Here is a 144,179-nt window from a genome sequence, read left to right on the forward strand (position 1 = left end):
ACACTACAAGGGAAAGGCAAGATTGTGATATATAATTAATATCCTTAAAATAAACGAGCCATGCTGCTTCCATTGTAATTTTCTCAGTGCTTGATGCCATTGAGCTGCAAACTCTTCATTTGTCAGTAGCAGCAATTATGGCCTGACAGGTTTTTTTATTCCCTTTCAAACAATATATTGTGACCAACAAGAGAGTAGACAGAAATTTTAAAAGAATCCCTACTTTGATACATATTTTGAACACCATTGGGCAAGTGAAGCAAGAAAGCTCTATCTACTCTAGATGAATTCCCTTCATGGCAACTTCTGTCCATTTATCTTGCCATACTTTAAACTTTTCATGCAGCCATCCATCTAACTGTCCATATATTTACCTTCTTCCATCCATATTTTCACTATTCCATCTATCCCCTGTTACATCCTTGCAGTCTAACTTCTCATCATTCATGCATCCTTTAACTGGCCCATCCATCCATCCATTCTTTGTTATCCATCCACAAATTCTCCCTCCTTTTATCAATCTACCAATCCATCTTTCCACCCTTCCATCCAGATATGATATCCATTTATCCATCCAGCAGTCCAGCCTTTGACCTTTCCAGCCACTTTCTTTCACCCACCAATTAAAATGTGGTTTTACCCAATCCATCTTTCCACCCTTCCAGCCAGATATGATATCCATTTATCCATCCAACAGTCCAGCTTTTGACCTTTCCAGCCACTTTCTTTCACCCACCAATTAAAATGTGGTTTTACCCTTCCATCCATCAATCCTTTTATCCTTACAGCCATTCTTTCCCCCTTCCTTCCTGTCACACTTTTTCCTCTATTTTTATGTCTGCCTTTCAGTTGTCCTTCCAGGACACACACACACACACACACACACACACACACACTCACTCTCTCTCTCTCTCTCTCTCTCTCTCTCTCTCTCTCTCTCTCTCGCTCTCTCTAGGACGCAGCAAGAGACGCTCTTATGATAATACTGTTTGCAGAGTAGTTCTCACAACTGCTCCCAGCTCATGCATGTTTTGAGCCCTTCCAACAAGCAGCACTTTCATGGCAGTCCTTCACTGAGGGCATGTAGTGGCATAAGGTGGCACTTCTATCTCTGTGTGCCCACAGCTGCAGCACTTGTGCAAACAGGTGGTCTGTGGGATTGCCAGCCTTTGGCTGGTATCGTGATCCATTGCAGTGTCCAAGAGCTGCTTACCCAAAGCCATTTACAAGAGATCAGTACTGCGTAACCTAGGAAAAGCACAAATGTGACAGTCCTAATTTCTAAACAAAAGGTGAAATTGTAAAATCAAGCAAGATTGTTGGTTCTTTTCTCCCACTTCCTGTCTGGAGAATCCCTCAGCTCTCGGTCTTCTCCTTGCCACACTCTTGCAGGAACCTCCTCATAACACACTCAGATTCATCAACTCTCCTTTTCCTGCATTGGTAAATTGCAGAATTATTGAGTAGCTAAGCTATGAACCACTGCCCGTGGCAGCAGGAGCTGTTTTAAAAGAAAATCATGGTGAGTGAGACAAAGCCCAAACAAAGAAGGAGCTACTCACAAAGTAACAAAGTCAGAAGCACAGCTACGACCAGCAACACAGAGGGGCGTGGCAGATGCTGTGCATGATGGCCAATGCTCACTAGAGCTCTGTGCATTTTTGGAGCTTTCATGTAGGAACAAGAGCTCCTGAGACATCAACAACACTCTCTCTCATCCACCTACAGACCTCGGAACTCTGCCAGGACAAGATGCCAGCATTTTCTGTTTTCTGTTTTAGAGGAATCAGAGCCGGCTTAAGGGCTGGAGGCACCCAATGCAACAATCTTTTTTGTGCCCCCCCATGACCTCCACCCGGCATTAGTGCCCCTCATTTCTCCATAGTCACTCTTTCTCAAACATTTTCTTTGATTTAAATTGCTAGTAAATACTGTTTTTAAAAATCCCCTCAGCTATCCACAGAAAATACAGATTTGTTCTTTGTAGCTGATGTATTAACCCTCTGTGCTACTTTTTGGCGAGTCAAAACTCACTAGACAAAACTCCAATCTCTCTGTCTAGCAGGAACATAATCACAAGAGTTATCTTGACATTTCTGTTGCTGCCTGAAAGCTGGATGCACAAGGAACTCTCTAGCAGGTGCCTTTATATTGTTAGTTATTGCTCAATACAGCGCCCCAGTCCTGAGGTCAACAACACCTCCACGAGGTCAGTGCCAAGTGCAGCCTCACCAGTGGCACGTCCTTAAAGCTGGCCCTCAGAGGAGTTTTTTCTCTTTTTGAGCAGGTCCTCGAGCAAATCATCACACAAAAAATCTGTCTGAATAAATGAAGCTGTCATGGATCCCCCAGGAGTGCAGTGCCTTTTTTGTGTGATGATTAATAAGGGTTATGGTCTAAAACCCTCCACGTGCACCAGCAGTTGAGTGCCTCGCTATTTTAGACCATTTGGGTTGGATATACATTAACGGCAATGGCACCCGGCATCCGCGTACAATTTGGAATAGACTTTGAGTGGGCGAGGACATACTGATCTCCGGCGTGTGCACGAAGCACTGGAAGACGTATTTATCATAAGGAACTTTCAACAACGCTTAACGCAACTCTGAGCGACAGTCTCGTCGAGGAACAACGATGAGGGTGTCTTTAAATTGATATGGATGCCGATGCGGCCCTGCCACTTAGAAACGCCTCAGTTGCTTGGGGTCTGGGTGCTGTGACAAGGATTTCAAATATAAGACAGTTTGCCTCAGAGAGAAAGAACTGGTAAAAAGGAAATTACGGAAAAACCTGTTTGAAAAAATATGCTGAATGTAATTGATGCACGTATTCCTTTTAATATGATGTACGAATAATATTGATTGAACTATCAATGACTATAATCAATTTATTGAATTAAGGAATGGTGTTAACAGCAATCACGGTTGAATATCTTACAGGTGAGAGACATGTGACTATTAATCCCAGAATGCAATATAAAAAGTGTGATGGCAGGAAGGAACAGACGATACCACTTGAGAAAGACATGGTTGTCGAAACGCGTTGTGGGGTCTGAAAATCTGTCTGAATAAATGAAGCTGTCATGGAGCCCCCAGGAGTGCAGTGCCTTTTTTGTGTGATGATTAATAAGGGTTATGGTCTAAAACCCTCCATATGCACCAGCAGTTGAGTGCCTCGCTATTTTATACCATTTGGGTTGGATTTACATTAACGGCGATGGCACCCGGCATCCGCGTACAATTTGGAACAGGCTTTGAGTGGGCGAGGAGATACTGATCTCGGCGTGTGCATGAACCACTGGAAGACGTATTTATCATAAGGAACTTTCAACAACGTTTAACGCAACTCTGAGTGACAGTCTCATCGAGGAACAACGATGAGGGTGTCTTTAAATGGATATGGATGCCGATGCGGCCCTGCCACTGAGGAATGCCTCAGTTGCTTGGGGTCTCGGTGCTGTGACAAGGATTTCAAATATAAGACAGTTTGCCACAGAGAGAAAGAACTGGTAAAAAGGAAATTACGGAAAAACCTGTTTGAAAAATTATGCTGAATGTAATTGATGCACGTATTCTTTTTAATATGATGTATTAATAATATTGGATTGAATTATCAATTACTATAATCAAATTATTGAATTAAGGAATGGTGTTAACATCAATCACGGTGGAATATCTTACAGGTGAGAGACATGTGACTATTAATCCCAGAATGCAATATAAAAAGTGTGATGGCAGGAAGGAACAGACGATACCACTTGAGAAAGATATGGTTGTCGAAACGCGATGTGGGGTCTGAAAATCTGTCTGAATAAATGAAGCTGTCATGGAGCCCCCAGGACTGCAGTGCCTTTTTTGTGTGATGATTAATAAGGGTTATGGTCTAAAACCCTCCACATGCACCAGCAGTTGAGTGTCTCGCTATTTTAGACCATTTGGGTTGGATTTACATTAACGGCGATGCCACCCGGCATCCGCGTACAATTTGGAACAGACTTTGAGTGGGCGAGGACATACTGATCTCCGGCATGTGCACGAAGCACTGGAAGACATATTTATCATAAGGAACTTTCAACAACGCTTAACGCAACTCTGAGCGACAGTCTCATCGAGGAACAACGATGAGGGTGTCTTTAAATTGATATGGATGCCGATGCGGCCCTGCCGTTGAGGAACGCCTCAGTTGCTTGGGGTCTGGGTGCTGTGACAAGGATTTCAAATATAAGACAGTTTGCCACAGAGAGAAAGAACTGGTAAAAAGGAAATTACAGAAAAACCTGTTTGAAAAAATATGCTGAATGTAATTGATGCACGTATTACTTTTAATATGATGTATGAATAATATTGGATTGAACTATCAATGACTATAATCAAATATTGAATTAAGGAATGGTGTTAACAGCAATCACGGTTGAATATCTTACAGGTGAGAGACATGTGACTATTAATCCCAGAATGCAATATAAAAAGTTTGATGACAGGAAGGAACAGACGATACCACTTGAGAAAGACATGGTTGTCGAAACGCGTTGTGGGGTCTGAAAATCTGTCTGAATAAATTAAGCTGTCATGGAGCCCCCAGGAGTGCAATGCCTTTTTTGTGTGATGATATATATATATATATATATATATAGAGAGAGAGAGAGAGAGAGATTACCTAGTGGTGGTCACCACTAGGTAGTTATAATTAGGACTTAGTTTCTTAGAAAAAGCATTTTTTTTTTACTTGTCTGTATCTTTGGTGCTGGTTGATGAATCTTCACAAAAACTTGCCAGTCCCTTCAGCTGCTGTCTAGAAAGTTTTGAGGTAGTCCGTCACGCAGGAGCCGAGAAAAAGAGAGGGTCCCAAAACACTTTTCCCCCATTCTTTTTGCCATAGCGATTTTTAACAGCGATGCCGCAGAAACCACTGGACAGAATTACATCAAATTTGGCAGAAAGCTAGGGCCTGGTCGAGAAAACGACCTTTATGTGATTGGGTGTAAATCCGAATAGCAGTTTTAAAGTAATTAAAGAAAATCCAAATTTGTGTATATAGGGATGTGAAGGATGCACAACACCTTCAATCTCGTGCTGTGATCTGATTAGCTGCCAACACTTCAACTAGGAAGTGTCGGCAGCCATGATGGGGCTTGGGTTTCCAGAAAAAAGATTTAAAAAAAGAAAAGGGGCAAGGGCAAAGACAACCTGACCCCTTAGCTCTGGTGGTGGTGTCCTAGAGGGACCACCCAGGGCTAAAAAGCACTTTAAAAAAAAGGTTTGCCACAAATTCATGAGAGGGTCGCAAATCAGCTCCTGCGCTTCTTAATACCTAAGCCTCCAGGTGGGCAAAGGCATTGATGTTTGTTATGTGGGGTGGGGGGGGCACCCAGGCCCCTTAGCAACCCCGTGGACCACCACCTCCCTGGGGATAAAAACATAATGTATGTGGGGGGCCAATCAGCCCCCCCCGCAGCCCTGGGGACAACCAGCTCCCCGAGGCTTAAATGTAATTTCATATGGAGGGCATGCAGCCCCTTAGACCGCCACCTCCCTGGGGCACTAAACAAATATGCCCACAACCTCCTCAGGGCTTTAATGTAATTAAATGTGTGACCTCCCTACAGCCCCAGGGACCATGCCCCCCTAGGGCATTCAGTAAATTGTATGTGCGAGGGCACGAGGCAGCTCCACAACCCCCAGGACCATCACCTCCCTGGGGAAAACTGTAGCAAATAGAAAGGAGGTTGGTTTTGGACCCCCAGACCCTGGGAGCACCACCTCCAAGGGGCTATTTTCATGGGAGAGGGCTGCACAGCCCCCCTCGAGGAGCGGCAGATGTCTCAGGGGACCACCAACCCTAGGGCCGGCTCCTGCTATGTCCTGGGGCACCCAGCTGTTTGCAGTGACTTGAATGCAGCTTTGATAGCTGGGAAACTGAGGAAACTGCTCTCACAGAGAGGGAGCTGCATTATAACAAGTGAATTTCTATGGTTTTGTACATTTAAAATAGGTGCCTAACTATAACGCCCCTGTAACTTTTATTTTTTTAAGTTAAGTAAATGTATATTATTCTACACTTAACATGTTCATAGGTCATTGCATAATTTCTATGTTAGTTGGTTGATTAGATGCTGATGAGTCTGTTTTGTTTATCTATCACAATAGGCAAACATTATTTTAACTACTTATCTACAAACATTTCATTATTGAAATATTTAGGGGACGCGCTCTTCATTGGGGACTCGTTGTCCCAGAAGGGCCCAGGTCAGGGTGCGGCACCAGAAGCCACAGAACAACGAGCGCTTAAAAGTGCCTTGGGTCTCCCATAGTGCGGGACGCGCTCTTCATCGGGGTTTCTTTGTCCCAATTGGCCCCAGGTCAGGGGGCGGCCCCAGCACCAGAAGCCACAGGATGACTAGCAATTAAAAGCACCTTGGGCCTCCCGCAGCACAGGACACACGTGGGACAAGCCCAGGATGTGCCCAGTCAAAGCCCAGGCCAAGGGCGGACCCGTCCATGCCTGTCAGTGGCTGCTAGAGGCTGGGCCATCCCTCTTGTATTTAAGGTTATCCTGACTGTTTCATTGTTTTTAAAGCCATCGCCACCCTCAACAAAGATCAGAGGATGGGGAAGTGCAAGGGAGCCTGTAGTGGGTGCTGTTTTACCCAAAATTTCCCAATCTCACAAAACCTCCCACAGATCATCTAACTGTGTTACTAACGAAATTGATACTTTAATTGAAGAAGTAGGGTCCATGCTAAAAGTGAAAGAGAGGCGAGACATTAAGAGGCTGAAAATCGTCTCTCTCTCTCTCTCTCTTCTTTCTTTAAGCCTAGACCATCCAAAAAGGGAGCTACAGCCTGTAACACAGATGCGCTAACAGTATTGTCAATGCCAGGGGATGATGATGAAATCAATGAGACGACAGAAGATCTAGCCCTCCACAGAAAACAGATGCAGGTGCCCAAATCAGAAGTGTAGTTGTGCACGATGTACCTTGCACAATTGGTTTTCTTTGATGGGGGACCTTGATCACTCTTTCAGAATGGGCAATCTTAACTTAAACTTGAAAACATCTAGCCACCAGCCTACAGGCGTTAACTTCCTCAAAGAAGTGGTCAACCTTATTATTGGTCTAAAAAAATAATTAAAGGAACTAAAACAAATTATGATAGAGGTACTCCACAAGGGAAGAGCCTGAACACATCCTGCTACTCCCGCTGAGCAGAGGAACGTATTGAGTGAGGGCCATACCAGGGCAGCCGATAGGGTAAGAGCACCCTTGGGCGGTACCAATAACAGTTCTAGGGTTAACAGTCATAGTAGCGCTCTGCCACAGCATCGCTCTAGTGTGGGAGTGGTATGGAATTCCATCCTTGGGCAGCCCCTGGTTAATAAATATAATAGTGGTTATCCAATCTATATGTGTAAAGTTCTCGTGCTACCACCAAACACACGAGAAGACATCCTGCTGCTAAAGAATAAAGTCTCCCACTGGATAAGACATGTTAGACAATGTTGCTCTATTATACATTCAGATATTATCTCTCCCAAGCGCTATGTAGGGGAGACAGGGTGCTGGGACACCATTAAGGTAATGTTATCTAACCCTAAGTTGGTAAAATGTTTGATATCCTTGGAGGCCCATAATGCATTACAAAATGGCTCAAACATTGTTTTTAAAACCTCTAGGCCAAAATGAGGCATTCTGGTTAAGAGGGTACCTACCACCCCAGACCAAGGGATATCTATTATGGGACCTGTGGGAAAAGTTTCATCTCTAAGGGCTCACTCCACGGATACTGCTAGCAGGGAGCGCGTGTTATTTTTGCCAAAAATCAATAATCACTGTTAGAAATGGGGTCTTTGGTTGACAGTCAGGTTACCCCCTGTTCAAGCAAGGACCCTCACTCTACTCCGGGTAAAAATGAATCACCTTCAGATAACACCTGCATACCCCCTTGGTAGATTGGCAGAGCAGTAGGCTTAACTTCAGAGTGCTAGGTGTAAAGTATTTGTACCAATGACACAACACCAGTTTAGGAAAATAGGAAATATTTATCTAAACAGAACAATACTAAAACGACAAAAATCCACAATAAACAAGTAAAGTTATCAATAAAAATGCAAAAAGAGTCTTTAAATAGTTTTAAATACACACTAACGCTGTTGATGTGAAAAAGTACCTTGGGTGCGTCAAAAATAACCCCGCATGGGTGAGTGCGTGTCAAAAAGGGCTCTCGATGCATTGCTTCCACTCACGAGCGGGACCTTGCGTTGTTTCTCCTTTCGCCGGGTCGGGCGTGTCGTTTCTTCTCTCCACAGGAGAGCGATGCGTCGATCCGGTCAGCACTCTCAGGTCCGGGCGGACCTTGCATTGTTTTTCCACGCCCAGCAGTACTTGAGTCGGAAATCCAGCCGCACGATTATCCGAAAACCCCACAGCGCGGGTGGTGATCTCCCAGGCTCCGTCAGCGATGCTGCGTGTCGTTTCTCCTGCTCCGTGCATCAATTCTTCAGTCGTGTTTCCTGTGAGCGTCGATTCTCAGCTGTGGAGCCGGTGGCGCACCGTTTCTTCAGCCGCAGATCGGAGGCGCGTACATCTTTTCCCCGCACAGTGCTCTGTGCATGGATTTCTTTCTCTTAGGCAGCCAGCTTCTCCTTTCAGGGTCCCAGGAACTGGAAGGGCACCACAGGGCAGAGTAGGAGTCTCTCCAGAGACTCCAGGTGCTGGCAGAGAGAAGTCTTTGCTGTCCCTGAGACTTCAAACAACAGGAGACAAGCTCTAAATCAAGCCCTTGGAGATTTCGACTCAAGATGGAAGGCACACAAAGCCCAGTCTTTGCCCTCTTACTCTGGCAGACGCAGCAACTGCAGGATGGCTCCACAAAGCACAGTCACAGGCAGGGCAGCTCTTCTTCCGCAGCTCTTCAGCTCTTCTCCAGGCAGAGGATCCTCTTGTTTCCAGAAGGGCTTCTCAAGTCTGTAGTTTTCGGTGCCCTTCTTATACACAATTTCTCCTTTGAAGTAGGCCTACTTCAAAGTAGTGTCTCTTTTGAATGTGAAATCCTGCCTTGCCCAGGCAAGGCCCCAGACACTCACCAGGGGGTTGGAGACTGCATTGTGTGAGGGCAGGCACAGCTCTTTCAGGTGTAAGTGACCACTCCTCTCCTCCCTCCTAGCACAGATGGCTCATCAGGATATGCAGGCTACACCCCAGCTCCCTTTTTGTCACTGTCTAGTGTGAGGTGCAACCAGCCCAACTGTCAAACTTACTCAGACAGGGAATCCACAAACAGGCAGAGTCACAGAAATGTTATAGGCAAGAAAATGCTCACTTTCTAAAAGTGGCATTTTCAAACACACAATCTTAAAATCAACTTTACTAAAAGATGTTTTTTTAAATTGTGAGCTCAGAGACCCCAAACTCCACATGTCCATCCACTCCCAAAGGGAATCTACACTTTAATCACATTTAAAGGTAGCCCCCATGTTAACCTATGAGAGGGACAGGCCTTGCAACAGTGAAAAACGAATTTAGCAATATTTCACTGTCAGGACATATAAAACACATTATGATATGTCCTACCTTAACCATACTCTGCACCCTGCCCTTGGGGCTACCTAGGGCCTACCTTAGGGCTGTCTGGCATGTAAGAAAAGGGAAGGTTTAGGCCTGGCATGTGGGTACACTTGCCAAGTCGAATTTCCAGTTAAAACTGCACACACAGACACTGAAATGGCATGTCTGAGACATGATTACAGATCTGCTTATGTGCGTGGCACAACCAGTGCTGCAGGCCCACTAGTAGCATTTGATTTACAGGCCCTGGCACCTCTTGTGCACTTTACTAGGGAGTTACTAGTAAATCAAATATGCCAGTCATGGATAAAACAATTACATACAATTTTACACAGAAAGCATATGCACTTTAGCACTGGTTAGCAGTGGTAAAGTGCTCAGAGTTCAAAGGCCAACAGCAACAGGTCAGAAAAAATAGGAGGCAGGAGGCAAAAAGACTGGGGATGACCCTGCAAAAATGGCCATTCCCAACACTCACCGAGATCAATGCAAGCAGATGATCTCTCAGACATTGACTGACGGTGGGCGGTATCAGTCCCCCTGAACACCAACCCACTGTCCAAAGGTGGTAATTCCCAAAAAGGATTAAAAGAGAACCCTGAATTGATTACTTTGAGGAGGCACGGCCAGGCTGAGAATTCAAATGTGTGGCAGATGACATCAGGAGACTGAATATAACATCTAGTCCCAAGGTCTCATGTAATATATACGTGGGATCTGGGTCCTTCCACCCTGCATTAAATACATGGAACGTAGAAGGAATACAGAATAAGATTTACGATGTTGAGTGGGGGTTGTTTATTTATAGGTTTAGTATCTGTCTAGTCCAGGAAACATAGGCCACTACAAATGTTTACATGTAGGGGTATAATTCATTTTGTACGGAGGCTAGCCCTTCTGCTGCTGGGAGGGCAGGAGGGGGCCTCATCACGTGGATAAAAATTTCCTAGCTGGGTGAAATGAAGGAAATATATGTTGATTCAGCTGACATATTTGCAGTCTCACTTAAGTTAAACCAGGGACCTCTGCTGCTGTGTGTCAACATCTATAACAGACCAGCTTCCCTTGCCAAACAAAACTATTAGCTTGTTAAGTGCTCGTGTGACAGAATTACTCCCCTCACACGTTGGGCCAGATGTATGAAAGCATTTTGCATTCTCAAACGGTGCGAATGCCCGTTTGCGAATGCAAATGCCATTTCAGAATATATGAAATACATTCTGAACACAATTTTAAGGAATTGCTAAAATAGCAAATTGTGACTTTCTAAATTAGAAATCGCAAATAAGGATTCCTTATTTGCGATTCCTTAGCACATGAATTAAGCAATTCCTAAATGGGATTTTGGCATTTAGGGATACCTAATTACCACCAAGTTGAACTTGGTGGTAACCATGTGCAAAATTTAAAAATGCATTTAAAATGCATTTTTAAATTGTACATGTAAAGCACACATGCCCTTTTGGCATGTGTGCACCTTACGTGTCCCCCAAAATTTGTTTGGGGTGCAGCAGAGGGGGCCTTAGGCCCCCAGCACCCTGGGGTTTTGCATTTCCAAAATTGCGATTTCTGGTTCAGAAATCGCAATTTTGGAAATGCTAAAAATGTTCAGATATGGGCCATCAGGCCCATAGCTGCAAATGGGGCCGGTATCGCAATTTACGATTCGATAATAGCATTTGTGATTTTTAAGAAATCGCTATTACCGATTCGCAAATGTGATACATGGCACTTTGCGAGTCGGAAATAGCGATTTCTTAAAATCGCTATTTCCGAATCGCAAATGGCCTTGATGATACATCTGGCCCATTGTTATCATAGCTGGAGATTTTAACGTGTTCCTAGAGCCCAACTCCCTTTTTTCTGATTTAATGCAAGTAGAGGACGTTATAATGGGAATTCTTTCCTTCTCTTTGTTGAGTAAACAGCCGAAGTCCAGCACTTAGCGCTTTGCAGGTCATGGACTTAGTGATAACGCACGGTCTACAGCCAGGAAATGAGTGCTTTCCCTCAGATATCCCAGCAAATCAAACTTTCTTTAGAGGGAGCTATAGTACCCTCATTGACTATTTGCTTATCGACGTAAGGAACTGGCAGGAGATTAAGGACCTTAGGATGGGAGTTCAACGTAACATTGACCATTCCCCTATTATGGTAGAGTGCAAGAAGTGGTTTTCTGGTAATGGAGACAATCGGCGAGTGCATGAGGCTAGGCCCCCTTAGCGGTGACACTTAACCAACATACCATAAAATAGGAAACTTTCAGGAGCTCAGGTGCTCTAGTGGCTAGAATGCATGACTTAGTTTCCAGCCAATTACCAGCCCTTACATCTAGCACGTACATACCTAACCAGATCATGGCTAAACATGCTGAATTGTTTGCCTCCCTGAAAGTTTTATTTACTTGGGTTACCTTCCGCTTCCTCACAATTAAGTGGAAAATGGTGGAACTTGACGCTGGGAGATTGTTTGTTGCCTTTGTAGATCTTAAGTCCATCTTTGACTTAGTTCCCCTTCACAAACTATGGGACATCTTAGGTAAAACATCAGTTCCTGGTTCTCTGTTAAGATTGAACAGGAAACTGTATTCTGAAAGCTTTGCCAGAATAAGGTGGGGAATGAACGGGAAACTAATGGAAGAGCTTCTCATAAAGAAAGATGTTACACAGGGCTGTGTGCTGGCCCCCACACTTTTCTTGCTTTTTATAAATGTCTGTATCCCCTATCTATATGATTGTCTAAATGATGCCCATAAATTGGGTGGGGTGAAGACACCATGTCAATTGTTTGCTGACAACACTCTATTATTATTGCAAACTGCCTCTAATTCCTGGGGTTCTGTAGGGATTATGTCTTACAAATAAACAGTAACAAAACCAAATATATGGTCTTTGGTGACACAAAGCATAAAATGAAGAAAACACACATTGTTAGATGGTGAGATTCTCCAACGGGTTTCAGAATTTGACTGCTTGGGAGTCAGACTAGAGGATTCCTATAAATGGTCAGTCCAACTCCTAAGGTGTATCATGTCCCTGAAACAAAAGGCAGGGAGTATCCTGATATTTGCTGGTAGATCTCCCAGCTTCTCTATTACGCCAGCGATGGAAATATACAAAAGTCAAGCCCGAGGGGGAGCCTTGTACAGTGCAGAGCTATGGGGCCATGACAATTTGCATGACCTAGAACGAGCTGATAATTTCTTCTTAAAGGCCTTGTTAAAAATTCCCTCAAACTCACCTAAGCTGCCTATCGCAATCTACTCAAATTTGCATTCTCTTGCAGGTATAGCTGCTTTGAGGCCACTTCAATATTGTATTAGGATCTGGTCCATAGATACTTTAGAGCCATACAGGATATGGCTAAGAACGCTCCTAGGTACCCCACAAGTATAATATTTGTGTGGTGTAGCTATATAAAAAGTAGCTTTTTTAAACTTGGGTTGGGCTCATATTGGTTAGATCCCTTGTACCTTCCAAATAATGCCCTACAGAGTTTGAAGGATGCATACTGGACGAGTGTGCAAATGGCAGAATTAGCATCAGTTTCATCTGGTAGCATGACGGATAGCTTTTTATCAGTCAAGTGTCACTACGAATTTGAGCATTATTTAGACACTATTTTACAGCCTTTAGCATGTGCACTCTACATTAGGTTTAGAATTGGATCATTACCTCTTTGTGATCCTACTTCCAAATGGAAGCAAACTAGAAGTCTAATAGACTCTTGCCCAATGGGATGTAAGACTAAAGAAAATATTAGCCACGCCCTATTCCATTGTCCTGCATACAACAAGCAGAGGGCCTGTTGGATTAGACCACTGCAAAACCCTTGGCATTAGGGATCACCACTCGACCTTCAGGATTTGCAGAACAAGCCTGCATGAGACCGTGGTATGTGCAGTGGCTACGTTTCTGTTAGCGATTTGGCACATTAGAGCAAAATCCCTAAGTACTAATCCATAACTTTTATAAGAGGACACAAATTGTGCTTTTGATTAATATTCCTTTTACATGAGCGTATCTCTATACTTTATTAAGTTTTAAATTACCACGTAAAATGGGAGAATGTATACCACCATATTCTAATTTCTGATGATTTTTTATTTTTTTATTTACTCTTATGCCTTCTGAATCAAAGAGAGACAATGATGTTGATGACTAAAATTTCATTCCCTGGCAAAAAAAAATTAATGTTTTACTGCATTTTGAATTTTTGTAACTGGGCAACTCAGTTGGCAAGGCCTTCGTTGCTCTCTTTTCTAGTATTGTACTTGCCACAATTCTTAGAGCAAACCATTTCGTTTTGCACAAATTTTAAACTTTTAACTAATATTTTCGATCTATGTGTATGGTGTTTGAGTCTTATATGCCCAAACCTTATGTTTTGGAACAAAGAGCATTTTATTAATCCAAGGATTTCATCATTGTTTCCTCTTTTTACATTGTTTTTATGATGAATGAAGGTTTCATACTGTGTCTATATGTTGTGCTCTTATGGCATTTTGGCGAAATAATGCTTTTTGAAATTTGAAATGTGAAATATTGAGGAGAAGATCAGAATAATGTTATAAAATGTACACAAATAAATTTACTTCAAATACTGCAACACTTGAAAATCTGTGTTCATACAATACAACTTTAAACCTCAATATATTATCTTCTTTACACATATATTCCCTTTCTATGTAATTATGTATCAATATATTTATTCCTTTAGACCTACTGTACAAGAGAACAAAAGAGGTAACAATAATCACTCTCTCCAATGCACTCCTCTGTCGCATCCTGTACCTCTATCAATCTATATTCTATCCCGAATCTGTGACTCATCCCAAACCTCATTCTGCTACTACGATCTTCAAAATAATCCTTGCTAGACTCTTCCCTCCTCTACCCCTCCTGGCTCACCCCAAACCTCAGTCTACTACTATGATCTCCCAAACAACCCTACTAAATTATCCCTTGTTTATCTCTCCTTTGACTCATCCCAAACCTCATTTTACTACTATGGTCTCCCTAATCCCCTTCTTCAGACTCTTCCCTCCTCCATGTTATGTTATGTTATGTTAATTGAACTTATAGAGCGCGTAACTACCCGAAGGCCTCGCAGCGCTATCTCTCCTTTACTTATCCCACTCCTCATCTTACCACTATTACCTCCAAATTTACTCTTTATGCATCCTTCTCTTTTCTATTCCTCCATTATTCTATTCAATCTAGCTAACAGACTCACATGTCCACTGCTCAAAGTATCTTATATTTCCCTATACTGATAATATAATACCCATATTTTCCTATACTAGTCCACCACTAATCCTTTTGAGTTCGTAGTAGGTGCTACAAGCCAAAAAGTGCAAGGGTAGTAAGCGCTATTTAAATACAACTACAATATCTCTGGATCTGTTCAGAAATAACCGGATTCTGAACTGAGGCATAAAAAAGCATATAGTTTTCCACAGATTTGAGTTAAACGAGTGCCATGAGATAATGCCACTTTACATTTTCCTTTTTTAAAACTTTTTTTTTCAGGTCCTGCAGGATTCCCATGGGATTCTTGTGGGAGCGCAGGGGGTCTGCACAGGCTGATATGATAAAAATTGCACAAGAATACTGGGAGGACCGGTGCACAGAATTGTTTTAAAATTTTGAGCTTGGGTGTGGGCTCTGGAACCCCAAAACAAAGACCAGGAGGTTGAGGTACCACTACCCTGCCCCTTTATACTGTTTTGCAATTTTCTGTACATAGCGTCAAACCACCCTCTCCAAATCTGGGCAGGTGGAAAAATCATAACCCATACTATTTGTCTGTAAGGCACCCTGCCCTGGGTTGGAGTTCATATTTGAGATATCATCACTCAGCTGTGGTTGTAGAAAAAACCCAAAGGGACCCTACCAATCTTACTCTTCAGCTTGAAACCAAATGTTGTGACAAAAGGATCCTTTGGGCCAGACCTGGATATATACAATTTACAATTACACAGTCCCCATTACCATCCTTTGCACGAGGCCCTACCAAGTCAATTCTTCTGACAAACAGAATGTCCTCAAAATCCTTACAAGTAAAATCACAGTTTTTACTCAGCCAGAGGCAGGTCTTATTCTTCAGTTGGACTGCGGATTCGCTAATGCCCACCGTTAAAGGGGGAACATCGGTGAGCACCACCACATAGACCTCACAGGCTGAGGCAAGCTCTAAGCAAACAAGGGGGGGCCCTTTCACCAAATATTGATTTTGAGTCACACTTCTATCTTGTGTCACTCCCACACTGTCCAAATACCTGCTACCAAGTAACCAACCTTCCCCCCTCTCGTAATTCATCCCAGCGGTTGCTGAGAAATTGCCCGTAGCAGTCTCCACACATTGTCCAGTGGCCCTCAAAGTAGGGCAGCTTAAAGGTTGTTGGATCTCTCTCAAGGGGGGGACTAGGGTTTACCTCTTGTTGATGCACCCCCTTGGTTAAACTACTGTGACACCTGGAATCCAAGAGGCCCCCTTTGGCAGAAGCCAACCATGGCCTCTCTTTACCGCTCATCCAGGAAACTGCAGTTTCAAGCGCCCGCAGTTTCTCCATAACCGGGGCCAAACAAGACTCAATCATGTCCTTAAATTTGACCAATAGATTTTCCGAACAGAGTCCTGGGCACTGATCCACAGAACCCAGGGGGATGGGGTTACGGTTGGCAGGCAGGGGCAATTTTGTTTTTTTTCCCAAGTTTTTTTTCTGAGTCTTGTTCTTTTTCACAGGAGGGCTGATGCTACCAGGAGAAGAAACCATCAAAAGCCTCTTGCTCTTTCTTAAACCTCCTTCCAAGCCCTTTGCCCCTGATGCCTTTAAGGCCCCTGTTTCTGCTTGCGCTTGGGTTTTGGGCAGATCCCCCTGTCCAATCCGAGGCTGACCATCCTCAACCTTGGAGATCACCAGATCCTCATCTCCTGTGGAAGCTTGTTACCAGTCACCCATCTCCAGCGAGAGTCTCCTCTCTGACAGGTCAATCTCCCTCATGACTACCCCAACAGCATGCAAAAGAAAGGAATCCAAAGTTGAATTTGTTTTCACCTTCTCCCCTCCACACTGATCCCCATTTATCAGTGACCTTCTCTTGCCTATCCTCGTGGATTTCCACTGGGCCCTCTTAAGTCTGTCACAAATCAGGACGCACCCACAATATGGAAATACAAATTATTTTAATACAAAGAGCTTCTCTCCACCCTAGGGATTAACTGAAAGTGGGCTAGTGCAAGAGGACCCAAATAGAGTCTTAAATTTAAGCACTTACCCCCTATGTCGGAACTAAGAGGGGAGGACCAGCCCATCCTCCTCCGGCCAATGACGGGCAAGGGACGGGCACGCCCTCGGCCCGGGCTTGGCCTGGGCCCAGCCCGCACGCGTCCCACGCAGCGGTGTTATTACGGCGCTAAGAAACGCTTACTCCTTCCGGCTCCACCCTCCTCCTCCACCGGCCTCCTGGGACACAGAGTCCCATGTCCCAAATCAAAGTGTGCGCTTCCCAGAAAGTTTTTTAAGTTCTGTTTTCTGTTTTTTTAAGTGTGACTATCAGAAATCAAAATCAGTCTTCAAGAGACATTGCGATTTCAGCAATCTTTATGGTAGTGATTTTCAGAGTAAGTTACTTATATGATGATTTCACATGTTTTTCATAATTTCAGCCAAGAATGTAAAAAACCCAAGTGTTGCACTGAAAGTAAACTTTACGAAAACTTCCGATGAGTACATTATTTTGATATTTAGAGATTCATGGATGGAAGGGTGACTATAGATGGAAGGGTGAAATGATGGATGGACAGACAGAAACATCTAATTCCTTATTCCTTGGTGTTTATCTCATAATTACACTTGTGTGTTGTTGCAGCACAGAACTACAGGTGTGGATTGTGCACCTCACCAGCACTGTGCAACTTGCACTTTGTGCTAACGTTCCTGGAGCTAGATGAACAGGAATGATAGACCTAGTAATCATACCCCACCATATGTACAAATATAGAGCAGGCGTACTTTACCATACTTTAATTTTAAGTCTTTTAGATTCCTGAGCCCAAGTAAATATTGTCTTAAATAAAGGTTGGATTATTTAATCTCTGTGTTCTTTCTTAGTTTCATATTCTAATTCGTTTTAAATGTGTAAACACCGACCAAGCCATAGACAGTAGATATTGTCTTGTGCGGCTGCACCTGTCCACACACTTCTCTCCTACATCCATAAATAAGATAGCTACATGATATTTTATTGTACGGTTTCAGTGGTTTCAGACAAAGCCACACACCCAAACATAGAACAGACTTCATTCCCTTCTGGCCATCAATTAGAATTGAATGATTAAAAACAACCTACCATTTATGGCACTATGGCACTGCATGGAGTAGTGTACTACCTCTCCGCAAAAGTGCTTTTGTGCCTTGTTAGGAATATGAAGCACTGTATAAACACAACTACAATTTAAAAGAACATGCTCTAAACCTCCAGCACTGTGAAGATATAATAATGGAAAAATAGAGGTAGGGATATCTCTATTGGCATGACCTGGGGTTTCTTAGAACATTATTCAAAGTTATGTTTACAAATCTGATCAAACGGCAAATGGATGTTAGAACACAGACTAGAATTCTGAACTGTGCATCAATTACCATATTCTGCAATTTTCTCCTGGCAGATTTCAACAGAAGCCTGATCTATAAGGAAGAAATGTCAAGACAAATGCAAAACGTGATAATCTATGTGATAAACACACATTTCACATGTCAGTCTTCATTCTGATTTGGAGAAGTCAGAGACAATCGTTAATGAATACCCCACACCACGTGGCAACTGCAATGTGCACCAACAGTCAACCAATTTCTACAAAATTTGAAACCAATGCATTCACCTCAAAATCTGCCTTTGACTTCTATCATGATGATAGGCACAGATTCATAGCTCATAACATATTAATCCCAGTTTGAGGTCTCCAAACCCACATATTTTCCCCTTTTGTCTCCCTGCTGTAACCTCATATGCAGAGAAACGTTGCTAAATCCACTAAAACATGTATGTTGTAATCCTTTTAGGATTGACGAAAATGGTTAAAATGCACAATTTATTACCCCATGTTCTTGTGTTGACTCTCTGGATAGCTCCACCCAATTGTTAGACGTGTTAGAGCCCCCCCCCCCCACACACACACACACAACACCCTACTATTCTGTCAAGTTGCACTCCGGCACAGGGAACATGTGCTATATTATAATAATATACGGTGGAAAACTGAGAGTGATTAAGGTGCATTTCCAACGATTTATTTCACACCATGCTTACCCAAAAGAGGCTTAAAAAGTAAGTCGTCCCTGTGCCAAGTATACATTTCAGTTACGTATTTGTTGCCTGCTACCTCTTGAAGACTTTGTTTCTCCAAATATCTACAGATTGTAACTCAAGTTAATTTCACTTGACGTGCCAGAGTGAAACTGTTCCTACGTACATTTTTTACGTACTACCAGTAACCTTCAAAATCTAGCCCTAACTTCCGAAAAACTGTGATGATGATTGAAAAAAAATTGAGTCTTCTAGTACCGCCCTCTGCTGCACGATTTTCCGAACGGAAGGTCGCTGGTCTCACAGCGTTCACTGTATTGCATAATAGCGACATCTACCGGTGAGAATAAGAACAGCTAACACTCTTGTAATTAAGAAATGACAGTACTAACAGGACAAAAATCATCGGCCCTCTCTCCACATTAACTACTCTATGGGCCTGATTTATAAATTCATAAATCCGGCCCAAAGAACTGTGCTTTAAACAGGCCGGTACTGTCCGGTACTGAGTACCAGCACTTTTTTATTTTGAGAGGGAGTCTGCACGTCTCAGGAAAAACGTAATACTTTTCATGGGAGAGTACCAGCACTTCTCAGAAACAAGCAGGTACTCTGGTGCAGAGTACCTGCACTTCAATTTTTCCGTTTCAAGCACCAAGAAGACCTTTATTGTTTACCACACTGACCACGAAGTGCAAAATGAGGCATTATTTACACCATTTAAAGTATTTTGTGGGAACCAGCAGAGCTTTCCTATAAAGCCTGCCTTACAGATTTATCTGCATACATCCAGTGCTAATGCGTAAACTGTATGTTGATTGTCTCACTTTCCCTAATGAGCTTGCATTGGGTCCCAAAAAGAGCTAGATACTGCACAAGAGATACATTCAGAGGTGTGCATGGATATGGTTTTACTGATTTTCATGGGAATAACACTCACTCAATGCAGTGGTGTGGGTTGGGACCCAATACAGAAGATGGAACAAATAACTCCTACTGCAACAGATGTAGGCCAAGAGCAACACAAACAGAGGAATCTTAAGGGCTGCGGTGGTTAGTTGTAAGATCACACTCCCTTGTCACTACCTGCCAGTAGAAAGCAGAAATAGTGCACAATATTTGTATTACTTGCAAGACATAAGGTAGTGTCAAGAGAGAAACAAATGCAACTTAGTACAACCCTTAGGCCCCCATTTATGGGGTTTAGGCTTAGGGCGTTCCAAAAAGTCACCTTGCTGCACTGCTCTACGCCAAAGTAAAAGGACAGGAATGCACCATATTTATGCAATACGGTGCATTCCTGTCCTTTCCCCTATGTTGGAACAGTTTTGTTTGGCTAGCGCCAACGCAGGCACCCTAGCACCATGGTGCAAGGGTGCCTGTGTTGTCAGCAGGATTGTTTTTGTGCAGAAAGGAGCACCTTCCTGCACAAAAAAACATTCAGAGCAGCTTGTTCCTCTTTCTATGTCGAACACATGGAAAAAAGAAAAAACGAGGAGAAATACAAATATTTCTCCTCTTTGCAACTCTCCTCAGGAGACTTAATTTTGTGGCGCATCTCCAGGTTTACATGGTTTTATAAATCTGGGGAAGTTTAAAAAACCAAGGGTGTTGCATAGAACACCCACTGCAACACCCATGGAACGCCACCTGAGGTCAGGGTAAGGCAACGCAGTGATTTATGCTGCCTTGCCTTACTCCATATCTCTGATGCCATTGAAAGCCACACAAAGTGGCTTTGCATGGCCTCATAGATATGATTTTGTAGTCTGCACCGCTAGAGCATCACAAAAAGTGACGCATCCATGGTGCGAAGGGCATTTTAGTAATTCTGACTAAAATAAAAACCATAGAGCTAGGTATAAGCAGGTCACATAACTTAATTATTGCCACATATGTCAGCAGGGGGAACCACCCAAACACCAAATCAATCAGTACACAGATAATAATTGTAAAATAGGCATCAATAATTTAGCTACTGTAGGGAGCTGGGTTCAGGCTGCAGTACCCCACAACTTTTTGCCTGGGTTTTATACGCAAATCTGACTGAAGTGAACTGGGTTCCTGCTAACCAGGTCCCCAGTATCATTGTTCCTTACTCAAAACAAGACACCTGGGGGCATATTTATGCTCCGTTTGAGCCGAATTTGCGTTGTTTTTTTCGACGCAAATTCGACGCAAAACTAACTCCATATTTATACTTTGGCGTTAGACGCGTCTAGCGCCAAAGTTCATGGAGTTAGCGTCATTTTTTTTGCGTGAACACCTTCCTTGCGTTAATGATATGCAAGGTATGCGTTCCCGTCTTAAAAAATGACTCCGATGCATATGTGTCGTATTTATACTCCCGGGCAAAAATGACACCCGGGAGTGGGCGGGTCTAAAAAACCTGCATTAGCGCCGGATTTTAGCGCCTGGGTCAGGGCAGGCGTTAAGGGACCTGTGGGCTCAGAATGAGCCCAGAGGTGCCCTCCCCTGCCCCCAGGGACACCCCCTGCCACCCTTGCCCACCCCAGGAGGACACCCAAGGATGGAGGGACCCACCCCAGGGACATTAAGGTAAGTCCAGGTAAGTATTTTTTTTAAAAAAAAATTGTGGCATAGGGGGGCCTGATTTGTGCCCCCCTACATGCCACTATGCCCAATGACCATGCCCAGGGGACAGATGTCCCCTGGGCATGGCCATTGGGCAAGGGGGCATGACTCCTGTCTTTGCTAAGACAGGAGTCATTTCAATGGGGGATGGGCATCGTAAAAAAATGGCGCAAATCGGGTTGAGGCGATTTTTTTGCCTCAGCCTGACTTGCACCATTTGTGGACGCCCATACGCCATTTTCCCCCTACGCCGGCGCAGCCTGGTGTACGTCGTTTTTTTAAACGCACACCAGACAGCGCCGGCGGCTAACGCCGGCTAACGTCATTGAATAAATACGGCGCCCGCATGGCGCTTCAGAATGCCGTTAGCCGGCGCTAATTTTTTGGGCGCAAAACTGCGTTAGCGCAGTTTTGCGTCAAAAAGTATAAATATGGCCCCTAGTCACTTGATCCTGAAGTGACCAGGACCTTCAGCCCACCTAGAAGTCCCTAGTAAATGGTATCCCTGGTACCAAGGGCATGGTTACTGAAGAGGGCCCCTCAGACCTGCAGCACCACTTGTGCCACCCTGAGGGACCCAGCACCAACATTATGCAGACTGCCATTGCAGGCTGCGTGACAAGGTGGTGCCAAAATTGAAAACATGACATGGCACACACTTGTGCGCCATGTCCCCCAAAATCACTGCTTGTAATATCTATGTCACCCCTACAGCAGGCCTTTAGCCCTAAGGAAGGGTGCATTATATTACTTGTGAGGGCATATATGCTTGAACAAATATGTCCCTATTATGTCTTTCTCGATTCTTAGATATAGTAAGTATACAGGGAAGCCATTTTAAATTCACGTTCTGGACACTGGTCAGTACAAGTTCCCCAGCTACATGATGGCTTCTCTGAACATAGAGATGTTTGGTATCAAATATCTTGTGTTGATACACCCTCACTGATTCCAGTGATTAATTTATTAATATATTCACCCAGAGGACCCCTTACAGGTGCCCCCTGAAAAACCTACAAACTGCTGATGACCTTACTGATGAGTTCTAGGCAGCTTGCACCAACAGATGAGAATTTGACCTCTCGGGAGGAAGCCTCCACTCTCGCGAGGTCAGAAACAGGCAGGGGTGTTGCCCACCCCTCCCCACTGATCTGCATTCCAAGGCAGGAGCATCAAAAAAGCACACCGCCTTTGATATGTAGAGCTGGCCTTCCTCAGAGAAAGATGCCAACCCCACTCCCCAGGGCCCATCTGGCACCTGGACAGGTGGGGAAATTAGCAATGCATGAGGGGTGTCACACTTCCAGAGTGGGAACACCCCTACGGTGGGCCGTCTGAAGTGGACACAACTTTGGCAATTTCACCATCATGCTTGTGGTAGAATTTAGAAACTCTGGACAGGGTGATGCCCACTCCCACAGGAAGTGGACTTCTAGGGGTGAAGTGATGCCTAGGGTAAGTAGGCCATTGGCTACTACCCTTCACTCCCCTTAACACCCCCAAATTGAGTATTTAGGTGACCCCCTGATAGCCGATCCTGAGACCTTTGCTGAACATACAAGAATAAGTACAGCCCAAGGAGGAGTGGACTGATGGTGTACCCACGTGCCCGAGGACCTCAAGAGTCAAGCCCATCTGTGGGTTCCCCTGGATTGTCCTTCCAGTCTATCCCTGCAGTGACTTTGCAACCAGACCGATCCCCATAGACTTGAATGGGACCCCAACGCTGTAACTCACCTCTGCACCCAGATGCACCAGAGCTCCCTGAGGTGACCTGTTGGTATGGCCTTGGACCTTGCCCCAAACTCACTTTAAGTGCAGGTGATTGGGTCCATAAGTCGTTGTACTCTACCTAGATTGCCATCTTTGTTTTCATCCATAGAATTGCATTGCAGCTTCCTAACAAAAATACACTGTCTACTTTTAAAAACTAAAAATTAATAACTTGAAAAGTACTCACCTGACTCCAGTGAACTTTGGTATCAAAGTTTACATAAAACTGCATATTATGTTTATAAATTGGTGTTGGATTTCTTTATTGAGTGGGTGTCTCACTTACTGCATGAGTGTGTGCCTTACATGCTTAGCACTAACCTCTGATAAGCCTAACTGCTCGACCACACTACCCAAGGAGATAGCATTTGAGATGTCATTCTGCCTCTGTGATACCTCTGGGGTTTGCTTGGACTCTTTGCACAGTGTACCTCATTTTGGTCCACTATATAAAGAGCCAGCTTCCTACATTATTGGAACAGTGGTAGGAAGAAGACTTTGCATGTACTGTACCACACTGGGATAAATCTTTCACTTTTTGTGTGGGTCTAAGGTCTCTTCCAAGATGTTGTCGGAGGTTCTTGCTTTTTCTGAAAGAGATCATTAGCTTGGGAATATCAAACTAAGACAACATTTTCCAGTGTTTTAAAATTATCGATTTGACCTTGTTGGCTTTGGGGTTAAACATCAACACATATGTGAGGGGCTAAGTGTTTTTTTAAGTTTTAGGAAAAATTAGGCTTTCATGAGGGGGTGAGCCCAGCTCTTTTTAGAGATGCACCCAGATTTCTGGGGTAACCCCTGTCCGTGAGTTTTTTAACCAATATGTTAGCATTTTTAAAGTTATTCTCGTTTTTGGTGCAATTCCTTCTAATGCAAAGGCATGGCCCATAAGGAAGAATATCTTTGAGTGTCTTAGGATGCCCACTGGAGAAGTGCAATAGTGTATTATGGTCACTGGGTTTTGTGTACAGGCTGGCACTTAGTTCATCAACTTGTACGCAAGTCAATAAAATGTGTTATTGTAGCGTTATGTGTAAAAGAAAACCTAAAATCTGCAGATCCCTGATTAAGCCACTCATGAAACTACTAAGGAACTAAAATGTGTACAAGATACTTACATATGGGCTTCCAACCACCTCTTTTCATCCATTGGCCTGTTGTGGTCTTATTCTCATTTTGCTTCCACCCACTACATTATACTGAATGGGGCAGTGGGTCAGCAAACTTAAGCCACTAGTTAACAAGGAGCACATCTGCACACAACTTAGGACCCTTCGGAACCAGTGTGTTTGTTTATACTGTATAATTACTTTAGTTTTGCCTTTGTGTTTAAAGCGTAAATGTGAGAGCATGACCTTTTCATGCACATTCAATCTTTATCAGATCCCTCCTCCTTTTAATGCTGTTGTAAGTTTTTCTTTCTTTCTTTCTTTCTTTCTTTCTTTCTTTCTTTCTTTCTTTCTTTCTTTCTTTCGTTCTTTCGTTCTTTCTTTCCTTTTCTTCCCTTCTTTTTTCTTTCCCTTGTCTTCTTTCCCTCCTTCATTCTTTCTCTTTCCTTTCATTGTTAACTTCTTTCGTCCTTTTTATTTATCTTTTTCCTTCTCTTTTGCTCTTTCCATATCTCTTTCGTTCATGCTCTCTCTCCTTTTATTCTATCCTTCTTTTTTCATTTTTATCTTATTCTTGCCTTCTTTTTTCTGTCTTTTTCTGTTTTTCTTTTCCTATTTTCTTCTCCTTTTCTTTCCTTATTTTCATGTAGTAATTAAGAAATGTGTTTGTTTTTTTTTGGTTTGTGTTTAGGGCCAGACATATCCCCAAGCAATAAAATTTTACAAAAACCATGACAAATCAAAATAAAAATTGCCTGAACACTGGCAGCCAATGCCTGACCTATTGGATTTGCCAATTCTTGTTTCACTTGTGGGAACTTAGAGCTGAAATCATCTCTAGTAACTAGCAAGGAAACAAGGAAAAATAAATGTAAGTGCTTTCCATGAATCAGATTTAAATATGTGTTAACAAGTGGTAATTCAGAACCCTACTTACACTACATTGAATATCATAATTCCCTCTCTCTGAAAATGAACATCAACGTTTTTAAACTTAGAGATCATGAAAATCATAGATACATATTCCCCGTTCAGCCCTTTTTTAGATGTATCAGCATCCTTACATAGATGCCTTCTGCCTGCGCTCGTCTGCTCTATCACACCCTAGTTCTGACAATCATGGAACTGTTAGCAGGGTTGCAGCCAGGTTTACAGCTTCACACGGTGGTGACATGGTGGATACCACACATGCTACTTCTGGGCTGGTGTTAGGACCTTGACATACTCTGCTCCTCATTCCCTGCTTCAGGTTGCTGAGAAGGCTTCAGCTTTTCTGCAAATAGGGCTCTATTTTGAGTTTGATGAACAGGGACTCCGTCACAAACAGTGGTTGCTCTGTCTGCCATATAAAATGTGCCATTGACTGTATAGTGCCTATATCATGGGTGACGGGACATCTGCCACATATGTGATGGAGTACCTTGTCTGCCAAACGCCAAGTCCGACCATATATAATAACAAGCAGTCTTGTGGTTCTTGACTCTCATGATAAGATCAGCAGGGATTTCCCCAAAATGCCCATATCCCTCACCTTTGTGGAATAAAATGTGGATAATGATGGGAATGTTAGGCTGAACACCAGAATCAGCCTGGCTATAACGCCAAATGCAGAGACATCCCTGCATAGAGATACGCCTTTGGTGGCATTTATACTTCTTGCCAGCCTCATGTAATAAAAAAATAAAACACACACATACATATATGTATAGGCCTAGGTCATACCGCATTATCCATTGGTATGTTCAAGTCATAAACATTTTGCTACTTCTGACCACAACATACTGAATAGAGCATTGGATCAGACCAATTTGGCCATTCGCTGTCTTGCATTGTGACTGATAGCATTTAGCCTATGAATGGATACAAGTCTGCCTATGAAAACTTGAGATGTGATGAGCCAATACTTTGCCAATACTTTTTTATTCCCATTCTCCATTTCATTTTTTGAGCCAATAAAGAGTATGTTTTCCTGTCATGTGCACTGACATTAAAGGCCAATGGTTCATTTACATTTATTTTTATTGCAAGCATTTGGCCATCCTGTGACAGCAAATTATTTTTCACGTCTTTTTTGAGGTTTTGTAACATAAGCTTCTAATAGAAAGTCAGAATAAATAACAATTGCACAAGCTTGCAAACGCCAAGCCTATTGACTTTTCCAAAGCGTGTTTCAAAAGGAGGCAGCATGTAATTTCCTGGCACATAAGTGTGAGAAATGTGCAAGACTCTCTCATGGGGCCATAGATACTGACTACAGATAGGCACGCCAGGTTCCTTGTTCTGTCCAGATCTTGTTTAATGCAGCGCCATAGGTTTAACTCAGTCCCCTGCTCCACCTTGGCTTCTACTAACCCTTACACTGCCTGCATCTGCTTAAGGTCTTTTTAAAGGATTGTGTTTCAGACTATTTAAGGGCTGACCGACATGTGCCACTCTCCCTATGAAGCTGACCTTAAATATGCTGCTTTTAGTTCTACCAAGATCCATCTTATTTCACAATTCTTTACTCTGATTGAATATTCCTGCTTCAACTGTGTTCCAATCTTGACATTTGCAGGCCTAAAAGTTCAGAAGTCTGTAATATCGTCTTTCAGACTGTAGAGGTGTAAGCCTAGACTTGTTTATTTTGATTTCCTGGCATCATTTGCTGAAAATTAATTGCCCCCTCTCTATATTACAAAGTCTAGAAATAGGACATGGAAAACCTCTAATATGTACCACTCAATGGCTTGTACATTTGTAACTCCACTTCTTTGTTTTATGATCACCCTGTGATTCTCTCTCCTGGTCATACTCTGTGTAACATAAAAATAATCAAGGAGTACCAGTCACATACTCTTCAAGGGGTATCTTATTGTTCATAGTATATGACAAATGTAAGCAGGATACCGAACTTAACACTCAGGCCCATATTTACTAAACTTTCACGCAACGGAACTTGCAGTGTTGCATTGCATGAAAGTGAGAGAGCAGAAATGTGCAATGTTTACTAAGATCTGGCACACTTCTGTGGTCTCCTTGTGCTGGTGCACTTGTAGATTGTTTATGTACAGGAAGGGACACCTTCATACGGCACATCCCTGCATTTCAAAAGTGGCACTGCAGTGCATTGCTATAGTTGGCGCAGCACCACGCTGCTCCACTTTGTTGTAAATCTGGGCCATAATGTCAAAATATCAAATGGGTAAGTCTGGAGCCAATAACGTAGTTCAAAAAATGTCCTAGTCTTAAGATATTTCACCAGTATTTCTTTAATAAATTTACAAAAATTCCCACAACAAAAGTCAACTTTCTGACCTTGTTCTTTGATTGAAAAGTAATTATTTGTATAATTGTCTCGTGTGGGTTGTATTAATCTTGTCAAAAGTAACTAAAGCTCCTGCCAAAATGGTTATTATTCAGCAACTAGCATGTATTAATTTAACAGTGTAATTCTTCAGACCACATAAAAGGAGATTAAAGTAGCGTACTGAGCAGAGGAGCAACTAGAACCAACTTTTCAGGTGATGAGGGGGTGGGGCTAACACTTTTAACAGTGGAGCCGGAACATTGTTTCATCCTCAAAAAACCAATTTTATTTAAGAGGTTTTGTTATCCTCCCCCAAAATAATGTTTCAGAAAGTCAGTAGCAAAAGGTGCAATATAAAAATATGTCTTAATGTATTGCTTTGTTCAGACTGCATTTCCCAGTACACAATATCTATACATTGTTTGCATGATAAGATGTTGGTACAAGCGATAACTTTCTTGCTGTCAGGAGATAAAATCATTCATGTCCATGCAACATTACACATTGAATGTTGAAGCTGTACTTCTGGGTACTACATGAAAACCCCTTAGTGCAATCTCCCATCATAAATTCATGGTTTTGAGTGGCTTGATCACTATTATATCTGAAATGCAACCTGCATTTGTAAAGAAGTTGGCAATAATAACACAAAACTCACTGAACCTCATCACAAGGTGAGAATATCCATGGTGCTCTCACAGCACACATTGACCTGGATTAGGAGTAACCAGTGTTAGAGGAGGCTACAACTGGCATGCCATTGGATATCCCTGGTACTGTCCTTGCTAACTATGGTCTCAGGAGTCATGAAATCAGTGGTAGGATACAATAGTAAATATAGGACTAAAATTCCTGTTTCCTCTATTTATTTACTGTTTGTTGCCTCCGGATAGCCTCTGGGTTGTAAACAAGAGGTTCTTGAATGCTTAAGGATAAGTCAAAGGGTCAGCCATGTGATAGGAATGGTGATCAATTGGTGTGTGGTGTCACTTCCACTGCCAGTAGCATTTTACAGAAGTGCAGCACATTTTTAAATATTAAGGCCAATATTTATACTTTTTTAGTGCCGCATGTGGTTCATTTTTTGACGCAATAGAGGCGCAGACTTACAAAATACAATTGTATTTTGTAAGTTTGCGCCACTTTTGCATCAAAAAGCGTCACAAATGCGGCACTAAAAAAGTATAAATATGGGCCTAAGTTAGTTGGTCCAATATTTGCCAACCATGCATGAAGATTACCTGATACAACTGAAAGTCTGTGAATTTTTAACATATGTTGTAGAAGTCTTGTGTCCAAAAAGGAATGAATAATTAAGACTAGGAATGCTTAGCAGCAGCGTAATAGAGTACTTCCAAAAAGAATGACACAGATATTAGAGTGGCTTCTAACAGGAGTGAGGGGGCTAAATCAGAAACATTAAAAGCTATTTAATTTGGATAAATCAGAATAATCATACTGTGTGAAAAAGACTGATTTTCCAATATTCTAGAGTTTACTGCGTTGCTTTAAACCGGAAATAGATATGATCAGTCTGTCTTGCAAATTTAATACCACCCGTTTCATTTTCAGATGTAGAATAATGTTTTTAGTGAGCAGGAAGTAAACACCTCTGCTCAGTATTGTCTTTTTCAAGCACTGTCCCATATTCTAACCTACCTCTCGCCCTTCAATCCCCTTAAATTGCTATTACAATTTAGCATCAACACCGTAATGCTTTCTGTTCTTTTGTAAGCCATGCTCTCCCTCCAATCCTCCCCATTCAGACAGGGCACACATCTATATTTAGTTGTTAGAAGATGGTTCATGAGAGGCATGACTACAGCCACTGTGCAGTAGCCTGGTCATCTGCTGCCTCCACAGACGTCTCGTTGACCTGCCTTAGCATGTCTTGAACTGTATACAATGATTTTTACTCTCTGTCACCCCCCCCAATTCTTCTCAGTGTCACTTCAAACCATGACAGCAGCCCTTTTACCAGGCCATGAAAACAACCTGCTTCCCTCTCCTGATCTCTCCTGCCACCTGTCATATCTTGTTTTCCTTCATTCCGAATCTGTTGGTCAGATGGCTAAAATCAGATACCTTTAAAGCATTGTTGTTCTTCTAATTGAGAATATAATGTCTTGGGGCATACCCACTCTATCCAAACTTCTCCTTCTTCATTTCTTATCCCTTGTGTCCTGCGATCTTTTTTCCATCTCCCTCTTTTATATCTCCTTCTCCTTCTGCACATTTAGATGACCATAAGTGGTCTTAAAGAACTATTCAAATATGCAACAAAACTTCCTAGGCTGACAACATGCTATTTAATCTTCAGATCAATGGCCCGTGGATTAATATAATAACAATGTAAGAACATTATATGAAGTGTATGCAACATTTCTGATTGGCTAGGGAATAGTATACTGAATTTGAAAACAGACAAAATTAAGATTAAGCTTTTGGAAACTCTGTTCATCGGTGAGAAATATTTTGGGAGTTCCCATCAAGCAGAAGGAAAGTGTTAAAACTTGAGTTTAGTTTCGAACTATGACTTGAGTCAGATTCCTGTTGACACTAGAAAACACTTCACTTTCACCTTGAGATCATGTATGAGGTACGGAGTGGTAATGTGATAGAGACTAGTATTGATTATGTCAACACCCTTTGCAGAGGTTTCAAATGCAAAAGATGTAGCCTGTTCAAAACCTTGTTGTAAGATTGATTTTTGCACTGATGGAGGGGCAAATCCTAACAGATTAAAGAATAGGAAGTCCATCAGAAGACTAGATGTTACAAAGTCAAAGTGTTAAAGACAGTCGTAGCCCAAAGGCAGAAGCTTAGAGATAACAAGATGATTGGCGCAGAAACACCCAAGTGATAGCAGATGGTAATGCTCTACAATCAGCACAAGTTCCTCACTGTGGGCAAGGAGTAGATACAAGAAGATGTAAATAACAGGGAATCACTGTAGTCCAAATTGTATAAGGCAACCCAGGGGACAAACTCCAGCAACATTTATGGAACCTGCAGCTGGCAGTCACACATAATTACTTCACCATGGTGAACTCCATAAGGAGACAGTAGGGTCCCAAACATATGCCCAAAAGCATCGGAAACAAACTGCAGCAGGAGGAAAATGAAACTGAGATGATGTAAATAGGTTGCCAGTTATCATTGTGGCTCAGGCACCCCGCAAAAATTGATACACACAGTCTGCAACAGTGCTGCCCTAAGATTTCCAAATAGGCACAGCGGAATTGGCATCAAATTCCTTAGTTGTGTGTTGGGGTGCCACCTCTACATGGCATTATGTTTCCACCAAGCCCTGATTCTGAGCAAAACAATGCATGCAGTGGAATTTCAGCAACATCATGGTGGGATAGTGTAGCAAAAACGAGAGCTAGGCTCTCTCTCTGCTTGTATGCCCGAAGGACAGAATTCTTCAAAGCAAAACTGGATCCTTGCAGGTTAAAAGGACTGAGGAGCAGTGTTGATCTGGCCAGTCGGGCACTCTGGCTTTGAAATGGCCCTGCACGAAAGGGCAAATATGTATGCCATTTTTTAAAACTATGGGCTGTGATGGGGCCTAATATCTCGCTCACACACTGGCTCTTTCCATCCAACCCACACGGCATTGTCAGAGTACTCAATGGGCCAGTCCAGTCTTTATTTTTCACACAACACCAGACAGATGTTTCAACATAAAATGGCTGCTGGTTTCCTCCTCCGGTCCTCATCTCAGCATGATGGCACTAGCACTTCCTGCAGTACAACTGAGCATGCATGTGACGCACCATCAGGGGTCACACCTCTCTGCCCAAAGCCTTAAGGAATTCCACAGAGGCGTTATTGCCACCACCACTCATTAACTATTAGACATACCTTTCCTACAATCCAACCTGCACGTCAATGGATGTGTGCTATATGAGAACCTTCCTTGTATCTGATTTAAACAGACTGTAATTTTGCTTCTTGTAATGATCATTGCTACATATATGGGGAACATGACAACTGACTTGCATCTTAATCCATTAATGACATTGTTGTCCTGGTGGTGGCTGAGTGGGACATTAATATTTTTAAGTTCATGTTTAAAAGCTGTTATTTTTAATAAATGCCTCTCAACACAATTACATAATCTCATGTACTAATTTGAAACTCTTCCATTTGCTAAAGGAAAACACTTTTTGAGATTTTGAAGAGCCTTCATCATATTTTTATTAGGTGTTTGGTGCATAGTTTATGTGCCCAACATTTTATTGGCTCGGCTCAGCTCTGGCTCGGCACTCCCTGTGAAATGTATTGGCTTGTCCACCTCGTTTGCCTATGCTTGATAAATGGGGCCACACATTTTGCTTGATATTACTGTTTTCAGCAAATGAAACAAACAACTATGAAAGTACAAGTTACTTACTTTTGAGGCGGATCCATCACCGACATTGTGTGGTGACAGTCCTCGCACAGCTTGAAACCGATCTTCGAGGACATCCTCGACACACCAAATATCTCACAAAAACTCGACAAAACTGTTGAAATCGGTCAAAAAGAGACCAGGTTAGTTCTTCTCCGGATCAGCGTGTGACACGGAAAGAAAAGAACTGATGTCACTGCTTGAAGGATGTGTCTATATAATACTCCTGACGTCATCACGGCAACTATGATACCAACTATGCCGCGGAGTTGACCAACGCCACCTACCGATGCGCACGGGTATTGCTCGAAGAAAAATCTCCGGATCCAGTCTGACTCCTGGGAGAAATTCTAAGGTAAGGAATCTGCAACTAGAAGTCTCTGTCAGATATGTATGTACAAGGACCTGCACCAAAATTTATCTCTGTATCCATTTCAAGACAACCTGTCTTTTAAATGTCATTTGATGGAAAATTCTGTCTTTTGTTGTTGCAGGTTGTTTCTTGTCATCTTGAATGGGAGTAGTAGGCCTATATCACCCCTGCTGTGACTTCACACCTCCCCTAGTGAGTTACCACTTCACTGTCAGCAATTAAGCTGTCAGAGGGGGGCAGCGATGTTCAAAGAACAGAGAATGACAGCAACAGCCAAAGAAAGCAATGTAAAAAAAGCAAACAGTCACGTTTAAAGTTTATAAATGTCCTTAGCAGGCCGAAAGAATACTTTTAGATTGGTCTAGTATAGACGCCTTAGCCCAGTCAGTCCACTGTGGGGTGGGGGAGGCGTTGAGGAGGGAGTGGAGCTAAAGCCCCTTCAGACCCATGGGCGTTGCGCTCCTGGTATTCAGACGAGAGGATAAGGACGAACTGTCTCATCAGATTCTCCTTCCTTGAAAGCAGTGATCAATACTGTTGGAACACCGGCTCCACGCTGCAGCCAGACGGGAGGGTCCTGGTCGGTGGAAAACCATGACTGTGAATCAATAGCCCGTTCACGGCTGCAGATGGAACCACATACCACGGCTTCTTGGATTTCTGGGTGTGCAGAAGGCCAAGGTTGCACATTGTGAATTAATTAGGTAAAAGAAATAAGCAGCCTTCAATGTGTCACCTTATTCGTGAATGAGACTCCACCTATGATATAAATCAGTTTACACTGGGCCTTGATGGGTTTTCCGTGGCCTGGCGTTTCCTGCAGGTTGAAGAATGTGCTATGTGTGTACAGATCCATGTCAGCCAATTTCTAATTATTCAATTTTATGCTACAAAACTTCTTTTGTGCAGCGTTTGGAAGTTATGTCTAGTATCAGTTTCGAAAAAACGAAATATGAAAAAAATCGGGGTATAAATCCCCCTAAGCCAGGTTTCAGAAACCAACCTATCTGTCATGTCGCAACTGCTACTTTTAGAGTCCAGTAGCAAAGCGAAAAGAAAACTTTATTATTGGGGTGTGAATATAATATTTTTTAGTACGGAACAGATATCTTTATGTCTGTATTATTCTTGGGGATTCTGTGCTAAAACTGTGTTCAGTCTCTGGCCTGAAAAAGGCAGAAACCTATGCGGCGAATGTAAGCAAATTTCAAATGACTTCAATATGGTTTTCAGGTTTGATGAGGATAAATATAATTATATTACATGTATATGTGTGAATGCAGCTACTATTCATATTGAAGCAAATTCCTGGTGATATAATAGATAATTGCAGTTCTGTGACACGTATGACTTTACTCTCTGTTCTTCATTCTGCATTTGGGGAAAAGAGACTATACACAAAACGTGGTCACTTATACCCATTCTAGCTTGTAAGGAAAACATTGTAGGGACCAAATCCTGGAATTTCAAAATATGAGGTAAATTCGCCATCCTAGACTTTAGACCACACCCACATGGCGCCCAGACTCACATTAAGGCTTCTGCCCTGCACTCGAATCACCACGCACCTCAAAGACCCGCACTGACTTCTCTATCCATAAACGTGCACTCTTCAAACTTCTCACACACACTTACTAAGGCTTCACAACCTTGACTCCACCTACCTCAGCTTCCACACTCAGCAGATAAGACCCCCTCGGCTGGACTCCTTATCGCTTACACTCCATGCATGCGCACAGCCCCCTGTGAGTCACGAGCTCTGCATATACACAACATGGCATAACATAACATAACACGCCATAGAGCTGAAAATATAGGAAGAATGTACAATGCAATGTAATGTAGTGTTAAGGCATTTCGTTTTTTAATTCTAGCCTCTAAAGGTGACTTAAACGTGAATGAGCGGCTAACTGAGGGCCACATTGGAGTGGTAAGAAGATAGTGCACGGTATGCAGGTAGTGCAACTGAGCTACAGAGAGGCAGGGTAAAAACGAATGAACAGCAAGAGGCATTGATGAAGTGGATACAAGGACAGGTGAAAGAAGGGGTAGCTGCAGGCAGGTGGATACAGGCAAGCGAGGTCCAGTCAGACTGAGCAAAACCTACAAAGTAGTAGTACGAGTGAGAGTATAGATTCTGTGGAACAGAGAAGCACATGTAGTAACACTGAAATGGTTATCTGGTTGCCAGTAGGGAAACGGTGTCTTGAGGCCTTCCTGGGACCATATTGGTTCACCATTTTAGCTTGGTTTAATGTTTCAATTTCACACGCTTGCTTTTAGCAACGACATTTTAAACCCTTTATGTTTGCACAACATTATTCCAGGAATACATGTGGCTTATTTTTAGTTATCCTTTCTTAACATGTAGGGCCTGATTTAGGAAAAGTGGCGCTGCATACAATGCAGCTCCACTTTTCTTGCACCCCTTAGCGCCCCCCCAACGCCACCATGTGTAAACCGTATTTAACATACGACGCACCATGGTGGTAGTTGGGAACTAGCGTCAACATTTTTACTCTAGTTTGGCGCTTTCTAGGGTTAGCACCAAAAATGTTGATGATAATCCTGCAAAGCACATTGAGGCCTATTGAAAACAACAGTGTGCCTCCTTTCAACATCTGCTCTGTGCAGGCGTTAAAAATGCTGCTAAAAATGGCGCAAAGATTCTTTTAGATTTCATTGTGCCATTTTTTGGCCCTCCTAATGGGGGTACGCTCCCTTGCATACATTATGCCTGACGCAGGCAAAATGTGGTGCAAGGCATTACAAAGTGGGGCAATGCATGCAGTGCGCCCCTTTGTAATTATGGCACTGTGTTTTTCCCATAATCTCATCACATTAGCCTAAAAAAATGACGCTAATGTGGCGATATATGGCGCTAGGTCCTTCTTAAATTAGGGCCGTAATCTGTACACACTGTTATAAGCTAGAAACAGAGAACAATATAGCTTAGTGCTTGCATTGCCTGTTTAGAGGCAACTCCTAACATCTAGATATATCACTGCACCAGTGCTGTGCTTCTAACATCGTTTTTTTTTTCTTATACAAACACTGCATTGCTCCAAAGGGGGTCAGAGGAGCACTCCAGCCGCTACTGTCCTGGGATGAATGCTGTTTGACATGCAGCTCTGCTGACACTGATATTCCATCTGGCAGAGGATTGCCAACTCTATTCTAGATTTGCACCTTGGTATGGAGGCTCAGACTATCCTCTTAGATTGGGCATGGAAATAGGGCACACCTGCTATGCTCTCAGATTGTAGATAGCGCTAGGTAGGAAGATACTGTATAGGTCTAAGATCACCACAGATGGACTGTTCATTCTTTCCACCATATTAGTAACGCTGCTTACAATGCTTTATTTCATCTGTCCAGTTACTGCAGCTCATTCTCTGTATACAAGGATACGATTGTTTCAATAAATGTTTGAAAAACTTTATTTGTATCTTTCTTTGTGTTTACCCTTGGCGTGCATGAGTAAACCAACAAAAGGGTGAGATCTATTTCCACGGCTTCCTTGTGAGTCATAGTGTTATTTTTGAGGATGATGTAATCATCTGTTACCGTGCGAAGTTTGGGGGTTCAGGTGAGGCACTGTGAGCTAGCTAGGAATTGGGTCAACAGCGCCTGATGGAGTAGACAGGCTCAGTCCTCTCGGATGATGGTGTTGATAGTGAGTCTAGTGATGACTTTTTGGATGGGTTGTTGTCAGCTCGTCCACCACTTTATAATGTTACTGCATCTGATAGTTCAAGTGGCACTGTCTAGGGTTGAAACCCTGAAGGAGCCACTGCCTTTGTAAATTCAAATCAGGCCCTGTGAGGCAAATTTAAGGAATTAATGCCCTTATGAATTTCTTCATTCCTAATGCTCTGGATGCAATAACTGTTCCTGTCACTAATGGCCGCATGGTTCTCATGTATAAACCAGAGTCATCTAGGGGTGTGACGCATTCTTTGACAGTCCCTACTGGAGTGAATACTTGCAAACCAAACTCCCTGTGCCTCTGACCTGGGGAGTGATGGGATGGACTCCTTTAGTCCTGACTAGGGTAACTCTGCCATATAACTCGCCTTCATCTTTGATGTAAAGTACTTTCTCCTATAGAGGAGCCTGTCCGATTCTCCTATGTCTGTTTGGAACTCACCACAGCATATTACATCACAAAAACAACATGAAACCCCTGGGAACTAATTGTGACCACAGTCACCTCACCCCTCACATACACACATGCAGCATTACCATTCAATCATTCCAAAGAACATTATTTATTACAAATATCATATATATTTTTACTTCATATAAATACAATTTGTACAGTCCCCCATTGTATCAACAAAATAAAAAAGAAACAGGACAAAACCAAGTGCAAATAAGATTTTGGGCCAGATGTAGAACGCGTTTTGCATGGCGCAAACTGCAAAAATCGCATTTTGCGCCATGCAAAACATGCATTGTGATGCACATTCCCATTTTGCGAGTCGGTATCGACTCGCAAAATGGGAATGCGACTCGCAAATAAGAAGGGGTGTTCCCTTCCTATTTGCGACTCGCACCGTGATGCAGAATTGCTTTGTGACCGCAAACGCGGTCGCAAAGCAATTTGCAGTTACCACCAGTGTCACACTGGTGGTAACCCATTCGCAAAAGAGAAGGGTTCCTCATGGGACCCCTTCCCCTTTGTGAATGTCGCTATTACTGTTTTTTCAGAGCAGGCAGTGGTCCAATGGACCACTGTCTACTCTGAAAAAACGAAACCAAACGGTTTTGTTATTTTTTTTATATTGCAACTCGTTTTCCTTTAAGGAAAACGGGCTGCAATACATAAAAAAATCTGCTTTATTTAAAAAGCAGTCACAGACATGGAGGTCTGCTGTCTCCAGCAGGCCACCATCCCTGTGAGTGCAGGGAATCTGAATGGGGTCGCAAAATGCGACCCACCTCATTAATATTAATGAGGTGGGTCTTTGCGACCCCCTTAAGATTCGCAGAAGGTGTCTGAAACACCATTCTGCATACGATTTAGCGAATCGGAAATTGCGAGTCGCACCAACTCGCAACTTCTGATTCGCTAAATCGATTTTTGCTACATCTGGCCCCAAGTGCTCGCGATTCCGAAAGAATTAGAAAATAATGGCTTTTCCATTGAACAATTCAAAACAATACATTAAAACAATATTATAAAACAGCCTGTTGGTTACTCCTTCAGCCACATTGAATCACAATATTATTTCACAAACAGAATTATATCCCCAATTAGGTCCTCTTCAAAAGTAAACCAAATCCAGGCTAGAGCATCATCGTCGACCACCTGAAGGTGGATGTGAGATTTGAGACGATTATGAAGGAATGGTGGCAACAAAAGGCTTACTAAATTGAATTAGAAGAGATAATATATGGAAGTTTTTGAAGTGATCTGAATTTAAGTGGAAACTGTGTGGATTAATCCTATGATAATTAAGATTGATGGACTAATTAAGTGTTACTGATGAAGATGGATATTTAATGTAATGTGGAGTTATGTGGGTGTCCCCTGTTGATCAGTCCTGAGGAAGACCCGTGTGGAGACGGTAATTGGCCCAAGAGCGAGAGGGGGATGAAACGTCGACGGTGATGCTCTTGCCTGGATTTGGTTTAATTTTGAAGAGGACCTAATTGGGGATATAATTTTGTTTGTGAAATAATATTGTGATTCAATGTGGCTGAAGGAGTAACCAAAAGGGTGTTTTATAATATTTGTTTAAATGTGTTGTTTTGAATTGTTCAGTGGAAAATCTATTATTTTCTAATTCTTTCTGAATCACGAGCACTTGATCTTATTTGCTCTTGGTTCTGTCCTGTTTCTTTTTAATTTTGTTGTTACGATGGGGGACTATAGAAATTGTATTTATATGAAGTAAAAATATATGTTGTATTTGTAATAAATAATGTTCTTTGGAATGATTGAATGGTAATGCTGCATGTGTGTGTATGAGAGGTGAGGTGACTGTGGTCACAATTAGTTCCTAGCGGTTTCATATTGTTTTTGTGATAAAGTCCCACCCAGAACCCTTTGGGCTTTTCTGGGGTGCCCTCTGTATTTGGTAAAACACAGCATATTGCAAGCAGCAGCCCAAGAGGACTGCTATTGATTGTTACGTCTCATGGGGAGTTTCCCCATGACAGAAGTGCCAGGTGAAGGCTTTGTACGTGCCATGGAGTAGGAGTGATTTTGCATCATTCACACACATTTTCCTAAAACTAAGAGAGAATCCTGAGTGTGGTACACTCAAGTTGAAAGGTTTGTTAAAATCTTGCCGAGCTGGTGTTCTGTGTTGATTTGAATTTATCTTTTTTGATATTATGGTGCCCAGTGACCTATGGGTTAAGTTTAATGCTGAACACCCCCGGTTTGCAAAAAGGAGTTTGTTCACTGGAGGTAGAAGCTCTGGTCAGGTACCATCCTTTCTTTATTCAGTTCATAAACACCAGATACATCATAAAAGTGTTAAAAATATAGAATGTCTTAAGTGACTCAATGTACAAAGAAAAAACAATGTATCTAATAAAACAATATTATAGACTGGTTGCAGGACATTACCAAAAGCAAAACGATTCTGTCACAGTTGCCATGTTTGGAGATCTCTGGGTTGAGTAATACATCATAAAGTCGATTAAGTGTAGTTACCAGCAGAAATTTAAACATTCAATGTCGAAACGCAATTACTATCAAGCCCAATTTTATAGTGGTCATGACACAGATTGCAAGCATATAGCCTACTGCATATAAGTTACCATGGAGTGGCATAACTTTGCTGTGGGTTGTCTCTGGAGGAACTCCAGGGCAGCCCTGCACTGCCTCATCTTAGCCTGACTCAAGAATGGTAATATGTATACAGACCTCAGTGTAGAATGGTATTTACAAAAAAAGGATAAAGTGCATAGTGCTTTGTGCAGACAATCGATTGCAAGGACAGGCTAAATGAGTGGCAGAGAAAGTGCTGTATATCGGGTACGCCACTAAGAAATGGGCAGTGTTGAGGCATAATCTAACAAGCAGGTACCTGTGCCTGGTCAGGCTCTTTAATATCTTTAATGGGTCCTCTTAGAAATGGGCTCTTTGGTTGGCAGTCAGGTTACCTCTGTCTAAGCAAGGAGGATCTTTAAGATCTTTAATGGGTCCTCTTAGAAATGGGCTTTTTGGTTGGCAGTCAGGTTACCTCTGTCTAAGCAAGGACCCTCACTCTAGCCCTGGCAAAGGAGAAACACATCTGGTTAACCTCTACTCACTCCTTTGGTAGCTTGCTCGACCAGGCAGCCTCAACTTCAGAAGCAATTTGTAAAGTATTTGTATCAACACACACAGTAATACAGTGAAAAACACTATAAAATGGACACCACACCAGTTTAGAAAAATAGGTAACATTTATCTACATCAAACAAGACCAAAATGACAAATATCCAACATACACAAGTTAAAATAAGAATTTTCAAAAGAATAAGAGTCTTACTCCATAGAAAACAATGGAAACATTGATTTTGCACAAACTACCTGCTTAGCATAAAAAATAATGCAGCACAGGCGAGCATGCATAGGAAAAGATAGCAATGCGTTGATTCCTTCCTCACAAGGGAGGCGGTGAGTCGTTTCTTCTCCATTCGGGTCAGCAATGTGTCATTTTTCTCCCTCACAAGAGAGCAATGTGTCAATTTCCTGTCGGGACACCTCAGATCTGCACATATTCGGGAAGACGTTGACGCCCAGGGGCGATGAGTGGAAAATCCAGTTGCACAGTGCTGAGTGGGGTTTGCATCATGATCAGCAGCTGCAAGCAGGTGTTACTCCAGCCGCCATTTGTTGGTTTCCCAGCCGCAATGCAGGTGGAGTGTCGATTATAGTCACGAAGCCGGCAGCTCGTCATTTATCATCGTGTTGTAGATGGTGCATCAAAAATGTACCCACACGGCATTCTGTGTATGGATTTTCAGCTCTTGGTCTGCCAACTTCACCTTTCAAGGGCTCAGGGACTGGATAGGGCACCACTTGGCAGGGCGGGATTCTCAGCAGAAAGTCCGGGTGATGGCAGAGGAAGTCTTTGATAGCCCTGAGACTTCAAAACAAGGAACAATCTCAGTTCAAGCCCTTGGAGATTCCTCACAAGCAGGAATATACCACAACGACCAGTCTTTGTCCCCTTTTACAGGCAAAAGCAGCTGCTTCAGGATAGCCCAACAAAGCACAGTCACAGGCAGAGGCAGCACTTCTCCTCAGCTCTTCAGCTCTTCTCCTTGGCAGAGGTTCCTCTTGGTTCCAGAAGTAATCTTGAAGAAATCTAAAGTCTGGGGTTTTGGGTTCACTACTTATGGCCCTTTCTGCCTTTGAATTAGGCAAACTTCAAAGGAAAGTCTCTGTTGTTTATAGGATCCTGCCTTGCCCAGGCCAGGCCCCAGACACACACCAGAGGATTGGAGACTGCACTGTGAGAGGGCAGGCACAGCCCATTCAGGTGTTAGTGACCACTTCTCCCTCCTCTCTAGCACAGTTGGTTCATCAGGATATGCAGGCTACACCTCAGCTCCCTTTGTCTTACTGTCTAGGGGGGATTCAGAAACAGGCTAACTGTCAAACTGACCCAGACAGGGAATCCACAAACAGTCAGAGTTACAGAATGGGTAAAGCAAGAAAATGCCTGTTTCCTAAAAGTGGCATTTTCAAACTAACAATCTAAAAACAAACTTCACCAAAAGACGTATTTTTAAAATTTGAGTTCAAAGACCCCAAACACCAGGTTTATGTCTGCTCTCAAAGGGAATCTGCACTTTAATAATATTTAAAAGCAGCCCCCATGTTAACCTATGAGAGAGATAGGCCTTGCACAGTAAAAAAATGAATCTGGCATTATTTCACTGTGAGGACATGAAAAACACATCAGTGCATGTCCTACCTTTAACATACACTGCACCCTGGCTATGGGGCTACCTAGGGCATGCCTTAGGGGTGTCTTACATGGATAAAAAGGAAAGGTTTGGGCCTGGCAAGTGGGCACACTTGCCAGATCAAAATGGCAGTACAAAACTGCACACACAGAGACTGAAGTGGCAGGTGTGAGCCATGCTTACAGGGCTACCCAGGTGGGTGTGGCACAACCAGTGCTGCAGGCCCACTAGTAGCACTTGATCTACAGTCCCTGGGCACCTCTAGTACACTTTACTACAGACTTACTAGGAAATCCAAAATGCCAATCATGGATAAACCAATCAATAATACAATTTACACAGAGAGCATATGCACTTTAGCACTGGTCAGCTGTGGTAAAGTGCCCAGAGTCTTAAAGCCAACAAAACAAGTCAGAAAAAATAGGAGGACAGAGGTAAAAAAAATGGGGATGATCCTGCAAAAAGGGCCAGGTCCAACAGGTTCCCTGGAGGTTGGGAAAATTCTAAGTCAAGGAGGGAAATCCAGCTCCCAGAGAAGGAGAAACCTATAGCAGTGGCTAGGGCAAGATTGGAACTTGACAAGATTATTTCAGGAAATATTGATTTTTCCTGCATAGACACTTATTAGGAGAATGAAATTGTGTATATGTGCCAGGAAGTTACACAACATGCAGGGGAGGCTCATGACAAGATTTCTGAGTTTGTTCGAGTGTGTGACATAGATCTTAGTAAGACTAAATTATTGTAGGAGAGTTATTGCTGAGGAAGCCATAATGAGCATGGTGGTTTGAAGGATGAAACTGCAAATTAGGGAACTGAGTGGAAGCATACAGAAGTGGAAAGAGATTGACAAATGGGAAGGCAGATGGGCCAAAAAGAAAGATCAAAATAAATCCAAACTGGGATCTAGCACAGGGAGAAAGAGAGAACCACCCTATGTGCTCAAGATGAAGAGAGAACAAAGAGTTTCCCCATGAGAGAAGTGTCAGGTGGAGGCTTTGTACGTGCCATGGAGTAAGAGTGATCTTGCATCATTCACAAATGATTTCCCAAAACCAAGAGAGAATCCTGTTCAATGGTACACTCAAGTTGAAAGGTTTGTTAAAAGCTTGCTGGGCTGGTGTTCTGGGTTAATTTAAATGTACCTTTTTTGATATTATGTTGGCCAGTGATCTAAGGGCTGAATGTAAAGTGACCATTCAGTGACCAGAAAGGGAACCTCACCAGAATCCAATAACTTGTGCCCTATTGCCTGAGGTGATAAAAAAGTATCATCAGATGTTTACAATTCTGAAGCCGAAGGTACCTAGGAAGGATAAAGATTGGGTAAAGATTGACAACACCACACAAGAACCTAAGGAAACTTTGCAGGCTTAATATGAGAGATTGCTGCTGGTGCTCAAATACCATAGCAGGATGGAAAACCTCAACGGAAAAGACATGGGAAATTTTGTATCTGGATTTGTGATGGGACTGCGACCTGAGATTGACATGATGATCCAGCAGTATTTGATTTGTTGGCAGAACAACACGTCCATTGATGACATATTGAGATATGGTAAATACTGCAGTGATCAATTGTACATGAAACATAAGTGACTGAAAGAAAAGTTTAAGCTGGTTCAGAAGAAGGTGGCACAAAAAGCAGGTCTGAATCAGCTATATTTAGAGAATGTGGGTACAATGAAAGGAGTTGCAGGCCGACAGGGTTGATCTCTGATGCAAGGTGGAAATGGTGCTCCACAGGGTAGAGGTCATGGTGTTCTGATTGACACAAGTACCAGGATTAATTTTGAGACGTTGAAGACAGCTATTCTTTTTCATTATTGTAATAAGTTGAGGCATTGGAAGCACAATTGCTGTTTGAACCCCAACAGGAGAACGAATGAGACTCAAGGTCAGAATTAAGATTTATGCAGGTGCAGAACAGGTGCTTCACAGGGTAGAGGTCATGGTGTTCTGATTGACCGAAATATTGAGATTAACTTTGAGACATTTAAGACAGCTATTCGTTTTCATTATTGTAATAAGTTGAAGCATTTTAAGCATGATTGCGGTTTGAACCCCAACAGGAGAACGAACGTGACTCAAGGTCAGAATTCAGGGTTTATGCAGATGCAGAACTCTGTTCCAGCTCAGTTACAAAATGTGCCCATGTGAGCCTGCAAGGTTCTCACATGCCAAAAGTTCCAGTAATGCATGACCTCCAATCCCTAATGTCTCAGCAAAATCTGAATAGTCCCAGGTTTAATACAAACCAGCTTCTATAATTGTATCAGATTTCTTTATAAAATCAAAATCCATTTCAACAGTACTCCATGTTTCAGCACATTTGAAGCTATAACTCAGACCGGTCACAATGAAGGTTCTTGAGAGGGGGAGGAAGATTGATTACTTGGCGCAGTCTCAGAGTTAGACAAGAGAGGTCCATTCGTATAAAGTGAGGCGATTTGCTACACTGTGTCCTTCCTGATTGGCACTAGTGCTATCCGTTCCATTGTTAGAACAGCTGAAGTTCCAAACCTACCTGTCCTGGAAAAAGTATCCAAGTTGAAGGAGTTGCCAATGAACAAATGACAAACCCTGTCAGAAAAGATGTTCCAGTTAAAATAAGGTCATTTGAAGAGAGTCACCAGTTTATGGTGTGTGATTCCAGTCCCGTAAATATTTTGGGAAGTGATTTACTACATACACTGAATTGTAGTACTTACTGTATACCAAAAGCTGTGGAATTTCAGACCCATGATGAAGATAATGATTTCAAATTAGCAAGCCAAGGGCCGGTCCTTGGACCATACCCTTTGATGACAACTGATGATCTCCCATCATATCTTATGTATACAGTGAAGCCTGAAGTCTGGGACGTTTCAGGTAAAGACATTGGTCCCATAAAATGAGTTGTGCCTGTCCGTATAAATGACAAGCCAAATACTAAGTATCCTAGAACACCTCAGTACAATCTAACACCTGAAATGGTAGCTGGGATTACCCCAGTGTTTAAGTCAATAATAAAGTAGACATTTTGAAAGAGATAATGGTGAGTCCATGTAACCAACCAATTATGGGCCTGAAGAAATCGAGGGGTAAATAGCTGAGCATGCAGGACTTGAGGAAGACAAAACATTTTGTCATCCCTTGTTGTCCTTTGGTACTGAATCCAGCTGTGATACTGTTTAAAATCCCATGTGTGGCTGAGTGGTTCACTGTGATCAATTTGTGTCAGGCTTTCTTCTCTATACCCATGCAGAAGGACAGTCAGTGCCTTTTTTGCCTTCCGCTTCCAGAACCATGTTTATTGCGCTGTTGCCTTAAAGCTGCAGCAGCATGTAGGTGTTTACATTGAAAGTTATGAGAGTATGGTCATGGAACTCCCTCTTACTGTCATGGTGTCCCTTCTGTAGAAATACTGCTGATGAGTACTCACACCCAGCACTTGACAAACTGCAGGCCATTAAATATGAAGATTATACTGGGAGTTGGAGCACAACACCTTCAAAACTGTGTGCTCCACTAAATCCTGCAAGTCTGTTATTGTTTCCCTAAAATGAGAAAGATGTTAGGGTGGTAAAACATGACTGTTTGGACATCACAGAACTATGCACCATCACCCTAAAACTGTGTGCTTCACTGATTCCTGCTACTCTTTTTATCATTGTCCTATGATGAGAATGATGTTAGGGTGGTGAAACACAATTGCCAAGATGTTACATGACTATGCATCAAGCCAAGATGAGATATATTGGATGAGCCTCTGCAGCAGTTGGATTATATACTGGTTGTGGATGGCTCTTCCCTAAGAGATGATGGAAGAACATTAAGAGCGTCTTATCTAGTCTGTACAGATGGAGGGATAGTGGAAGACTCATTGCTTCGAGGTGTAACCTCTGCACAAGTGGCTGAGCTGGTTGCTTTTAACAGAGCCTGCTGTGTTTCAGAAAAACTGAGAGTGACTTTTGTTACAGATAGTACTGCTTTAGTGTGGTCCATGATGTTGGATAGTTATGGTCTGAAAGGGGATTTATGACACCATCAGTATCTCCCATTAGAAATGGAGAGTATGCCAGGAAATTGTTGAAAGCATTGCAATTACCTTAATAAACTGCTGTTAAAATGTGTTTGGCACACAGGAGCGAAAATGACTGTATTGGTCAGTAACCATTATGCTGATGAAGTGGCACAGTATTGTTCTCATGCATCTCGAACTTTCAATGGAGAATATTTAATCTGAATATGAGACCAACTACAACCTTTTGTTGTCAGTGACTGATACCTGAGAAGAAGCTAAGAGACTGCAAGAGCAAGTACCAGAGGCGGAGCAAAAGGAATGGTTCAGAGCAGGTTGTGTCAAGAGAGATGATGAACTTTGAGTAAGATGGAAGGCCTGTGTTACCGGATTGATTGCAGTCCCCAATATCATGGTGTTTTCGTGGTCCTGCCCATGTTAGGAGGGATGCCATGGTCAGATTGTTTTGACTGAATTGGTTTAACCCCTGGTCCAGGTTTATGGCTGAGAGTGTTGTGTGCCAGCAAAAGAATGTAGGAAAAGGGCACAAGAGGCAAAGGACCAGATTTACAAGGCCCTTGCGCCACCGAAGTGCCACTTTTTGTGTTGCTCCGGTGGCGCTGTGCAGTGCAGCATATTTACAAGGTGGTGCTAAGCCTCTTTTTGTGGCTTAACGCCACCTTGTAAATATGGGCCCCTCCGACACAGTTTTCTGCATCAGATGGCTGTACAAGAAGTCACAAATCTGTGGCAGTACCAAAAACTAACACCACCCCAGGAGTGGTGTTAGCATGGTACAACGAGGACAAATACTTTTCTTCCTCCCCTTTTTTGCTTTTTTCATGAGTGCTGCATCCTGAAACACACATAGAAAGCAAAAAGCCAGGAATGATTGTTTAGGTGAAGGAAGGTGTCCCTAATAATCATTAACGATTTGCGACTCTGCAGCACACATAGAAGTGCCAAATCGCCTTTATAGATTCTTTATGTGTAGGAAGGCAGACCTTCCTGCACATAAACAAACAATCATTCATGGCCTTTTACAACCATGGTGCACGTGTGTCTGCATTGCAGGGATGATTGTTTTTGTTCAGGAAGGGATACCTTCCTGCACAAAACCAATCACAAGAGGTTTTTTCTCTTTCTATGTGTGCTGCATTCTTCAGCACACATTGAAAAAGAAAAAAAACAAGGAGAAATAAAGGTATTTCTCCCGGTTACAGCTCCCTCACGCATTCCCTGGTTTACAAAACCTTGTAATTTGGCAATGTGTCAAATGCCATCAATGTTACATGGAAACACCCATGTAACACCCATGGCATGCCTCCCTGTCGTCTGATGAGGCAACGCAGCAAATTTGCACAGCTTTATGTGGCCTTCTAAATGTAGTCCTGCAGTGTGCTCCACCGGACTGTCACCAAAAGTCATGTTTCAGCTGTGGAGAGGGGCTGGTAAATAAGCCCCTTAATTTTTTCAGAAGTCCCTATATATATAAGCATCTGAATTCACATGCTAATACTAAAGAAATTTACACTGTTTAGAGTTTAATCCAGCCTTTGGTGATGCTGGATACTGCTAATGCTCATAGGTCAAATTTGTCCTGTTCCCAGACTGATGTTGAAAATAAATGTATAGATGAGTTGGAAGATAGCAGAAGAGAGATGAATGAGAGATGGAAAACACAATCAAATGCATGGCACTCCAACTGAATTTGGCCTAAAACATTGAGATTCACACTTTTAAACCAAATGTTTCCACCCCAACAGGTCTGGGGATCTCTGAGAAATGAATGAGGTGAGCTCACTCACATAATGTGACATGCTTCATCATTGGTCACCTCATCCCACCCTGGTAAGGTGATACTACCAGAGTGGACTCAACCTCAGACAGGGCTATCCTAAGGGAGTTCTTAGAAATGTTCTAGCTGGACAAGGAACTCAGGTCTAGATTTCATTTCTTAGAGGCCCCCAGTACTGTTGGGGTGGAAGGGATACATTTGCTTTAAGCTGTGATTCACAATGTTTTGGCCAAATGCAGTTGGAGTGCCATGCATTTGATTGTGTTGTCATGTATTGAGGCTAGCATGGCAGTTCATTTTAAGCCTCTTCTGATCCCCTCTATGTGTTAGACAGACAGTTGAGTGTCTCAGTTTTTCTTTTAGCGTATAATCCCGTTACCATTCATCTAGGGTATATATACATGAGGGGATAGGAAGATGGGTCGAGGAGATACTCCTAAGGTGACTCAAAACCACAAAACACACAAATCATAACTATGTGCCTTCTGTTCACAACCAATAAACCTTTTTTAAAGCTTTTTGGTAGTTCTGAGCTACTCCTTCACTGTGTGGCACCAGTGAGGGAAACAGCGTTGAAACAACCAAAATAAAAGAAACACAAGGGAGGCTGTCTCGCTCCAAGTCACATCACCACTATTTTAATTGTTTTGCCCATTGGGACCCTCCCTGCAAACCCGAGGCATGCAATTTCTCATGCTCCTGCCTAAGCCACGTCCAACTAGGGATGTGGCCAGGAGTCTGGGCGTCTCAGCGGGTTCCTTCGCCTCCAGCCCTGCTGAGGGGACCTGAGGAGGGACAGCGTTCATCATCTTCTGTCTCCCGATGGTCCCTGACAGATCTCCTTCTCATCCTCTGATGGTGCTGTCTCCCAGCAGGGACGCTACTCTTTTGGACCTGCGCTTTATCTTTCTTCCGGCCCTGATACTAATACATAGGCGTTATACATCAGAGTATCCATCTGTGGCTCCACCTCTTCTCTCTCCATGTAGTTGCCTTTAAAGGAGCCATATTCTTCTTTCTGTGGAGAAAGAAGAAGGACGTCCTTTATATTAGTGAGAGGCAAAGCAGAAGGAATTGTGCGGCCAGTCATACCATCCACCTCCTCACACACGGTTTGACAAATCTTCATGAAAGTTGTTTTAAAAAGTGTGCCCGAGAATCTTGTTGGGTATGGGAAGTTTCAAGGTGATACGTCAAGACGGGCCAAGAAAAAAGTGGGTTAAAAAAAGGGCATTTCACATTTTAATTCCCATAGGGATTTTTGAGACAACTACAGCCTGAACTGCTGGACGAATTACACCAAATTTAGCAGAAAGGTAGCTCAGAAAGATTGCTTTTTGGTATTTAGTATAAATCAATTCAATAGTTTTAAAAATATTATATGGAGGTGCAAAGGCTTTGTGAATACTCCCAAACTCGTACAGAGATCTGACTGGCTGCATACCTTTCAACCTGGAAGTGTTGGCAGCCATTTTGAGACAAGCGGGCAAGGTACTGTTACCCTATCCCCCCTAGCCTTGGTGCAGGGGTCCCCTGGAGACCCTCCCAAAAGCTGAAAAGTATTTTTTTAAATCATGGCATAAACTGCTGCAAATCAATGAATTTAGGCATGATTTATAAAAAAACAAGTCTCCTGCGCTAGCTTTTCATTTTGCCCCGGGGTGAGCCAGGTCCTGGGGGCACTGCTAAAATATAGAAGGGTATGCGGGGCCTCTCCTCCTAGGCCTTATCAAAGCCCTGGCAACTGCTGCCACCATGAGGCACTGCACATTATAAGTGGAGGCCCGTCTGTGCCCCGGGGACAGCCACCTTCCCAAGGCAAATGTACTTTAATAAAATTCGTGGTGTGTGGCCCCCCTACAGCCCCGGGGACCGCCAGCTTCCTGGAGCAAATGTACTTTAATAAAAGCAGGGGGGTCTGTGCGGCCCCCCGCAGTTCTGAGAACCACCTTCCTAGGCCAAATGAACTTTAAATAAATGCTGGGGGCCCACACTTCCCCAAGTAGCCCTGAGGACCACCACCTCCCCAGGGCAATCAATATAATATTTGGGGGGGTGTGCAGCTCCCCCGTTCCCAAGGACCCCCACCCCGACACTCCAATACCTTAATGTAGGGTGCCCATCACGGTCCCTGAGGGACCAGCACATCCACAGAGCTAAATTCAAAAATAGAGGGGAAGCCATGCAGCCCCCCTTGCGGAGCCATAGATGGCTAGGGGAGCACCACCACCCTTGGATGGGTTCTACTACCTCCCACCACGCAAAAATGAACATAACTCCAGTTTCAACAAGCGGGAGCTGTCAAACAGCTCCCACTTGTTGAAAGTGGATTTTCCATCTCTTTCCCTGCATGTAAAAGCATCTTCCTGCTTGTTGGAGCAATGCTGGCTCCTGCAGGATGCTGGAAGCCGGTTAGGACTGCTGGGGCCTTCAGGCTGCCCTGCAGTCTTCTCCTGGCACCAAGCATCTTGCTTGTGTGCTGCTTTTGAAATCATTCTATGGAAAGACCATTGTAATAACAATAGCCTCTGCACAGAATGACTTCAAAGTGGGATACAAGCAAGATGTTTGGTTCAAATGTTATACATGTTATACTACACAGCAGAAGGGACTCACCTCTAATCTACTTGTAAAACTCTTGGACTGATACTCAGTAGTTCGAAGGTTCAAATTCAGTAATCTCAGGCCAGTGTGTCTGGCCATTTACTAGTGTTTTGACTGTTAAACATTCCAAGTCATGGAGCGTTTACGTCTTTTTGCCATCAAAAATTTTGGTTGAATATCTATGTTTGGAAACTGCATAGCAAAAAGTTACCTATGTCCTAGAGGTTAAGGTCTCATTCCCACACCCAGGAGGTTGAGAGTTCCAGGCAAGGTGTGTCAATAGTCATATTCCTTCTTTAATTACTTTCAAAATTCAAATATTTGAGGTATATACCGAAATGTAATTGCACTCTTTCAACTTGACAAAAACATATTTTTTTTCAAATTTCCTAAAATATCTCATTCTAATTATATAATTCATCAAACTTTAGAAAAACTCTCTCTCCCCTCTCTCTCTCTCTCTTGCTCAATTTCTCTCTGTCAAAGACATCCTCTAAATGTCTCTCTCTCAATCTCTCACTTTCTCTCTCGATCTTCCTTCCATAATGGAATGGAAGAGAGAGTGAGAGAGATTGGTATTGGAATGTCTACATACGCAATGACTTCAAAGTGTCACACTAGCGAGATGTTTGGTTTGAATGTTATAGCTATGTTTTGATGCACAGTACAGCAGAGACACTTGTGACCTATTGGTAACACTCTTGGGCTAACACTTGGTAGGTTGAGGGTTCAAATCTTTCTATCTCATGGTGCTGTGTTTATTTACCAGTGTTTTGAATGTTATACATCCCTCATAATGGAAAATTGAAGTATTTTTCCCCTGCACAATCTTTGGGTTTTGGCCAACCCCCTATAACAACCCGACCCCAGGCCAGGCCCTGTGGGCAACCCCCACCGTGCACAGCCAAAGGCCATGCATGGCATGGGGTTGGGTGATTATAAGGGGTTGGCCGCAAGGCCTGGTGCAGATATCTGATTGGCTGACAACCCTTCAACCTGAGAGGGATGGTAGCCATTTTGAGACATGGCCTCAGCCCCAAAAAATATTTAAAAAAAGAGAAGGGGGCATGATAGCAATACACTGACACCCTGGTACTGGTGACCCCGTGACCCCACCAGGGTAAAAAAAAATTGTTTTAAAATTCACCAGAAATTCACAAATATCGCCATGAATAAAAAAAAAAAGCAAGAGCCGTCTCTTGTGCTTGCTTTTATTTTTTATATTAAAAATGAGGAAGGGGTGCACAGAGCCCCTTCCAAGGGCTCTTTATAAACCCCACGGTAACACCACCTCCCCAGAGCACAATGTCATAAATATGAGGGGGCCTCATGGACCACCCCTATGCGCTGGAGACCAAAACCTCCCCGGTGCTACGGAATAAAATGAATAGGGGGGCCTTGCAGACCCTCCTGGGCCCCGGAAACCACCACCTCCAGAGGCTATATTTGATAATAATGTAGGTGGACCGCTCAGGCCCGCATGTGCCCCATAGTACCATCTCCCTGGGGCTACATATTTTGAGATAAATAGGGGGGCCACCACCTCCCCTGGGCTATCTTACGAAAAAGAAGGGGGGGCGTGCGGACTCCCCCAGGCCCTGGGGACTGCCACCTCCCCAGAGTTAATAACTGTTTTTAAATATAGGAGGGGGCACATGGCCCCCCTCCTGGGCCATATACATTCCCGGAGACCACCACTTCCATGATTCCCACCCATGCAGATCAAAGAAGGAGGGCTGTACAGTCTCCCCCCAGAAGCCATACAAGGCCCTGGGGACTGCTACCCCTCAGGGCCAGCTCCTGCTACCTCCTGAGGTGCCCATCCTTGGGAGGTAGGTGTTTGCTTTGGATTGGTAGGAGTTGTGACAGCTCTTGCCAAGCAAAAGCAAACATAACTTCACTCCCAGCAAGCGGGAGCATTAAAACAGCTCCAGCTTGATGGGCATGGAGTTTTCATCTCTTTCCCTGCCCACAGTCATGGAGGCAGGAAAGAGATTAAAGTATTGCTCCTGCACAAGAGGGGGCTGCATTTACAGGAGCTCTGCAGGGAGTTGCATTTACAACAGCTCCCTGAGTGCAGGAGCAATGATGGCTCCTGTAGGGGACCACGGGGCCTTGAGGATCCCCCATGGTCCCCTAATCATCTTAAGCTCATATACATGCCCAAGGGAAAGTAAGTGTGTTTTCTCTGCATTTCCACCGTGAACAGTTATTTGTAATCCATGTTGGAGGTGTTTGCATCCTTGCTTTTTCCAAGCACAATGTCTCATGTAATGTCTGTGACGAGTGGGTCCTTTCTTGTCATCTGCTGCTGAAACCAGAGATCATGTTCTAAACCTATAAAAACTACAAGTAAGTAAACATGCCTAGAAGACATGCCCATTTGGTCCTGCTCCATATAAATTAGTGATATGCAATGTCTTCCCCCATTTTCCCTGGAAGATGGGGAGCTTACTAAAAGGCCCCCCGAGCGCATTTCTCACCCATTTGGAGACACGTTTTTGATGCGTAGGAATATGATCACATATCACGTATGATCACATCTCCACCAAACAAAGAAGCACTTCATGAGCACTGTGGGCTGAATTTCCATGGTTTTGTGCTTTAAATTTTGAGCCTAACTATAACGTCCCTTTAACATTTGTTTTTTTTAAGTGAATATCTATTTTTTTTAATTCTATTTCCTAACTATAACGTCATTGTATTATTATTATTTTTTTGGTGAATATATATATACACTGAAAAAGACAAAGGTTGCAGTTATGATGTTAGTTAGGGAATACAACATGCGATAAAAAAAGTTGTAGAAATTCACTGAAAAAAACAAAGGTTACAGGAGCATTAAATTAAGGCTCACATTTCACTCATACAAAATCAATGAAATTCAGCAGTTATAGTTACCTAATCTAAATATAACTTACTCCCCGCAATGCATTGTTTACGACCTCACATATTACATCACTCATGGCATGGTCAGTGACATCACTGATGACATCACTGATTCTGTGATAACATGAATCCTCCTATAGAGATGCCAACAGGACTACAAAGACGTAAATCTCCTTTCTCTTATCCATATGACATAAGCGCTTCTTTGTTTTGTGGGGATATCCTTATATTCCTCGACATCAAGATTGCCCCACCAAATTCAGCAGGAAAAGCACTGGGGGCCCTTTGGTAAGCTGTCCATCACCCTGGAAAAGAAGGAACACCTTTGCATACTACTAAGGTGGACGTGGTGGGGCGAAGTGGGCAGAGCATCTATCTGAATTGCACATTTGCATACTCATAGCAATTTACAATGAGAACCTTTGACTCTGCTCTCACCAGGAGAGGACAAGAAAGAACCCACTTGTCACAGTCACATGCAGATTGCCTTCCAATAAATGAAAGATACATTCACCTCCATGAAGGATTTCAGATCATTTTTCAATATATATCGCAGAGTAAACACATTTGTTTGCCTTCATCAAGCCCAGGAGTTAGGATCATTTGTCCTTTCCAGACCTAGAGCTTGAACTTGGGCACCTCCTGCGTTTATATTTGTATGTGCTTCCTGTTGAGATTTCATTTCTATGAAATGAGCACCATGGCCATAATGGAAGGTCACCTCCTCGTTTTTCCAACACGAGTACACAGTTTTGTACAAAACGTCTACCCAACTGGAGTACCTTTTGCTGGTTAGTTAGAAAGTGCTACCTCGTTGGGTAAATGGCCATTGTTCAGGAGGGGGGCCAAACAGAGCTGCTCCCTCATCTGATTTTGGCCCCAAAGATTGCATCCCCATTGAATGGGGACAGGGGCTGTGCAGCCCCACGCCCCAGTTGATTTTGGCTCTGAGGATGCCATCCTCTGGGGGCCACTACACTTCAATTGGGAGAGGGACTCTGTGGCTCCCTCCCCAGGCCAATTTTGGCCCCAAGGAGCCCATCTCCTGGGGCCTGGCCATATGACCTGGGTGCCCCTCAGGGCACCCGATGTGTAATGGAATAGTTGGGGGACCCTCAAGGCCCCCAGGGACCCAGTCGGGTCCCCGCCTCCTGCAGGAGCCATTTCTGCTCTTGCACACAAGGAGCTGCTAAACATGCATCTCTGCGGCAGGGAAAGAAATGAAACCTCTACTTCCAGTGGGTGAAAGCTGTCAAAGTGCTCTTGAAGCAGAGTGTTTGCTCTAACTTGGCAGGAGCTGTCAAAGATCTTGCCAAGTCAGAGTAAACAACTGTGTCCTGGGGTGGGCTCCCCGGTACATAGCAGGAGCCGGTCCTGGGGGAGCGACAGTCCCCAGGGCCATTATTGGCTCCACCTTAGGGCACAAGTTAATGTTACTTAAAATGACTCTAACAGCTAAATTTCTATGGTTTTGTACATTTAATTATGAGCCTAACTATAACGTTCCTGTAACCTTTGGTTTTTTAAGTGAATTTCTGTTTTTTAAAGATTCTGTTTCCTAAGTATAACAGCACTGTAACCTTTGATTTTTTCAGTGAATTTCTATGTTGTTTTAACAAAAAGTACTTTTTAATTTCTATACATTAATCCAACCACCAACACGGACGGCTGCAGGGCCTGCAGCCAACCCCCTATAGCCACCCAACCTTACACCATGCCCAGGTTTCGGGCATACATGACAGGGGTTGTCTGCAGGGCCTGCAGTCAACCCCCTATAACCACCCAACTAACTGTGCATGGCTCAGATGGTTGGTCCCTGTGTGCAAGAGCAATAATTTCCCTGCCCACATGTTTGGGGGCAAGGAAAGAGATGAAACCTCGACTTCCAGCAACCAGGAGCATTTTCACAGATCCGGCCAAGCAAACAGCTACCTTCTGACGGTGGGCACCTTGGGAGGTATCAGCAGCCAGCCCTGAGGGGTGGTGGTCACAGGGCCATATTTGGCTCCAGAACAGGCCCACCCCCTTCTTTGTTTACTACAGAGCTGGGCCCAGGGTGCTGATGGTCCCCAAGTTCATATATGGCCTGGGAGGGGGACTGCATGTACTTTATTAAACATAAATTGGCCCCCATGATGCTACATCACATGTGTGCATTATACATTGTCAATAAATCCTAGAAGTGTGTAAATCAATGTACAAAACGTGTTACATAATACTGGGAGGGTTAAAAGATGTAGGAGTCACCTGTCCTTTATAGCTTGATATTTTTGAAAAATTACCATTTATGAACTGCTTGTAACAAAACAATCTCTTACCTAGCAGCATATAATAAAAATCTGTAATTTGCAGTTAGATGATGTGCTTTGAAGCAAGCACATTAACTCTCTTTGCTACTTTGATTCAAAACTGAGACTTGAGAAAAAATAGATTACTCCAACAAATGCAATACCCTCCAAAGTTATTTGATTATTATTATTATTCTCCCTGATACTTACTGGGCACACATATATCTCTGCAGCAGGTGCCTTAACCCCTTAGGGTGTTTTGAATTGTATACTTTGCAAGTAATTAAGCAAAACAGATTTATTGCCTCATTTCGCCTTGTTTCCAATTTCTTTGTGGCAGGGTTTTAAAAAATAAATGTGTACGTTGAGGCCCAGATTTTGCATCAGGTTGTGTCACTTTTTTGGCACAAGCCACACGCAAATTCTCATTTGTTAACTATTGTAATGAGCTCAAATGTATTCATGGTAGACCTGTTAAACCAATGTGAGGGTTTAAGATTTGATGTCACTTCATGTGATGTCACTTATTATGAGGCCATGGTGTGTGATACCACTTCCTGCACTATGATGTCACACGTCATGATGCCACTTGCATGCTGCTTAACTTTGTTAGTCCCCCCAACTTACTTTTTTAGGACTTGTGTCCTGTTGTGCCTTAAGATAACTATAACTCATGCCCCGCCGTCATTGTGGAGTTACATTGGTTTCACAATTTCGAAATGTATTAATGGTGTTAGCTCCCTTACAATGCTTCAAGTCGACTAACAAAGGCCCATGTAACCAATGGGGAAATATAGTTGATGATTTTACTTAACGATTGAGGTGCAGATATCCTGGCGCTATCAGCACGTATCCGCATCCAAAATCGATATAGAGAAGCATTTCATGCTAAAATGTAGTGCTAAATGCCTGACTTGCATTTTACTCATTTAACTTATTTTTTCAAAATTTCACATAATTACTCAAAAGGAAATTACATGAATTTCACACACACCAAAACACAGCTTATATCTCTTCCACCAATTTCACCTCTTCTTGTACACATGCAGACTTGGTTTAGTCTGTAGCTCTCTCTTTCCTTTAACACTGAAATCATTTCCTTTGTCGGTTTAGGTCTGTTGATATCTGTCTCCACTACCAGTTCAGGCTCACCATTCTTGATGGAAGATAGTTTTATTAGTTTTCTTTCTGAAAAAATAAAGTTGAAGATGCAGTAACCTTCCCACTAAAGCTGAACCAGTCTTTTTTCGAGTTGGGATCAGTGAAAATGTCTGTGAGGCTCACATCAATTTATGCATAATGATCATTTTACACTAATGTGTGCCACATATTCCCACATTTATAAGGTGCACAATGCTATTAGCTGCTAAACATGCATCTCTGCGGGCAGGGGAAGAGATGAAACCTCTGCTTCCAGTGGGTGAAAGCTGTCAAAGTGGTCTTGAAGCAGAGTGTTTGCTCTGACTTGGCAGGAGCTGTCAAAGATCTTGCTAAGTCAGAGTAAACAACTGTGTCCTGGGGTGGGCTCCCTGGTAAATAGCAGGAGCCGGTCCTGGGGGGTGACGGTCCTCAGGGCCACAATGCACAATGCTATTAGCCCAGGACAAACTCATCTGTCACCGGTCTATTGCATGGTGATCCCTTTTCCAACATAACAGGAACTCCCATAGCACAAAACAAATAGCTTATACGTGCATCTAACACTGGTAGTCGTAACAGAAGCATATGTGAGGGCAGAGTGTTTCACAAAGATGGTTGTATTCTTGAGTCCTGCCACAATCAAGGCTGCGAACACAAGTAATATGGTAAATATTCTTCCTTCTTTACAGGATACAGGCACTTACTTCTACTGCTTCCACTACATCTGTCCTTGCACTAATCACATCCAGTGCAGTACTTGAGTGCAGAAGAGAAGGCCTGTGTCTCTCCCATGCACTTATGTGCAATGATTATGAGACCTATCTTCTTATTATGGCACAACATGTCTTCTGCTTATAGAAAGATGACATAGTTTTGAGAAAAACAAAAACCCTCTTTATCTTTCCATTAGTTTGTTGTGTTTGGTCATTGAGTGATTAGGGTTACTCTCTCCAATATATGTGGTATTTGTAACTGAGAACTGCAATTAAAAGTCATGGAGCAGGTGGAATTGATGATGAAAGAAATTGGGTTATTGGTTGAGCAAATGAAAACCTTACAAAAGCAACAACCACAGTCCTTTTCAGGGAGAACAAAAAAGTACCTAAATGAACCTGTGCTCAACTGTTTGGTAGCTTGGGACAAAAGCAGTCAGGTTTAACTTAGAGGCAATGTATAAAATATTTATGCAGCACACAAAAAGAAAATAAGTGAAAGCACCACAAAAGACAAATCCATTACCAATTTAGAAAAATAGAGACATTTTTAATTATTAAAGTGACATTAAATTAATTAAATCTAATCAATTGAACCAGAGTTGTGAATTGTTAAAGTTTTTAATGCAAACTAGTAACTTAAATCATTCCAACCACGTGTACCTGGTCATGGGAGACTGGGATAAAATCAAAAGATAATGCCAACTGTGATGAAGTGATGAGCCAGTCTCAGCTTACCTTTGGACTTTTAAGAAATGTTGAAGATGTCTGCACTATTCATTATGGCAAGTTGTGTCTGAGGTCATTGTCGCCAGTAAGTGCTAGATGAGGTCTCAGAAAAGCCGTTGATGATGGCGGGAAAAAGCTCTGAGCAAGAAAAACTGAATTATCACGCCAAAGAGGTCATTGTCATTGATGGGGAGCCTGTCGTCCTCTACCCTGGTGAAGATTTCTCTCTTAAGACATTTACAATTTTTTAGAAGTCAGCAACCTCCAGTGGGACGAAGCAGCAAGATGTAGCCAACAATGGCTCCATTATTCCGGATACCGCTACTAAGAGGTCTCTCAGAACAGGATTTGTTGCTGCAGAGAAGAATGTGATATTACACAAGAATGGTTTGAAGGATTTACTTTTTACACATGGAAAGGAAAAGGCAGTATTGTCTTTACACAACACACAAAAGAATAGTGAATCAAAGATAGCATTTTATGAAAATATTTGAGTCACAGACAATAGTTACAAGAATATTAAAAAGGTGCTCTTTGATTAGTGAAAAAGAGCTTGTGCAATGTGTCAACTGGTGTATAATACAGAAAAAAGAATTACATAAATACCTAAGCCATACTTTTCCAAAATCGTTTAGTCAAGAGCAAAGTACATTAGAGTCTTTACAGTTGAGTCAGTGCACTGGATTCACAAATCTGTTGACCCAATGCAATGTCTTTGGATCCAGGTATAAAAAAAGGATTTCATTGGTTTCCACCCACAAAAAAAAACCTGTCAGTAGTACATCATAGTGTGGGTATTCAGCATTACAATCAATAGGAACAGCCAAGTCATCTTGAATAACAATAGTATACAATTACTGTGTTTTAGTAATTGTATCAGAATAGAATCCAGTGGTTTTGACTCACCAAAAAAATATAGTAAATCATAGTGGGCATCTTCATCAGGACAATCAATAAGAACACTCTGCATGTTAAACAGACGTTTGTCAAAGTCTCCTGTGTGCAAAACGATTAATCACCTTCACCAAGTCGTCTTTGTAAACAACAGTTTAGAATTACTATGTTTTAGCAATTTTAAGTGAATGGAATCTGAAATACAGTAAAAAAGAATCTCTGGATAGGAAAATTCTAGAGCTTAACTTTGTAAAAAACGTGCAGGGAACAAGAAGACTTGTCTAGTTTTTATCACTAATACTGTCAATAAAAGGAAACAGTTTTGAAATAGAACCCAGTGTAAAAAACACTTGAGCAGGGTCCTAAATGTAAAAAAACAAAAGAATGCTAAATGAAGTCCTCCCACAGTCAACACATTTCCCAAGCACTTTTGCACTAACCACATAACACATTTTTAATATTATTGTAAACATTGATTATGACTCAAATGTTTATACATTTCTATCTTTGTTTAATTATTTTCTTGTGTGTTGTGTGAATACAATATTGCTTTGTCTTTTCCATGTATGAAAGTAAATTGTACAGAATCATCTTTGAGTGAAATTGTGTATAGCCTAGGTTCTGAGGAACACAGGGTCACTCCATAGTTGATTACAGTAAAGAAGATCATGGCAGGAGCAACACCAAGTCAGGCCAACCAGCAATGCATCTTGGGCTGATCGGCTGGCAGGTACGTCACAGTTTACTATTGATTCTTTTGGCACTTTTTGGTAAAACAATTTGTCAGTCTTAGCTTTAAGGGTTAGGCAGGAGCAGCGCCTCTAACACCACATCCAAGGGTCCAGGATACAGAGAGCACCCCTTGGGCAGTTAGGAGTCACTCCAGCAGATGCTATGCACATGGTTCAGGTGAATGGTTCAAACTCTCTGGAGCGTGTAATGTCCCTGTACCTCACACAGTAAGCCAACCAACTAGCCCTTGAAGTCAATCTAATAGTCCTGGGTTCAATCAACAAGGGAGGCCTTTAGCAGAAGGGCAGTCCATTGGGGGAGCAAGGTAGACATCAAGCAGCAGGGCAGTCCTGTGGTAGCAGCAGGGAAGTCCTTTAGTCAACAAGGCAGGCCCCAAGCAACATGGCAGTCCTCCAGGGGTGCAGGAAATGTTTCTGAAGTCATATATAGATCCAGGAGTGTGCTGAAGAAGTGCTCTGATTGTCCATTATTTATACTTGGTGCAAGTCTTTGAAGGGATGGAATCTCCTAGGCCAATCCCACATCTGTTTCTGGAATGTTCTTCCCTTACCGTGACTGTTCGAAATGGGGTCTCTATTTGGCAGTCAGTTTGCACCCTGCCCAAGTAGGGTCCCTCACTCTAATTAATGATAATTGAAGGCAGCTCCCATGTTAACCTATAAGAGAGATAGGCCTTGCAACAGTGAAAACCAAATTTGGCAGTATTTTACTGTTAGGCCAACCCAGCAAAGCAACACAGCAAAGAGGCAGCACTGCTACTCCAGCTCTTTAGATTTTCTCCTTGGTAGAGGTTCTTCTTGATTCAGAAAGATTCTAAAAGTCTGGGGTTTGGGATCCACTACTTATAACCCTTTCTGCCTTTGAAGTAGGCATACTTCAAAGGAAAGTCTCTGTTGCTCACAAGATCCTGCCATGCCCAGGCCTGGCCCCAGACACACTCCAGGGGGTTGAAGATTGCATTGTGTGAGGGCAGGCATAGCCCTTTCACTTGTAAGTGACCACTCCTCCCTCCACTCTAGCCCAGGTGGCCCATCTGGATATGCAGGCTACACCCCAGCTCCCTTTGTGTCACTGTCTAGCGGGAATTCACAACAGCCCAACTGTCAGTCTGACCCAGATGTGGAATACACAAGAAGGCAGAGAATGGTTTAAGCAAGAAAATGCCCACTTTCTAAAAGTGTCATTTTCGAACAAACAATTTAAAAACCAACTTTACCAAATTTAAATTGTGAGTTCAGAGACACCAAACTACCAACCTCTATCTGCTCTCAAATAGAAATTGCACTTTAAGAATAATTAAAGGCAGGCCCCATGTTAACATGTGAAAGAGATAGGCCTTGCAACAGTGGAAACCAAATTTGGCAGTATTTCCCCGTTAAGACAAGTAAAACACATCAGCACATGCCCCACCTTTAACATACACTGTATTCTGCCCTTGGGGCTACCTAGGGCCTCAAGTACAACACATCAGTACATGTCCCACCTTTAACATTCACTGTATTCTGCCCTTGGGGCTACCTAGGGCCTACTTTAGGGGTACCTTACATGTAGTAAAAGGGAAGGTTTGGGCCTGGCAAGTGGGAACACTTGTCAGGTCAAATTGGTAGTTTAAAACACATACACAGACACTGCAATGGCAGGTCTGAGACATGTTCACAGGACTACTCATGTGCGTGGCACTGCTAGTGCTGCAGGCCTAACAGTAGCATTTGATTTACAGGCCCTGGGCACCTTTAGTGCACTTTACTAGGGACTTACTAGTAAATCAACTATGCCAATCATAGATAAACCAAACACCAATACAATTTGCAGAGGGAGCACTTGCACTTTAGCACTGATCAGCAGTGGTAAAGTGCACAGAGAAAATAAACCAGCAAAAACAAATCAGAAAAATTAGGAGTAAGAAGGCAAAAAGTATGGGCATAACCCTGCAAAAAGGGCCATTTGCAACAGTGACAAAGCTCCAAGAAGGCTAAGGTGGCCAAAGGCCAGTGTCAGTTTTCTTTGTGTGTGTGCTGCAGGTGCACATTTCAAGGGTGCTAGTGCACCCTTCGTGTAGCAGCATTGCTCAATTATGAGCCAGGAACAATGCTGCTCCTCCTTTCCCACTGGGCTGACCGGTGGAATTCAGTCCAGTGTGAAAATTGTAATGGGGCCCTCATCGGGAGTTTGACCGACGGATGTTTTTGTCCACCAAACTCCATATTACCCCCTTGATTATTTTAGTTTATGTGCCTTGCTCGCTTTGCTCTCTTCTTTGTGTGATACCTGTGCAAAGTGCAAACTGCCAAGGGTGATAAAGGCCTACCATTCACAGACTTACCTGCATGAGCAAGTTCTCTCTGTGAACTTCATCTCGCACAAAATGTGTTTTTCGTATCTACTTGTGCTCAGCTGGAAAAAATACTCTGAAAATGGTTTCCAGATTTTGGCATGTTTTGAAGCATTTATAAAGCGGAAAGAAATGTCTAGGAGGTAGATAACACTGACAGGATTAACGCACGTACAGTTTTGTAACAAGGTTCTCCGGGGAGAAGCAGTTCACTTCTGCATTGTAAAACAAGTTCTGCATGACAAGCATACGAAGTCAGCCATACACCCAGAAGCAAATAGTTTCCTAAGAAAGAAAAGAGTTTGTTGCATTGACCAAACAAAGACTGTTTACAGAATGAAAAGTTTGCTATGCGGGTTTGCAGAATTACAGCTTGTTTTCAACATGGTCTTGTTCAGTGATCAGTTACCATCGTCCTGCTATTTATGTCAAGAGCATGTCAGCATATTTGAAACATTCCTGTGATTGTTTCAAGAATATGTTTTATGTCTCTGATCTCATACCAAAATATTTCCATAAAAACCGCAACCCGGATAATGTCCAAAACTTAAATGCAGTATCACATTGTGCAGTCTTTGCTGAGAAAGTAATGTCTTCACTGCTAACCAACTGGGAATTTCCAGACAGAGAGTTCTGATTTCAGGATTTTCTCAAGTCACTATCCCGTTTTAAGTGTTTGCATTTTATAATGGGTTTGTGAACCTATGAGTCAGCTATGACGGAAATAAAAAATATTGTTACGCCACCAGCACTTTATTTTTCAGAACATTAAGCCTCCACATCTCCCATTCAAAACATTTTGTAACAATACTTTTTTCTGCCCATTGATCTGCCCATTGCTAAGCAAGGTTGCTAAAAAAAATAGAAAAATTACCCTGCTTACCTACATACTTACTAAAGTACACTAGATGCCGCAGATTGTTCTTGTATCTTAGATGCAACATGTCCAACTAAGACATTCTTCAAAATCCTCTCTGAATTCCACAACCTATGCTGCACCTCAACCTGTACTAATAATGGCCACGAACTCTGCAATTCATTCCATCTAAAAAGGTAATAACCTTGAGTCACACTGAAAGTAAGCAATGGTTTCTTTTGAAAGGAGGGAGTGACCACCTCCCCCAGCTATCTGTCCAATTTCTACCACCCCACTACCCACCGCCACACTGCTTAAACACTGATCCTTCAATGTATTATTGTAAGAAAGTAGGTTATTAGTTGCAAAGGATTTGGTACTTCATAAGTTATAATTCTGCAACGTTCCGTCTACTAGGAGCCAAACCTGTTGTAGTGCTTCACGCTATCAGGGTAGTTCGGCAGAGCAGTCCAAGGCCTACTGAAGGGAGGCGGTGTGTGGTCTGAGCTAATACCCCAGCTGGCAGGCACGCAACATACAACACCAAATAATTAATTGTCCAGTGAGTACTTTTACTTATTAAAATGGAAAAGTACTTTCTTAAGCACACACTGCTCAATATTACCATTAATCTACAAAAATATACACTATAGTAGGTGGAAATACCTAAGGTGATCCTCTTAACAGCTCACACCCCTAGTAAGGCCTGAACCCTACGACTGTGACTCCCCAACATACATTAGACGCAATATAATGAGAAGTAGTTATTAAAAGGTAGGCTTACTGGCCTTGCCATGGTGAGATCATATAAATAAATGCAAAAATATGTCATAAACCAATAGAACACAAATCCACAAAGCATGGTAAACGCTTACGGTGACATTAATTAATTAATACCTGTAATGATTCACTGCACAGAGAAATTAAAATTTTGCTCCTTCCAGCAGAATTAGCTGTTTCAGCCTCCTAGCTTGACCTGTCACCGCTCTGTACACCAAGTGCTTCTTTGTTCACAGGGGATGTTTCAGAAGCACCCCAAGGATCCCAGTCAAGACCACCGTTCCTGCCTGCATCCTCAAGGTAAGACTACCTTCTTTGGCCACGTGCAGAGCACCTGTGTCAGCAGAAGTCAGGGCCCACCCTCCTTCTAGAGGGCACACTCTTGCAGGACCAGCCCACAGAAGTTCTAGTTCCACCCCTCTACTGAAACAACTCATCTAATCAGAACACTGTGACAGTTACATGCTCATTGGAGGGGCAAACACAAGAAAAGGGAGGACAGACCTCAAATCAAAATCAAATGACTGATATAGACAACAGAGCCATCAAATCAAGAACTAGGAGCCGACCCAAGCCCACTCTAAGTATATGTGGTGTACTGAAAAAAACGGTCTTGCTATATACTGCTGAATCTATCTATGTTTGAGACTTGAAAAGCACAATACAACTGTGTGTGCTTACCGCGAGCTACGCTAATCAAGAGAACATGTGCACTAGAGTCCATTATGTTTTCAGATGCACCTTTTCAGATGGCACTTTATTAAGGAATATGTGACCATTTAACCTGAAAAGCAATGAAAAAACTCAAGTAAAATGCTTCATCTGTCAACAAGGCCATTTTATACCCATGTGAATTTTAGCCAATGTTTTAATTGAGTAGGTTATTCTGCCAAACGTAAAATGTATCAAATGCTGATGTAATTGTACCCAAAGAAGTGTTGAGTTTATGTACAGTTCTTCAGAAAATGTTGTTGAAAATCTTGCATCAGCCTTATAAAGAATTCTTGAAAAGAAATGCAAGGCATGATAAGCACTCACTGTATTCTTGAGACTGTCAGATTCATGACGTCTATGAACAGGGGTTTGACTATGGCCCTGATTGCGAGTGGGTCACTATTTTCTGACCCATGCATAATCCCCTGGTTGCACATGGGTTGGAACTATACGTTTCTTTTTATTTAACGGTTGCATGTCAGAATGCCGCATGCCGGAACAACGAGTGCCTGAACAACGAGGTCGGAACAACGACCTCTTGTTACCACTAATGCCTTTACCACGAATGACTTAACAACGATATTTAGTTGTAAGCGCATTCCTGGTAAAGGCATAAGTAATAGGCATCCATTGTTCCTGCATGCATCACGCCGACCCCCCACCCCCGCCACAAAACCTAAAACCCCCCGACCACCCACCCCGCCCCAAAACCTAAAACCCGACCCCCCACCCCAAAACCTAAAATACCCCGACCCCCGCCCCAAAACCTAAAGCCCCCAACCCCCATTCCTGCCCCAAAACCTAAAACCCCCCACCCGCATCAAAACCTAAAACCCCCCAACCCCCACCCCCGCCCAAAAACCTAAAACCCCCTGACCCCCCACCCCGCATCAAAACCTAAAACTCCCTGACCCCCCAAACCGCCCCAAAACCTAAAAACCCCCACCCCTGCATCAAAACTTAAAACCCCGACCCCCCACCCCGCCCCAAAAATTAAAAACCCCCAGCCCCCCACTTACCTGAGTCGCCTACAAGCTTGTAATATGTGCTATTTATTGCACCCAACAAATAACGTACCTCATAGTATTGTTGTTTATCTGGTGCCGTAAATATCACCTATACTTGTAATCAGGGCCTAAGGTTACCTTTAATTAAGGGCAGGTATGCTAGTGGTGAAGTTTTAAAAGGAGGTAGAGCACCTCATAGCAATAATAAAGTCACCAGAAGCTTTATTTATGATTCAAAGACTGCAGTTGAAACAGAAATATTGCATGTTCCATCATTAGTGGCAGACAGAGGGGCTACTGTGTCTGCTGCCTCTCTGATTATACAGTTGAGGAGTATTGCTGTGACAGGTGAAGCTGTTGATTTGTTTTTCTGCAATTTGGATTCTTACATTATGATAAAAAGGACTCTTTGTGTTTCAGGAATATAACAGTTTTTTGCAAAATGGTCGGAAGCATGCAGTGTCGCAAAAGACACCATTCTAACCTGTTAGCAACCCAAAATACAAAAACACTTCCAAGTTTTTCCTTCTTCTCATGTGATTTGTTTAACTAATCCTGCCATTTTCTTATGTTCCTCTCAGCAGCTCTATTCTCATATACAAGTATGCAATTCCACACTTGTAAATGTGTTTTAAATGTACATCACATATGATTTCCTCAAGGGTTTATTAGTTCTGATGAAGCTCTCAACTGTGAGGCACTGCTTTGCGGTCATCATGTCTCTTCAGGCCTGATTTGACTGAACCTTCAAGGAGGAGTTCACTCTGTTACCAGCCAAGGGTCTAGGACCTGAGGAGGCACTTATTGGGGTTCAGGGGCACACTCCAGCAGAGGTCAGCAGTGCTCAGGCAGGTCAAGTCCAGCGGTTCAGCTGGGCAGTATCAAGGAGGACTCCAAAGCGAGTTTTGTCCCTGTAGCTCATACGTGAGGTCAGCCAACTGATCCTTAAAGTCACTCAGGCAGTCTGGGATGAAGGGAGTAGGTCCAGCCTTCCTTTTCATAGAGTAGGACATATCACATGCAGCAGAGCAGCCCTCTGGGGGCCAAGACAGTCCTCAAGCAGCAGAGAAGTCGTTTGGTACCAGCAGGGCAGTCCTCTTGGGTCAATGTGAACCTCAAGCAGCAAGAAAACCTCTTGGGAGACAGGAACACCTTCTTTTGAATGTCCACAAGTCTAGGAGTGTACTGAAATGTGACTCTGGAGTTCCATTATGTCTACCTGGTACCAGTCTTTGAAATGTGGGGATTCCCTATACTACTCCCCCATGTGGTTCTAGAAAGCTCATACCTTTCCCTGTCAAAGTTCCAAGAAGTGGAGTAAACAAAAGACATAGCATGACTGTTGTCAGATTCCTTTGCATGTGTTAGAAATTGAGTGTCTAGTTTGCAAATGTGTGTACCCTGTCCAGGTAGTGACTACATTCCTAATCAGGGTAAGTCAGTTTTACTCTCTAAATTAACCTGTGCTCACTCTCTGGTAGCTTGGCAAAGAGCAGTCAGGCTTAACTTAAGAGGCAGTGTAAAACTTATTCAGGTAACACTTAAATTACAGTAACACAGTGTAAAACACCACAAAAATACTTTTTACAGTTTAGAACAATAGAAAATAATTATCTGAGTAAAACAAAACCAATACAACAAAAATCAAGTGAACATGTGCACTAGAGTCCATTATGTTTTCAGATGCACCTTTTCAGATGGCACTTTATTAAGGAATATGTGACCATTTAACCTGAAAAGCAATGAAAAAACTCAAGTAAAATGCCTTCATCTGTCAACAAGGCCATTTTATACCCATGTGAATTTTAGCCAATGTTTTAATTGAGTAGGTTATTCTGCCAAACGTAAAATTTATCAAATGCTGATGTAATTGTACGCAAAGAAGTGTTGAGTTTATGTACAGTTCTTCAGAAAATGTTGTTGAAAATCTTGCATCAGCCTTATAAAGAATTCTTGAAAAGAAATGCAAGGCATGATAAGCACTCACTGTATTCTTGAGACTGTCAGATTCATGACGTCTATGAACAGGGGTTTGACTATGGCCCTGATTGCGAGTGGGTCACTATTTTCTGACCCATGCATAATCCCCTGGTTGCACATGGGTTGGAACTATACGTTTCTTTTTATTTAACGGTTGCATGTCAGAATGCCGCATGCCGGAACAACGAGTGCCTGAACAACGAGGTCGGAACAACGACCTCTTGTTACCACTAATGCCTTTACCACGAATGACTTAACAACGATATTTAGTTGTAAGCGCATTCCTGGTAAAGGCATAAGTAATAGGCATCCATTGTTCCTGCATGCATCACGCCGACCCCCCCACCCCCGCCACAAAACCTAAAACCCCCCGACCACCCACCACCCACCCGACCACCCACCCCGCCCCAAAACCTAAAACCTGACCCCCCACCCCAAAACCTAAAATACCCCGACCCCCGCCCCAAAACCTAAAGCCCCCAACCCCCATCCCCGCCCCAAAACCTAAAACCCCCCACCCCCGAATCAAAACCTAAAACCCCCCAACCCCCACCCCCGCCCAAAAACCTAAAACCCCCACCCCGCATCAAAACCTAAAACTCCCTGACCCCCCAAACCGCCCCAAAACCTAAAAACCCCCACCCCTGCATCAAAACTTAAAACCCCGACCCCCCACCCCGCCCCAAAAATTAAAACCCCCCCAGCCCCCCACTTACCTGAGTCGCCTACAAGCTTGTAATATGTGCTATTTATTGCACCCAACAAATAACGTACCTCATAGTATTGTTGTTTATCAGGTGCCGTAAATATCACCTAAACTTGTAATCAGGGTCTAAGGTTACCTTAAATTAAGGGCAGGTATGCTAGTGGTGAAGTTTTAAAAGGAGGTAGAGCACCTCATAGCAATAATAAAGTCACCAGAAGCTTTATTTATGATTCAAAGACTGCAGTTGAAACAGAAATATTGCATGTTCCATCATTAGTGGCAGACAGAGGGGCTACTGTGTCTGCTGCCTCTCTGATTATACAGTTGAGGAGTATTGCTGTGACAGGTGAAGCTGTTGATTTGTTTTTCTGCAATTTGGATTCTTACATTGTGATAAAAAGGACTCTTTGTGTTTCAGGAATATAACAGTTTTTTACAAAATGGTCGGAAGCATGCAGTGTCGCAAAATACACCATTCTAACCTGTTAGCAACCCAAAATACAAAAACACTTCCAAGTTTTTCCTTCTTCTCATGTGATTTGTTTAACTAATCCTGCCATTTTCTTATGTTCCTCTCAGCAGCTCTATTCTCATATACAAGTATTTTCAGTGCAAATTCCACACTTGTAAATGTGTTTTAAATGTACATCACATATGATTTCCTCAAGGGTTTATGTAGTTGAATAAAGACATGTTAGCTCTAAGTCGGCATACCTCACATAGAAGTGGGCTAATGGATGAAACCAGCAACAAGGCCATCTATGATATGTATGTGGCAAGTCAGTATACTCTTCTGTGCCCACATGGTGGCAGTGCTTTGAGTAGATGAGTGTGAGTGAACTTACTGACAAGTTTCTCCTAAAATTAAGAAGGTGATCTGCTGGTATCTAGGGAAATTAGTCTCACTGCCAATGAGCTTAGATGGATTGAGGGTTGTGGCTGAAATTGGCATTGGCAAAAAATAGTGGGAGCAGATCTGACCAAACATCTTTGGTGAGAAAGGTGTGCTTCCCATCATAGGGTACAATCGTTTGGAAGGCTCTTAGTTAGAAGGTCCCCATGATGGCAAGAAAGTAAGGAGGATCACAAGACCTAGAATGGTGGAAGCTTTACTCAGCCTGGTGATTGAGAGCTCAGGATACACCATTCTGGTAAGCACAATGGTCCCAAGCCAGCCAGTGACCTGTACCAAGAACTGTTTATGTACATTTGCAAGCAATGTGGGTCACTGTTAGGACCACTAACTTTGCTGTATTGTCAGCCACTGGGACAGAGCCCTATTTTCCCTTTGGGATGGGTCTGTTTCATATCCTGATTGCAGAAAAATACCAACCTAAATGTCTTAGAGATGGGCATCAGAGATAGCCCAATACCCATGCCAGTGCCCAAAACATGTGAAAGGAGGAAGCATGTAATTTATCAACATCAATATATTGTACTGGTTTGCCTGTTAGGTGGATCCTTGGCTGGTATGTGTGTGCCCAAATGCAGTGATGCTGCAAGGACTAGGTGACCAAGTGCGTTAGGGGCCAGGTAAGTGGTCCAGGTGATATCCTGATCCTAGTGGCATGTATCCTGTGTGTGTGTGTGAATGTACTATTAGGGCCATGTGTCAGTACTGGTGTACACAAATCATTGTGATATCTATGAGTGTGTTTGGTCGATCTTGATGAGCCTAATTCCCTCACAGAAGGATCCCTTAGGAGTCTGTCCCATGGGATTATCACCCACCTCATGCTCTGTAACTGCTTGAAAAAAAGAGTGTTTGGCATGCTGATTTTGTGTATTCCACTCTTTTAAGGGGAAACCCTGTTCTGCAGGTCATCAAGCCCCACTGAAACCTCTATAATGCCATGTAAGAAGTCAAGTTGTTGGTTGAGGGGTTGAAAACCCTACACAAGCAACAACCAGAATCCTTGTCAGGGTGAATCACAGAAGTCCCTAAATTAACCTATGCTTAACCTCTGGTAGCTTGGAACAAAAGCAGTCAGGTTTACATTAGAGGCACTGTGTAAAGTATTTATCCAGCGACAAATAGTAATATGATATACACACAACACAAGAAAAATCCCAGACCAGATTAGAAAATTAGAGAAAATTTGAAAATAAAATGATACCAGAAAGACAAAAATCCAATCACCGGAACTGGTGATATTGAAGTTTAAAGATTTAAGTAAAAATAGCATCAAGAACCAGAAAGTGCAAACTAAGGTTATCTGTTCACACTGGACTGAAACATAGTCACTAATTAAGGCCAACTGTGATGGAGCGCAGGCCAGCCACAGGACCAGGTTTGGCCCACAGGAGTTCTAACTTATGTCCATGGAGCAAGGTCTGTGCGTCATTGCTTTGCGAAGCTTTGCATTGCTGGTGTTGGTTCTGATGAGGCTTTCAGCTGTGAGGCAAGAATTTGCTGTGCTTTACGTTACTTAGAGTTGGTTCTGATGAAGGATTCATCTGTACAGAGAGGCTTTGCGGGGCCCTGTGTCACTTGCCATTGGTTCTAATGAAGCTTTTAGCTTGTGGCTAGGCTTTGGTGACTTTGCTTCACTCAGCATTAGTTCTGATGAAGCTCTCAACTGTGAGGCACTGCTTTGCGGTCATCATGTCTCTTCTGGCCTGATTTGACTGAACCTTCAAGGAGGAGTTCACTCTGTTACCAGCCAAGGGTCTAGGACCTGAGGAGGCACTTATTGGGGCTCAGGGGCACACTCCAGCAGAGGTCAGCAGTGCTCAGGCAGGTCAAGTCAGGCGGTTCAGCTGGGCAGTATCAAGGAGGACTCCAAAGCGAGTTTTGTCCCTGTAGCTCATACAGGAGGTCAGCCAACTGATCTTTAAAGTCACTCAGGTAGTCTGGGATGAAGGGAGTAGGTCCAGCCTTCCTTTTCATAGAGTAGGACATATCACATGCAGCAGAGCAGCCCTCTGGGGGCCAAGACAGTCCTCAAGCAGCAGAGAAGTCGTTTGGTACCAGCAGGGCAGTCCTCTTGGGTCAATGTGAACCTCAAGCAGCAAGAAAACCTCTTGGGAGACAGGAACACCTTCTTTTGAATGTCCACAAGTCTAGGAGTGTACTGAAATGTGACTCTGGAGTTCCATTATGTCTACCTGGTACCAGTCTTTGAAATGTGGGGATTCCCTATACTACTCCCCCATGTGGTTCTAGAAAGCTCATACCTTTCCCTGTCAAAGTTCCAAGAAGTGGAGGAAACAAAAGACATAGCATGACTGTTGTCAGATTCCTTTGCATGTGTTAGAAATTGGGTGTCTAGTTTGCAAATGTGTGTACCCTGTCCAGGTAGTGACTACATTCCTAATCAGGGTAAGTCAGTTTTACTCTCTAAATTAACCTGTGCTCACTCTCTGGTAGCTTGGCAAAGAGCAGTCAGGCTTAACTTAAGAGGCAGTGTAAAAATTATTCAGGTAACACTTAAATTACAGTAACACAGTGTAAAACACCACAAAAATACTTTTTACAGTTTAGAACAATAGAAAATAATTATCTGAGTAAAACAAAACCAATACAACAAAAATCCAGTCAGTAGAACTCGAGATATGAATTTTTAAAGAATAAATGGTAATGTAGTGCTTAAAAGTAAATAGTGCTAAAAGGTTACTTGAGCTTGCTCTAGAAAAGGGTAAATCCAAAGTTCAGACTGACCCCGATAATGACCCACTCAGGGCCTCACTGAAAAAGTACCTCAGAAGGAGCTTGTGTTGGCGTTGAAGACTCAATGCTTCACTTCTGATTCAATATATGTGATAAGGGACCCCTGATATAGAATTACGGTTCCTGGGGCAGGGAAAATACTTGAAAAAAATTACAAAACCACCCCAGGCCACCACTTCTAATCTCTAATTCAATACATCCCTTTTTCTAGATCTATAACAATATGAATCAAAACTCACTAAGCCATACATGTTGGACAAATTGCTTCCTGTTTCTTACACTTATGATTTTGTATATGAGCGTAGGTGGCTGAAAGATTGTATCTTTGTTAACAATGTTAACAGGTCCAACAGTGTGCAAGAGGGAAAGCCTTTTGAAATGTAAGTGGTGCGTGAGTGAGCTCCTCCCCAAGCCCTCCTGCCAGATTGCCCAACCTTGTCACACCTAGTCCCCTTTTGTGTCACAGCCTAGCAGCAATACACAAGTCCCAATAACAAAGCCATTCACAGTCATGGGACCAAGGATACTGTCAGAAGGCATAAATGGTTAGAACAAGAAATAGCCAACTTTCTAAAAGTGGCAGTTTCAGAATTGATAATCTGACTTTATCATTAAAGAGTATTCTAAATTACATTTAATGTGAGTCTAAACAGCACATCTCTATTAGCTCCCAATTCAAAGTTTGCACTTATAAAATATGAAAAGGCAAGCCAGTGTTAGTCAATGGAAGATATAGGCTTTGCAACAGTGAAAAATAACTTTAGGGGTGTTTTACTGCTAGGACAAGTCAGATCAAACCCACATGTTCTACTGATTAAACCCCCTAAGAACATTGACAGCCTTTAGGGCCTACCTCAGGGGTGAGTTACATGCAATAAAAAGGAAGATTTAAGCCTGGCAAAAGGTTTATTTTGCTAGGTCGAAATGACAATTTACATTTGCACTAAAGGCTGCTCTGGCAGGCCGGTTGCATGTTTTACAAGGTTTTCTTGGAGGGTGCTACAATGAGTGTTGCAAGGCAACTAATGGCATTTAAATGAATGACCCTGGTTACACGCATTCTCTACATAGGACCTTGCATCGCTGCCCGCAGCTCTTCAGAAATACTGCGGTGCAATGCATCCTCAACATGGGATCTTGCAACTCTCCTCAACCAGGATTTAGGGTAGTTTGTTCAGCAGGCCTACTGTGGTCCTTTTATCCGGCCTGTGCTCCATCATGGTCGGCCTGAAATTTGAGTTTGTCCAAGTCCAGCATGAATAGATAACCACAGTTAGCAATTTGTGCTTTCAAACACTATCTTTATCTAAATCTTTACAATTGCATATCTCTAGTTCTACTGATTAGATTTTTGTTGTTTTGTTTTCAAATAATGTACTAGATTTTACTGTAGTTATCTAAATTGGTGTGGGATTTTTCTTATGTTGTCACTTTATTAGTATTTGAAGTGCTGCATAAATACTCCACAGGTTGCCTCTGAGTTCAGCCTGACTGATTTTGTGCCAAGCTACCAGAGAGTTAAGCACAGGTTACTTTGAGGTTTGTGTTTGGCTTCATCCTGACTGGAATTGTGGTTGCTACTTGAGTAGGATTTCACCTCCCTTGACCAGATTTCCTACAACCATGAAAAATGCTCGCCCCACATGCCTAAAATACCTATCATTAAGAACACTTCAAGTTACTTATTTAGGCCCATATTTATACTTTTTGACGCAAAACTGCGCTAACGCAGTTTTGCGCCAAATAAATTTGCGCCGGCTAACGCCATTCTGAAGCACCATGCGGGCGCCGTATTTATTGAATGGCGTTAGCCGGCGTTAGCCGACCGGCGCTGCCAGGTGTGCGTGAAAAAAACCCACGTACACCAGGCAGCGCCGGCGTAGGGAAAAATGGCGTTTGGGCGTCCCAAAATGGGGCAAGTCAGGCTGAGGCAAAAAAATCGTCTTAACCCGATTTGCGCCATTTGTTTTGGGCGCCCAGACGCCATTAACATGACTCCTGTCTTAGCAAAGACAGGAGTCATGCCCCCTTGCCCAAAGGCCATGCCCAGGGGACTTCTGTCCCCTGGGCATGGTCATTGGGCATAGTGGCATGTAGGGGGGCACAAATCAGGCCCCCCTATGCCACAAAAAAAATTTCAAAAATACTTACCACAACTTACCTTTTCTTCCCTGGGATGGGTCCCTCCATCCTTGGGTGTCCTCCTGGGGTGGGCAAGGGTGGCAGGGGGTGTCCCTGGGGGCAGGGGAGGGCACCTCTGGGCTCATTCTGAGCCCACAGGTCCCTTAACGCCTGCCCTGACCCAGGCGTTAAAAAGAGGCGCAAATGCAGGGTTTTTTGCCCCGCCCACTCCCGGGCGTGATTTTTGCCCGGGAGTATAAATACCACGCACATGCCTGGGAGTCATTTTTTAAGACGGGAACGCCTACCTTGCATCTCATTAACGCAAGGAAGGTGTTCACGCAAAAAAATGACGCTAACTCCATGAACTTTGGCGCTAGACGCGTCTAACGCCAAAGTATAAATATGGAGTTAGTTTTGCGTCGAATTTGCGTCGAAAAAAAACGACGCAAATTCGGCGCAAACGGAGTATAAATATGCCCCTAAATCTTTTATTTTCTGCTTTTGACTGTTTTTTTTATGCTAACCTGGGATTGCCTGATTATTTGTAGCACTCATATTGTACCACAAACTGAAAGAAAATTAGTGGCATCACTGGAATTACACTGGAGCAGCTGTCCTAGATCTTAGAAGGGTTGGGTAAATCTCTGAAACTTTTGTAAGCGAGAGTCTTTAAACTGACAGTAGTGACATTCAAAAGGAATGCATGGGAGATTAATAGAGCCTTGAGTCAATCTGTAATCTTTGCTAGCCATGCAAGTTGTTTGCGCTACCCGGTGATGTCAGAGGCTGTTAATTAATGCGTAGCACATCCTCACTGTGGGACAAAAGCTTATTTATAATACCACGGGATATCCACAATGCAGGGTGAAACTGAAAATAATATGAAGAGCATATGTGATTCCATTCCAATCATTTAATCCCAAACTCAAGTGTTACCTACTAAATGTTTATTTGGCTTAAAATGAATTGTGATATATAAGGACATTTTCTGTCCTCCATATTCACTCTCTTTACATTTGATTTAAACATATCAACGACATTTCTCCCTTTCCCTTTTCCCTTTCTCTTCCTTTCCCCTTATCTTTCCTTCGCTAACCGTTCAATTCTCCCCTGTACTCTTCACCCTGGGACCTCAGCATGCATCCACGGTGAAATGCAATCCCTCCTCTTTGCAGTCTTTCCAACTTCATAATTCTTCTCAAAAAGACCATAATCCGAAACATACAGGCATCAGTTACGGTTTCAAGGCCGTTTACGAGTCCTGCCGCATACTGCTTCCTCACACTTGAACTGAATTCACAGTTTGGAAGATTTGAAGGCAGAAAACCTTTCATCCCCTGCCGAATTCATTTCAAAACCACACTGGCCTCCAGCAGGTTCCAGAAAAGTCTTGTTGTTTATCTCCCGTGGCCCAGATATTTCTGCTGTGAATAAAACTTTAAAGTCCTTTTTCACGGGCTTAGTTCTCGAGTCATCTTACATTTTCCTAGAATAATTGCTATTTTGTATTACTGTCCGCATCTGCCAACTGGTTGCTATGCATTCCAAGTGAGAGAAAGGCAGCACACTTTATATAGCATTAGCACCTAGGACTTTGAGTTTCCTCTATCCCGTTGGAGAGGCCAATCCATCCCACAAGAGTATAGTATTTCATGAGTTGTTACGATGTCCCACACATATGCACCGATTAGGTTTTGCTGATGGGGTATCAATTAGTACCATTTTTTTTTAGAAAGCAGGCATAATATGTTGTTTATGTTGTAATTGCAAGCCTGTTTTAATTTTTTTAATATATTCACTTTGCTGACACAATAACGTTCTGATTTATGTTTTTTGTTTTTTGTTTTTTTAAGGAAAGGCGCTGCTTGGATATCTTAGCCGGCCATAAAACAGTGCTATTTATTTTATTAATCACCCCTGAGCAATCATTCGATTTACTTTGCTATCATTATGATATGATGTTTATTTACTGTTTCAATTGCAAAAAAGGAATGCAATAACACACACAGGCTGTCTTAAATATGTGAAAGTACCTACTAAGCATACTACTAATGTATGTCTTTTAAGTTTATTACCTCCATTGTAAATTTCATCTTCATATCCCTTTCCGTAACTCATTCTATGAGGGTATAGATTTTCTAATGCTTTTAGCAAATACCCTACTCCCAGGTGCCATAGAGTTGCAGCCTAAGATATGGCAGAAGTCCAGCTGTGGATATGCCGGCAGATGTCAGTAAGGTGGAGCTGCTGCCACCAGCACCACCACGCCAGTAGACAGCCACCAGCCGTATTATGACCCATAATACAGCCTGGCGGTGTTCTGCTGGTGGACCCTGCTGGTGGCACCAGTGCCCTGTCCCGTCTCCTGCTAGAGGACCCACTGAACACAGGTAAGTCGGGTCTGCAACAGGGGAGGGGCGTGGGGATGTGGTGTATGTGTGTGGGGGGTGTGTGTATGTTTGTGTGTGCATGAATGTGGGGGTGTGTGTAGTGTTGGATGCAAGTGCGCATGTCTGGGGGTATGAGTGCATGTGTGTTGTGTTTCGCGACTGCGTGTCTGCGTGTATGTTTGCAAGCGTGTGCGGGTGTGTGTGAGTGGATGTGCCATGGCAGTGTGCGCTCTACGGGTGACTAGAATGTAAAAACCTAGCAATTTCAAGCTAACATAATTAATTCATTGTGCTGATATGATGTTGTTTAACCTTTTGCATTGCAAAGTTTAATCTTGAAGACTTATGTTCAGCATGCATATAAACACTGTTCACATGTGATGTACTGCTGCAGGCTTGGTCCCCTTCCAGGGCCTTCTAGAAGTTTTCCCTGCAGCATGCCTGGGTGTGGTTTGTGGGCTGGGTCAAGACTCTATATAAGGGAGCCATCCCAGCTCCACGTGCTCACTATTCAGAGGTCCCGGTGCAGAGCAGCAGTAACTTCCTGAGCTCCTGTTCCGGTGGCCTACTTTGATCTTCCAGGCCTCTGCCCTTCATACTACATTGGTGATCCTTAATCAGGGCAGTAAGACGGAGGTTGGGCTGGGCCCCCAACCCCGTTATCGAGGACTCTCAAATTCTTGGGCCTAATTCTTGCATGATAAACAAATTACTCTTGCGCGTGTGAATGTACGCTTGGGTGTTTTGTGGCATTTGCATGCTGTTACTATAATCGGCAAGACGCGCAATTCTTTCTCCGTCTTTAATTCATGTTATTCATTGTGCGCTACCATTCCTTGGCAGTTACATGGTGGCCTTCGAATCGGCAAGACGCACGATTCGCTTTCTAATGATTTAACCCTTGATATTCATTGTGCGCTACCATTCCTTGGCACTTTCATGGTGACATTTGAATCGGCAAGACGCGCAATTCTTTCCTCATGCTTAATTCATGTTATTCATTGTGCGCTACCATTCCTTGGCAGTTACATGGTGGCATTCGAATCGGCAAGACACGGGATTCTTTCCTCGTGCTTAATTCATGTTATTCATTGTGCGCTACCATTCCTTGGCAGTTTCATGGTGGCATTCGAATCGGCAAGACGCGTGATTCTTTCCTTGTGCTTTATTCATTGTGTGCTACCATTCCTTGGCAGTTACATGGTGGCATTCGAATCGGCAAGACGCGCGATTCTTTTCTCGTGTTTAATTCATGTTATTCATTGTGCGCTGCCATTCTAAGGCATTTACTTGGTAGTACTCGAGTTGACAGGTCACGTGATTTATTCCTTGAATCTACGTTGTGTTATTCCTGGTGCACAATCCTTCTATGGTGTTTACTACCGATGTGAAAATCTGCAATGTGCGCAATTCATGTTCCAACATTTTGAGAGAACAAAAAAGGTCAGAGTTCTAGATGTAATGTTGTGTGTTCCTGATATATATTCTTAAAAAAGATTCATATGATGGTTCAGAACTTATTCAGATTGTTTCCTGATTCTCATGCAAAAGAAAGTACTTGAATTTGAAAGTTTCATTTAACCTCTCTTGATTCCCTCACAGGTATTCAGTCATCTTGAAGCTTAGTCATTTTAAGTCTATTCTTAGGTTCTTCATGTTTTTAGAATGACGATGCTTAGAGTCATAGCCGAGTACTGATTTCATGAGATGTAATTTTGATGTTGTGTGTTTTAACCTTTTGTTTCCTGCAGGTCTCCTTCCCAGCTGTTCCCTTCCTAATCCCTTTTTCCCCACTTGGACTCTCTTAGACTCTGTGACAAATCTAATCAGAGTATTGGAGCTGTCTTGTGGTGGAAGTGTTGGGAGCGTGCACAGACCCAGAGGATCTGGTGACTCTGACAGAACAGTGAGCCCACAAATTATTATCCTCCTGGTTTGTGTATGTTCTCAACATGGCCACACTGGACAAGCTAGTCAAGGCTATCACTCAGCTCCAAGCAGAGGTGGTATCATCAAAAGATTTGGCAACTAGCCTAGCTGAGAGAGTGAGTCAGTTACAGGATAAGGTAGAAAAGAAGGAACAAAACCCCCCAGTTGTGTCTTGGCCAGGTCCTTCTTCTCAGACTTCTGGAGGTAATCTGACAAACATTTCCCTGAATGTTCCTTCAGCCATTCCTTTAGCTCCCCCAGAACATTTCTCAGGTGACCCCTTGAAAGCGCAATCTTTCCTGGTTCAAGTGGAATTACACTTCAGCTGCAGACCACATACTTTCCCCGATGCCCAGTCCAAAGTAGCTTTCTTGTTATCATATCTGTCTGGAGATGCAGCTACCTGGGCTATTCCTCTTGTGCTTAAGGATAGTCCTCTGTTGTACAACTGGAGAAATTTTGTTCACGAGTTTGAGCGAGTTTTTGATCGTAGAACTGTAACACTACCAGCAGATCGTGAATTATTAGACTTATGTCAAGGGAATCAGGACTTAGGGGGTCATTCCAACCCTGGCGGTCGGTGTTAAAGCGGTGGCCAACACGCCAACAGGCAGGCGGTCAAAAAAATTTAATTCTGACCCTGGCGGAAACCGCCAACACAGACCGCCACTTTAACACTCCGACCGCCACGGCGGGACAAACAATCAGCACGGCGGTGACCGCCAACAGACAGGCGGGAGACAGTGTACCGCCCACCCTATCACAACTCACCAATCCGCCACCTTTTCTGGGGCGGGAGCCCCGCCGATAAAAACACGTCGGAAACAGACTACGAACGGGAAAACGCTCACCTCTACACACTCCACGAGGAATCTGGACAGCATGGAACCAGAACTACACATCCTACCAGCTATTGTCTACCTGCTCCTCTACCAGGAGCACGAACGCCGGCGCAGAAGACAACGGTGAGTACTGCACCTACGACACAGGGGAGGGGGGAGGAGAAAAGATTACGGGCACACACATACGCAACACACCCACCCTCACCCACAACTACCTACACATCAATGCAGAGCAACAACTCAGAGTGACACCCCCCAAAACCCCCGGAAGAATGCAAAGACAAAATAAAATGATCATGAAATTCAAATATATTGTAAGGCTACGTAATTTTTTTTTTAAACATCTATAACTATATACACATATGTAAATTGTCCTGTCCAAATTGGGTTTCAGTCATTGTACGTGGGCCGATGGGCCTCAACACATGGGCAAAGCCCTCACAGGAGACCCGAAGCCATTGGAGAGAACACTGCAGGGGCATCAGATAGAAAAACTACAGGCACCTCAGGGGGAAGGGAAGGGGAGGCACCTCAGCCACATGAGTCCACGACGCCAGATCCACGAGGGGCCTCCATGCCCACTGTCCCATCCTGGGGAGTGCAAAGCCACAGTCTCACAAGTCTCTACAGTGGGTGGCTTGCCCACTGTGCCATCCTGGGGAGTGCAAAGCCACAGTCTCACAAGTCTCTATAGTGGGTGGCTTGGCCACTGTGCAATCCTGGGGAGTGCAAAGCCACAGTCTCTCAAGTGGATTACAGACTCCACTGGTACTGGAGGAGGCATGGTGCCCAGAGTGCATCGTGCAGCCCTGCCCGACACAGATCCGGGCCTGCCCCTTCTGCCAATGGGCCAGCGGTGCTTGAGATGAAGGGCCCAGCGGAGCGGTGCTTGAGACGGCGGTGCCCAGCGCAGCGGTGCTTGAGACGGCGGTGCCAGCGGAGCGGTGCTTGAGACGGCGGTGCCCAGCGGAGCGGTGCTTGAGATGAAGGGCCCAGCGGAGCGGTGCTTGAGTTGAAGGGCCCAGCGGAGCGGTGCTTGAGATGAAGGGCCAAGCGGAGCGGTGCAGAGATGAAGGGCCCAGCGGAGCGGTGCTTGTCTTGAAGGGCCCAGCGGAGCAGTGCTTGAGATGAAGGGCCCAGCGGAGCGGTGCAGAGATGAAGGGCCAAGCGGAGCGGTGCTTGTCTTGAAGGGCCCAGCGGAGCGGTGCTTGAGATGAAGGGCCAAGCGGAACGGTGCTTGAGATGAAGGGCCCAGCGGAGCGGTGCTTGTCTTGAAGGGCCCAGCGGAGTGGTGCTTGAGATGAAGGGCCCAGCGGAGCGGTGCTTGAGATGAAGGGCCCAGCGGAGCGGTGCTTGAGATGAAGGGCCCAGCGGAGCGGTGCAGAGATGAAGGGCCCAGCGGAGCGGTGCTTGTCTTGAAGGGCCCAGCGGAGCGGTGCTTGAGATGAAGGGCCCAGCCGAGCGGTGCTTGAGATGAAGGGCCCAGCGGAGCTTGAGATGAAGGGCCCAGCGGAGCGGTGCTTGTCTTGAAGGGCCCTGTTCAGCGGTTCTTGAGACGGCGGTGCCCTGTTCAGCGGTGCTTGTTTTGAAGGGCCCTGTTCAGCGGTGCTTGTCTTGAAGGGCCCTATTCAGCGGTGCTTGTCTTGAAGGGCCCTGTTCAGCGGTTCTTGACATGTGTCTCCAGGGCACCATATCCGGCCAATATATGGAGTTCACTCGCCATCCGACTTCTCGCTTCCGGGGCCCTCCTGTGCTGGAGTCCCGGGCCCGTGGGTGTCCTCCTTCACACCCGGAATGGGGCTGGTGGGGCCCTCTTGGGCAGCTCGCCTGCTGCCGGACTTGTCAGCCGTGCTGCCCTTGCCATCCTTCCGTGATTCTCTGTGGCCCTTGCCTCCCTTTGTAGATGTGCCAGGTGGCACCCCACTTCCTGACGGTGCCAGGGTAGTGCCTTTGGAGGCTGCCGTCTCTGGCCTCTCGCGCCGGGCCTTGCCTTTCTTGGTTTTCTTCCCAGGGGGTGGGCTGGCTGTCCCTTTACTGCTGGCCGATGTTGCTGCCCTTGAAGGTGGTGGACTCCAATATCCCTGTACTATGGACCTTGTAGGTCCAGGGGTTGTGGTGGCTGAGGTGCTGATTGGACTCTTACGAGATGGAGGGGGTGGGTCAGGTGATGGAAAGAGGTTAATTTTGGACAGGAAAAACTTTTTTAGGAGCAGTGGGAAGGGTAGGTGCAGTGGGTATGGGAGTGGAGGAAGAGGATGTGGTTGTAGGAGAGTCAAGTGTGGTGTCTTTGGGTGAAGGTGCTTGTGACGGAGGCTGTCGTGAGGTGGATGGCTGTTTGGTGGGTGGCTGCCTGCGTTTGTGTGGTTTGGAAGAGGGGGTGACAGACACACTGGGAGAGGACACAGGGGACGTGTAAATGGCAGTGGGGGTGGTGACTGCACGTGTGCGGAGTGTTCTGGTGGGTGTGCTGGTGATGGACGTAGTGGCTGATGATGTTGTGCATGCAAGTGTGAGTGGAGACGTCACAGGGAGGGAGGAGGGAGATGAGGAGGAGGGGGACACAGAGGAGGCAGTGGCTGTTGGTATGTCTGCATGTGGCTGTTGCTTGTGTGAATGCTTGTGTGATGTGTGATGCTTATGTCTGGATGAGCTGCCCTTGGGTGTTGAGGTGTGTGCAGGCTGGTCTGTAGGTGTGTCTGGGATAGGCAGAGGAACAGGGGAGTGGGACTGGGTGGAGAAAGTTGGAGGAGGGAGGCAGGAGACAGGGACAATGGCTGCCGTCAGTGCTGAGGCCAGAGCGTTGAACGATCGCTGATGGGCAGCCTGACCCGAATGAATGCCCTCCAGGTATGCATTGCTCCGGTGCACCTCCCTTTCTACCCCCTGGATGGCATTCAAAAGGGTAGACTGCCCAACAATGAGCGTCCTGAGGAGGTCAATGACCTCCTCACTGAGGGCAGCAGGGGTAACTGGGGCAGGGCCTGAGGTGCCTGGGGCAAAGGAGATGCCCGCCTTCGTGTGCGAGCGGGCACGGGGAGATCGCAGAGGGGCTGCTGGGAGGGCGGAGCTGGTGCGCTGGGTGGCGGCTGTACCTGTTGTTGCGGTGGGCACGGATGTTGCTGCCACCACAAGGGAGCTCCCTTCCGAGGACGTGTCTGTGTCGCTGATGTCTCCACGTGTCCCCGTTGTGGAGCTCCCCTCGCCCTCCGTCTCACTGGTGAACTCCGAGTCGGTTGCATGGCCCTCTAGGGCCATGTGAGATGCAGCTCCCTCGTGCTCCGATGCCACTTCTCCTCCGCCTGATGATGCTAATGCACACATGCAGCAAAAAAGGTGGGAGGGGAAATGAAGACATGTTGAGTGCATCCATTGGCAACACAGTTGGCGGAGAGGACAGACACAGAAGCCCCCTGCACTACGCCAGGCACTTGGGGTACACTACTCAATCATTGGGACTTGGCCTACAAGCCTATGGACGACAACTGCACACATAGGTGACACAGGGCCATGGATAGCTGTACTTGGCACCCTACAGAGGTGGGGGTCGGGGGCACAGGGCCATGCCTTATGGAGGGGCCTAGCCTACAGAAATCGCCCTGGCCTAAGGATACCCAAAGCCCTCCTCCCCCACCCAGACACCTCCACTGCGCGCTAAGATAGCAGAATGTGCTGGTACTCACCCCCTTGTGTCTGCTGTGATGTCCTCATGCGCCTATCCAAATCTGGGTAGGCCACCGCCAGGATCCGAGACATCAGGGGGGTCAATTGACGAGTGGCACCCCTCCTACATTGGGAGGCCATCCCCAGCAGAGCCTCCGCGGTCTTCCTGCTCCCGCAGCGGATGTCCTCCCACCTCTTGCGGCAGTGGGTGCCCCGTCTGTTGTGGACCCCCAGGGTCCGGACGTCCTTGGCGATGGCACGCCAAATGTCGATTTTCTGATGGGCGCTGACCTATGTGACATGTACAGGGGGAGAAATAACATTATTATAATTTTCTGCATGCTGATGTGAGTGGCCCACCATCCCCACCCTTGCCATGTGGCACATGCTCTCATCCGTCGTTTGATGCATGCCTCAATAGCTCCCCTCCCCACCATCTTTCATCCACCGACTCAACACAGGCATTGCCCCCAAAGCATGCTCCCAGTGTACTTACCTGTTGGTCTGGAGGACTGTAGAGTAGCGCATACTGGGGGAGGACCCCATCCACGAGTTTCTCCAATTCTTCAGAAGTGAAGGCAGGGGCCCTTTCCCCAGTCGCAGCAGCCATTGTATCTTCCAGACCGAGGTCACAGCAGCACTTGCAGTATAGGTCCTCTCCTGTGGATGATCAGGTCTCGAGTGATTAAGCAGATAGAAAATGGCGGTCACGTCCGCGGCGGTGCATACCGCGGCGGTGCGTCCCGCGACCGCCGGCGCACTTCGTCATTGGCTCCTGAAACGCATAGGGTTCAATGTTAACCAATGCGGCTTTGCGCCGCGGTCTTCGATCGCCTACCGCCACAGTGTGCCACGCCAGCGCATTGACCTCACATCCCATTGTCACACTTCACAGGTCAGGCAGCCGCCATTTCAAGGGCCCACATGGCTTAATTTCTACTGCGTCACACATGCCTAGGCCTTGCATCTACACTCATACAAGCCATTCAATGCATAGAGAATCGTGTACTGTGCAAGCTGTGGGAACTTACCTGTGGGTTGATTGACTCTGTGCTCGCTGTTGTCCTTCCTAGGCACCGTCCGCTGGGACTTGCGAGGAGATGGAGGAATGTTCCAGTGTACAGACCGCTGGTGGACCTGTCGACAATGGAGGAACGACATGTCATTCTGACATACAGGCTTGACCGAGCCACTACACATGAACTGTGTGCCCAGCTGGAGGCAGACCTGCTGTCACCCATCCGCCAACCCACAGGGATCTCCCCTCTAGTGCAGGTGCTGTCAGTACTCCATTTCTTAGCAAGTGGGTCATTTCAAACAACAGTGGTCATTTCATCAGGGATGTCTCAGCCTATGTTTTCCAAGGTGTTGTCCAGAGTGTTGTCTGCCCTGCTCAAACACATGCGGAGATACATCGTTTTCCCTGAGGTGGGGGATTTGCCTACAGTGAAGGGTGATTTCTATGCCCTTGGACATATTCCCAACATCATTGGTGCCATTGATGGGACACATGTGGCTTTGGTACCCCCAGTGAAAGTGAACAGGTGTACAGGAAAAGAAAAAGTTATCATTCCATGAATGTCCAGGTGGTCTGTTTGGCTGACCAGTACATCTCCCATGTAAATGCCAAGTTCCCTGGGTCAGTGCATGACGCGTACATCATGCGAAATAGCAGCATCCCTTATGTGATGGAACAACTACAGAGACACCGTGTGTGGCTAATTGGTGACTCAGGTTACCCCAACCTGTTGTGGTTACTGACCCCAGTGAGGAATCCCAGGACAAGGGCAGAGGAACGCTACAATGAGGCCCATGGGCGAACTAGGAGGATTATAGAAAGAACCTTCGGCCTCCTGAAGGCCAGGTTTAGGTGCCTGCATATGACAGGTGGATCCCTAATGTACTCACTAAAGAAGGTGTGCCAGATCATCGTGGCCTGCTGTATGCTTCACAAACTGGCATTGCGACGCCAGGTGCCTTTTCTGCAGGAGGATGGTCCAGATGGTGGTGTTGTAGCAGCTGTGGAGCCTGCGGAGAGTGAAGAGGAGGAAGACGAAGAGGACGAAACAGACAACAGGGACACAGTGATACAGCAGTATTTTCAATAATACACAGGTAAGAATCAACACCGGCATTTTACATTTACGTACAGTCTCCTGCCTCTCTACTGTCTGTCCTTTTCACCCAGTGTATGCTAACAGAGTTGTGACTTTCCCTTCCAATTTCAGAGATGTGGGCCCCACTGCGTGACCTCTGTTTTGTTTGCCCATGGACTACAGCTGTGTGACAGTGGTATGTTGTCATCACAATGTAACTGGTCATTTTGGCACGTTTATGTCTAATACATATTTTCAAAAAAAACAGGCAGACTCCAGATTATTTGTGTGCAATAAGTGTGTTTATTAAAGTGCTCAATTTTGAGACATGGTTGAAAATCGGTGATGGGTGATGGTGGAGGAATGTCCATGGTTCTCAGTCTCACAGGTGCATTGTCCATATGCCTGTGGAAGGTGGAGCAGGGGCAGTTTAAGGTTGGACAGGGTGACAATGTGGGACAGTGGGATGACATCAGGGGGTATCCTTTCCTGGCGGGGGTCTTGGCATCCTACTCTGTCTTCTTCCTAGATCTCAGGCCCAGCTTGCGGGGTGGTTCTTCTTCTGCAGGAGGTGGGGTTCTGGTGGCCGGTTGTTGCTGTGTCGGGGCCTCCTGTCCACTAGCGCCGGCGGAGGTGGTAGCCTGTTCCTGGTCCATGCTAGTGACAGGGGCCCTTTGTGGTGCCACATGGTCCCGCAATGTGGTGACAATCTGGTTGAGAGCCACAACGATGGTGCCCATTGCAGAACTAATGTTTCTCAGTTCTTCCCTGAACCCCATAAACTGTTCCTCCTGCAGTACCTGGATCTCCTGGAACCTGGCCAGGACCGTCGCCATCGTCTCCTGGGAGTGGTGGTATGCTCCCATGATGGAGGTGAGGGCCTCGTGGAGAGTGGGTTCCCTGGGCCTGTCCCCCCCCTGTCGCACAGCAGCCCTCCCAGTTCCCCTGTTTCCCTGGGCCTCTGTCCCCTGGACCGTGTGCCCACTACCACTGCCCCCAGGTCCCTGTTGTTGTTGGGGTGGTGGGTTAACCTGGGTGCCCTGTAGTGGTGGACACACCGCTGATTGAAGTGTCCTGGAGACAGAGGCATGGGCCCGCTGGGTGGGTGCTGTGCTGGTGTTCCCTGAAGGGGGTAGGTCTGCTGTAGCCTGTGGCTGTCTGAGGGGAACCGGCTGTCCCGAGGTCCCCGATGGGCTGGGCTGGTCATCTGGGTCCAGGGAGACAGAGCTGCTGTCATCACTGGGGGCCTCTTCTGGGGGTGGGATGGACATTTCTGGACCCTCCTGGGCGGTGTGGTGGCGTTCGGGTCCTGCAGGGGTATAAGAGTATGGTGATTGCTTCTGTGTGTGCCATAGCGTGCAATGGGTGGGTGCCCGTGTACCCCAGTGCTGGCATTCCTTTGTGGGGGCTGTTGTGACGGCGGTTTGTGGGGGAGATGGGTATGTGCAGTGGGCATGCTTAGGTGATGGCTGTCGATGGTTTGTGGTGGCATGCAGGGTTTGGTGTTGGGATGGGTGGGTTGTGATGGTGAGACATTAGCAATGAGGATGTGTGATGGTGGTGGGGGGGAGGGTGGGGGTATGAGTTGGCATGCTGGTGGGGTGGGGGGGATGAAGTAGTGAAGATGAGACTTACCAGAGTCCATTCCTCCAGATACTCCTGCGAGGCCCTCAGGATGCAGGATGTTCAAGACCTGTTCCTCCCATGTTGTAAATTCTGGGGGTTGAGGTGGGGGTCCGCCGCCAGTCCGCTGCACCGCAATGTTGTGCCTGGATACCATGGAACGCACCTTCCCCCGTAGGTCGTTCCACCGCTTCCTGATGTCGTCCCGATTTCGTGGATGCTGTCCCACAGCATTGACCCTGTCCACTATTCTTTGCCATGGCTCCATCTTCCTGGCAATGGTGGTGTGCTGCACCTGTGTCCCGAAGAGCTGGGGCTCTACCCGAACTATTTCCTCCACTATGACCCTGAGTTCTGCGTCTGAGAACCTGGGGTGTCTTTGGCGTGCCATGGGGTGGTGTGGATGAGGTGTGGGGTGGTGTTTGCGGTGATGAGTGTGGTGAGTGTAGTGGTGTGTGGTGTTTTGTGCATGGTTGTTGTGTGGGTGATGGTGTAGTGTGCCTCTGTGTGATGGTGTTCTCTATTCTGTGCAGTCTCTCTCTGGGCTTCTTCTCTGATTTGTGGTCGTAGGGGTTTGTGGGTGATGTGGGTGTGTGTTTTATAGTTAATTGGGTGTGTGGGAGTGTTGTGTGTATGTGTCTCAGTTGTGTGTATTTCAAATTGTCCAATGTGGCTGTGTTTTGGAGCTGTATGTGTATTTTGAGCGCGGCGGTGTGTACCGCCAATGGAATACCGCGGTTGAAAGACCGCCGCGTGGATTCGTGGGTCGTAATGGCATGGGCGTTTTTCTGTTGGCGTGACGGTGGAGGTTTGGTCTTCGCCAGTTTAACGCTGGCCGTTGGTGTGGCGGACTTTTGTTGATGTCGGGTTTTTGGCGGTTTGCCTCTTGAGGGTCAGAATGACCGTGGCGGTTTACCGCGACCGCGGCGGTGTTGTGGCGGCCTTCTGACCGGCGGTAAGCGCCTTTTACCGCCGAGGTCAGAATGACCCCCTTAGTGTCATATTTAGCCAACTTTAATCGGCTGGTCACTGAGACATCCTGGCCTGAAGAAAAACAAGCAGCCTTGTTCTATAAGGGACTCAAAGAGGAGCTGAAAGATATCCTAGCTCAAATCGACCGGCAACCTACAGACTGTCAAGAATTGATAAACCTGTCTTGAGGCTTGATCATCGTTTATTAGAACGAAAAGGAACACGCAAAAAGACTGAAACATATTTCTGGCGTGTTCACTGTAATAGAGACTCAAGAACTCAGAAAGAAAGAACGCCGGAACCAATGTAAATTGGAACCATCAGGAGACCGTTGACCAAAGATGAAAAAGACCTAGGTAGAAAAACTGGACAATGTCTTTATTGTGGGCGCAAGGGTCATTTTGCCAAAGATTATCCAATCAAACCAAAGAGCAAACGAGGTCCAGTTCAGAAGGTTGCAGCCAATGCACAAGTCGAGTCGGAAAACTAAAGCACCCAAGATGCAGAGAAGGGTTGCTCTTGGGTGTCACTGTGGACCCTTCACAATCCAGACATCTCAAACTGGAATAAGAGTTCAGGTTAAGAAAAAGACCTATTTCAAGAAGGCTCTAGTCGATTCTGGGGCTACCGGGAACTTTGTTGACGCCCAATTGGTTCGTGCATGGGGGATCCCATGTATTGAAAAGAAGACCCCAGAAATCATCCAGGCAGTCAATGGAAAAGTCTTGACTGGAGGTCCAGTAACTCTTCAGACTCTCCAGACTGTCCCCTTGTCGGTGATTTGTGAGAATAAGAATCAAAGAAAGAAACATAAAGAAAAACTTATCCTTGACGTGATCCATGCTCCCCAGTATGGAATAATCCTTGGCTTACCATGGTTGACTCATCACAATCAAGAAATTAATTGGGCAGAACGAAAGGTCGTGTTCTCGTCTGCGCTATGTAAAGAACAATGCCTCCAAAAGATTCCAGTATCAACATTTTGCAACTCTTACATAGCTACTGCCGCGGAGAAAGAAATTAAACTGCCCAAACAGTATTCATCTTACGAGGTAGTATTTGATGAGAAAGAAGCAGAGAACTTACCTCCTCATAGATCTTATGACTGTCAAATTGATCTAGTCCCAGGTGCTATACTTCACAATTGTAGTGTATATGTCCTGTCAGAACATGAAAATCAACATTTACGAAAATATCTAGATCAATTATTGGAGAATGGCTTCATTCGCCCTTCTAAGTCTCCTACAGCTTCTCCTTTGTTTTTTGTTCCAAAGGCGAATGGAGAACTTCAAACTCGTATCGACTATAGAGGACTAAACAAAGTCACCATCAAGAATAAATATCCTTTGCCCCTAATTCCAGTCTTACTGGAGCAAGTAAAGAAAGCAAAAATCTACACGAAGCTTGATCTTCGAGGTGCTTATCATTTGGTCTGAATGAGAGAGGGTGACGAATGGAGAACAGCGTTCAAGACAAGATTTGGCCTTTTTGAATACACCGTCATGCCTTTTGGTCTGTGTAATGCTCAAGTAGCATTTCAATTTTTCTTGAATGACGTTCTTAGAGAGTACCTCAACATGTTTGCCATAGTCTACATCGATGACATTTTGATCTACTCAGACAATGAAGTTGAACATGTCCAACATGTCAAGAAAATTCTTGTAGCCCTTCGAAAGCACCATTTATATTGCAGACTAACCAAGTGTGAGTTTCATGTTACCACAGTTGAGTTTTTGGTGGTTATCCTTACCCCTCAAGGTATGGTGATGGCAGAAAAGAAAGTAAAGGCTGTATCTTATTGGCCCACCCCCAAGACTGTTCGTGATGTACAATGTTTCCTGGGGTTTGCAAATTTTTACCGGAGGTTCATAAATCATTTCTCCCAGACAGTGGCTCCAACCACTAAGTTATTAAGAAAGAAAGAGAAATTTGTATGGTCCCCAGAAGCTGACCAAGCCTTTTCAACTTCGAAAGAAGCTTTCTCCACTGCCCCAGTCTTGACTCATCCTGACACGGATCAAGCCTTCATAGGGGAAGCTGATGCTTCAGATGTGGCAATAGGAGCAGTCTTGTTGCAATGAAACAAGGACACTGGTCAACTTCATCTTGTAGCTTACATGTCTCGGAAGTTGAATGAAGCCGAGCACAACTATGCCATTGCTGAAAAAGAGCTTCGGGCGATTCGTGACACCTTTAAAGAATGGAGACATCATTTGTTGGGTGCCAAATACACTGTCACAGTATATACTGATCATCGCAATCTTCAGTTCATGAGTTCCACCAGACTTTTGACTCCTCGGCAATTACGCTGGATGCTGTTTTTTGCCGAATTTGATTTTGTGGTAACCTTCCGGCCTGGTAAAGACAATCGCAAAGCTGACGCTTTGTCCCACCAAGAGTCTACCACGTTGCCTGCAGTTCAAACCTCTAGAGCTATCATTGCTCCCGACAAAGTCCTATGTATCATCAAAAATGAAGATTTCTTTGAAGACATCCGCAATTCTTTCACTGTTGAGAAATGGCAGACATGGGCCCAAGCAGATCCCAAAAGGTCAATCAAGCAAGGATTACCTTTTCATGACGCTCGTTTGTTCGTGCCCACTACCAAACTTCACAAGATTGTATTTCATTGGTTGCATGTTATAACTACGGCAGGTCATCCAGGTACTCCAAAAACTCTTGAATTAATCCAACGCTATTTTTGGTGGCCTACCCTAACAAAAGATGTAAAAGCGATGGTAAACAACTGCAAAGTCTTTGCTTGCACTAAAACAAGTCATTCAAAACCGAAAAGGTTGTTGCATCCACTTCCAACTCCAAGTCGTCCATGGGAGCACATTTCTTTAGACTTTATTACCGGTCTACCAGTGGTTCAACAGCATTAAGTAATTCTGGTGGTAGTAGATAGTCTCATGAAATATGGACATTTCATTGCCCGTAAGAAATTGCCCAACTCTAGTGAACTGGCAACTATTTTACTGAACAGAGTGGTTTGTTTTCATGGACTGCCAAAAATTATCCTCTGCGATCGGGGGTCGCAATTTGCCTCCAGTTTCTGGAAGACATGGTGTAAAACACTCCAAGTGACATCTACACTATCTACTAGCCACCATCCTCAAACAGATGGTCAAACGGAGAGACTAAATCAGACTTTGAAGCAATACCTACGTGCTTACTCTGAAAAAGCACTTCATTCTTGGACATCAATGCTCTGGTTAGCTGAGTTAGCCTACAATAACTCATTCAACACTTCTACTGGCGTTACACCGTTTTTTGGCTTGTTTGGCTATCATCCTGACACCATGCCCATCACAATCCCTCAAGAAAGATCTCTTACTCCAGCTGTGTCAGATACCATTCAACATTTGCATCAAACCCAGAAATTGATTCAACAGCATTTAGAAAAGGCCAAACAAAAATACAAAAAGCATTATGACAAGAAACATTGTGAGGGACCGCAGTATCAACCAGGTGACAAAGTGTGGCTTTCCATAAAACATCTAGAGTTCAGGAAGAAACACATGTTCAACCCCAAATTCATAGGTCCTTACACTGTCCTTCAGCAAATCAATCCTGTGGCCTATAAACTGCAATTGCCAAGATCATTGCGGATTCATCCAGTGTTCCACACTTCCCTCTTGAAAAAGGCAGTCCAGAAGGTCCGCCCTCATCCAGCTCCAGTTCTAGTACAGGGGGAAGAAGAATACAAAGTCAAGAAAGTGTTGGATTCTAAACTGAGAGGGCGTAACCTATGGTACTTAATCTCATGGAAAGGTTATGGTTCCTGAAAGTAACTCATGGGTTTCCGCATCTGATATCCATGCTCCAGCACTTCTGAGACGTTTTCATCGTCTCAATCCAGACAAACCAGGCCCTAGAGCGCGTCTGGGAGAGGGGAGTACTGTCAACATCAGGCGACTAGAATGCAAAAACCTAGCAATTTCAAACGAACATAATTTATGCATGGTGCTGATATGATGTTGTTTAACCTTTTGCATTGCAGAGTTTAATCTTGAAGACTTATGTTCAGCATGCATATAAATACTGTTCACATGTGATGTACTGCTGCAGGCTTTCAGATTGTGTCAGGGTGTGGTCCCCTTCCAGGGCCTTCTTGAAGTTTTCCCTGCAGCATGCCTGGGTGTTGTTTGCGGGCTGGGTCAAGACTCTACATAAGGGAGACAGCCCAGCTCCACGTGCTGACTATTCAGAGGTCCCGCTGCAGAGCAGCAGCAACTTCCTGAGCTCCTGTTCCGGTGGCCTACTTTGATTTTACAGGCCTCTGCCCTTCATACTGCATTGGTGATCCTTAATCAAGGCGGTAAGACGGAGGTTGGGCTGGGCCCCAGACCCCGTTATCGAGGACGCTCAAATTCTTTGGCCTAATTCTTGCATGATAAACAAATTACTCTTGCGCGTGTGAATGTGCGCTTGGGCGTTTTGTGGCATGTGCATGCTGTTACTAGATGCGGCAAGACGCGCAATTCTTTCTCTGTGTTTAATTCATGTTATTCATTGTGCGCTACCTTTCCTTGGCAGTTACATGGTGGCCTTCGAATCGGCAAGATGCGCAATTCGCTTTCTAGTGATTTAACCCGTGATATTCATTGTGCGCTACGATTCCTTGACAGTCACATGGTGGCATTCGAATCGGCAAGACGCGCAATTCTTTCCTCGTGCTTAATTCATGTTATTCATTGTGAGCTACCATTCCTTGGAAGTTACATGGTGGCATTCGAATTGGCAAGACGCGCAATTCTTTCCTCGTGTTTAATTCATGTTATTCATTGTGCGCTGCCATTCTAAGGCATTTACTTGGTAGTACTCGAGTTGACAAGTCGCGTGATTTATTCCTTGAATCTACGTTGTGTTATTCATGGTGCACAATCCTTCTATGGTGTTTACTACCTATGTGAAAATCTGCAATGTGCGCAATTCATGTTCCAACATTTTGGGAGAACAAAAAAGGTCAGAGTTCTAGATGTAATGTTGTGTGTTCCTGATGGTTCAGAACTTATTCAGATTGTTTCCTGATTCTCATGCAAAAGAAAGTACTTGAATTTGAAAGTTTCATTTAACCTCTCTTGATTCCCTCACAGGTATTCAGTCATCTTGAAGCCTAGTCATTTTAAGTCTATTCTTAGGTTGTTCATGTTTTCAGAATGACGATGCTTAGAGTCATAGCCGAGTACTGATTTCATGAGATGTAATTTTGATGTTGTGTGTTTTAACCTTGTGCTTCCTACAGGTCTCCTTCCCAGCTGTTCCCTTCCTAATCCCCTTTTCCCCACTTGGACTCTCTTAGACTCAGTGACAAATCTAATCAGAGTATTGGAGCTGTCTTGTGGTGGAAGTGTTGCATAGACCCAGAGGATCTGGTGACTCTGGCAGGATGTATGCATGCATGCGTGGATGTTTGTGGGTAAAGGGTGTGTGTATGTGTGTGTGTGTGAAGGGGGCGTGAATGTAGGGTGGGTGTGGTGGATTGGAGAGGCAGGGGGTAACTGCTAGTGCCATGGTTTTCGTGGCAGTAAGGAAGCCACAAAAACCATGGCGGCAGGCTGGGTCATAATCCCACAGGTGGTACAGTGACAGCTGGAGATGGATATCTTCAGCCCGGTGGCTGTTACCGCCATGGCGGTCGGAGTGGTACATTGGCGAGTTGGCTTCAGCCAACCCGTCAATGTCATAATATGGCAGGAATTCCCGCCAGCCTGTTGGCAGTACTTCCTGCCATATTACCGCCGTCCACCAGGGTCGTAATAGGGGCCTTTATGTCTAGGATAGCTGTAGGCAGCACACACCAAGTCACCCAACTATTACCAAACACCGCCTATAAGCCAGACCTACTAGTTGCTTCAATGACTGTTTTTTTATCCAGTAATTTTCTCATTTTTCTGTTTTGCTAGACACTAAGGCCCAGATTTATTATTGGCATGCATCGCTCTGCGTGGCATAGTAAATCTGGAATAACGCAAGGCAGTGCAAACTAGGCTGTGGGAAAGTGTTCCTTGGTTGGGGCATGGGCGTTCCCACTCCTCAACCCTTGGTTTTTGGCACATTCCCAGATTTACTAACACTATAAACCTGTGAAAGACTCAAAACACTATACCTTGCTAGGTGAGGCATAATGAGGAGAAATATGTTGATTTATCCTCGTTATTTCCCCTTTGTATGTGTGCTACATTCTGCAGCACATTTAGAAAGAAGAAAATGCCTTTGAGGATTGTTCTTTTGCAGTATGGTGTCCCTTCATGCTCAAAAACAATCCTGCTTGTAACACAGACACTCTTGCATCATGGCACAAGGGTGTCTGCTTTCACGCGTGGTCAGCCACCAGTGCACCAGCACAGATAGAGATCAGAAATGCCCCATATGTAGGTAGTAATGGCACCCTCCTGCTCTCTCCAGTTGACGCGGCACAGCAGATTGTCTTGCTGAGTTATTTCAACTGTCAATAAATCTGGCCTTAACTGTCCACTATCCATTGTCTCTGTACTGCAACTGCCTTGAGTATGGATCATTTGAAAGTGTACAGATGTTTCATCTTTAATCTATTCTTGGGAGGAGGAGCAAGGTTTGCTAGAACTTTTTGTCCCACGTATGTTGATCCGAACAATTCAGATGATGAGCCACATGCTTGGTAATCGAGATGGCTAGTTCAATAATGGACCTTTGAAGTTCTTTTTTAACAACTTTGTGCCTCTTAAAAATGTATTGCAGCAAGGAAGAATCAGCCACAGAAGGCAAAAACTATGTGCTGCTGACTCTGCCGACGTTTTACCAGACTTTTATTAAGTAGGACATTTTCTGATATCCATTTCCGTAAAAGGCCCATATGACAATTTCACCTTCTTGTTTTCAAATTGTTTTCTGTTATATTTATATTAAGTCTGTGGAACTTTGTGAATTTTTTAAACTTCCCAATCAATAAAACATTACAAATGTTGTCACGTTTTTAAAAGAAAACTCATATAACCGTAGAACAATTTCAATGCTACTTATTATGGGAAAATATGGGAGATCTCTTTCAGAGGTGCAAATATTATAAATGTTTGGCAACAAAATTCTGTCACAATTTATTTTTATGCTGAAAGCCTCTCCTGTGAGTTTAGTTAGGCCAAGTATGTAAGCTCAGCATTAATTTAAAAACAGGTCCAAGTGCGAAGTTTGATTAATTTTATTATATTCTTTAGGCAAATTTAAAACTTGGGCCAATCTTAGATTATTTCAATTAACTACAGATTTCATGTCATTATCAATAATAATGATGTAGTTAACACTGCAGGCCATATTTATACTTTTTGACGCACAACTGCACCAACGCAGTTGTGTGTCAAAAATTGTACCGCCGTCTAACGCCATTCCAACCCAACATGCGGGCGCCTTATTTATGGAATGACGTTAGCCGGTGCTACGGACTGGTACGCGTAAAAAAAAATGACTCGCACCAGGCAATGCCGGCGTATGGGAAAATGGGGGTTGTGCGTCAAAAAATGGTGCAAGTCAGGTCTGAGGCAAAAATCAGGCCTCACACCTGACTTGCGCCATTTTTTTTTACGCACAATCCCCATTGACATGACTCCTGTCATAGCAAAGAAAGGAGTCATGCCCCCTTGCCCAATGGTCATGCCCAGGGGACTTATGTCCCCTGGGCATTGACATTGGGCATAGTGGCATGTAGGGGGGCCCAAATCAGGCCCCCCTATGCCACTTAAAAAAATATATATATATACTTACCAGAACTTACTTTTCCTTCCCTGGGATGGGTCCCTCCATCCTTGGGTGGCCTCCTGGGGTGGGCAAGGGTGGCAGGGGGTGTCCCTGGGGGCATGGGAAGGCACCTCTGGGCTCCTTCCGAGCCCACAGGTCCCTTAACGCCTGCCCTGACCTAGGCGTTAAAAAACAGCGCCCATCAGGCTGGGCGCCGGTTTTTTAAGGGCCGCCCCCTCCTGTCCATCAAAATGACGCCAGGGTATAAATAAGGCACACAGGCCTTAATGTCATTTTTTGGAAGGGAACGCCTATCTTGCATATAATTAACGCAAGGCAGGTTTCCCCTTCCCAAAAATGACACACATGGTGGGATTTTGACATCCGCGGGGTCGGGCGTCAAAGTATAAATATGGGGCATGGTTTGTGCCGATTGTGCGTCAAACACTTTGACGCACATTCGGCGCAAGCAGAATATAAATATGCCCCTGCATGTTTAGACCATGTCTTTAACCTTTTTGTCCATCTTGCCTGTAATTTGTTTTTCTTCTATTGGCACGCCAATGTCTCTCCCTCACACTTGACCCAAATTGACAAGTAACACTCAGCATCAGCGTAAGAAGTGCAAACAATGGGTGGGCGTTGGGATAGCATTTTGGTGTGTTACTTCGGATAACTTTGTTTTTTTAGATGTCACAAAGCATTTGCTGCTCAATATAAAAAAATATATACAGATGAGAAGAAACAGGCAGAACCTCTGTTTTGACCTGTTATTCAGAGTTAAATTCTAGCCACTTCAGTCTCAGGAGGGAAATTTAAACCGTTTTGCCAAAGACGGATTATTCAGTCAAAAATGAGCTTCTGCGGTGCTGCTCATGGATACCGGTAATACTGATGGTATCAACTTCCCTTCTACAATGAAACTGACTACCTGCTTGCTGACTAATTAAATGATCACTGCAGTGTTAAACTCAGTATTCACACAAGCATATATGTAGCTTCATGAAGAAAACAACAGGGTTTTAGTATTTTGAACTGTTAGCATTGGCCTGAGGATGTTCTCACATATTAAGTGTAACAAAGAGTGAAACATCATTGCTTCTCTGCTACTTGCCTCTTGAATCACAAGACTGTGTTTGTCATCATGTGAGTGATATTTCCCCGAACAGACTCATCACAGGACTAAAACGTCCTTGCAAGAGTGGATCCACTCTGATGTGACCCTTAGTACTAACTTTGTTTTCTCAAACTATTGGTAGTTCCTAGATCAATTACCACCCAGTCTCATTTATGTGATTATTTTACTGTAATTTGTTTTATTTTCATTTATTTTTATTTATTCATATGTTAGTAAAAAGTCTTCCTTTTGTGCACCTGGTTGTAAAACGGAGCATTTTCTCTCCTTTCTGCCTTTATTTATTTGTACTCTGTTTATGTCCTTATGAATAGATGTTATATGCAATAGGTTTTCAAAATATATTGAATGATCCCCTTGTTCACACCTTATTGTTGTGTTGAGATTTCTTGAAAGTATTCATATGAACCAAGCTTTTATCTCTATATTTGGGCTCCTGCCCTACTGGTGTCCCTTTGCAGCTGAGTGGCAGGAGGAGTAGGGTGTCAGTCAGTGGGAGGCTGCTTCCACAAAATGCTGCATGGCATGTGGGCTCCCTCTCCACCCATGCCACCAGGCACAAGGTTTGAAGATGTCCACCATTTAACTTGTCAGCTTTGAAATAACTTGCTGGCTAAAATGTCAACAGTGATGTTTCATTCTCAAGAACCGTCACCAGGGACATTGCATTCTCAAGGCCGAGCCATCCATTGGACAACAATGGGTGTGCCAACTCAGTGAACAATATCATCAGTCAAGCAGCCATAATTTAAATTTTGCACAGTACTAGTTATGTGGTAAAGGGAGATGTATATCTGTACTACCGCTCAGTGGATGACATTTGTGTTACTTGTCTTAATGTTTAAAAGCCGTACAATATTGAGTGGTATCTTTTCAATCTTAACGATGCATCTGCCACTTGGTTTCTCTGACATCCCTCTCTCCGACATAAACCGCAAGGGTAAGAGGTTTACTACAGCCATTACATTCCACATCCCACACCTCTTAGAATACAAACAAAAAGCATTTGGAAATAGCATATCAAGAGGCATGAAGGCTATACACGACCAAAATAAACAAAAACTCCAAATGTTTAATATTTGACTACTTCACTGCTCCTTTGTCAGCTGGACTATGCTATTTCGAAGTGTATCTCTTGTACCGTGCAGGATACAACACATATTTTTGGTTGTGACATTAGGAGTTTCACCTTCTACAGTACGCAATGCTTTACCTGGTATGAGCGTTTGTCCATCACCCACGACACTCCTTCCTCATCTCGTACAGTGACTTTTCTGTCCATTCCTTTTGATGAGAAGAGAGCAGGCCGAGTACTCCGACTTGAAAACCATGAGACCATATGTTCTTTTTCATTTGTTTGATATTCTTATTGCTCTGCATATTATGTATTAGTAAAAATTGTATCTATCATCTGAAACCGTACTTTGATCTACCGACTAGTGCATTTATCAACTACTGGTGTTATGTGGCTTGCTTCTTATGTGTAAGTATACCTCAACGAAACATTGTTGTCTTTCTAAAGGATTTATAAACAAAAAGGGTGTCTCTGTCAGTGAAACGTTGAAACTGACCCCGATCCTATGCCTGTCTGTATTTTCGTGCAACAGACGGTATTTCGCATTATACTTTTGACATGAACTACCTTATAACTGGAGAGGCTCAACTAGATTGATGCACAAGTTATGTTTGTGACACCTGACATATATTTCGGCGCATAATGCACTTTAAATACATTTTGTTTGCCCAAAAGTAACCTTGGAGCAATTGTTTTTAGTGTGAAATCTAGCTTTTTATTTTACACAGGAAGTGGGAGCATAAGACTATAGTACATACAGTCACAACTTCCTGATTCTGTGCCGAAGACTAGTCCCTGATTTTGTTGACTCTTTGGGCATTCACGATTTGGATAATGAAGGAAAAGTTTCACTCTTCATTTGCCTGCAGTCTCTGCTGCATAATCCAACCCTTTGAGTTTTGTAAAAATTAGGTAGGTTCAGGTTAGTATTGTGGAACGTATTTATCGTTGATGGCCTGATGTTTGAGGGAGTGCAGAAAGTGCCAATTTGATATCTTCTGTTTGGATTTATTTTATTTCAGTTCAGTTTGTTGCTGGGGTATATAGCCTACCTGCAGGATAGACCGATGTGGGGATTTAAGAAACAAGAATGTTTGGGCAATGAGCATTTTCGGATGGTAAACTGCTACAGATATCCCTCCCTCCTTTTCATTTTTGACAGATTTATTGTTATTGTCAGGTGATGTTTCACTGTTTTGTGCGCAATGTAGTAGTCCGCTGTAGGCCATATATGTTTTTCTAATTTTTTTTTGATCTTTCACATTCTCTTTGCTGCTATTCAAGAGGTGTTTTAGAGCCTGTGGATGACCATAAACGCATGCTTGTGGGAGGCTGTTTTGCCTGCATGTATTTGTTCGTGAATTTTTGTTGTGGAAGGATGGGCAGTGTCGCAGCCAGGGAGCCATTTTCTATTTTCCTCGGATTCTACTTCCCTGACATGAGCTTGCCTGCCATTTTATCAAACATATTTGTGTGTGCATGAAATGGATATTGAAACTTGATTGTCTAAAACTTCTAAAAATCTTTGGCAGATGGTTTTGGTTAGGAGTTTCAGATTTAGGAAAAAAAATGGTTTCTATTATTTTGTGCAAGTTTTCCTGTTTTAATTCTGCCATGTGGGATTAATGGTGCCCCTACGAGGCCAATAGATATATTTTCTCTATTAGTTTATTTTTCATAATCTCACTGCTGCTGCTCTGATGGTGTAGGAGCTGGTCCACATTGTGGCCATACGCTATTGTGCAGTATTGGATTAGTAACATCAGATTTTCGTGAATAATTTTTCCACAGTTTACTAACAACTTTACATTGGAATTATTGCTATGTGTTATGAGGAGCAATACATTCACTAAAATAACTAGTTTGATACCAATAAAGTGGCCAGTGAGGATAATGCAGTCATCTTTGGAAACAGCACCAACATCAACCCTGTTCCTTTTTTTACCAAAGCGCACACTCCTGCTTTTCCCTATGCAGTTAACAAATTTGTGAGTACTTCTAGATCCAGAGTTGCACCACCAAAAGCAAAACACTTGATTCTCATTGCTGCATTGAACTCAGACATGGTTGAGACCAGTGGCTCACAAAAATAAATCATGCCAGCAAATAGTATCTTTCCAGTGGGCAGAACAGAAGAAGAGACTTCAGCACCTGAGCTTCCTGATGTAGGAGTAGAGCAGGACTTTGGGCTTGCTGCTCAGAAAGATGCTGCACTTGCTGCACACCTGAATGTTGTAGCTGCCCTTTCGTCATATGCATCATTTTCACCATCTTGTTCTCCAGGAAAAAGAAGACCAACTTCTCCCGTTTCTCCCAGCCCCTTCAGATGAATTTGACATGGAGTGGACACAACCTCTATTAAGCTTGCTTCATTACCGAAACAACGAGTCATCATCTTCTCAAAATTCAAATAAAAGGAAGCAACAACTCTCAACAAACTTACATTCCTGCCTTTGATGTAAAGACAATAAGGTGAACTCAATTTTGAGCAGGCTTAGACTCCGATTTTGCTTTGATTTTTGCAGAATCAAACACATCCAACCAAACCAATATCAAGAAACAAATCAGAACCATAGTGAACTACGGTGGACATGTTCATTTTATTCTTGTTGTTCGAAACATGCATTTATACCTCTTTTATTGTATTCTGTCTAGTCATTTTATATGTGTTAAACAACAGGATGCACTTCTTCAAATAAATACGCTTTTTAATTAAAGTGTTTTTTTCTTAGTGCAGTTTGTGTGTGTGTGTGCGATTGAGTTGAACGAAAAAGGTTTGTTTCCAATAACCACGGTGTCTACGGATCCTTCTTTAGGAGTTGTTAGCAACCAAAAAGCAATAACGCCACCTGAACTATGTATTGAGTGGGGTTCTGCGGGGCTACAAAAACATGTTTTTCACATTCAAGCATTAGTGCGTTGAACTATGTTCACTCGTATCACCCACAGGTATAGAAACAAACCTAGTAGAGCTGAGCCAAAGAGTGAGGGCCCGATTATGACTTTGGCGGTAGGATCCCCAGACCACTGTGGTGGCATTCCCAGAAAGACCACTGCAGCTGCAGTCTCCAGACTACTGTATTACAATGTATGCAGACTGAACCACTACACACCAAGACAAATGGCACCCCGCAAGCTGCACAGTGGCATACATTCTTGGCGGTGGCCACGGGGAACTGCTGAGTCTATTAAAAAAAACACAGTCAGCTGATGGTGGTCGGCCACCACAGTACGCATTCAGCAAGGAAACAGGCAAGTGCCTGTTGGATAGATTAAAAAATAACATAGCTGACATCTGTTAGCCCAGTTGACACACCTGCAAATCAGACTATAAAACACACCCCTTGCCAGAACTTGATCCTTTGCCTCTCCACTACAGCACTGCAAGAAAGAGACCAGAGACCACAGTTTTTTATTGATCGATAAGGCACCCCTTTGTCACCATCCCATTTAACACTTTTCACACACTTTTGTCCATTTACTCCCTATAGTACTTTTCTTATTAAGTAAGTCCCTGTCACCCATTTTAATTTAACATCCATGTCATGTCTCAAAAATCCCCTTTTTTCTGAAGATGAGTTGAAAGTAATGGTGGATGAAAGTAGTGCCTCAATTGCTTGGAGCCCACGTCCAGCACACCTCTCTCAGTAGGAAAATGGAAATGTGGCAAATGATAGTCGGCAGAGTGAATCCTGTAGGCACTACTTTGCACACAAAGGAGGACATTAGAAAGAGACGGAATGATCAGAGGGTGAAGGTGCATTCCCTGGTCTCCAGGCAACACATGGAGTCCCAGAAGACTGGTGGTGGTTGTCCCGTTGCCCCATTACAACTCTTTCCCTGGGAGGAGAAGGTCATGGACATCCTGCTTCCAGAGGGCTTGACAAGAATACCTAGTGGAGCGGACTCTAGTAAGTCACAAAAAAACCTGTCACAAAATTTCAATGTCCTGCATGCTCACATCTCATATTTTCCCACTGTGCTGTTCATTTACTTTCCCAACATGTAATACCTAGAATAGCAGAGATGTAAGCTTGTCAATGTGTATTGTTGTACATAACAACACATGTATCAATCCCCATTACATGCCATATGTTGGAATGGGATCTGTAAGTGTTTAAATATCAAAAGATCATCCCAGGAACCATGGTATGAGTCAACATGCAAATGTATGGGCCAACCTAACTGCAGTGTGGCAACAGATATGTAAGACTAAACATTTGTCAAGTGTTGGAAAGTAGGGAGAGTGATATGCTTACAACTACCAGGAGGCCTTGTTTCTGTAACTCAAACTAACAGACCATTCTGCACTTGCTCAAATACACGTGTGTGCCATCTCTCAAATGATGTACCCTCCCCTGGGAGTTTATCATTTGTGTAGTGTGGGGTCAGCAAGTGACATGACTACAACAACCAGGAGGCAATGTTTCTGTAACTCACACCAACAGGCCATTCTGCAATTGCCCAAATACACCTGTTTGTCATCTCACAACTGATGTTCATTCACATGGGAGTGAGCAATCCACATATCATGCTCAATTCAGAGACCTGTCTGTCTGCCGACCTAGCTTGCTCTTGTCCTGGTATCGCAAAATAAAACTATTGAGGATAGGAATGACACCTTACCAAGTGTGTACATCAATATTCCTAAGGCATTAAGCTGCTTCATCAGATTGGTAGTGGCAGTTAACACATTGACTCAGCACTGCTTGTATGATGGCTGCAGCTATATATACCACAATGTTGAGCGTTCAACTGTAGTTCACACAACTAGGCTTTGGAATGGTCAAATATACATGTTTCTTCACCACTATGTTGGCTTACCTGTTTATAACATGTCATGTTCATTCCCTCATCTAAAGTGCAACTGATCACCACATGTAATAAGCTGCTTGAGTCTAATAGTTTCTGCAAGCTTTAAACATGCCATGTCAACAACTTCAATAGATAGCAACATTGAGGCCCATATTTATACTTTTGACGCAAAACTGCGCCAACGCAGTTTTGCGTCAAAAAAATTAGCGCCGGCTAACGCCATTCTGAAGCGCCATGCGGGCGCCGTATTTATTGAATGACGTTAGCCGGCGTTAGCCGCCTGAGCCGTCTGGTGTGCGTTAAAAAAAACGACGTACACCAGGCAGCGCCGGCGTAGGGGGATATGGGGCTTGGGCGTCAAGAAATGGGGCAAGTCTGGTTGAGGCAATTTTTTCGCCTCAACCCGATTTGCGCCATTTTTTACGACTCCCAACCCCCATAGAAAGGACTCCTGTCTTAGCAAAGACAGGAGTCATGCCCCCTTGCCCAATGGCCATGCCCAGGGGACTTCTGTCCCCTGGGCATGGTCATTGGGCATAGTGGCATGTAGGGGGGCACAAATCAGGCCCCCCTATGCCACAAAAAAATAAAATAAAAATACTTACCTGAACTTACCTTAATGTCCATGGGATGGGTCCCTCCAGCCTTGGGTGTCCTCCTGGGGTGGGCAAGGGTGACAGGGGGTGTCCCTGGGGGCATGGGAGGGCACCTCTGGGCTCCTTCAGAGCCCACAGGTCCCTTAACGCCTGCCTTTTGCAGGCGCTAAAAAACGGCGCAAAAGCGGCCGTACGTCATTTTTTTTGACCCGCCCACTCCCAGGTGTGATTTTTGCCCGGGAGTATAAATCCGACGCACATGCCTCGGAGTCGATTTTTTAGACGGGAACGCCTACCTTGCATATAATTAACGCAAAGTAGGTGTCCACGCTAAAAAATGACGCTAACTCCATGGACTTTGGCGCTAGATGCGTCTAACGCCAAAGTATAAATATGGAGTTGGTTTTGCGTCGAAATTGCGTAAAAAAAAACGACGCAATTTCGGCGCAAACGGAGTATAAATATGCCCCTGAGTCTCACTGTGCCCACAACAACACCTCCCACCCCAGTTGCTTCTACATCACAGGTAACAATGTGCCACCCAACCTGTAAACCTAGCACAGTTGCTACCATCTTGTGCCTCCAGTCCTGGTTTCTAGGTGCAAATCAACAATCTTAACACTGAGGGTCCAGGACCCATTTGTAGATGGCACCCTGTGCCAAAGGCACAGGTTCATGGAGCTAGGGTCCATGGGAGGGATGCTGTAGGAAAGCAGCGTGTGCTCACTAGGGCCTCTCACAACCAGAATACCAACAGTTAAGTGTTGGGAGTCTATCAAGAGTCTCAAGGCATGATGAGCCATGTACTAACCGAACTCTCGGAAATCAAGCAGCTGCAGAGGGACATCATCCAACAAATGGAGGACTATAATTTTAACAAGGCCACACTAACAGCGATGCTGAGGGGCATCCATACAACACTGAGCACAGCTTTTCCCCAATATCTACCCCTTCTTGTGGACCAACTACATCAAGCCCAAGTACATTTGGGGCAGGCACAGGAAGGGAGGCACTGCCAGAGGACCAACCACCCTCAGCAACCCTGCCTCTGCAGCAGCTGAACCCCCCAACCCTCGCAAGCAGGGATGTCCATGTAAAAATCCAGAGGTGCAGATGGCAAGACACCCACCACTGCCAGAAGGAGACCTCATCTTTAATGTCTTTCTTTGTGTGTCACACATTCAGTCTGTGGACAGATTCTGAACCCCATTTCATTTCTGATGGGAGGAGTACTTTGGAATTACTATGATGAGGCATCTACTCCTATGATTTCATTCACCATGACTGACTACTTCACTTTTCATTTATGTTACTTTTTGCCACAAGTTTGTTTTCACCTTTACAACTGTAATAAATTCACCAGTCACAAACTCATTGTCTACTGTCTTAAATTTCACATTTAGCAATGTATATATGTAAGAACATGTGAACCATACAATGAAAAACAAGCTACTTGTGGAAGAAGGGAAATGTTGCATGTATCCAGTGTTCAGCACAGAATTACAACCACTCCACACAAACACATATGTAGAAGTGTCTTGTCAAACAAGACATTTTATTACATTGTTCAGCTAATAGGCTGTCAATATGTCTGAAACAAAGCAAATCATCCATGATTAAATCATACTGGGTACATGATCAAATTTACAGTTACAGACCTCCAGAACATGGAAAGAAGCGATATATGAGGTCTTATCCTGAAGAATAGGCAAACATGTAATTGGTTGATGTCATCAGCTGGAGCCATATGGCCTACCTCACAAAAGGAATCAAACTCATATAATGCAAGACTCAGATAGATTCCAGTACAACAATTTCTGATCACAGGATCATCACAATCCAGTGCTTCTGCATCTGGTGGCATGATACAAAAAATGTCAGTGATGTGCCACAGGCACTTTGGCCTACAATGATGAAACACATCAACAGCCACATATAGTTCATACAAAAAGAGTGTTTAACCAAGGTGAAGAGAAACTAACATGAATTCAGCCTAGGACTATATATTTCCTGACCACATGATGACACACATGATGCATCAGGGCCACCACCCGACAAGGAGCAAGTCCAATGGAGTCTTCTAAACTTCCATCCTATCACTGTGCAAGCTGCCTTGGCACAGGTCTTGAACACCCAAAGCCTGAGACATACATTCTCAGGAACAATCTATGTCCACTTTGTATGTCCGAACAGCATCATATACATCCCAATGTCACAACTTGGAAATGTCACAATGGAGATGTCATAGTGAAGGTACCTGAACAAATGCATAAACAAGGAGTATAGTTTTGAAACCATACATATGACACATTTCACATAGCAAAAGCCTGGAGAATTCAGTTTATGTTAAAAATCACACATAAACATCCAAAATGTGATTGTGTCAAAAGCTTCCTCATCAGACACACTTTGCCAGTATTTGCCAGAACTTCAGCTTCCAAACGTTTCCAACAAATATACTCCTTACATCATCACAACAAGAGTTCACTATACAGTCTAAGTTAAGACATCTCATGCCATACTTACACTCATTAGAAGAAGCGGTTGACGAGATTATGTCATAAGGCCTCCTTCCTCTTCACCACTATCATCTTCATTTTGCATTTCCAGATTCTCACCAGGTGGCACTGCAGGCTCCCTCTCCTCTGGGATATAAGGGATGTTCCTTTGTAAGGGGATGTTATGGAGCATGCAGCACGCCTCAGTGATTTGACACACCTTCCCGGGTGAATAGAGGAGGGCACTCCAAGTTTTGTCCAGACAGCAAAATCTGGCCTTCGGGAGCCAAAAAGCCTGCTCAAATGGCCACCGTGGTCTTTCATGGGCCTCATAGAAGCGGGCTTCCCAGGTGTAGTTGTGACATCAGATGGGGTATAGTGCTGTTATGCATAACAAAGGAATCATGGGATGAACCTGGGAACCTTGCACAGATGTTTGAAATGTACACATCTGACAAGCAGACAACTCTCACTTTGATACAATGGAAGTGCTTCCTGTTGCAATATACTTGTTCACTGGCATGTGGAGGCACCAATGCAACATGGGTGCCATCAATGGCTCCTACAACATGTGTGAGGGGCCCAAAATGCATAGTAATCAACCTTCACATTGTTTAAATCCTCAAGTCTGCGGAACCTGACATAGGTGTCAATGTGTTTCATCATTGCTGATAGCACATCTTTTAAAACACCACTGAACATAGGTTGTGACATACCACAAGACAATGGACATATTGCAAATTGACCACTGGTAAGTTTTTACAGTGTGACATGGGTGTTCCATGTCACCTTCTTCAGGCTTCTGCAACATGGCTGTATTATTTGCCCATCATTTTATTATGATGTGGTATTGTGTATATTAACATTTGCTGATTTTAGGACCTGTGTGGAATCTGTGAAACTGAACTTGGCATTGCCATAAGATGTGATGCCAACAGGTTACTGAGGGGTGCTACAAGAGCCAAACCATTCAAGGTGAAAAGGTCGCCTATTTGATCCCTGGGTATTGTGATTGGAGAACTTCACTCATGCAATTGAAATTGTCTGTAATTCTGATTTTCCCGTGGGCAATTGTTTGTAGTTCATGTAACATGCATGCATGTGGTGTTGAAGCCACTTTGAAAGGCCTTATGGATGAGGGCTACTGTACATTATGGTACTGTTTTGTAATTAAAGCTGTTGTTCAAGTGTGTTCAGGCACATGGAATAACCCTATTTGTCTTTGTCATTTCAGCATCATCATAGGCAAGTAGAGGAGCCAGGGCCAACATCAGTGGGGAAGCAGCTGGACATGGTATCTCTGGTCCCGAAACATCAGGCACGTAGGGTCCCAGTGGCCCAGAGGGCGAGGGGAGTGCCATGGAGGACACCAGAACAATATCGTCATATTCTGAGTCAACCTCCAGTGGACACTCCCTAGTGGTGGTGGAACACTCAGGGCCTACACCTGTTCTATCTTTGTCCACCACCCCCAGTTCCATCACCATCCTCCCTTTTGCTTCCCACCCAGGTGGCCAGGCCCGGTCCCCCAAGAAGGTAGGCTACTCCTTTGTGCTAGGCACATCACCCCCTGACCCTTTTACCTCTGCTGCCCTAGATGAGGAGGTTGTTGACCTTCTGAGGAACATTTCTGTGAGTTAGACTGCCATTCATAATGCCATCTAGGTGCAGGGCACCGAGCTCCAATAGATTGTTGTTCACCTGAATGACATTCACAATGCTATGTCTGGCCTTCAGAGATCTTTTCAGGCTCTGGCCTCCTCCTTCGTGGCATCCTTCTACCCCCCACTATCCTACCCCCAACCTTCCTCTTCCCAATCCAATTTCTCTATTCCAATAACTGTCCCAAACATGCTCACACATACATACACACCTCAACAGCCATAAGCAGCACACATTAACACAAACAGCACAAGACACACAAGCATGCAGCCACTCAACAGACACTCACCCTACTCACACCACAAACTCTGAACCCCAAGATACCACCCCAACACCCACAAACACAACCACCACTCACCCCATACCCCCAGACACCACTCCAATACCCACACACTCAGCCACCAATCAACTCATATCCCAAGACACCACCCCAACACCCACCACCCACAGATACAGTCACCATTGACAACATAACCCCAGAGACCTCCCCAACACCCAGCTACAGCCACCACTCACAACATACCCTCAGACACCACCCCAACAACCAGACACAGAAACCACTCACACTACACCCCAAGACACCACCCCCACACAGATACATCCATGTCACAGCCCACCAAGAGATACACACACCCACACTCACACATGCAACAGACACCAACAAAATACAAACAGACTTCAGACACACACCAGCACCAAAAACAGCCACACCCAGATCTGACACAAGCACTTCCTCAACCTCCCAACCGCTAATCCCCCTAAACACCCTACCCATTTCCCTAAAGAAAGTTTCATTTTTGCCCTTGCCCTTACCCCTGAGAAATCTCACTCTCCTAAAGCAAAAAGGACCATGCCCACACGCCAACCCATCCCTTCCATACCCAAGTCCTCCCCTGTGACACCTGCCCCCAGAAACCAGCCACACTCCTACTAAACCCAAAAAAGCCTACCCCTCCCAAATCGAAGCCCACCCCTAGCAAGACCAAACCCCCCCATTTGAAACCTGTCCCCAATCCACCCATGGGTGATCATTGAGGTGCCTGGAATGCCCACAAGATGTCCCTTCCTGTGGAGGTTCCAGTGGAAGTGATCAGTAAGGCAAATTGTGGGGGCCAGCAGCGTGCTCAGCACATTTGAGACATGGACTGGCCCTATGTGACTCACAACAAAGGGTGGCATATATTTAAAATGCAGGACATGAACCTTTAAGTTTTACATGCCCTGGTAGTGAAAAACTCCCAAATTTGTTTTTCACTACTGCAAGACCTATCACTCCCTTAGGATAACATTAGGATTACCTTATAACAGTTCATGAGTGTAATTCTCAATTGTGAAGTGATAGGTGATCAAGTTTGGTGTCTCTGAACTCAGAATTCCAAATTCCAGCTTATGGTGAAGTCGGCATTTAAATTGCAGGTCTGAAAATGCCACTTGTGGAAAGTTGGAATTTGTTTTACTTTAGCTATTTGGTGCCTACTGCCTGTCTCCAATACATGTCTAGGGTGGGGTAACAGCTGGGCGTGTGCATTCCCTCTAGACAGTCATACACAAAGGGTACGTAGGTGTGAGTGATAAGCCATCAACATCCTGATGGGCCATTCTTGGCAGGACGGGTGGTAGGGAATGGCACTTACACCTGAAAGGGCAGTGTCCAGGCACACACAAATGACTGCATACCCCCGTAGTGAGTCTTGAAACAGGGCAGGAAAGGAGGACCCCGTGCACTTCAAAACCTTTTTTGAAGTCTCCCCTACTTTAAAGGCACAACTGAGTATAAACACTGGACGTTTGACACCACCAACTCAGTACACTTCTGGACCTGTGGCTACTATGGAAGGAGGAAGGAAGAAGGATTGCTGTGCTGCCATAAGGACTGCCACTCTGCTAAGCTGCTACTCTGCTGGACTCCTGCTTTGCTGAGCTGGCCTGCCACCTGCTGTCCTTTTGCCTGGAAGTGAGAAGGACTAGACTTGCATCTCTCCTACCCAGAACCAAAGTGAATCCAAGTGCTTTCTAGCTTGCCTCCTATTCTGAAGTCTCAAGGACATCAAAGGCTTCAAGCCACTTTGCTACAGCCTCTGGATTCTGCCAGCTCTGAGTCCTACCCTGCCAGGTGGTGCCAATTCACTCCTGGGCCCTTAAAAGTGGGTTGTGCAGCTGTTTTCTACATAAATCCATGGATCGTCGCATCTCTCCTTGACACCAATGCATCGCTGTTGCTGCTGAGGACAAAGAATTGCAGCACCGATTGCCGGCTTGGAAACGGATTGCGCCCTCAGCTCTGATGAATTGCCGGCTGCACTGCTTGGCGACAATGCATCTCCTTCATCACAAAGGATTCAATGCAACGTTGCTGATTGAGGATATTGTATTGACAACTGCACAACTCGAAGATGACGCATCCCTGACATTGTGAATAGAAACCAACACATCACCTTTGCATTGAGCCCTTTACTCCTCACCTAGGACCTTTGATGTCTACAAAACACTCCACACAAGGAAGATTTTCAGTTGGAAAAGGTTGGTCCCTGTAGACAGCCTGTGCTCCATTGCGACCGGCCTGAAGCTTAGGATTTATCGCTATCCAGTTCAACCAGATATCGCACTTAAGCACGTTTTGCTTCTAAGTCCTATTTTACATTTAATCTTTAAAAGTCATATCACAACCTCTATTTATTGGATTTTTGTTGTTTGGTCTTGTTTTGTTCATTAACTTCAGATCTATTTTTGAAACCTGGTGTGGGTTATTTTTCTGTGGTATCTTCACAGTTTTACTGTTTGAAGTGTTGCACAAATACTGAACACACTGCCTTTCAAGTTAAGCCTGACTGCTCTGTGCCAAGCTACCGGAGAGTGAGCACAGGTTAACTTTTAGTGTGTATCTGACTTACCCTTAATAGGATTGTGGTTCCTGCTTGAACAGGTTGCATACCTCTGCCAACCAGAAACCAAATTTCTAACAGAAGCTTTTTTTGATAGAGCTCAGGCATGGCTTTTGTGATGTGCATGATTGGTAAGAGACAGCTCCTCCCCATTGTTAACTCAAAGTGGCCCTTCCCACTAACATCTATCTTCCCTTTGTCTCACTGTCTTGGAGCAATACACAAATACCAATTGCCAGCTACACCTAGTCAAGTTTTCCAGGAACAGGCAGCAGCCTCCAAATGGTTAGGACGAGTAAAAGTCAACCGTTTAAAAGTGTCATTGTCAGAATGGTGATTAAAAATTCAACATTACCATTAAAGAGGCCTTTGAATTATAGTTCTTTAGACACCATTCCTGACTGGTCTACTTGCTCCCAATTGCAAATTATTACTTATTGAATGTAATAAGGTAACCTAGCTTTATCCTATGGGAGAGGTAGGCCTTGCAGTAGTGAAAAACACATTTAGGAGTTTTTCACTACTAGGGCAGGTAAAGCTTAAAACTACACATATTACTTTTTAAATAAACAGCACCCTGCACTCTGGGTCATTCAGGGTTTACCCTAGGGGAGACAAATGTATTAAAAAGTAAGATTTGGGCTTGATAGAAGGTTATTTTTTGCTAGATCGAAATGGCAGTTTACCCACTGCACAGACAGGTTGCAGTGGCAGGTCTACGACAGGGCTACTTAAGTGGGTTGCACACTGGGTGCTGTAGGCCCACTAGTAGCATTTAATTTACAGGCCCTGGGCACATGTAGTACCACTTTACTATAGACCTACAAGCAAATAAAATGTACTGATTGGGTGTGAGCCAATTTCACCATTTTTTAAGGTGAGAGCACAAGCATTTCACAGTGGTTGGCAGTGGTAAAGTAAGTAGAGTCCAAAAGCCAGCATAAACAAAGGGCCTGATTTTGAATTTGGCGGATGAGGTTATTCCATCACAAGCATGACAGATGGGGGGGCGTGGCTAACTGCCAAAGATTGCGGTCATCTGATCGTGGAGCTCCCGGTTTGGGCCCGCCAGCACTGAAGCATCTGCAATAAAATGGGGCCAACTGTCAAGGAGATGGATGCAAAACGCAAAAGAATCAGGCGGGCAACAAGCAGAGTGAAAATTAGACACCGTCAGGTACAGTGCCGGCGAGAACAAGCAGTGGGGCGAGACGAGCCTGTAGGCAGCGACTCCCTTTGCCTAGAAACAGGCAGGAACTTCAAGGTGGGTCGGCGCTGAGCGGGGGGGCTCTGCAGGGGTACAGTCGAGATCAGAGATGACCGGAAGGGGCCTGGGCTGTGGCGTTGTGGCACTGAGGCCCCCCCTGGTGCCCCACCCTCCCCCCTTTCCCCGGGAGCATGAAGAGGAGCGAGATGAAGGCCTGAGTTCGGCGACGGGCTTGCACGTCCAGAGGCAGAAGACACTGAGAGCCGAGGAGGTGCATGGTGGAGTGGCCCCGGCGCACTGACGGTAAGTAAAAACCAGGAGGAGACTACTGGAGGGCCCGAGACACGGAATGGCCTCTGCTGCTGGAGCCTCCCCGAGGCCTGAGGTTCGGGGCGAGTAGGTGAGATGGCATTCACTCCTGGACCCCACACCAGATAATATGTCCTGCCAGTGAGTGCAGATGAGCTGACCCAGGAGAGAGGTCGCTGGGGTTGGGGGCTGCGCTACGGGGCCCCTCCCCCCCACTGGTCCAAATATTGGGACTAGAGTGTGGGCCTAATAGACTACAAAAATTACGATAATGCGTGAAAATGGGCCGTACAAAAGGAAAACACCTAGACGGCGCAGGGACGTCGACGCCAGGGAACTATGTACCTGCCACAGCAACAGACCAACAAGATGGATAAATTGGATGTCATACTGAAGGAAATTAGAGAATCACGGCTGGTAATAGAACAAAGGCTGGATTCTATCACCACTGAACTTGGCATTCTAAAAGACGACCAGGAGAAATTGGCGGACAGAGTAAAACAAACGGAAACGAGCGTCACCACCCTCCTGCCTGCCCAAAAAGACAGCAAAAACGCAATTCAGCATTTACAGTTCAACTACAGAGATCGTGACACGAGAGAGGTGGACCCCGTCTTAGTAGATAATGTTCAGGTATCTCTATATCCAGACTACACGTTGGCAGTCCAGAGGAGTAGAGCCTCCTTCCAGGCCTTAAAGAAACAGCTCAGAGCGGAGGGGCTATCCTATGCCCTACTGTTCCCGGCCTAGTTACACATCATGCACACCCAAAAAGCTAATTTTTTCGAAACAACTGAACTGGTACATGACTGGCTGGACAAGAACTTCCCACACTCGAGCCACAAGGAACAGTTTGATACCCTGCTGCCCAAGCAGGCTCGACTCCCACTCAGGGAAGGACAAACTCAACAGCACCCAGCACGAAAGAATACTGGACCAACATTATCTTAAGTATTGGGGAGTCAGAGAGCAGCAATGCAAACAGCATACTCAATACAAAGAGAGGGATCTCCTCCTCCCAGCATTGCTTCCTCCGTGGACAGCACTGTAGTATCCGACTAGGAAGGAAGTATGACATTATTCCCTTCGAATATCCCACAGACGGCACACAAGCTATAATTGGACTGCTGTATAAATGTGGTCACCTGATTAGTTGTCACCAAGAGATAAAAAGTTACAGAGATCATTGATGGTCACCTGTTCAGACCAGAGAATGATGCAGAACGGGAAAAACATGCTATGAACCCCTACTTCATTGTGAGATCAAATCTGCAGCTGGTAAAAAAGAGGCAGAGACAGCCACAAAAGTAGGACGCCACTGTGAAAAGGTAAATTGTGGACCCCTCTGCTGGTGGATGAAACCCCACCTCCTATGGTGAATGCAACTTCTGTATTAAGTAGTGGGCCTGGATGGACGGACTCCCTGATCAGTACACTGCACAAGATAAGTTGTCAATCGCAAGAGAGACACACATAGCTTGCATCTTATACAACCTCCATTGCAAAGGCTTGTTTTTACATAATGGTTACAAACTGGTTACTTTCCTGTTATGTAATGGTTTGGCTGAGAAAGTTTCTGCTCTGCCTAGAATTGAACACAGTTTGGGGAAATATTTACTGTATTGTTATTAAGACATCAACACTTGTATTGCAAACAGCACACATAGAGTACGGCAGAAATATATGGATAGGAGAGTGGCACACTAGTGACATATCATCTGTCCACACATAATTATGATATTATTACTTGGAATGTGCATGGAATGGGATCTATCCATAAAAGGCCCAGAATATTAGCCCAATTGAACCGTTGTAAAGCACATATAGTGTACCTACAGGAAACACACCTCATCACCCATGAGGCAGGGAAATTACACAAAAAAAGGAGAGGGTAGCTGTTCCACACCTCATACTCTGCATTCGCTCATGGGGCTCCTGTATGGATACGTTCAGGTGTCCCTTTCGAAGTAATGACCACAAAAGTGGAAAGAGATGGCAGATACACTTTGGTCAGGGGCAACTTAGACGGGAAGCCCATAGTGCTGGGAAGCATTTACACCCCAAACAGTGAACAAGATGCCTTCCTGAAGCACCTATCGAGGGTCCTTTCACAATGGGCGCACCTACCCTAGTTCCTAGGAGGCAATTATCATAGAGTACTAGACACTTCCCCTGACCGCTCCACCCCCCGTTGTCAGGCACGAATGTGCAGAGATAGGCAGAGGCGCTACGAAGATGGATGCAGAGCAGGGCTCTCACCGACATATGGTGGGCAAGAAATTAGGGAATATTCCTTTTACTCTTGCACACATAGAGTACACGTAAGACTTGATTGTATATGGTGCACGAATACACTACAGACCCACATAACCTATGCCACCTACTTAGGGAAAACACTAACTGATCCCTACGTGGAGGTGACAACCACTGCTCCTTGAGGATGCAGTATTGGAGGAGATAGCTCAAGTAATAAAGAACTTCTTCACTGACAACGCAGGGACAACATCCTCTCTGTTGGTAGACTGGGAGGCATTCAAGGTGGTAATAAGAGGGGCAATAATGGGGGCGACGGCGGGCACCCGAGCGTTTATAATGAGGGAGTTAAAATGTGTAGAAGACATCTTGGGGCCCCTGGAGGCGGAGGCTGTGCTTCCTGCCCCCCAGGCCCAGATGTTGCAGGATGCTCGGGCCGAACATGCCGAACTCCATGAACGACTGTAAGTGGCAGATTATACAAAATACAAGGAATGAGTGCTCAGTGAAGGGGATAAGGCGGGCAGACTTCTAGCACGTCTTCTAAAGGATGAGCCATCTCCAACTCCTATCTTACACATCTTCACTCTGCAACTCAATAGCATAAACACACAGGTGGAGATAAACACTGCAGTCCGAGACTGCTATGCAACGCTGATAACACTATTGGGGTGTTTTTACAGGGTCTGGCGCTCACCCATATGTTAATACTCTAATTGACGGTGCTTCTTCTAAGAAAACCTCCCCAAAAAACCTAGCTTAATAACAATCAACTATTGTTATCCTTAAATTCAAACACATTTAGCACGCGTCTTGTCCAAGTAAAACAAATAATCAGAAAGCAATCAAATTGAGTCCCAATATTCTTCAAATATTCTTCTTTTATTCTTCTTTTGTTTTCCGATCTAGCCAAACCACCAACACGTGTTTCGTCAAGGGTGTTACCCAACGACTTCCTCAGGGCTTTCTATGGCTGTCCTCCATTATTGCAACTCAATCTAGTCTATTCTTATGTAGCTGTCATTTTGACATCAGTTTACGTTAGTCTTAGCATCGCACGTTGTATCCGTTTACCTCTTTTTAGTTCCCAATCGATATAACCTTTTATTTCGGATGCTTCTACCTCGAAGCGTATCCAGTCTTCACTTCCGCAAATCCACAGTCTGCGAGTATGCCGTTGTTCTTTTGTTCTTCTAAAAAATGCTATACAACGCTGTATTCTGCACCCCCAGCACTAGATCAAATGCAGCTCAGTTCCTTTTGTCTGATATTACCCTGCCAGAACTTAGCAACACTGCCAAGCAAGCCCTGGGAGCACAGATAACACAAGGGGAAATACAAGATGCCATCAAGAGCATGGCTCCTAATAAATCACCAGGGTCGGATGGCCTCCCAGCTGAGTTTTATTCCTTGTACAGCACAAAATTGATTCCTCAATTGGGAAAACTATACCAGAACTCGATAGTCACTGGTCACCTCCCTGATACGACAAAGCAGGCAATAGTAACATCGCTACTAAAACCTGGTAAACCTGCAACAGATAAGTCGTCCTATAGGCCACTATCATTATTGAATACTGAATATAAAATACTGGCTAAAATATTAGAACAGAGACTCCTCCCCTTAATAAGTAACTTCATACATACGGATCAATGTGGATTCATACCGACTCGTAATATAACCCTAAATATACGTCGCCTACATCACATTATGGACTATACGGGAGGGAGATATCCCCGAGCGGGTTGCCTCTCCCTGGACCTTCGCCAGTCATTTGAAACATTAAATTGGGAATACGTGTTCACGGTACTTAAGCGATTTGGGCTCCTTAAAGAATGCCTACATTGGGTGCGTCTGCTGTATGCTGGTCCCACAGCAAGAGCCCGCACTCGACAGAATATTTCAGACACCTATCCCGTCTTTTGGGGCATTAGTCAGGGGTGCCCACTGTCTCTCCTCCTGTTTGTCTTGGCAGTGGTGCCCCTGGCACATCGATTTCGACAAGACGCTGAGATGTGGGGTATTAAGATAGACACAGCGGTGCACTTTGTATCTTTGTATGCCGATGACATTGTGTTGTACGCAAAAGATCTGGGCCAGAACCTAAAGACGGCTGCACAGATATTTGCAGATTTGCACCATTGTCTGGACTAGAGATCAACTACACCAAATCCATAGCATTCTTATTCTGTAAAATGGACATAGGTGACACAATTGCTTTTGGTAACAGACCAATGCAAGTAGCCACTGACACTTTCCGATATCTATGAATTCAAATATACAGAACCTCGATGAATCTGTTAGAGGGCAACCTACAGGGAGCGATGGTTTTTCTCAAGTCGCAGATCCGGTTCTAATACTGCTGTTGTCCATTGTGGGCCGGCTGACTGGCACTGGCAAAGATGGTAATGTTGCCTCGTATCATGTATTATTTCGTGAAGCTGCCGGTAATGGTCCCTGATGCTTACTTTAAAACACTCCACTCTATATTGATAGACCTCATCTGGGGGACTGGTAGACGCCAGATAAGATTAGTGAAACTGCTGATGCCTGCAGACCAGCGAGGTATGGGTACACTAGATTTTAAAGCCTACTGTATCACAGGTCAACTCCAATGGCTGGCATACTGGCTAGCTAGATGCAATTTACATGAAATAGAGTTCACAAAATCAATGCTCGACAGAGGCCGCATCCCCTCTCTGATCTGTCCTGGATCCCAACCCCCGGAGCGACTGCTGCTCCTACCACGAGTGGCTTTACAATACTGGAAGCTTACCCTCAGGTACACCACCGACACAATTCCTTATGCCTCAAATATTCAATTGTTGGGGCTCCCCATGAATGTTGGAATACTGGCCCAGGGTAGGATACAAGTGTGGACACAGGAGGGATTGGACACTATGGGGGCGCTGTTCAAGGACCGCCAATTGCTCACACATATGGACTTCACTCATGAACACAACTTGCCTACCTCACTATTTTTGTTATTTGTGAACATAGTACATTACATCAGAGATCACTGGGCTCCGGATGGAATTGAACCCCCAATGCATGATATCATTCATGTAATGTACATAATGGGTGCTAGAAATGGGGTGTTTGGTTGGCAGTCAGGTTACCCCCTGTCTAAGCACTGACCCTCTCTCCAGTCAGGGTAATTCACACACAATCCAAATTATCCTGTGCCCACCCTCTGGTAGCTTGGCACTGAGCAGTCAGGCTTAACATAGAAGGCAATGTGTAAAGTATTTGTGCATTAAATTACGCAATATCACAGTATAGCACCACAAACATACATCACACAGTGTTTAGAAAAATATATAATATATATCCTGTAAAATGCAGGTCAAAATGATTAAGATGTAATAAGTATATTTTGAAATCACTGTAAAAATGATATGAAGTGTCTTTAGTCTCTTAAAAGCAACAAATGTCTCTTGCAAGCACAAAGTACCTGGTTTGCGTTCAAAATCTCCCCAAGGAACCACAGAGGAGAAGGTGTGCGTCAATTTGTCAGGCCGCACATGGCGATGCGTTGTTTCTTTTTCATGCAGGGAAGGCTTTGCGTTGATTTCTGGCACTCGGTCTTGGATCCTCTTCAGGTTGCGTGAATTTCTGAAGCCCTGGGGATGATGCGTTGAAATCCGGCGCTGGCAGGATGAAGACACCTGGCTGCGTCGATCCTGTGGCTGTTGTGGGGAAATTTCTACTGCACGGCAGGCGCTGCGTCGATTCCTCTCAGGAAGCCAGGCTGCGTCTTTCAGCCTCAGCTTTGCACCGATCCAGTGGGCCATGCATCGAATTTCCAGTCACTACACTGGTGCTGCGTAGATCTTCTCCTTGTGAAGTCGAGCTGCATCGTTCCGGTTTGGCTTGCAGTGATTTTCTCACCGCGATGCAGGCTGTGCATCATTTCTGGCAGGCTGTGCGTCGCTTTTCGCCGCACAGGGAGTTCTTCTTGCAGAATGAAGTCTTTTTGGTCCTGAGACTTCAGGGAACAGGAGGCAAGCTCTATCCAGGCCCCTGGAGAGCACTTCTTCAGCACAGCCATAGAGCAGCAAGGCAGCAGGGCAACAGCAAGGCAGCAGTCCTTCTCAGAAAACAGTCAGGTGAGTCCTTTGGGCAGCCAGGCAGTTCTTCTTGGCAGCTTGTAGGTTCTGGTTCAGGTTCTTCTCCAGGAAGTGTTTGAGTTGGTAGGGGCAGAGGCCCTGTTTAAATATCCAATTGTGCCTTTGAAGTGGGGGAGACTTCAAAGAGAGGCTTAGAAGTGCCTGTGTTTGTGGCTCGTCTGAGTGAATGCACAAGGGAGCTGTCAACTGAACCTAGCCAGACGTGGATTGTAAGGCACAGAAGGATTTAAGTGTAGAGAAATGCTCACTTTCTAAAAGTGCCATTTCTAAAATAGTAATGTTAAATCCAACTCGACCAGTCAGCAGGATTTTGTATTACCATTCTGGCCATACTAAATATGACCTTCCTACTCCTTTCAGCAGCTACCACTCAAACAGTGTAGTAGGGTAGCCCTCATGTTAGTCTATGAAAGGAGCAGGCCTCACAGCAGTGCAAAATGAATTTAGGAGTTTTACACTACCAGGACATGTAAACTAAACAGGTACATGTCCTGCCTTTTGTCTACACAGCACCCTGCCCTAGGGGTTACCTAGGGCCTACCTTAGGGGTGACTCATATGTAGAAAAAGGGGAGTTTTAGGCTTTGCAAATACTTTTAAATGCCAAATCGAATTGGCAGTGAAACTGCACTGACAGGCCTTGCAATGGCAGGCCTGAGACATGGTTAAGGGACTACTTAAATTGGTGGCACAAGTCGTGTTGTAGGCCCACAAGTAGTATTTAATCTACAGGTCCTGGCACATCTAGAGCACTGCACTAGGGAGTTATAAGTAAATTAAATAAGCCAATTGGGTATGATCTAATGTCATCATGTTTTAGGGGAGAGAGCATATGCACTTTATCACTGGTTACCCCGACAATGATCAAGGACAGAGGTTATTCTATCATGCACAACATGCAATGTATTGTATGAACTGTGATGAAAACAATCAAAATGTGTTTAGGGGGCATGGTGTGGCCACGATCGCTGGTGGCTGCCTGAGAACTGAGCTGTGCGAGGCGGCGGGCCTCGGGCCGGGAGCAGAGGTGCTACAGAGGCGGTGTGCCTCTCCATTCTGCTGCCGAGGGTGAGCCGAGGGCCGCTGCCGCTGGGGTGGCCGCTCAGCGGACGTGGAGCGTGCCTGCAGCCCCTTACCCACGCAGCGCTCTCCGCTGCGGCCTTGATTTGAGCCTCAGTCTCTCGTGGCGACGTGACCCGGAAGGGGCAGCTCTGAGTGGCCCCAGGAGCGGTGTGCGTCACGGCAGAGACCCAAAGATGAGCCACCCCCAATGGCCTTGACCATGCTCCCTACATTTCTTCACCATCCTTCTGAGGATCTTACCCACGAGGCAGGGGCACCTTGTGTACCAGCGCCTCCAGGGGGCTGCTCGTTACGCACATGGCGTGCCCCATTGCGGCCTGCGGCCTTGGTCTGATCCGCGGTCCCCAATAGTGGAGTTGCCCATCCCAGCATGGAGAGGAGGGCGGGACGGCCCCAGGTGGCCCCAGGAGGGGTGGGCATCGTGACAGAAAACCACCGGTGAGCCGCCCCCCCCAACGCTTGTGACCCCGCTCCCCAAACGTCTTCACCCTCCCCCCCTTTCAGAGGATATTACGCATGGGGCGAGGCTGCCGCGGACCAAGTGCACGCGGCACTGCCGAGTACCGCAACAGATAGCAACGCTGAACACCTGCACCTTGAGGGGTGCGGAGCCCAGCCCCGGGGTGATTTTCAGACAACTTTTCAGTGAGTAGAGGCGATGTAGTGCGTCTGCTGGGATGAGACGGCGTACCGGCCTCAACACAACACTGGTGGTGAACAATCCCAGCCAGCCAGCCCCTCGTCCACCCATTGCTTTGGCGCTTGGACCCTAGGGGTGGAGGGAACCCCTCCCCTCCTCCTCCCCACTGCGCAAAAAGACCAGGAGAAATGCAATCCATTGGGCCTGGCAAGACCCAAAAAGGGAATAAAATCCCCCACCACCGCAAACCGGGCTACCAGATAGAACAAGCTGACCACTCCCTCCCACACCGAGCACGAAGAACGGGGAGAGTACAGACTACAGGCCACCAAACTTAATTGGAGCAGGAGAGGGAGGGTCGCCTGCATCACTGTGCTCTGCGAGGACAGGTGCAGGGTGTCAAGACCATTGTTTGAGGATCGGAGATCTCACGCACCGAACCTCCCCTTCTCGCTGGACCCACATCTGTGAATCGCGCACCTTTTCTCTCTCTAAGCATTAGCTCTGTTGCAGACAACCCCCGGCCTCCATTACTGCTGGGAGTGATGAGAGACCCCCTCCCTCTTCCGCATCTTTCCCTCACCCCCATGCAGCAACAGTAACACACACCAACATTAAGGGGGTCATTCTGACTTTGGCGGGCGGCGGAGGCCGCCCGCCAAAGTCCCGCCGTCAGAATACCGCTGCGCGGTCAAAAGACCGCTGCGGTAATTCTGAGTTTCCCGCTGGGCTGGCGGGCGACCGCCAGAAGGCCGCCCGCCAACCCAGCGGGAAACCCCCTTCCATGAGGATGCCGGCTCCGAATGGAGCCGGCGGAGTGGAAGGGGTGCGACGGGTGCAGTTGCACCCGTCGCGATTTTCAGTGTCTGCTTTGCAGACACTGAAAATCTTGGTGGGGCCCTGTTAGGGGGCCCCTGCAGTGCCCATGCCATTGGCATGGGCACTGCAGGGGCCCCCAGGGGCCCCACGACACCCGTTACCGCCAGCCAGGTTCTGGCGGTCAAAACCGCCAGAAGCAGGCTGGCGGTAAGGGGGTCGGAATCCCCATGGCGGCGCTGCCTGCAGCGCTGCCATGGAGGATTCCCTAGGGCAGCGGGAAACTGGCGGGACACCGCCGGTTTCCCGTTTCTGACCGCAGCTGTACCGCCGCGGTCAGAATGCCCATGGATGCACCGCCAGCCTGTTGGTGGTGCATCCGCTGTCCCCGGCCCTGGCGGTAGTCAACCGCCAGGGTCGGAATGACCCCCTAAGTGTGAGACTCCTGGGTCCCCAGACCACTGCACAATATCTGCACCAAGGAGTCTGTGATGCCAGGTGGCAGGTCATCGAGAAAGCATTCAGGCAAGCCGGCAAGACAATTACTTTTATCTGAAGCCCTTCTACACTCACGGACACCACCCTCTGCCCCAGAAGTGCACCCAACCTGCCAGCCCCAGGCAGACCAAACACAGGAAACAACCATGGACCTCATCCTCCAAAATATCTCGGCGGTGGGTCACATGCTGAAGAGGATGGACAACGCTATGTCCTCGCTGACAGTAGAAACAAAATCCATGCACCTGGATATTGCAGGCTTTCAGTCACGAATGACGGGACTAGAACAGCGCGTCGCGATGGTAGAAACACATTTCACCTCCTCCTGGGACAGAGACCAGGTACTTCTGTATCTCCGCAGCAGGCTAATAGACTTGGAGGGTAGGAGTCGCAGAGACAATGTCCTCTTTCTCGTATCTCCAGAAAGCATAGAAGATACAGATATCCACTCCTCCCTGCAGGAGACCCTACCAAGCTCACTGACCTGACTTTCGACACCCCCCTTGAGTTTCGAAGATCGCACAGACTAGGCCTCCTGTGACACGCGCAAACCCGCCAACTCCTGGACGTAGCTTGCACGCACCGACCATTCTGGGTGGACAGGTAGGAGATCCGGATGCCTTCTGACTTCTCAAAAGAGACCAGCGAGTGTAGGAAGGCATTCCTGGCCCTCCAACCTAGACTGCACCAGCTTGAGGTGAAGTACAGTTTGTTCAAACTGGAGAATGTGGATCACAAAAAAAGGTGTGTCCAAAGACTTCTAAGATCCTGAGGACCTGCGCTTTTTCCTGGAGAACCTCCAGACCAAGTCCATGGACATTACCAATCCGGCCCAGCCTCAGAACTTGTCTGTAGTGGCTCAGGGTGCATCGTCCCAGAGACCTACCCCCGGGGAGTCAGGCCGGCCTGCTGCAGACTTTCACCCCAGGGGGAGAGACCTAGAGAGACTCAAGATTAATCATGCTGAAAGGGGGCAGGTACTACATGCAGTGGCGATGTACACGCAAATGACAGAGTCAAGTCTCGTTCCCCACTGAAACCCACCGCAGCCCCCACCTGAAGACAAAGACACCTGGCCCATCACAAGAGTCAAGCCACTGGTGAACCTGGTGTCCTGTACTTGGAACAATGGACCTCCTACTGCACCAACAAACGGATGAGTAACTGCCCAAATATACATGTTGACTTTGTTCTTTTGCGGTTGCAATGTACTCTCACAGGTTTGAAGGGGATATAAAACAAAACACTCTGTTGTCCAGAACCCGTCCAGACTGTCTGAGTCCTGTACCTCACGTGCCTACCAGTTTTTGAATGCTTACATAGTGATGAAATTCAGAAGATTGTTGTTTGATGTTTTAAGGCACCAATTTTATACTGTTCATGTGGTTGCGAACCACCTCTCTTTTCCTTCCTCCTACCCGCTCCTCTCCCCTCCCCACAATTAAATCCACTGCGCTGCCTATCCGGTTCCCACATGGCCACAGCATCTCCCATAGGCTGTTAGCAAACATTGAAGGGCATTGTGACTCGTGTCTGTCACTTGGGAATCACCCCACTGCGAGGAGAAGGGACCCCAACAGATGTGATGATGGATGCTCCCCCTCCCCCACCCCGATGTTCCACTGCCGCCTCATCCATATGGCTAGACACTATCACTTCTACACTGGCCAGCTGTCACCGACTACACACATAGCGGCAGTGATCCCGGCACTGCTCTCACCACCCTCCCCCCCCTTTTTTTCTCCCCCGACCCTATTCCTGGGTGGCCCGCCACACCCGTTGCGGCTCTGTCTCCGTTGCGCCAGTCCCCCTGCGGCACTGTGCTGCGTCGGCCTCTGCTACAGGCTACCTTGCCAGGAATTGTTGCTATGCCGCCATGCAGAGCTTGCATCAATGGACTTGGAGTGCTTTGCACGTCCCTTCCTGGCTGGGGTCCCGCTGGCCAAGTGTATGGGCTCCATAGGTTCAGGTTTAGACCCACAGATTACAGTTCAGGACTCGCGGGGCTTTTCTGCTCTGCCTCCTCCCGTTCGTCTGATTTTGAGGTTCATATTGTCACCCTTCTACCTTTTGGGTTAGCTCCTAGTACCCCATCCTTCTCCTCCTTTCCTTTCCCCTATTCTCTCTCCTCCCCTTTCTCTCCCTCACTGTCTTTCCTTCCTCTTCCCTGGTGTCTCCCTATCTCTTTCTTCCCTTTCTTCCCTGACTCCCCCTCTTCCCCCTCCCCCTACCTCCTCACCAATTGCCCGCGACAGCCCTCCTCTCCAGATACCTGTGTTTATGTGCCGTCCCCTTCCACCTGTTGCCTACCCATCCCGCCCAACCCTCACCGGTTATCCCCCATACTGACCCCTGCCTTCCCTACACATTCACTTTGTCCCCCACTGCTACCCACCTCTGCTGCAACTTCTTGGTCCTGCATGGCTAGCCCTCCCCAACGCCACCAACCCCACTATGGACCATATCCTGGAACGCCAACGGCCTAACTCACTTCATAAAACAGAAGAAGATACTCTCATACCTCAACTCTAAACAGGCTTGTATAGCCCTTCTGCAGGAGACACACCTTGATAGGGCTGAATCTGACAAACTGCACCAGGACTGGGTAGGAACAGCATTATTTAGCTGTAGCCCCACCTTGCAAGAACTAGGTGGTGGCGCCCCGCGGAAATGCAGCGTTGCGATATTGTTACGGAAGAGCATACCTCTCACTGTCATTAAATCGTGGGTTGACCCAGAGGGGCGATACGTATTCACCAAACTAAAGCTAGGAGACTCCTCAATATGTGTGGGCTCCATCTATGCACCAATCAGTTCAAAACAACTGTTTTTTCTGCAAATCAACCGCCTTCTCACTGAAATAGGGGCAACTCGCTACGTAATCTGGGGAGACTGGAACCTGACTAGAGATGCGATATTGGATAGGACTGGGCCCCTGGATATTAACAATAACAGAGACAGGGACTTACAGTCTGATGTAATGCAGGGCAACGGTTTGGTGGACCACTGGAGGCTGACGCACCCAGTCGACAGAGAATATACTTTCTTGTCACCGGTGCATGGCACCCAATCCCGTTTGCATTATTTTCTCATTTCACACAGTTTACTGGCACATGCCCAGGACGCTCGAATATTGGAAGGTGGTCTCTCGGACTACTCCCCAATCTACTTAGCTGTCCAAGTGGGCCTGGTGTCCCCGGGTCGCAAACCATGGCGATTTGCTGTTCACCGCTATCGGTCTCTGCAAGGTAAAGTACAGTCGCGAGCTCATACCTCCACCTACGTTCAGATAACCTCGGCTCTATAGACTCCAAGAGGGTCATGTGGGCAGCGGCCAAGGCGACCATACGAGGACAAATGATGAGAGACGCGGCGTTGGCAAACATAGAAAGAAAAGTACAACAAGTGACTCTGGAAGCTGATATCAGGCGCCTAACGCAGCAATATATGGACCACCCATCTCTCCCCATATGTAGACGCTTGGAACGCGCCCGCATGGCCTTAAACGAGCTGTATACATCCCAGGCTGAATACGCGCTGCAACACTTGCAAGGACGGCTCTATGAGCAAGGAGAGAAGGCTGGTCGACTGCTGGCAGCACAACTCCGCCAGAGAACGGCAGCCCTAGCCATACCCGCCATCAACGCCCACACAGGAGGGACACTCACGCATCCACAGGAAATAGTCAATGAATTTGCATCCTTCTACCAACACCTATACACCCCGGAATCGACATCCACCCCCCCTCAAACCGAGTCCTTTCTCACCAACATTGCTTTACCCTCTCTCTCTGACGAGGGCCGCAACCTTTAGGAAGGGGAAATTAGTCGGCTGGAAATTTTGCAGGTCATCTCTGATCTCCCCTACCACAAATCGCCCGGGGAAGACGGATTCCCAGTGGAATTTTATAAATTGGCGTGGGAGGAGAGAATTAATGTCCTACATGAAGCACTGGGTGAGGCCTGCCGGATGGGCTCTCTGGGTGCGATGTCTAACAGTGCCACAATAACGGTCATACCGAAAGCAGGATGGGACCCTCTACTCTGCAGTAGTTACTGGCCTATATCTCTCCTGAATGGGGATATTAAGATCCTGGCCAGCATCCTAGCAAATCGCCAGCGTAAACTCATACCATCCCTAATATACAGTACTCAAGTAGGGTTTGTGCTGGGCCTCACCTCCAGAAATCACCTACTTACCCTCTGCCATACTCTATGGGAATCTAGACACGCACCGGATGCTGCACTAGCCCTATCCCCTGAGAAGGCGGTTGATCGCATAGAATGGCCATACTTATTCACGACCCGGCAAAATTCGGCTTGAAAGACCAGTTCATCTCCAAGATTTGCCTGGTCTATGACCACCCCACGGCGCGGGTTAATTGTGGGGGATTCCTCTCGGACCCCTTCCCCATCCGCAGAGATGCCCCCTTTTGCCCCTTTTGTTCCTGCTAGCAATGGAGCCGTTAGCGGCCACTATTCGTAACTCTCCTTCAATAGTAGGTCTCCCTCTGCTGGGTGGGACATCCAAGATCTACTTATCCGCCGATGACGTCCTTCTAACCATAACTGACCTGGAGCGTTCCCTTCCAGCTCTATTGGAGATCATTGATGGATTTGCACCCCTGTCCAGCTACCGGGTAAACCTGGACCATAGCGAGGCCCTCCCCCTCTCACAGGTGACAATGAAAGCTGCTGGTCTCGGCTTCCTATTCAAATGGACTCCGAAACACCTCAAATACCTGGGAGTACTAGTCAACCGAGATCTAGACCGCATGGTGGCAGACAACCTAGGTCCCCTCATTACGCGAATGAGGCTTGACTTCGAGAAATGGCCCCTTCTGGGCCTTTCCATGTGGGGCAAGATTCAGGCGGTGAGAATGGTTACGGTACTACGCTTCACTTACGTTTTGCATCTGCTACCCTTGCAATTACCTCTCTCAACATTAAGACCAATTTATGCAGCAATCAGAGCTTTCATGTGGGGCTCTGCACGCCCATGACTTGCGTCAGCTAAACTAATGGCGCGCCGCTCTCATGGGGGAATAAGGCTCCCCTCGGTGGAGCACTACGCCCTAGCCCTACACTTGTCACAACTGGCCAACCTACTGCCTGGGTCAACGGAGCCGCCGCAATGGGTGTCTGTGTAGATGACGCTGCTTTCCCATGGTGGATGACTTGGTGGGCTCTACTGTGATGACTCCTCATCCCGTAGCACAGCGAATCTGATCTTGAAGGTGACACACGCAGCATGGAGGAGAGCCCACTGCCTACTTGGGGTACACCCTATCTTACACGCCCAGGCCCCCTTATGGAACAACGGTAGCTTGCGAATAGGGAGAGCGGTTCTCAACTGGCCGCAGTGGAGTAAAGCTGGTATCATCAACCTGGCTCAGATCTTAGAGGATGGAGTGCTCAAATCCTCTGCCAAACTGCAGGAGGACTTCAATCTCCACCCACAGCAGGAATGGCGATACCTGCAACTCAAACACTGTCTACAGCAAAATGCGGACATCGCCCGCTGGGGACTTAAGACTTCGTCCGTGGTAACCTATCTAAAGACATGGGGGAAACACAAAGGCATTATGGCAGGCCTCTATGAGATCATTACCCGTCACCCATACTTGCAACCTCTCCTGGAAAAGCTACGCCTACAATGGCAAACCCGCCTGCAGCAGACCTTTGATACAGAAGACTTGATAGACATCCTGGATGCTCTAGACAGGGGCACTCATGAAGCTCGATTAAAATTCTGTCTCTTCAAGATAATCCACGACTGGTACTCGACCCCGGTGAAGTTACACAGGACTGGGCTTCTTCCGCATGCGAACTGCTGGCACTGTCCAGAGACACACTCCGATCTGCTCCATATTCTAAGTGGATGCCCATCGGTCCAGCCATTATGGGATGCTGTGGGACTCAACCTGGCTGAATCAGTACCACTTCCAACACCGCTATCGGCCTCTCTTATCATAATGTATTATACTGACTCTCTCCCGGCCCTGTCAAGACCACAACGAAGACTGATGCACACAGCACTACCAACTGCAAAAATATGTATGACTTTGGAGGTCGGTAGCCCCTCCAACCCCGGAGGAATGGCTTGTGACAATGACTCGCATAGCTGCACACGAGGAGTCATCTATAATCTACAGGATCAGACTGCCCTATTTAATCAGGAGTGGGCTCCCTTCCTTGTAGAACCTCTGCCACATCTTGCCCGCTGTTAGCCTCCTTTACTACATGCCCCTCCCCGCCATTGTTTTAGCTGTTCCTTAGTGATAACCTTGCTATTTCCCCCCTCCCCACAGACCTTTCACATATATGCTCACTACCACCCCACATCTCCCGCACCCCTCCCTCACCCCACCCTACCCCCCCCTTTTTTCCAGACGGTAGGGCTCACTATGGTTGTCACTCTGGGGACCTCATCAGCGGTTGCATAACATCTCTACTTCGTCCCTACCCCCTCACCCCGTCTCCAAAAGGCCTCATTCTGTTTCTTCAACACCAGCTCCTATTCTCTACAATCCCAGCTTTCCTCCCCATCTCTCCTTTTCCACTATCTCTCTCCCACCACGAAGGGCTGATCTGCTTTACAGCCGAGAAGACCTTAGCATTTACCCCTCCGGGTAGCGATGCAGAGTTAATACACTATCACATTGTCCATCAGATTATTTCACAATACAGTACATGATCTGTGGACCGCTTCTCCCGAATGTGTCTCCCCCTGCCCCCCATTAGTTGCCTCAAGACTTACCCTCCCTCCCATCAACCGGGCCGATTGCCGATTGCTCACTTCTTCCCCCCAACCTTCTCTTTGGAAACGCCGCCTATCCGGTATACTCAAACGCAGACTTCGCAGATGTCCTCTGCTGATGATAATCAACCCCAGCCTTCCGCTCCCTTCCGAATGCGGTACCCTTAACACTGGGCCTCAACGAGGCACAGTTGCAACACAGACCGATAGCTCCTATCTACATACGGATCATAGACTCATTGATGCGACTCCAGCTATCCAGACCCTAGGTGTGAGGGGAAGCAACCCGCAGGGGCATAATAGACATGCGAGGCAAATGCACTCCAGGTCACGGCCCATCACAGTACGACATGTTACCTTAGGTAACACAACACTCCGCAGCCTACATCTCAGCTTTCACTCCACCCCCTTGCTGCTACCCCTTGCCCACTTCTTAATCTCTTAATCGCCATTGGCTTTTTACAATGTTTAGATTTGCTGTTGAATGTATTTAGCTCACCCCGCTATCCAGGAGATACAGTTTGTACGATTCCCACTAAGTACAGGCACTTTGATCCCTTTTTCTGTTTTGTATCATTCCGTACTATCAATAATAAAAAATTACAATAAAAAAAAAAGGTTTAAAAAAAATAAATAAAACACAAGCATGACAGATATCCCGTCTGCTCTATTGTGATTACACTGTATCCTATGGAAATCGTAATACAGTTGACAAAAAATCCATCATGTTTGTGGTGGGGTAACCTGTCTGTCACATTCATACCAGGGCTTAATTCAGCAAAACAAGACGGTTGAAGGCAAAGTGTAAGGGGGAACAATGCCAAGCATGCCATGTGTAACATGATATACATAAAGTTCTCTAAGAGGAAAGCAAACATAACTTCCAACATTGTGGCTAAATCCAATGTTAAAGGCTATACATGGTTTAATCACTGGGGTCACAGGACTGGGTTTTTTGCCACTCACAATGACAATCACATTGTCAATGTCTTTGCAGATGGCCAGTACTTCTGAATGCTCTGATTAACCCATTGCTTCAATCTAAGGTAAGGATTTGTGAATCCTTAGATTGAAGGCTCCTTATGGCCAATCCTTTAAAGCACAGAAGAGTTTGGGTATCTTTCAGTGAGTTAATAGTATTCCTGTAAAAGTCCTCAGATGAGAGGTTCCCACCCATTAGATTTCCACCATACTCAGGCTACAAAACATGTTTATAAATAAATCTATAAATACATGTGCTACAAAATAGAAAGGATGCATATGGCAAAGCTATGTCATCGGGCTAGGGGCTAATATAGTGCCTGATTAGCTGCTTCTTCTCTAAAGGTTTGAGGGAGCATAGACAAATGTAGCAAGAATTAAATCAATCCATTATCCTTGCTGCAAACCAATTTGTGCAAGATAGTTTGGTCAACAGTTTGCTCATTCCTCTGAAGACAAAGGAGTGTAGCAAGATATTATGCTCTTATTCAGTGCTGGATGCCTCTTTTTAAAAGAGTTGGATTATCAAAAAGTGTTTTCTATTGAAGCATCCCAATGAGCATCCTTACCATTCTTGTCAGATTACATGAGGATAACCATGCTCATGTACATTGGGGGGACCAGGGCCAACTTACAGACCCCATCCCGATCAGGAAGGGTGCCAGACAGGGGTGTGCCCTAGGCCCCACCTTGTTCTCATTATATCTAAATGACCCTGTTCAGTTTCTATCAACATGTCCGCATGATGCTCCTAGCATTGCAGGCCTGAGAACACAGATACTAATCTTTGCTGATGATACCCTGCTAGTCTCTCAGACCCCAAGTGGCTTTCAGTGCCTTTAATCCGATTTTAAACCAATTTGAAACAAAACAAAGTTCATGACTATTAACCAACACAAGTCTTTCAGCAGGAAGAGGTTTCCAGGAGGCTGTGAAATCGAAAGAGTAAAGGCCTTTGACTACCTAGGAATGAGGTGTTACCCAAATGGTAATGGAAGCTACACATATATGGAGCTTCACTTAAACATAATCAAATCACAGGTGCTAACCCCAAAGAACACTGTTCATTATTCACCAAGTCAGTAACTCCAGCGCTACAACTCTATGACACAAAAGCAGTGGGAACAGCTCTTTACGGGGCTGGGTTATATAGCATTCAAAACATAGCTGACCTAAACAAAACTGAAAATAAGCTCCAGAGGAATTTAGTCAAGCTTCCAACCAGTACCCCGTTGTATACACTGGACCTTGAAATGTGGAGGAGGACAATAGCAGACAAAGCAATAATTAGACCTGTTTTTTCTGAAGGAAGCTGAGAGTCACCCAGGAACTATCCCCTTATGCTAAAGCCCTCCAAGAATTCACAGAGCTGGATAGATTCCACAAAATCGAGTGTCTCAACAACATCAAGAGATGGCTTTGGATTCTGGGACTACCTGATCTGTGGGATCATTCCCAGCTATCAGTCTCCCCTCCAAGAAACATTCAAAGAGCTATATTGGTCCTGGGTCATCCAGAATGTAGCCAATAACACACATAGAGGCTCACTGAATTTACTATGTTCAAGTCCTGCATTGTTTTTGAACTTGTTTAAATTTCATTACAGATCCCATCGAGAGGAAGCTCTATATTCAATTTAGGTTTGAAACCTTACCCCTTAACATATTAACAGCTAAATGGTCAGTTCTGACATGCCAAGTTTGCAATACTTCTAACAAACCTATTGTGCATATCCGATTTGCCTGCCCTGCGTACGCTCGTCCAAGGCGGTCTTGTCATTACCAGTTTGTTCCCAGATAGGTGCTATGAGACATGGCAAAGCTTTAAGAATTTTAAGAACAGACCCCAAACCATTGTTTTCCTGCTCAGTACCCAAAGTTCTAGGAAGGGTGTGGCTACTAAGACACAAAGCCACAGCATTATCTCTCCAACCTTTAGTGCATAAGTAGCTGTTCTAAGCTTCATGGAAGGAATTGACACTGCCCACTGTGCTACCTATACCAATCTACGCAAGGCAGGAACACTTTCAGTATACATAGCAGACCCTTATGAGGTTTTTGTAGAATGAGCATGTGATTTGACCATGGTCTGTTCCATACTTGCCCCTTGCCTGATCGCTGATGGTTGATCAGCAGACCATTAGCATAGTAGAAATAGTTATTGCATATAACGTCCCTTGCTTTGTTGACCTACCAAATTTGGGCTGATTTAACAGAAGCAAGAGTCACAACAATGGCGCTCAGGCCCCATTGTATGCACTCTTTTTTGGGACTTTTAAAATCTTTACAACTGTATGGTGTTTTGTCATTGTATGCCCAACTGCCCTGCCAATCCATCGGGATCAGCACATTAATTTTCACTTTATACTCTGCAATGCCACTTGTATCTTTCTCTCAGAGAGGTGTTTTGCTACTTATACCAGATAATTGTTTGATATTTTGTACCTGCCATGCCTTAATAAAAATGTTTGTATATCCATCTTTTTGTTAATGAATTTTAATGTATTCAGTGTGTTTTAGATGTTTTAAATGTATTGCTTTGTGAAACATGTATGGCTTAGTTGCCAAAATAAAGTTTGAAATGATGGCATTGAAGATGAACATGTATGCTTTTATATTGACCTCTACTGAGCAACATCAGTAGAACTTTCTCCATGATGGATTGTGTTGTAACCTATCCACTGCTGTATAGAACCATGACACTCAGGTATTCCATATGATGCCTTGAGTTTGCCAATGAGACAGCAGAACAGAATGAAGGGGGTTGGAGACTGGCTGTTGAAGAGTGAGGAATGTTTGGGGCTGTGCTGAACATGCTGGTGGAATAAAAGAAGAGTCAAACCTGTTGATGTGTCCAGGGTACTTCTAAACATTGGCAACGAGTTCCTGTGAGGGGCAGGACACCCACCGGCACCCCTCAATACTTTGAAATGAGTTGAACCCAATACTGGCATTTCATTGGTTCTTGTATTGTCAGTATAGCCCCTGCAAGAGTTTTGGTGGCTGTTACTGTGGATGCACTGCGATCTGCGTAAATGTTGGCAGCGTTAAGAGATGAGGAAGCATGTCAGGGTAGAGAGCAGAAGTGGGTCGCAGCACATATACTAAAAATCAGCATTAGGCTGCAGTTCAGCATGCGCCCAGGTCGGATTTGAAACACACAGCACAATCTGACACAGAGACGTAGACAGTCACTTCACTCTCAAGAGAGAAAAATGTAAGTTTGGCATCAGTTCTGTCTCTTACTTATGTCACACAACTTTGAAGAGAAGGAAAAGTCCTACATTACAATTGGTCAAATCTATTTTGGATGCACCCACTCCTTTCAACAAAGGCCAAGTCAGATCGTTTGTGGGTCTCGCAAAGTACTACGCCAAGTTAATTCCCAATTTTGCCAGTGTAATCCAAATGATTAGACTACTCCTTAAGAAGGGAGGACATTTTGACTGGTCTAAAGAATGTGTGAAGGCCTTTGGTCCGGTTAAGGACAGCACAGCCAAAATGCCTACTTTGGGGCATTTTGAAACATCTAAGAAGACGTATCTAACAACTGATGCAAGAATGAAGGGTCTTGGTGCCATATTATTCCAGGTGGTAGATGGAGAGGATAGGGATGTTGCCTTTGCCTCTCCCTCTCTACAAGGTATAAAGGAGAGATAGTGTATGGGCATTGCATAATTTCAAGTTTTTTTTGTGGGGCTTACAATTTGCCCTAACAACAGACCACAAGCCTTTGGTTCAACTATTGGAGTGCAGGAATATTGATAATACCACACCCCACATAAAGAGGTGCGTGGAAAGTTTGATTACAATGTAGAATACCTGCCAGGAATTAGGAACTTACCGGCAGATTGTTTGTCTAGGTTATCGGTGGAAAGAGATTGTGGACTGGATGCGGTCGATCACCAGATCAGGTGGGTCAAGCAGACAGTCATAAATAAAACCAAGTGGGAGGTCTAAGCTGAGAGTGAGGGGGTGAGGAAGCAGGTTACGCAGTATGTGGTGAAGGGATGGCCTGATCTTAGAAACAGTTCTGAAGAAGTCAAAGGAGTCAAGGATAAGTTATGCATTCTCAATTGTGAGCTGCACCAAGGGGAGCGTAATATTCCACAGTCTGGCCTGAGGGAAAAAATTCCCAACCTGGCTCACGAGGGCGATCTTGATAGAAATCTCAATAAGTCAAGATTAAGAGAATGTTTTGGTAAAGCCAGATCATTTAGGTCTGTTCTGCTGTCTCCTGCAAGATAGGGTTGGACTTTTTGGGCCCTTTTGAGTTGTTACCTTCATCTGAGAGATTTGTGTTGGTCCTGGTGGACTACACCTCAAAGTGGGTGTGTCCAGAGTACATTTTAACAGATTGTTTCTTGAAAATTTCAGAACTTAAAAGCACAGATACAGGTAACTCGAGAAGACAATTGTCAACTATGACAATAGAGAAAAAGATACAGGATTACTAGAATGTACAAATAATACTCTCAGTAGATCATAGGTCAATGCTATAATATGAGACGTGGTCCTGCAGTAAGTCTGAAAGAGGCAGTTCAGTTCCTAAGCTGCACAATACTGATTTCGAAAGGTAGAAATAAATATCTTTCTTCCCAATGCCATAACTAACGTAAGGTCACTAACCGTATGAAGCATTCACTTCGCTTTTACTAAGAAATTAGCCAATTTGATCATTATTTTCTTATTCTCCAAGTAGATACATCAAGCCAATCAGAATACAGTCAGGGCTAATCTGAGAAAAAGGGCAAGGTATTTCAGCAAAGCACACATGGCTAAACTGCTTTCAATGGGCCTCTGTTTATAAATTGATGCAGCACATTTCACAGTCAATCACCTGCACAAACAGTCTGTGATCTATCACTGCCTTCATAGTATTAATTCTACATGTGAAACCACGTGAGTCATGTTGTTATACACCAGTATGCTGATGACACACAGGTATAGATCATACTTTCATTAGTCAATTAGATCTGTTACCTCAGGTTGTGTCTTAATTCCATCCAAACTATTTTGTCCATTGTCTATTTCTAGCACAGTTGAAAAAACACAGCTTTTGACCTCCTGCATCCTATAGCACAAATCGAATGTGAAGTTGGATGGCCACTTTCCCTTGATCAAAGCTTAATTCTAGGTTAGTTCCACTCTGTCCTTTTCAAGAAACATGAATGGGAAGTACAATCCTGTCCATAACTTGTAATCCAATGCATTGGCTAAGCTTTTGTAAAAACCTAGGTAGGTAATGCTTTTCTCAACAATCTCCGAAGAACAATAGTTTAATTAAAAGCTTTCCTACATACATTCACTTTCCTGATTACCAGTCTATTGATTATCCCTACAAGCTTGCACCAACTTTTCATCCTGATATATAAAGCAATAAAACAATCTACCTTTCATTTAGTCTCTATATCTCTCTTGATCTTACCAGGCATATTACATCTTCTGCAAAGTTAGTGATTCTGAAACACCTAGATTCAGAATGTTCCCTTGACTATGTATCAGGGATCTGCTTCAAACTTTGTTTACACCTGAGATTGTATCCTTCTCTGCAAAAATAAAGAAAAGTGCTTAGAATCTTAACGATGTTCCTACTAATAGCAGATTGACTCTACCATGGTCAACAGCAATAAAACCTGCAGTCACTTTTCCCTCCTACCTCTTCTTGCTCGTAATAATTAATTAATCTGTTAACGTATGTAAATAACCTTACCTGTAGTCTTTAACATGCTTGGTGTTAGACCTGGCAGCTTTAGTGTGCTCTTCTTTCAACCTTTTTGCCCTACTCCTCTATTTGGCTGATCTAATTTTTTTTGGGCCTTCGGACTCAGCGTACTTTACCAATGCTAACCAGTTCTAAAGTACACATGCTCTCTTCTTTAAACATGTAGACATTAGCTTACTCCCAATTGGTGCATGTATTTACTTGTAAGTCCCTAGTAAAGTGATACTACATGTGCAGGGTCTGTAAATTAAATGCTACTAGTAGACCTGCAGGACTTATTGCGTCACCCACTTACATAGCCCTTTAAACATGTCTCAGGCCTGACACTACAGCCTGTTTGTTCTAATTTAAACTACTTTTTGACCTGGCAAAGTAGACTTTTTCCACACCTAAACTTTCCTTTTTAATACATAGACATCACCCCTAAGTTGGGCCTAAAACAGCCCAGAGGGCAGGGTGCAGTGTATTTATAAAGTTGGACAAGTACCTTTACCTCTTTTCATGTCCTGATAGGGGAAAACTCTTAAATTCATTTTTCACTGCTGCTAAGCCTACCTCTCCAATATGACAACATTTGGATAATTTATTACATTTGATAAATGATAACTTTCAATTGGGTGGAGGTAGGAATTTTGAGTTTGGTGTCTAAATAATTGTAATTTAAAACCCTCCTGATGGCAAAGTTGGATTTTAAGTCACAATTCTGAAAATGACACTTTAGGAAAGTAGCCATTTTCTTACCCCAACCATTTTCTGCCTGCAGCCTGTAACCTGTTTCACATGACTAGGTGTGGTGGACAGTTGGTGTTTGTGTATTGCTCCCAGACAATAAGACAAAGGAAAATAGTAGCTGGCAGGATGGGACATATCTGACATGAGGAGGGGGAGAAGCAGTCATCTGCCACACTTGCACATCACAAAGGTGCTGCCCAGTGCACTCAGAAAAGATCTTGACTCCAGCCTTCTGTGAGCCCAGACAAGCTAGGGCCGGGACAGGGAGCTGATAAATTCTAAACATCTCTGGGAGTGCAAACCCCCAGAACCTTCTCCCACTTCAAAGAGGGGACAGGTATAAATGTGGGCCCTCAGAAACAACTCTTCAGTAAACCTATGGGCCTGTGGAAGGCTCAAAAGGACTGCTCTGCAAGAAGGGCTGATAGCCTGTTGCCCTGCTTCCCTACTGCCTGAGTGTACAAACTGGACCTTTTATCTAGATCCCTGGACCCCCAGAGTGACTCTATGGGTTGGTTGGCTGGCATCCTGGTCAGAGCCTCAAGGACAGAAAAGGCTTCAACCATCTTGAACCCAACACCTGGACTCTCCTTGCTGCATGTCATGCCCTCCAAGTGGTGCACCCAGTTCTGGACCCTTGGAAGCAGGCCTGAAGATGCTCTGCCAGCCTTCCTGTGGTATTGTAAGTAGAAACGATGCAACTTGATGTATGTTCTTGCAGCCGCATTGGAACCGCCACAGTGTGATGCAGCCCCTATGCCAGAATTTGTATCTTCTCAGAAGTGACATATTCTCAATGCAAGCCTTTGCATCACAAGCCCCTCATTGACAGCACCCCCAATAGCATTCTCAACAATGATGCAGCACTCCACGCGCAGTCCCACAGCTTCTTTGGAATCCACCAGTGCATGACACACCTTTGACGAAGGACTTTGCATCATAAGCCCCTCCATCAACAACATCCTCAACAAGGATGCAGGACTCTACATCACAGCCTCACAGCTTCCTCAGGACCACTATTATGCAATGCATCCTCAACGTGGGGCCTCGCAAAGCTCCAAAAACCAGAATCTCAGGTACTTTGTTTAGCTGATCTAACTGGGTCCTGTATCCAACCCATGCTCCATCAGGGTTGGCTGGAACTTGTGACTTTGTCCTGGTACAGCGTGACCAGATAACCACAGTTGGCGCTTTGTTCTTCTAGACATTATTTGTACCTAAATATTTAAAATTTCATATCTCCAGTTCTACTGATTGGATTTTTGTCATGTTGGTGTCAAATAATGTATTACATTTTAGTCTATATTTCCACACTGGTGGAGTTTTTCTTATGTTTTGACTTTATTGCTGTTTGAAGTGATGCCTAAATATTTTACACATTTCCACTAAGGTAAGTCTGACTGCTGTGTTGCAAGGATTAAGAAAGGGTTAATTTGCATTGGTGACTTCACCCTGACAGAAATTATGGCTGCTGCTTGAGTAGGGATTCACCCATCAAACCAGTAACCCAGTAACCCAGTTTCCAGCATGAGGTATGTATAGTTCTTTTTATCATGAATTAGTCCACTTGTGGGCCCGTTCTTTCCTAATGTAATGTTAAAAATGTTGCCTTCTCTCCATCTCTACTCCTCATTTCTCACTTATTGTTCGTAACATATTTCTGACACCACTGTGTCCCACCAGTGCATTCGCTTATGTTTCTGGGAAAAATAATTCTTACTACTCCTGAAATTCCATCATTTAGATCTTTTTCTAGTAGATACATATAATCTCAAATGTGCTGTACAAAAGCCTTTATGGTGTCTGAATGCCTATGAAATGTACTTCATTATCTCCTGCAGATGGTACATATGTAGTTCACTTTGGCCCTCATTTTAACATCGGCAGTACATGCCGCCTACCGCCGCGGTGATGGCCGCCAACATACCGCCACCGTGGCTACCATCTGTCTGCCATATTATGAGCACTGCCTGACTTCCGCCACAATAAGAGCTGAAATCTAGCAGTGCTCATGGTGGTGGACGGTGGTAAGCTGGCGCTGCTACTACCAGCACCGCCACGCCAGTAGAACGCCGCCAGCCGTATTATCACAAGTAATACAGCCTGGTAGTGTACTGCTGGTGGGGCGCTGCTGGGAGTAGCAGTGCCCCTTCCCATTCCCTGCCCGAAGACCTCCTCGCCCAAGGTAAGTCCAGCTTCCGACAGAGGAAGGGGATAGGAGGGTGGGGGGTGCTGTGTGTGTGTGTGTGAATGAGCGTGTGCATGAATGTCTGAGTGTGTGTGTAGTTTGCGTGGGTGTATGCGTGAGAGTGAATGTGTGTAGGAATGGTGAAGTGAGTGCGTGTCTGCATGTCAGTGTGATTGTGTGTAAGAATGTGTGTGAGCATGTCTGGAAGTATGCGTTAATGAATGCGTGTATGTCAGTTTAAGTGAATGGGTGTATGCCTGGTGCATGTGGGTGTCCGTGTGTGTGTATGCCGGAGGGGGGTGTGGGGTGAGGGGTGCTGTGACTGTAGTGGGCGTGCAGAGAAGGGGATGATGTGTGCATGTGTGGCTCTGAGGGGTGGGGTCAGTTGTGTGATGTGTGTGTGTATGTATGTATGTGTGTATGGGGTTGAGTGAGTGGATCCGAGGGGAGTGGGGGGTTAGTTTGTGTATCGGGTAGGTGGGGGGAGTATGAGTGGAAGGGAGTTGGGGGGCATCAGGTGAGTGTTGGGGGGTGGGGAAGCTGCATACCGGTAACAGGGAAGGAATTCCCTGTCACCGGTTGGGCCTACCGCCATGGTTTTCGTGGTATTGCTAATGGCGTTGCTGACAGGCTGGTGGAATGTACAGCCAGCCTGTTGGCGGTCATACCGCCACATTATCCCTGGCAGTCAGACATAATTAGGGCCTTTGTGTCTCTACATATGAGGTCAGTTGAAGAACCTGTGTCATATTAGCAACTCATTTCAACTAATCTCTCAAATCTACATCATATCTTCATTTGAACTGAAAATGTGTTTACAGGACTAGCAGACTGTGGTAAAAAAAAAGTAATCGTTTTAGTCTTTGCAAACAAGAATATCAACATTATCCCCAAAATATGAATTTTGATTGTTTTATTGTGTTACCTATATTTCACCATATCAATTCAGACACTAATGGTAGTCCAGTGCCCCCTTATATACACATAGAGTTTCTATTCTCTTTACACTCAGCACAACTGCCGCTCAGAACCTTAAAAGAAATGGTACCCTTGATGATTGTAATACTGCACTACTTACATTGCACCATAATTGCATCCCTGACATCCACTGACTAACCTTTTCTATACTTCCCGGAGTTCTTCATAATTCTCAACAACCCCTTTCCAGCATCACCTCATAAACATGCAACTCTTTCACACTATGCCCATTGTGGCCAATCACAAAATTGAAGTAAATGCCTTGCATCATATTTACAAAGCTAGCTGTTCAAGATTTCCAGTACTCATATCCCACATTGGACCATAAAATATGCCATCTGCTGCCTGTTAGTAGTAATCATGGTGTACATATCTTCTTTCAGAAATATCTGTTTATCCAAGATATTTTGTAATAATGTTCATCTTTGACAGGGTTTGGGTCCCCCTGTTTATTAGCTTTTTCACATTGTACATTTTACATGTTGTACATTTTAGCTACATCACATTTTTAACAGTAATATTTTTTTATGTGCAAGCTTCCTCAATATTGTTCTGAGAAGGCAGGGTACATAATGCTTCTTTCTAGTTTGATTTCTTGACACACAATCAGGAACACTCCATTCAAGGCTGCATACAGAATGAGATATTCTGGGTGCCGTATTGGCAGTTTCTGCTACAGCTTCTAATATAAAGACAAAGCATCATGTCAGAGTTGCATGTTCGAACAAAGTGCAGTTTTATTATATAAGCAATGTGCTGACCGGAAAGATCAAAAGGGCATTCCAGACGTGACTATCTAGGGACCGCTGGGCTAAACAAAGCAGCTTCACTGGCACTGAATCACCAGTCTCCTGACGAGGATTGCCATTCATCACGCAGACAGACTCCTGACACCAGTTTTAGGAGTGAGGCTGAGGCTATTCCCTTGGATTGGGCACGCAGAAGGCTACATCCAATTGTGCTCTCTTTAGTGTATCAGGTCCAAGTAGGAATCTCTAGAATTTCTAAAACTAACTAGCAATGTTGGGAATGTTCATTGTTTTGACCCTGTTCATAATGCTGGTTATTTTGCCCTTTTTCATCTGCCTAATTGTCAAAACTCATTCTCTCTATATAAGATTAGGTTTGTTTCAATAAATGTATTGAAAACTCATCAAGTATCTTCTTTGCGTTTTTGCCTTGGCATACATGAATAATTGGATGAAAGAGTGAGATCTGTTTCCACGGCTTTCCTGGAGAGTCAGAGTGTCATGTTTCAGGGTGCCACAAATCACTTTCTCCCTGTAAGGAAGGTTTCAGGTGAGGTGCTGTGAGCTAGCCAGGAACCAGGCTTACAGTTTCTGATTGTGTGGAAGGACTCAATTCCCCACATTCTGAAGTTCTGCCATCCCACACATGCAGTCCTGTCTCATAATAGGAACCACACCATATGGTGTCCAATGTTAGGCCAGGTACTTATTTAAGGGGTCTCCTGAGTATTTTTTTCTTGTGTGTCAAAGGTGCCCTTTTCACCATAAAATGGAGCTGTCCATGGGTTTAGGGAAATTATTCTCCGCAACTATATAGGAAGCACCTATTTTTTGACTGTAGGTTGTTCAACCTTGAACCTTTAACAGGATACCCCACTGCAGTACTTCCCTTCTCTAAATTCCATATAAAATGGCAAATCCAATTAATATTCCTGTTAATTGCAGACAAGCAGCGACATAACATTTACTCAAAATGGGCTAGCAAATGCGGATGGTGATGTTACATTTGTGGTTGAGGCACACGTAATGTGCAGAACTGAAGTTTTTTACTCCTTGGTTATTTTTACAGCAGTTGATGCTAACCCTTTAACATTTCATACATTCACACTGGAGAATGTACCACAAAATTACATAATTTATAATAATTTAGAAATACCATGAACATATGAAGAACACCAAAACTGATTGCAATGTGCCCTACCACATTTCATGGAACATGTTAGACTGGGTTCCCTCAGTAATGATGGGGCCACATGGCCAGTGTTAGCTGGCTATAGACCATATCTTAATATACAAAATTTGGCAGTAGCCGACTTATTTTCTTTACATACTAATTTAGTTAATCTATACAGACGCTTCATATATTTTGCAATGCACACACTAACTACACCACCAGCGAGGGCTGTTCAAGCTGAACGATCACAATTGGCTATGCTTGGGTTAAACCCACTAATAATAAATGCTATTACAGGTAAGGTACCCTCCAAAAGGGAGGAAATCCCGTTCTGGATTGCAAAAAAAAAAAAAAGGAAATCTGTTTGAAGCATTATTTCCCCATATAGAACCCAAAGATAAACATAGAAGTCTCACAATATGCTTACTACTTGTAATGGTGCCATCTATAGACAACTGTGCCACATAGGGTATAGTCTTTGCTGCAATGTATGCCATAACACATAGTACTCCGTCACTTTCTGTTTTACCAGAAGAACTCAAACAAATGCAAAATGAATATGGGGCTGCCCCGGCCCTGTATTTGGGGATGAAATTAATTGGCAATTTTACCACAGTAACCACAATCATTTTAGGCAACATTAAAGAGGAAGCAGCTCCATTGGCAATACACCATTTACTCACACAAGTTCCACTAATAGATCAGGACTGTGACCTTCTAAAACTTATTGCAGGATCTAGTATAGGTCAAGATAATTTAGGTGCCAGACTAATTAAGCCACACCTTAAGGGTAGTTATGAAAAGGACAATACCTAGCAGGCACCAGATTTTTATAAAAAATGCTGGGATAAACACAAAGCTAATAATAACAAAAAAACCAAAATCACTTGAAGATTCTACTCCACCGAAGACCTCTGAATGGCGCTACAACCTGCGCAGCTGTGATATACTAAAACAACCTGACAGGTATCAGTATACTGATACATGCCCTTTTAGATCCTTTCAGGGCTCATCTAACAAACAGAGTGAGAGAGGTGGGTGACAAAATGTCAACAGGAAGAGCATGTGAAACCAAAGAACTCACAGTGCTTGTGTGACATAATAATAAAAACAGGAAAATAAACTTCCACAAAAAAAAACGCAATTCAAAAAGAAGAAAGTTGCTGGAATTTATGCAACATGTGCCACACACATTGAGAACAATGCTTCAGAACAGGACGTGGGCAGTGACTCTGATAGACAGTGTGGCAGAGGTCACAATAGTTCACCAGAATATTCAAGAGTTTTTGGATGCACAGAAACTAATGAATACATAGAAGTAGAAACTCCAGACCATTGAGTGACACCTCCAGAGAGTCTGTATAAACTGAATATACAAATTGAGGGTGACATAAAACATACAATTAAGGTAATTTTCTATGCAAATTTAACACAAAACTATGACATTCTCCTGACAGAAAAGGATTGGCCACCAGAATTTGTAGAACTCTCCCAATAAGAGAAGAGTTAATTTTGCTGTCTTTCTCATACCAAGTTCCCAGTCAAATAAAAGAAGCATAAGCCACAGACTGGGCTCTTACACAAGCCCTGGTGTTGTACCGCAACCATGTAGGCTGGGATAACAAATCACCTTATCATGCAATACCTATATGGTCCAGCCTGCAAGTACAACTAGAGTACCCAATAAAATATTTTTTGGTTATAAACATTTTCTTCATTTTTGAAACCTAAAAGAAACAATATAAAACAAAACAAAGATAACTTAAATATCCAGTATGTCAAAAATCAAAAGCTCCAGTGAGAGAAGTCCTCTCATAACTCAGGCACCAATGAGTAATTGAATCCTGTGTATCGCACACGAATAACCCCTTAATCCCTGTAGTGAAGCCAGATCATTCCTATAGAACTGTCTTAAACTATAGACATTTAAATAGTCACACATGCACATTTGCAACACAAAAATCACACAGCATTGCTCTAATGAACAACATAGTCCACAAAAAATACAAAACAACCCTGGCTATTTCCAATGGGTTTTTGAGCCACAATTTAGTGCCTGAAAGCAGAGATATCAGTGTTTTTCTGCATTAGGCTTTTGGCATTGATTTAGTCAACTCCCTGAAGGGTATAAGAACAGTTCTGGAGTGTTGATGCCCAAATATCATCAATACTGCATGATATTGACTAAGAAGCATTGTCCTATGTTGATGATATATATCTAATGGACGATGTCTTGAACACACATTTAGCCAGAGTGTATCGGATTGTTTTGTGATTTGCTGAACATGGCTATAAATGTGATTTTAGAAACACAAAAATCATTTTTCTAAGTGTCCTATTTGTGGGATATAAACTATAAAATGGGGGGGGCGTGGTTATGCCGGCGACCAACATGGCCGCTCGACGCAGAAGCTCCATTGGACCAGCCCCTAGGTCGCACTGGATGAGATGCTCCACACCCAGAATAATGGCAGAGATGGTGCCCTGTGATAATTAAACACCCCTGGGGTACGACAGCTGAGCTGTGCTGCAGACAGAGGACTCTGTGTACCACTTGCAGATATAGCACTGCTGATGCCACCATCGTGCCTCAGAGACCTGGGTGAGACTGAGGCATGAGGCGGGCAGGCCACATGGCCTGACAACATCAGACTTTTTGCGTCTCCGCCGGGTTTGAAAGCATTTACAGAGCCACTTCAATGCCTGAAGAAGAGGTGGCAGCCTCCAGCGTGCGGTCGGCGCACTGTGAGTGTGCAGCTTACTAGGCCCTTGAGACCGGAGATGGGTGCCCCCGGCTGCTGGCACCAAACTAAAGTGCTCAATTGGTGCCCCCTCTGCAAACCTATGAAACAGAGGTAGGACAGAACTGACTGATTTTGCTTGGAGTGGAACAGAGACACCTCTGCCAATGGAGGGAGGCACTATCGGTGGACTCAAGACCAAACAAATGGTGAATGCTCCCGCTATTGTGGCTGAACTTTCAACAGGTTCCAGGGCCACAGATGTGTGCTTCGACATCATCACAAGTCACTTAGAACGCATAGGAGAACGCATGGATCAACACAATACTAGAATGGAGAATGTAAAGAAACGCATATCAGGACTATAGCATGGTATCCCCAAAGTAAACAAACGACCGGAGAAATTGGCACCCCGGCTGTGGTCGGTTGCGATTAAGAATGAGGACCTTGTGGTTCAGGGGTGATAGTGCAACATTCGCATACTGGGCATAGCTGAAACAGCAGACACCGACTGCCTGGACCTGTTTGTAAAACACTTACTTTCAGAACTCCTCGGCCGGTCAAACTTCACATCCACATTTGTGGTTGAACGTGCCCATAGGTCCTCGACCAGTGCATGGTGCCCCACCACGCGCGATCATTGCCCAACCACTAAATTTTTAGGACCACGACATAGCACTCAAACTGGCTAGGGAAAAGGGCCCACTTCACTATCATCGTGCAGGGATTTCCATTTTATCTGACTTTATTACTGCAACCCAGGAGGCCAGACATAAATTCATTGACATTAAAACTGCTCTCCATAAACTGGGCCTCCGATATGGCATGCTGTACCCAGCTAGACTTCACGTGGACATCAATGGCAAACCGTGCTTTTTCGACAACCCTGCAGAAGTATTGATTTTTTAGAAATACTCCAAGGAACACTACCCAGCAGAACACACCCTTCACCAGACACCCAGACTGCTCCAGAGTGTTCTGCAGGATCTGATATCCACATACCCATTGACACTGTAAAAATTCCCACCACTCACCCTAATCTTTGCCGACAACGTGGGTGATAAGTAAATCTCGAAACTATAGCATGCCTGTTTAGGTCTCCTACCAGTCCGTGATATGAAAGTCCGAGAAGTCTGGGAGGGGATCTCAGCCACCTATTATCAACTAAAACTTGGTATGCTTTCTGCGCTCAAACACACTTGGATTCTCTCAATCATCGTCATAAACTAATACACTACAAACTACAACATCCACTACCATAGCTAAAATAGATCCCTCCCAGTCCCAATACTGTCCTAAATGCCTTGTGCCTGCAGACGATTTTGCTCGCACGACTTGGACCTGTGGTGACATAATGCTTTACTGGAGGGATATCTTTCATAAACATACACTGATGATAGGCACTCCGCTCTCAACTAATCCCCTAGTTACACTACTAGGTCATGTTGATGACACTCATGAACCAAAGAGGCGATTTACAGCCATAGATTTACTATTCGGTAAACAAGAGACAGCTCTCCATTTCTGGCACCAAGACATTACGCACAACGAAAGCCTGGCTGATATACTGTGACAATACAAGCAAACTTTATGCTACTCTTCAACCACCCACGTCCCGGCCAAAGGACATGTGGCAACCACTGAGAGACTACCTACTCACCCTGGACACCCCGGAATGTGATGCATAAATATGAAGGGTGTTTTTGTCTCTTTTACTTGTAATATCTGAATGCACAGGTTTCCAGATCTTTTGTACAAATTGTTACATTGATATGTTGTCGATCCATGACCCATCCGTATTTCATATTGTTTATAAGTGCTATTGCTAACTGTTTCGAACAATATGATCTTTTCATTTATGCTTCATTTATTATTCATGTCTCTCCCGGACACTGGGAGTCTGATTGTGTCTATGTATAGTATGAAAAGCAAGAAAACAAGTAATTAAAAAAAATATGAAATGAGGGAAAGAGCCTAGAACCACATTTCCTAGAGAGGTGTGCTCAATTACAACCACC

This window comes from Pleurodeles waltl, chromosome 9, assembly GCF_031143425.1.
Source record: "Pleurodeles waltl isolate 20211129_DDA chromosome 9, aPleWal1.hap1.20221129, whole genome shotgun sequence".
Classification (NCBI taxonomy): domain Eukaryota; kingdom Metazoa; phylum Chordata; class Amphibia; order Caudata; family Salamandridae; genus Pleurodeles; species Pleurodeles waltl.